The sequence below is a fragment of the Oryx dammah genome, unplaced genomic scaffold (assembly GCF_014754425.2).
Source record: "Oryx dammah isolate SB20612 unplaced genomic scaffold, SCBI_Odam_1.1 HiC_scaffold_28, whole genome shotgun sequence".
Classification (NCBI taxonomy): domain Eukaryota; kingdom Metazoa; phylum Chordata; class Mammalia; order Artiodactyla; family Bovidae; genus Oryx; species Oryx dammah.
The window spans coordinates 105815365-105928485 of NW_024070212.1; the positions used below are offsets into that span (position 1 = coordinate 105815365).

At 46.6% G+C, this 113121-nt stretch overlaps 4 protein-coding genes across 5 annotated transcripts; 3 read left to right on the forward strand and 1 right to left on the reverse strand.

The window, feature by feature from the left end:
• The first annotated feature begins 547 nt into the window (after positions 1–547).
• Positions 548–53043, forward strand: INPP5B (inositol polyphosphate-5-phosphatase B). The gene is given in 26 exon segments (XM_040231603.1): positions 548–594; positions 1229–1302; positions 1721–1815; positions 2596–2693; positions 2828–2857; positions 5113–5223; positions 10709–10903; positions 10906–10993; positions 10995–11086; positions 29299–29395; positions 31136–31303; positions 32434–32535; positions 34273–34387; positions 35006–35122; positions 35780–35967; positions 37611–37722; positions 40133–40242; positions 41153–41288; positions 42964–43074; positions 43970–44132; positions 46075–46310; positions 48703–48816; positions 50218–50302; positions 50673–50800; positions 51861–51972; positions 52213–53043. Coding segments are annotated over 25 exon segments (3003 nt in total). The 5' UTR covers positions 548–594; positions 1229–1245; the 3' UTR covers positions 52356–53043.
• Positions 53044–54134: 1091 nt separating this feature from the next.
• Positions 54135–95397, forward strand: MTF1 (metal regulatory transcription factor 1). Of its 2 annotated transcripts, none has more exons than XM_040231637.1 (11): positions 54135–54231; positions 56252–56710; positions 71648–71886; positions 72693–72824; positions 75395–75468; positions 75935–76071; positions 79370–79447; positions 88448–88544; positions 89269–89864; positions 93429–93492; positions 94652–95397. In XM_040231637.1, exons 2-11 carry the CDS (start codon positions 56303–56305, stop codon positions 95080–95082), a joined length of 2256 nt encoding a protein of 751 aa, XP_040087571.1. In that variant the 5' UTR covers positions 54135–54231; positions 56252–56302; the 3' UTR covers positions 95083–95397. The 2 variants fall into 2 exon arrangements, with proteins under 2 accessions (XP_040087571.1, XP_040087572.1); XM_040231638.1 differs by having other exon boundaries at positions 93432–93492.
• Positions 95398–101703: 6306 nt separating this feature from the next.
• On the forward strand, positions 101704–105309 carry YRDC (yrdC N6-threonylcarbamoyltransferase domain containing). Its single transcript, XM_040231677.1, has 5 exons — positions 101704–102114; positions 102679–102793; positions 102905–103024; positions 104053–104195; positions 104537–105309. Exons 1-5 carry the CDS (start codon positions 101732–101734, stop codon positions 104604–104606), a joined length of 831 nt encoding a protein of 276 aa, XP_040087611.1. The 5' UTR covers positions 101704–101731; the 3' UTR covers positions 104607–105309.
• A 45-nt stretch (positions 105310–105354) lies between these two features.
• Positions 105355–111523, reverse strand: MANEAL (mannosidase endo-alpha like). Its single transcript, XM_040231701.1, has 2 exons — positions 111453–111523; positions 105355–107684 (listed from the first exon to the last, which is right to left on the reverse strand). The coding sequence occupies exons 1-2, from the start codon at positions 111521–111523 to the stop codon at positions 107048–107050; spliced, it is 708 nt and encodes a 235-aa protein (XP_040087635.1). The 3' UTR covers positions 105355–107047.
• Between the last annotated feature and the right edge of the window lie 1598 nt (positions 111524–113121).

Consider the following 113121-nt stretch of genomic DNA (forward strand, 5'->3'; position numbering starts at 1 on the left):
CCCTGCTGAGGCTAAGGGAGGAAACGCGGCCGTGGGTGGCAGTGTCCGTGGCATGGAAGTTGGAGTCACATGTTTCAGTTGCGAGACCTTGGTCAGGACAGTTAACCTCTCTGAGTCTCAGTTTCTCCACCTGGAAAATGGGGGTATGCGGTTCTTCATAGTGGTGTTCTCCCTGAAGCTAGGACAGGATAGGTACCTGGAGAGGAAGTGTTCCAGTAGAGGCCAGTGTCGGCCTGCCTGGAAGTGCGCGGAGCTGAGGATGAAACTGAGAAAATGTTTTCCCTTAAAGTGACCATCTTCCTTCCGAGACCTGGATAAGGAACTCTGGCCGCTCGAGGGCTGAGGATGTCGAGGGGAGTCCTTAGGAAAAGCTTTCCAGAATAGGGAGCCGAGGGTACCACAGGACTTAAGGAGTTAACAGGCGGTGGGGGGGGGGGGGCGGGGAGGAGCCCCCCCAAGCCCCACATTGGCACAGCATGCTGGGACTTGCAGGCTGGCTGACCATCGTGTGGCGTAGGGGCTGCTGGGAAATGTAGTCACTGACCGGGTCCCGGCCGAGGTTCCGCACACCCAGCAGCGGTGACAGCTCAGGAGGTAGGCGGCAATAGCAGGGGGCCAGGAGTGAGTGCGGAGCAGGGAAGCCAGGGCAGGGCTGGGCAGGAGGGACTGGGCAAGCTGAGGGCTGGGTACCCTGTCCTGAGGCTGTCAGAACCGGACACCCGCAGCCTTTGGCTGATGCAATGTGGCCTGCTGGGCTGGGGGAGGGCCAAGGAGTAACGGGACACTTGCCCATCTCCAAGGCAAGAGGGACAGGACTGGAGTCCTGGTCCAGAATGAGACACTCCCTTCCCAAGATACATGCAGATACACCCCGACACCTCCCAGACAGCTGTTAGCAGAACTAACACTGCTTCCCCAAAAGGGAGGCAGAGCCCCCATCCTGGAGCAATAAAGACCATATCCTCCTCTCCAGTAATGGGACAGGGCACCGCACGGCCAGCAAGTAGACTGGACCCCACTAAGGAGCGACTGGATGCCCTGCAGGACAGAGGGCGGCATAGCAAATTGTACCTCCCATCAGAGGCAAAGGATGGCAAAGGGAGAGGAGGAGGGAGAGGATGGGGCCTCCTCTACCTTCTCCCAGCAGAGCCCCCCCTCCCTGCCAGCAACTCCATCACATCCCGGGTGACGTGTTGACCTAAAGAGCCTCCCTTCTGCCCTTCTCCAGGGTGTGCAGGGGCCGGCATGGACCAGTCTGTAGCCATCCAGGAGACCCTGGCTGATGGGGACTATTGCGTCATCATATCCTTCCCTGCAGCCTGCAGCTCCCAGCCCCAGGGCCTCCCTGCCTGGGCTTGGGAAGTGCAATGGCAGGTGTCTACGTGTCTCTCTGGTTGCCTCCCTCTCTCTGTGCCATGGGGGGAGGGGGACACAGGGGTGGAGGGAAGGAAACCAGTACTTACTAAGTACTCAGTTCTGGACTCTCTGCCTTATGCTTTAAATACTCAGTTATCCTCCCACCCCCTGTGAAGTTGGGGGTTTATATCCCTATTTCACAGATGAGGAAGGGTCGGAGAGGTGGAGGGACCTGCCCAGGGTCACACAGTAAACCTGCGTGTGTGAGGGCAGAGCAAGCCAGGGCAAGGCTAGTGGGGCAGGCCGGGCTAGGCAAGGCCTGGATGCAGGCTTCCTTTCCCTTTGCCTTGACCCTGAGCGGCAGGCGGTGCAAAGTGTGCTGTGCGAGGGCGACAGCAGGCAGAGCCGCCTCCTGGGACTCGTGCGCTGCCGTCTGGAGCGAGGTGGCCAGGAACACGCGTAAGTGATGGGGTTGGGCCTTGCCTGTTTGGGTTTATTGTTTCCATCGTCCCTCCAGCTGGATTTCACACCTTCTAGAACAGAGTCTGAGGCTTCTAGGATAATTATAATAATGATGGTTAATAGTTTCTGAACACTATATGGCCATCCCTATGTATTAATAGCTCATATAATCCTCAAAATCTGATGAGAAACCCCGTGGCCTGACTGTCTTGGATTCCAACCTAGGCTTTGTTACATCTTGAGCAAACGTCAATGTGTCCAAACTAAAGATTAAAGTGAGTTTCTGCATATAAAGTAGTTAAAATGCTGTGAAGCACGTAAAAAGGGCTCCATAAATGTTGCTAGTAACACCCACCTGTTACCCAGAAACAGAGCAAGAATAATGATCAAAGTTCTCACAGCTGAAAAGTGACCCCTGGGAAGGAGGAGCCTTAGACATTTTTGAACCCATTATCCTTCCTTTACAGATGGAAAAACTGAGGTTCAGGGAGGGAGAGGAGGAGGTGAGGATTGCCCTGTTTTTGTCACACACAGTCCTAGAATGCACAAGGGGGAGATTACGCATGGGTTTTACTAACAAAACGGGGTTAGTCCCCAAAGTGAAGCAAGTCCAGCCTTGATGACCCATCGGTTTCTGATGGGCACCATTGTGCAGAGAGGCATGAGCACACCCCCCAGGGACCAAGGAGGGAATGTGAGCCAAGCACCCTGAGGCTTCCACGGCGGACTGAGGAATGGCCGGGTATGCCCTGGCCTTACGATGCTTCCTGCCCTCAGTCTCTTCCTGTATACGCACCGGAGGATGGCCATTACCGGGGACGATGTCTCCTTGGACCAGATCGTGCCAGTCTCTCGGGATTTCACACTGGAAGAAGGTGCCACAGTGGGCGGGATGGGACGATCCCTCTCCTCAGGGCTCCCAGGTCATTTCTGCCCTTATTGGGGGTGGGGTGATGGGAGCAAGGATGATGCTCAATGGCTAAGGGCCTTTTCCTTTCCCTCCCTGCAGTGGCCCCGGATGGTGAGCTCTACATTCTTGGTGAGTGGTCCCTGCAGTCTGAGTTGGGTCCTTGGGCACAGGATCTGCAGAGAGAGGAGTGGGGTGAAGAGTACCCTCTGATCACCTCACTGTGGCACACAAGACCCTGTTGGATTAGCCCCGCTCATCAATCCAGTCACTCTCTTTCCTGCTTGCTGAACTTGGAACCCTCTGCTTTCCAAGCACCTCACACGTGACAAGTTTTCACCACGGAGCCTCTGCACATGCAGCTCCCTCCTCCTCAAAGCCCTCACTCCTTCAGGGCTTCACTTTCACACTCAGTTTCCCCAGAAAGCCTTTGTTGAGCTCCTGAGATTGTCTGTATCCTGAAAGTGTTTTTACCTCACACACATTCCTTTTTCTCATCCTTGCCACCTCTCTGTCATTCACAGTGATTTAATTACTTATATGCTGTGCCAACTCACTTCAGTCATGTCAGACTCTTTACTATGTAGCCTGCCAGGCTCCTCTGTCCATAGGATTCTCCAGGCAAGAATACTGGAGTGGGTTGCCATGCCCTCCTCCAGGGTATCTTCCTGACCCAGGGATCAAACCTGCGCCACTTAAGTCTCCTGCATTGGCAGACAGGTCCTTTACCACTAGCGCCACCTGGGAAGCCCCTAATTATCTATAGTGACCTGTTTAATATCTATCTTCTTTGCTAGACTGTCTAGTTCAATTCAGTTGCTCAATCGTGTCCAACTCTTTGCTACCCCATGGACTGCAGCACGCCAGGCTTCCCTGTCCATCACCAACTCCCGGAGCTTGCTCAAACTCATATCCGTCAGGTTGGTGATGTCATCCAACCATCTCATCCTCTGTTGTCCCCTTCTCCTCCTGCCTTCAATTTTTCCCAGCCTCAAAGTCTTTTCCAGTGAGTTAGTCCTTTGCATCAGGTGACCAATGTATTGAAGCTTCAGTTTCAGCATCTGTCCTTCCAGTGAACACCCAGGACTGATTTCCTTTAGGGTGGACTGGTTGGATCTCCTTGCAGTCCAAGGGACTCTCAAGAGTCTTCTCCAACACCACAGTTCAAAAGCATCAATTCTTCAGCACTCAGCTTTCTTTATGGTCCAACTCTCACATCCATACATGACTACTGGAAAAACCACAGCTACTGGAAAAACCACAGCTTTGACTAGATGGACCTTTGTCAGCAAAGTAGTGTCTCTGCTTTTTAATATGCTACCTAGGTTGGTCATAGCTTTTCTCCCAAGGAGTAGGCATCTTTTAATATCATGGCTGTAGTCACCATATGCAGTGGTTTTGGAGCCCAAGAAAATAAAGTCTCTCACTGTTCCCATTGTTTCCCCATCTACTTGCCATGAAGTGATGACTGGATCCCATGATCTTAGTAGTTTTAAGCCAGCTTTTTCACACTCCTCTTTCACTTTCATCAAGAGGCTCTTTAGATTCTCTTCACTTTTTTTTTTTTTTTTTTTTGCTGGACTATAGTCACAGTAGTGAAGTAGTAATTGTTATAAAAATATTGATAATAGAAATGAATATTTGGTCAAAGATGATCTTGGCCAGGTACTATGCTAAGAGCTTTACACACATCAGGTGGTGCTCTCCTCACAATTCTGTGAGGTCATCACTGCTTTCATTCCTATTTTATGGATGAGGTAATAGAGACCCAGAGAAATTAAGTAATTCAGTAAGTGGTAGGACCAGGATTCAAATTCAGACTACAGATCCTGGAGCCCACACTCTTGATCAGTCTGCTAGATTGCTCCTACTTATTCACTAGCTCAGCACATGTTTTGGGTACTCAGGTTTCGCTGTAAGCCAGACACCATCCACAGGCTGATCTCTTCAGCACGGTATTCCCAATGCCTAGCACGTCCCCGGCACAGCCGGGGAGACTGACTGCCAGACATACCCTCTGCCCACCTCTGTGTGCTTTTCACTCCGCTTGGGTGGTGGAGGGGTGGGTGGGGGAGCGGGTAGACTATAGTTAGGGAACTTGGTCTCTTCCATCTCCATCCAGAAGGCTATAGCAAGGCTTAGTGGATTTCAGAGCCTAGGTCCACCCCCTCTTGTAGACTGAGGGTGATGTTAATTTGGAGCTGGGGGTACAAGGGCTCCCTATTGTCCCAGCAACAGTCATTAAGTTGACCTATAAGTCAATTGCTTAAGGGTCAAAAGAGCTTTGGGAGCTTGCGCTGCTGACACTCCATTCTGGGGGCTCCAGCCTGAAGATGCACCTTAGCATCTCAGAGGCCAAGATCTCATGTCCTGCTTCCCCTGCACAGGCTCAGATGTCACCGTCCAGCTGGACACAGCAGAGCTCAGCCTCCTATTCCAGCTCCCCTTTGGTTCACACACCAGAACGTTCCTCCAGGAAGTCTCCAGGGCCTGTCCAGGTAGGTGAGACCTCAGGCTCCCTGTGGCAGGGGGCAGGGAGGGGGTGGCTGGGCATTGACCTCCCCACCACCAGTTGACTTTGCACTCACACTGCACAGTTTCTGTGCCCTCTTAAAGCTATTAGCATGAGGCCACAGTGCCCCCAGGTCACCAGCTGGCCACGGCATTTGTATTTCTGTTTTCCCATTTCTGGATCTGAGTTTTGACTCCAGCAGGGCCCCTTTGGCCTCCTTGCTCTGAGCAGGGCTGAACGGGGTGAGGTGTGATTCTAATACAGAGTCTTCTGTAAATTAGCAAGATCAGCAGCTTCTAGAGGCCCATCTTCCCTCTCTCTGCCATTGACAACTAGAACCAAGGCAAGTCTGCCCTTGAACCCTGTGCCCCACTGCAGCTGAGAAAATGGTCTAGCTTTGCATTAGCAGAGAGAGGTTAGTGGCCTCTAGGGCAGAATCTGTTTAGACTAGGAGATTAGCAAGGCAGGTAAAGGAGAGTTGTTCAGATCGGAAGATCAGTCAGAGAATATGCAAATTGGAGCCACCAGGTGCTGGAGCTTGGCTATTTACTCAGCACTGTTACTTCTTTCTTTCCTAGCCAGCATCTTTGTTCTGCAGAAATGGCGGGGGTGGGGTGGGGGAGAAGGGGCTCCCTTTCTATTGTGGTCTCATCGTGGAGCCTGAATGTCTGGCCACTCCAGCTTCGTTTGCCTGGTGTGCAGGAAGTGGACTGACTGGATGCAAACAGGGGAGTGTGCTAAAAGGAAACAAAATTATAGAGCCTTGAATGCTGAGTTAAAGGATTGATTCTCTAAGCAGGGGGAAATTCATCTCCAAACCTTCAACTAATAAGGATAACTTGTTTTATGAATATCATTGGTAGTTGTATGAGAAGCAATAATAGTTTATAGTCCTTGATTGATAATTTTGCCTGCATAAACACAAAAAGCCTTCAGTATATCTGCATCAAAAATGAATTCTTTAGAAGATAAATACTTTGATAGAAAATTGACCGAAGGAGATGGATAGTGCACAAAATAATACAAATGAACAATATCTTGAAGAAAAAGAAAAAGTATTTGATAAGGTTTTTTAACAAAAATAATAATAACAACCAAGAGTATGGACTTTGAAGCTATATGACCTCTTGCATTTGAAATTTGTCTTCGCTCTTCCTTAACTGTGTGACTTTGGGTATCACCTCTCTGAACCTTGGTTTTGTAGATTTTTTTTTTTTTTTACAGTCTTTGAAAAAATATTATTTGGCCGCACTGGTCTTAGTTGTGGCACCCTGGACCGATCATCTTCATTGCTGCACGTGGGATCTAGTTCCCTTAACAGGGATCGAACCTGGGGCCCCTGCACTGGGAACATTGAGTCCTAGCCACTGGACCACCAGGGAGGTCCCTCCCTTTCTTCCAGTTTTATTGAACTCTAGTTAACATACAGCATTGTGTAAGTTTAAGGTGCACAGCATAATGATTTGACTTAATATCTCATGAAATGATTTCCGCAATAAGTTTAGTGAACATCCATCATCTCATATAGATATAAAAATAAAGACATAGAAAAAAATATTTTTTCCTCATGATGAGACCTCATGATTTACTCTCTTAACAACTTTCATATATAACGTACAGCAGTGTTAGTTAGTTGTATTGTGTTGCACATCATATTTCTGTGAGTGCTCAGTCACTAAGTCATGTCCAACTCTTTGCAACCCCATGGACTGCAGCCTACCAAAGTCCTGTCTATGGGATTTCCCAGGCAAGAATACTTGAGTGGGTTGCCATTTTCTTTTCTAGGGGATCTTCCCGACCCCAGGGATCAGACCTATGTCTCTTGCATTGCCAGGTAGATTCTTTACCGCTGAGTCACCAGGGAAGCCCCATCATATTCCTAGTACTTAATTATCCTATAACTGAAGCTTTAGACTTTTTGACTACCTTCATGTAATCCTTCCTCCCCACTATGTTACCCCTCCCTCTGGTAACCACAAATCTGACCTCATTTTGAGTTTGCTTGATTGTAGATTTCTATATGTAAAGAATATCTTCCTGGGAATTCCCTGGCGATTCAGTAGTTAAGACTCTGAGGTCCATTGCAGAGGGCCTGGGGTTTAATCCCACAGGCTGCACAGCAAGACAAAAAAAAAAAAAAAAAGGGAATATCCTGGGGCTTCCCTGGTGGTTCAGTGGTTAAGGATCTGCCTTGCAATGCAAGGGACACTGATTCAGTCCCACATGGCTTAGGGCAACTAAGCCTGGCACCACAACTACTGGGCCTGCCTGCTCCAGCTACTGAAGGCTGAGTGCCCTAAAGCCTGTGTTCTGCAACAAGAGAAACCACCGCAAGGAGAAGCCTGCACACCGCAACTAGAGTAGTCCCTGCTCTCCGTACCTAGAGAAGGCCTGAGTGCAGGGACAAAGACTCAACACAGCCAAACATAAACACATATTTGGGAGGAAAAAAAAAGAGAGAATATGTTCCTCAGGGAATTGTGAGAATTAAATGAGATAATACATATGAAAATGCCCAGCACATAGTAGGAACTCAGAGACTATTTCCTCAGCTAACAGTCATCATGGACTTATTGTGTATTAGACACTGTTTGAAGAACTTGCAGCACATTATCTCATTTTCTTTACCACAACCCTTCAGGGCAGGTATTATATCTCCATCTTGCTGCTGCTGCTAAGTCACTTCAGTTGTGTCTGACTCTGTGCAACCCCATAGACGGCAGCCCACCAGGCTCCCCTGTCCCTGGGATTCTCCAGGCAAGAACACTGGAGTGGGTTGCTTACAGATGAGAAAACTGAGGTTCAGGGAGGGTAAGTGTCTTGCCCGAATACATAGCTGGTATAAACAATAGAGGCAGCATTAGACTGGATTAGAGAGTCTCCTCCAGAACCTGACCTCTTGAGTTTCGCTCTAATGCATCCTAAACTCATGCCAACCCATCCCATCTAAACTGCTCAGGGAAGATTTCATGTAGGTGGTGATGTTTAAACAGAGACTTGAAGGACAAGTGAGGTTTTTACCAAGCAGGCAACAAGGAGGAAAAGAGACATTTGGAGTTAAGAGCAAGTCACTGGGTGGGACTGAAGTTGGGGTGGGAGGATGCTGTGGGGTGAGCTGAGCCAGGAGAGGCCCACAGAGATAGTACATGAAGGGCCTTAAACAACCAACAAAGAGCTTGGACTTTTCTATAGCCTGTGGACAGCTGATGGAGTTTTCAAATGAGGAATGACAAGGCAGGATTTGCATGTTAGGAAAATTCCTCTGGCAACTGGTGCAGAAGAGGGGTACATCAAACAGGGAGATCAGTGGGGATGTATTTGCAGTGATTCAGGCATAAAAAATGAGACTTGGACCAGGGGCCATCATGGGGGTGGGGAGGAGAGGATGGACTGGAGAGATCAAACTGATGAGAATGAAGGTGCCGTGGAAACAGTGAGTTTGGGTTATGTTCACAACTTAACCTTCTGTGGTTACAACAGTGCCTACTGTGTGCGTATGCTCTGTCGTGTCCAACTTTGTGTGGCCCCCATGATTGTAGCCCGCCAGGCTCCTCTGTGCATGGAATTTTCCAGGCAAGAATACTAGAGAGGGTTGCCATTTCCTACTCCAGGGGATCTTCCCAACTCAGGGATCGAACCCGAGTCTCTTTGTCTCCTGCATTGGCAGACGGACTCTTTACCATTAGCACCACCTGGTAGGCACTCAATAAATATTTGTTGAATGGAGAAATGGAACTTGATATCTATCTGTGAGAATGAGAGAGGGAGAGAGAAGAGCTGATGATTTTCCTCTCTTAGGCTTACTCCTCTTCCCTACTCCTGGGGTCTACATGTGAGGTAACCAGCAAGGAAACTATACTAACTCAAGTTCTCTGAATAGCTGTTAAGATGGACTTCCTCAGGAAGGAATTGGGTGAGAGGGGACTCTCAGAGCCAACAGGCTCTTGGGAATCCATCTGCCCAACCCTTGCATTTTATAGATAAAGGGACCAGAGTCCAAGAAGAGGTTATAGGCGAAAGTAACCAGGTTTTTCCCACTCAGTCCTTGGTGAATAATATGCAGTACAAAAGGTCAGGGAGTGGAAGTGCCTTGGTCAAGAGATTGCAGTTAGAGAAAAGAATTAGCCACCATGAATTGAGTACCTACTGTGTGCCATAAATTTTTCTAGATAGTCAGATAACATACAACCACCATGTTCTTCTGTTGAGTCTTGTGAACAATACTAAAGTATAAGTATCTGTTTTATACATGATAGAGTAAACTGACACACGGTGCCTTACCAGAAGTCATTCATCAACTGAAGTAATACGACCAGGTTTGGAACCCCAAGCTATACCTGCACAGTCCATGGAGTCCAGAGGTTTTGGTTCAGATCCCAGCTCTGCCACTTCCTAGTTGTGAACAATATATTTAATCTCTTTGAGCCTTGGCTTTATTGTGTGTGAGTGTGTGTGTTTGTGTGTGTTTTGTTTTTGGCTGCACTGAGTGGCTTGTGTAATCTTAGTTCCCCTACCGGGGATTGAACCCATGCAGTGAAAGTGCAGCGCCCTAACCACTGGACCACTAGGGAATTCCCAAGCCTTGGCTTTATTATTTGTACAGTGGAAATATGAACTTGCCTTTACTTACTATTCCAAGGGTTTTGTGAGGATCAGATGAGGTACAGTATGGGTTAATAGCATGTAAATGCTGAAAATAATTTAAAAGCCGTGTCTGGCAGTGCCATAATCAGTCCTGCAACCCAAGTCTTTTCATTTATGATGTTCTTACAAATCCAATTCAGTTTGGTCAGGGTCATGCAGTTCTACAAGGGGGACAAGGAGGATAGCATAGGAAACAGCAAGTGTTTGGGAGTCAGGCATACCTGGGTTTGAGTGAGAGGCAGAGAGGACTCAAGAATTTCTAGAAAAGAGGAATGGCAATCTGGTTAAGAGGGAACCATGGAGCTTCTCTTGAAGGTGTATTTCATAGCAAGCACACTGCTTTTACTTAGAGAGTGTGTTTTTTGGAGAGGCCTGAGAGTTGCTGACGGAGATCATGGGTAGTTAAAGCCTCCAACCGGCTCTCTAGCACTGACATCTATTTGAATTCCCACTCTGCCACTCACTCTTCCACCTTAGACTGCACCTAAGCTGAGTTGCCATGGGATAATCATTGCCACGGAATAACAGTTTCCTTTCTCCTCAAATTAGTTGTGAGAATTAGGGACTTAATATACTTGTGAAGCACAGACCTAGGCACATAATTACCACCAGGTCGGAGGAGGTGGCGCTGGTCTATCTTGGTCCAGCACTTTGTTTTCATATTTATTATTGTATTTGAGTCTCAGGTGCACCCTGTGCGAGAGGGGAAACAGACTTCGAGCCTCCCCGAGAGGCTGATCGATTTGCTCACGGACGGACAACCGTGCCGAGGTGGAACCGGCTCTTCAAGCCCGTGGCTCAGTATTCCCTCCTTTTTCCTTCCACAGGCTTCGACCCAGCGACCCCAGATCCTGAGTTCCTGTGGCTGTCTCGATACAGGTGCACTGAACCGGAGACCGAGCCGCCCACGCCGCAAAGCTGGAATTCGGCCCCAGGCACCTGGCCGGGGCGTGCCAGAATTGGCGGAGGCAGGTATCGGTCTTGGAAGGCGCGAAAGGGATTGGAGGAGACCTCGCCTCAGGGACGGGCCCCGTTCTGTTTGGGGGCGGGGCTACGAAGCAGGCCGGCCTTCGATTGGCGAGGGTGGCACGCGGGGGCGGGCTCCTCTGGGGGGGCGGAGCGGCTCGGGCAGCGAGATGAAGAGCTTGAGGAAGCTGGCAGGGAAATGTCCGCCGCCGCCGGCTCTCGGGAGCGCGACTCTGCAGGTCTGGCGGGAGGTGGGAAGCTGGGCTGGGGCTTTGAGCCGGGGGCGGTAGCGGGCCTGGCCCTCGGGCGGGCGGGGTCTGCGGGGTTGTCCGGCGGACGCCTGGGGCGAAGACCAAGGTCCTGGCCCTACGGAGGCGGGGACACTGGGTCCGAAGGGCTCTGGGGATGTTAGTTCTCAGCCCGCTGTGATGAGGGCAGGCGCGGGCCAGTGGGGTATTCAGGAATCCCGAGGTCGGGATTGTGGTTGTAGTAAAGCTCTGTTCTTGCTTCGCTGTGTGACCCGGGGCAGGTGGCTGCCCCTCTCTGAGCTTCAGTTTCTCCATCCTGACGTTCGAGTCTGACTTGCGTTGGTGATGCACTCCCCATCACAGAACGTTCCTTTGGGTGAGGGCTGGTGTATGTACTGGGGCTGCCTGGCTCTCCTGTCGGTCCTCAGCCCCTCTGAGAGATTGGACTCTGCGCAGACCGGGAGTCCAGGAGAGCCCTGTCCACCCTGGGCCTGGAGACCACAGTGAGGTTACAGGTAAAAGAGACTAGGTTTTGTTTTGTTTTTCCCACCCGGCCCTTGCTGGATAAGGCTGTGCAGCACAAAAGGCCGATTGTTGAGCAGGAGATTGTCTTTTGGAGAGTGAGAGGCCCCCGGCTGAAATTTGGGTCAGTCTAGTGCTTTGGGAGGAGGTATTTTTTGTCCAGCTCCTGAATTTTCGGTCCGGGGCTCCCTGGTGTTTTTTATTCCTGGGTGTGCCCGTGCAGCTCCTGTTACGTCCAGGCTTTGGCGTGACCGTGAGTACCCACTTGTGTCCCATTTCTCAGCCACTTGCTAGAGAACTGTCAAGTGCCTGTGCAAGCGTGGGCTGGCACTCCACTTGCTCTTACCGCGCTTGGAAACTGTGAGGGGCGGGGGGGAATAACACATTGCACAAGTTTGTAAAATGAGAGGAAACGAAGCGAGCAAAGGACTTCCTCCGTGCTTGTGCTTCACCTTCTCTGCAGCCGCCGCAAGACGCGGTCACAGCACCCGATGGTGCTGATAGTTTGCGTGTCATGGGCTTATCTCAGTTATGAAGTGCTGATCTTGAGACAGCTTTTGCATCAGTTTCCATGACATTCTGGGCTCTGGTACTGGGACAGGTGAGAATTTAAGATCAAGAACATATCCTTCCCTGGCCCCTTGGAAAGAGGCTGCCAGCATCCAGACGGAAGACAGGCCCGATGGCAGCAGAAAGAGGTGGGTTCTGGCTTTTCGGCCAGCACGCCGGATCCTGTAGAAGCGCTTCATCTCTTGAATGGAGGGAGGTCTTCTGTGAGGAGTCGGGATGGCTCTGAAGCCACGGGGTCATGAATGCAAAGGGATCTCAGACTCTGTTGTGATCTTTCAAAAATCCCAAACTAGCTGCATGCTGGTGAAGAGTTACTGTCAAGGTGCTGGTTTCATTTTTAATTTGAAATTATTTGTCCCTCTCGTAATCCCTACAATAAATGGGATTACACTATCAAATGGTTGCTCATGTCACAATTGGTAAGAAATGGCAGCGGACCTCTAGTTCTGTTTGGGTAGCTGTGTTTGCAGAGTTCTTTGGTCTCAGAGGAGAGTCATGTCATCTACAACAAGTAGGGGGAACCCTTGGGGCCTCCTCTGAATGTCCCAGACAGTCCAGACCCAGTGGGAAACAGATAGGGAATTTGGTGCTTCCAGTATGCGTGTAATCAAAATACCCATTTCCTGATGGCTTGGGGAACCAACCCGAGCATTGCTTTAAAATGCTGTGTGTGATATGCATCAGGAGAAACAGGGCTTCTCCAAGGAGCTGACAGTGACAGAGGGATCTGATGATTCACAGAAGTGAGTGAGTGTGGGGTCGGCTCAGCAGGAGGGGGACCTTGTGGGACTAGTCAAGGTCTAGCTGTTTGGGGGGCAAAGAGAGTCTGGTTTTCACTCTCTGCCTTTGTTTTGGTAGAGAAAGGAAACATCTCACTTGGATGCATCTCTCCAAAATGTCCATTTTTTTCCCCCTTGATTTGTCTTTCCTGCATTCAGGAGTGTCAGGCCAAACTTGGTAGAGGTTGCAGAAAGGTGAAATGCAGCTAGTTTTCGTCTAGGGTCTGTTCTCAGGTTCAAACCAGGATCTTTGAGCTAAGTTGTGATGTGGAAGTGAGATATAAGCCTTGTTGAGTGACAGCCTGTTCATCTGATTCTCTTGGCCTCTTCAGGTGCCAAGACCTCACATGGGTCCCAGACAAGTAGCTGTTTTGAGAAGGGGATCTTTCTGCTTCTTCTCTTAGTTAATTGCTCTGTGGTATAGCTTTTTCTTTTCTTAAAAAGAAATAAAGAGAAATACCTTCCTGTTTCTGTTTAGCCAACTGAAGGTGCTTTTATCCAGAAAACCCCTTGGGGAATCTGCCTCTGACTCAGTGCTCACCCTGTCATTGTGTAAAATATTCACCTGCCTCATCCCACACATACTCAAAGACCTGGAGCTGTGTTCTGGAGGACTCTGAGCTATGGGCTAGAGAGGAAGCAGCCACTCAGAAGTCCCACTGGGGTTGTTCTGGGCTAATTTAACGAAATGGTAACAACAGACTCATTGCAGTGTTCTGAAGTGGTTTTCTGATTCCATGATTGATTGAAAACGAGATGGCTTTGTAGTAACTCAAATTCAGAATGAGATGCGCTATGGGTATTTTTTCTCTTGGACCCAGGAAATAAAGCATTGAAGTCTGTGTGGCCTGAGAAAGGAAATGAACGCTATTTATAACACAGGGTAGCATAAAGGGTAACCTAGATTAGTAGGGTAGAAGCCAGTGAGAATGTTGGAAAAACAGCCCCTGGGGTCAGTCAGTCTCCTTGCTCCTCCTCCTCCTCTTAATAAATAAAATCTGTGTGACTGACATACCCTTTTAGCACAGAAAATGAATTTTCCTAGATGTTTATCTTACACGTAGAACTCGTGCCCATCATCTCCACCTTTGTGGGAAGCTCTGCTGGCTCCTAAGCAAATTAATCTGGCTCACTTTGTTTCTTTAAACAAAAGAGAACTGTGTTCCTTTTTCTTCCTTCTTGTGTTGTTCCCCTCTCCATTCCCCTTGTGTTTGTTTCTTGAACAGGAGAACCCCCTGAAGACTTTTCTCTCCTTCAGAAAACAGGTTGTCGTGGAATTTTACAGTGGGAGCATGGAGCAAGTGAGATGACCCACAAACACTCCCTTAGAAGGGGCGCTTTGCACAGGAAAGTCCTCAGGGACAGAAGGTTCAGGAAGAGGGAGGCATCAATATTTACTAGAGGAAAGACAGTCTGGAGACAGAGATGCTCACTAGCTTGCTTGTTTTGTTTGCTGCTTAAAATCTACTGTAACAAACTTGTAGATTTTACCAGTGGTGCTTATGCGAACTGAAGCTCTAAGTATGAAGGCGGAGGGTTTGAGCAAAGTATATGTCTATGTGGCCTACTTTAATTTTTATTTTTACTACTACATGTTAGTATCACACTGGACATACCTCTTGACTTCCCTCTCTTCCGTCTGTAAGATAGGAGTGAAAGTTTGCCTCCTGGAAGGTCTCTTAGGAGTGGAAGAAATTCAGATTTTGAGGGGCGGTGGGGGGGGCTTCCACTGGGAAACCCGGTTAGGATTTGCAGATACCCACCTCCAAGAGCTTGGAAACTGGCTGCGCTCCTCGGGGCCTTTCCTGGGCTGGTTTGTTCCAAGTTATAACATTCCTTCTCTTCTTTACTCCTTTCCTTCCTCCAGTTTCTTTTCTGTCAATACAATCACTAAAAACCTCAGTCATCCTTGACTCTTCCCTCCCCATGTCTAATAACCACATTTGGTCCATTTTTTCCCTGCAATTTAAAAATCTTTTGAAAAGTAAAGAGATTAAGTCCCAGTGGTTCACGTTGGTGTCCTCCCACTTGACTAGTGCAGTGCTGACTCTGCAAGGCTTCTCCTGCGTCTCCTCCCTTGGGGCTTGCCTTAGAGGGTAACTTTTATCACGCCCTGCTGTTTTGTTTGTGAACTTGAACGCTGCACCACTCCCTATAGCCTGCGGAATAAAGTTCAGATTCTTTAATGGGACATCTAAGTCCTGCATGCCTGGCCTCAGCCCCTCTGTTGAGCCTTATCGTCCCCAACTCACCTTCATTTCCTCTTACTTCAGACCTGATTGCTTATTATTTCTGTGTTTTTTCATCTTTGTTGGCTGTTCATTCATCTGCATTTGTACAAGCTCGAACGTGCTACTCTTAGCATTTTGTATCCTGTCTCCTCCCCGAATGCCAGCCCAATGCCTTGTATACCAGTAGGTGCTCAAAAAATGTCTGTTGTCTTGGAGACCCGAAGCGGTCCTAGCTCCAGTGCTTTGTTGCCTGAAGGATGCCTGCCCCCTTCCTCTTTAAGCGGGTTCTGCCCTTCTTTCCACCCCTCAACCCCTTCCTGCTTTGCTTTTGCCCACTTCTCTTTCAGTTTTATCACCAGACCACAGACAGTTCACAGAAGGCCAGCACAGAGAGAGCCTGAAGGAAAAAGTCAAGTCATCTCTCCAGTAGCCTGTGACCACTATAACCTGTGGCTGAAAAGTAATTGCACGGTTGTAGTCTTTCCCCAGAAGCTAAGCTAGTGATATTTATTTAGTCCGTGCTAACCTAAATTGGGGGCTTCCCTGATGGCACAGGGGTAAAGAATCCACCTGCCAGTGTAGGAGATGCAGGTTCTGTGCCTGGATCAGGAAGATCCCCTGGAGGAGGAGACGGCAGCTCACTCCAGTATTCTTGCCTGGGAAATCTCATGGACAGAGGAGCCTGGCGGGCTACTGTCCATGGGGCCTCAAAGAGTCGGACACTACTGAGTGACTAAACAACAACAAGAGCTCAAGCTGGATTTGCATAGGGGGCAAATTGCATTTTGAGACCAGGGCTTACAGGTTTGCGGGGCCTGGGATGTGTCTTTAGAGATGCCTCTGCTCACGTGAATTGTTAAAGTCTATGGTGCTTTTTTCTAAAGCCATGAGATGGTGGGAAATGTTTTTTGTTTTTTAAAGAAAGGAAGACAAAAAGAAAGGACTAAGAAGCATGGTTATTTGATTTTCAAAAAAGTAACAGCACTATTTGGGTTGGTTACCATGTTGGACTAGGAATCATTGACTCTTTCCATTCTGTTTAATGCTGGGTGCCCTGGGCTATGGGCTTCTCTCAAGAGCTGTTTGCCCTGTGTGTGCTTTGTATTTAGTTCCCTTTGGTCATAAGAGTCAAATCCAAACTCCACATGGCATTCAAAGTCTTACAGTTTGGCCTTAATACACATAATAAAAACCTATTCCTAATAAATTAAAACAATAAAATTATAGTTATACATAAAAATCGATTACTATTATAACTGTTATCACTGGCAGTTAACATTTAGTAAACACTATGGGCCTCACCCAGTGCACAGAAAAGCTCTGTAAGAGGATGTCCATTTTTCACATGGAGAGACTAATGCTCAGAGAGGGTAAGTAACTGTGAGACTTCATGTCATCTGTTTGAATCTAATGCTTGAGCCCTAACCCTAACACTCTTCTTTTGTATCCCTTGATGCGTCTCAAGCAAAACTTTGTGTGTCTACTTATTTATACTACTTGTTATGACTTATTTCTGAGCATATCATGATGCCGTGTCTCTGCACTGAAATTATTTCCTCTGCCAGAAATGCTTTCTGCATGTCACCTTTTTCTGATAGTATTAGTTTTTGATTAACCGCAGACTCTTGACCCATATTCCCTGGGTTTGAATCCTGTCTGTACTGTTTAAAGGGCTTCCTGGTGGCTCAGAGGTTAAAGTGTCTGCCTGCGCCTGCCCGCAATGCGGGAGACCTGGATTCGATCCCTGGGTCGGGAAGATCCCCTGGAGAAAGAAATGGCAACCCACTCCAGTATTCTTGCCTGGAAAATCCCATGTTCAGAGGAGCCGGTGGGCTGCAGTCCACGGGGTCGCAGAGTCTAACACGACTGAGCGACTTCACTTCTGTACTGTTTATTAGCTGTGTGTTCTTGGGCAGGTTACTTACCCTCTCTGTACAGTGGAGATAATAATGCCATCTACCTCATGGAGGAGTTGTGAAGATTAAGTATACATACGGAGGTTAAAACCATGCCTGACATGCAGTAAGCCTTAAGTATTTGCGATTAATATTATTCATGATAATATTACTATCGTTGTCATCGTTAACACAGTCTGACTTTGGGTCTGGGTAACTAGATCGGGATCGGTCTGATTCCTTGTAAAGTGAATGAGTCTATTGCTAGTATGTGTTGCCTTGTCTTAGACTCAGAGAGGCCGTGGGATGGCCCCCTGGTGGTGTGTACCCAGCATCAAGAAGCATTAATCCTACCTATCGGAACTGCTGAGTAATTTGCTCACGTGGTTTTGCAGGTTCTTCTAGTGTGCTGGAAATGGAATGCCAGGGCCGGTGACTGAGGAGATAGGGACACCACCTCCTAGACTTGTCTAGTAGATGCTCAGAAAGGGGCAGGATATGATTGTCACCCAGTAGCAACAGCCACACACCCACACAGCCTATGCAGACCAGAGTGGTACTTTTGCTTTGTTATCCAGACTGACTAATCCTTTTCTCCATGTAGTATTTACTCCTAAGAGTTCATAGTTTCCTTGAAGATGTTGTGCTCATGTTGGCAAAAGGGAGGCTGTGGAGTTCTGTTAATGTCAACTGTGCCGTTTACTGGGCTAGCTCTGTTGCTGGGCATGTCTGCTCCCTCTTCTGGACCTCAGTATCCTTATTTGTAAAATGAGGCCAATAATCAGAAATAACACATGAAGCACGTAGCGCAAGCCTAGCTATTCATATATTAGCTATTCATATTAGAGGGGACTCGGCAAATGACCGTCAATCATTATATCAAGGCCCAAGCGGATGAGGAGTGGCAAGGCAGAGGGAAAAGAACTAACCATTCCTGCGTATGTGCTGTGTACCTGGCATTGTGCGAGGTTCTTGACCTGTTTAGAATTTCATTTGTTTATTCTTTTGGCCTCTCTTCAAGTGTAGTAGTGTTATCATCATTTTACAAATGAGGAAACAAATGAAGTAGTTTGCTTGAGGTTTCCTGTGAGGTTGTGCATGCAGCCGGTAAAATGGCCAGGTCATTTTATTCCAAAGCCCCATGGCTTTTCCAAAAACACTCAAATGACCCTTAAAATGCTAGACAAGTCATACAGACTGGAAGGCCTTCAGAATTGAGAGAAATGACTGCCGAGGGCTGGTGTGGTCGTGGAGGGCTTGGTGGGGGAGGAGTTGAGGCTGGACTTTGAGGAGAGGGGTGCAGAAGTCAGAGTGAGGGCGACGTGCACGGGGAACCTGTCTGTCGTTTCAGTCGGCTGTCTTCAGGTGGCAGATGGGGAGAGAGCGCAGGACCAGTTTGCAAAGGGCCTTTCCTGTGCCAGTCCAACCAGTTTTGGACCTTCACCTGCAGGCAGTGGTGTAATACTGGAAGTTTTAGAGCAGGGAGAGATGAAATCAGAGTTTAACCTGGCCAAGTCCAGAGACAAAATTGGCAGATAGTGTCAGGAGAAGCAGGAACCTCTCTCGTTGGGAGGCTTTTGATGTAACAGGCGAGGAGAGGAGGCCTGGGGGAAGGCAGTGGTGAGAATGAAGAGGCGGGTGGCTGACCGGCCCTGGCGGCCCAAGAAGAGTGGTGAGCGAAGGGCGGGTTGGCAAACCAGGGTGACAGGGAGATGACAGAGCTGTGACGGAAGGGAGAGCCCAGCGGAAGCCCAGAAGTCAAAGCTCAGCTTTACCTGGGACCCATCCATGCACAGAGACGTGAGCAGTGGAGGGCCTGATCCCAGTTACGGCTGGGTAGCTCTGTTTGGAACTGACTGTGATGGCCGGTGATTCCCGGAGAAGAGAAGAGCCAGATCTGGACCTGCAGTGGCCAGTGTGGTAGGCCCTAGTCAGTGTGGCTGTTTAAATTTACTCTAGGTATTTAAAATTAACAATTCAGTTACTCGTGCACTCTTGCCACATTTTAACTGTTCAGGGGTAGCTAGTAGCTACTCTTTGGGGCAGTGCACTTATAGAGCATTTCCATCATCTGTTGAATTGCACTGGTCTGGATCTTGGGAAAACCTGTGAAAAACTGGGGGACACGCAAGGGGAAACCAGGGCAAGAGGAGCTCAAAATAAATAGAGTACTTGAATTTTGATTTGAATTTGCTGGCTTGACTTCTAGAGCCCCTTCTGGTCATGCAGTGAGGGGGTAGCCTCGATTAATCATAGGAGAAGACAGCAGTCATAGGCAGATACTGTTATCTTTGTTTAGTTCAGGAAGCAGAAACTTAGAGAAGTGAGATAACTTCTTCAAGGTCATAGAGCTGGTAAGTAGCAGGGCCAGAAGTGGAACCAAGTCTGACTCCACAGCCTCTCTCTCTGTCTCTCTCTCTCTATATATATATATATGTGTGTGTGTGTGTGTACATATATATATATAGTGCTGTGTACATATATGTACATGCTATGTACAACAAAGCCTTTGACTGTGTGGATCACAACAAACTGGAAAATTCTTAAAGAAATGGGAATACCAGACCACCTTATCTGGTTCTGAGAAATGTGTATGCAGGTCAAGAAGCAACAGTTCGAACCAGACATGGAACAACGAACTGGTTCCAAATTGGGAAAGGAGTACATCAACGTTGTATATTGTTACCCTGCTTATTTAATTTATATGCAGAGTACATCGTGTGAAATGCCAGGGTGGATGAAGCACAAGCTGAAATCAAAATTGCCGAGAGAATTATTAGTAACCTCAGATACACAGATGACACCACCCTTATGGCAGAAAGCGAAGAGGAACTGAAGAGCCTCTTGATGAAAGTGAAAGAGGAGAGTGAAAAAGATGGCTTAAAACTCAACATTCAGAAAACTAAGATCATGGCATGCAGTCCCATCCTAGGTGGGGAAACAAGGGAAACACTGAGAGACGTTATTTTTTTTCACGGCAGATTGTGACTGCAGCCATGAAATTAAAAGATGCTTGCTCCTTGGAAGAAAAGCCTATACAGCATATTAAAAAGCAGAGACATTACTTTGCCGACAAAGCTCTGTCTAGTCAAAGCTAAGGTTTTTCCAGCAGTCATGTATGAATGTGAGAGTTGGACTGTAAAGAAAGCTGAGCACTGAAGAATTGATGCTTTTGAACTGTGGTATTGGAGAAGACTCTTGAGAGTCTGTTAGACTGTAAGGAGATCCAACCAGTCTATCCTAAGGGAAATTAGTCCTGAATATTCACTGGGAGGACTGATGCTGAAGTTGAACCTCCAGTACAGAAATCAATCACTGGCTACCTGATGCAAAGAACTGACTCAATGGAAAAGACTCTGATTCTGGGGAAGATTGAAGGCAGGAGGATGAGATGGTTAGGTGGCATCACCGACTCAGACATGAGTTTAAGCAAGCTTCACGAGTTGGTGACGTACAGGAAAGCCTGGCGCACTGAAGTCCATGGGGTCGCAAAGAGTCAGACATGACTCAGTGACTGAATTGAACGGAACTGATGTACATATATACTTCCCAGGTGGCGCTAGTGGTAAAGAACCTGTCGGCTAATGCAGGTGATGTAAGAGATGCTGGTTTGATCCCTAGGTTGGGATGCTCCCCTGGAGAAGGAAATGGCAACCCACTCCAGTATTCATGCCTGCAAAATCCCACGGACAGAGGAGCCTGGAGGGCTGCATACAGTCCATGGGGTCGCAGAGAGTCGGGCACGGCTGAGCAACTGAACTGAACGTGTTTGTGTGTATGTACTCAGTTGTGTCTGATTCTGTGCAACCCTGTGGACTGTATCCTGCCAGGTCCCTCTGTCCACGGGCCCTTCCAAGCAAGAATACTGGAGTGGGTAGCCGTTTCATACTCCAGGATGTGTGTATATAGTACTTATATATTTATAGCATGAAGTGAAGTGAAAGTAAGTCCCTCAGTCGTGTCCGATTCTTTGCGACCCCATGGTGCACAGTCCATGGAATTCTCCAGGCCAGAATTTACTGGAGTGGGTAGCCTTTCCCTTCTCCAGGGGATCTTCCCAACCCAGGGATTGAACCCAGGTCTCCCGCATTGCGGATGGATTCTTTACCAGCTGAGCCACAAAGGAAGCCCATGAATTATGCTGGATCATGGAAAAAGCAAGAGAGTTCCAGAAAAACATCTATTTCTGCTTTATTGACTATGCCAAAGCCTTTGACTGTGTGGATCACAATAAACTGTGGAAAATTCTGAAAGAGATAGGAATACCAGACCACCTGACCTACCTCTTGAGAAATCTGTATGCAGGTCAGGAAGCAACAGTTAGAACTGGACATGGAACAACAGACTGGTTCCAAATAGGAAAAGGAGTCCGTCAAGGCTGTATATTGTCACCCTGCTTATTTAACTTCTATGCAGAGTACATCATGAAAAACGCTGGATTGGAAGAAACACAAGCTGGAATCACGATTGCCGGGAGAAATATCAATAACCTCAGATATGCAGATGACACCACCCTTATGGCAGAAAGTGAAGAGGAACTAAAAAGCCTCTTGATGAAAGTGAAAGAGGAGAGTGAAAAAGTTGGCTTAAAGCTCAACATTCAGAAAACGAAGATCATGGCATCCGGTCCCATCACTTCATGGGAAATAGATAGGGAAATAGTGGAAACAGTGTCAGACTTTATTTTTTTTTGGCTCCAAAATCACTGCAGATGATGACTGCAGCCATGAAATTAAAAGACGCTTACTCCTTGGAAGAAAAGTTATGACCAACCTAGATAGCATATTAAAAAGCAGAGACATTACTTTGCCGACTAAGGTCCGTCTAGTCAAGGCTATGGTTTTTCCAGTAGTCATGTATGGATGTGAGAGTTGGACTGTGAAGAAGGCTGAGCGCCGAAGAATTGATGCTTTTGAACTGTGGTGTTGGAGAAGACTCTTGAGAGTCCCTTGGACTGCAAGGAGATCCAACCAGTCCATTCTGAAGGAGATCAACCCTGGGGATTTCTTTGGAAGGAATGATGCTAAAGCTGAAGCTCCAGTACTTTGGTCACCTCATGCTGACTCATTGGAAAAGACTCTGATGCTGGGAGGGATTGGGGGCAGGAGGAGAAGGGGACGACCGAGGATGAGATGGCTGGATGGCATCACTGACTTGATGGACGTGAATCTGAGTTAACGCCGGGAGTTGGTGATGGACAGGGAGGCCTGGCGTGCTACGGTTCATGGGGTTGCAAAGAGTTGGACATGACTGAGCGACTGAACTGAACTGAACTGAATATATATATACACCAAAAAATATATCTTATTTTATCTAACTTTGAAAGTACCTATAAGCAAAACGGAAAAAAAGAAATTACCACTGAGAAATAACTACTATTGACCTTTAGTGTATGCTTTTCTGACTTTCCCATGGGTCTATGTGTGTGTCTAAATATATACATATATATGTATATTTATAAACATGTGGTATATATGTACATAGACATACTCCAGTCTTTTCTGATGCATGTAGGCCATGCTCTTAACTACCACCCTTAATCCTTTATCAGCATTTCTGAAGTCCTAAAAGCTCTGAAGATGGGAAAAAAAATTTTTTTCCCTAAGTTTGGCTCAAGCTCAATTTGGCAGTTAAGACTTGTCTGAACTGAGAAGGAAACTATTTATAGGCTTTATTTATCCCACTAAGCATTACTACTCATAAGTTGCACTAAGGAGATATTGAAGTGATTGATTTCTGGATGTTCCCTTGACTCTGCTGGGTGCTGTATAGCATACAACACATATTATGTGTTACCTTTCTAAAATCCCCAAATTTTGAATTCCAAGATACACTTGGCCCCAAGGGTTTCAGATAAGGGCTTGTGGATCTGTATTAGGTTATACTGCTGCTTTAAGAATTTTCCATAGTTTGTTGTGACCCCACACAGTCAAAGGCTTTGGCATAGTCAATAAAGCAGATGTTTTCCTGGAATTCTCTTGCTTTTTTGATGATCCAGTAGATGTTGGCAATTTGATCTCTGGTTCCTCTGCCTTTTCTAAATCCAGCTTGAACATCTGGAAGTTCACGGTTCATGTACTGTTGAAGCCTGGCTTGGAGAATTTTGAGCATTACTTTGCTAGCCTGTGAGATGAGTGCAATTGTGCAGAAGTTTGAACATTCTTTGGCATTGCCTTTCTTTGGAATTGGAATGAAAACTGACCTTTTCCAGTCCTGTGGCCACTGTTAAGTTTTCCAAATTTGCTGGCATATTGAGTGCAGCACGTTCACAGCATCATCTTTCAGGATTTGAAATAGCTCAACTGGAATTCCATCACCTCCACTAGCTTGTTCTTAGTGGTGCTTCCTAAGGCCCACTTGACTTTGCAGTCCAGGAGTCTGGCTCTAGGTGAGTGATGAAACTAAAGAGCCTCTTGATGAAAGTGAACGAGGATTGTGAAAAAGTTGGCTTAAAGCTCAGCATTCAGAAAACTAAGATCATGGCATCCAGTCCAGTCACTTCATAGCAAACAGATGGGGAAACGATGGAAACAGTGAGAGACTTTATTTTTGGGGGGCTCCAAAATCACTGCAGATGGTGACTGCAGCTTTGAAATTAAAAGACGCTTCCTCCTTGGAAGAAAAGCTTTGACTGACCTAGACAGCCTATTAAAAAGCAGAGACATTACTTTGCCACCAAAGATCTATATAGTCAAAGCTGTGGTTTTTCCAGCAGCACATATGGATGTGACAATTGAACCATAAAGAAGGCTGAGCACTGAAGAACTGATGCTTTTGAACTGTGGTGCTGGAGAAGACTCTTGAGAGTCCCCTGGACTGCAAGGAGATCCAACCAGTCCATCCTAAAGAAAATCACTCCTGAATATTCATTGGAAGGACTGATGCTGAAGCTGAAATTCCAATACTTTGGCCACCTGATGTGAAGAACTGACTCACTAGAAAAGACCCTGGTGCTGGGAAGGATTGAAGGTGGGAGGAGAAGGGGACTACAGAGGATGAGATGGTTGGATGGCATCATGGACTCAGCGGACATGAGTTTGAGTAAGCTCCGGGTGTTGGTGATGGACAGGGAAGCCTGGTGTGCTGCAGTCCATGGGGTCACAAAGAGTCGGACACGACTGAGTGACTGAACGGAACTGATAGTGCTGGTTGGGCCAAAAACGGTGCCTCCAGGAGCAGTGTTACTATTTAGACAGGCGTGTGAGAGGGGTGTGGGTATAAGCAGTGCACAGAATTCACATGAAAAATGGTAGTTCTGCACATCTAGGTCAAGCTGCAGTTATCACTCTTGATTTACCTACTAGGAGGTTCTTACTTGGACATGGTTTCAATTGTAGGTATGAAAGGTGAGCATCAGAAAGCACCCAGAAAAAAAACAACCAGAAATTACTTTGATCTTAATCCTTGCCCTTAGGCTGTTTGTTCAGTATGTGTTTACTGACTGCCTGGTACATTTCATATGTTGTGGCAGGCTGGGATAGGGGTGTCCCAGGTGGCTCAGTGGGTAAAGAATCCACCTGCAACGCAGGAGATTTACCATAAGAGCATTCAATCCCCAGGTCCGGAAGATCCCCTGGAGAAGGAAATGGCAACCCACTCCGGTATTCTTGCCTGGGAAATCCCATGGACAGAGGAGCCTGGCAGGCTGCATTCCATGGGGTCACAAAGACATAGCATGCATGCATGGTAGGCTCGGGGCCACAGAGGAAAAACATCAGTCCCTGCTCCCAGAAGCTGCTGCTGTTGCTGCTGCTAAGTCGCTTCAGTTATGTCCGACTCTGTGCGACCCCATAGACGGCAGCCCACCAGGCTCCCCCGTCCCTGGGATTCTCCAGGCAAGGACACTGAAGTGGGTTGCTATTTCCTTCTCCAATGCATGAAAGTGAAAGTGAAGTCGCTCAGTCATGTCTGACTCTTCACAACCCCATAGACTGCAGCCTACTAGGCTCCTCCCTCCATATGATTTTCCAGGCAAGAGTACTGGAGTGGGGTGCCATTGCCCTCTCCCCAAGAAGCGGAGGTCTAGCTAAAGAAAAAAGATGGATGAAAAGAGTTAAAGGTAGTTACAGTTCCTTTGTGATAAATAAATGCCTTAGAGGTGAGCGAGCACTAGGTATGTAAGAAGGAGGAGAGTGCCCCAGAGGGCTTTTCAAAGGAGATAACTCCTGAGCTGAGTTTGAAGTTCCCTACATGAAGGTGTAATGGGCTTCCCTAGTGGCTCAGAGGTTAAAGCATCTGCCTCCAATGCGGGAGATCCGGGTTCGGTCCCTGGGTCGGGAAGATTCCCTGGAGAAGGAAATGGTAACCCACTCCAGTATTCTTGCCTGGAGGATCCCATGGACGGAGAAGCCTGGTAGGCTACAGTCCACGGGGTCACAAAGAGTCGGACATGACTGAGTGACTTCACCTTCACATGAAGGTGTATTTGAGGGGTGGTTAAGCTATACCGATGACCAGGGGTGGGTTGGAGGCAACATTTAAAAAGATAAATGTCACCCACCACCCTCGGCAGTGAAAGTGCAGAGTCCTAACCACTGGGTTACCCTTAAAAAGGTAAATGGTTTTGGTGTGACTGGATTAGGGGTGAGAAAGGAGTGTTTGTTTTAAAATCTCTGTTTATTCACAAATCTTGTTTTAAAAATTATTTGTTTATTTATGGTTGTGCTGCATGTTTGCTGCTGAGCACAGGCTTTCCCCAGACGAGGCGAGCGGGTATAAGTCTTCCTTCTCACTACAGTGGCCTCTCTCGTTGCCGAGCACAGGCTTTAGGCACACAGGCTTCAGCAGTGGCAGCACACGGACCTTGTTGCCCCGCAGCATGTAGAATCTTCCCAGACCAGAGATTGAACCTCTGTCCCCTGCATTGGAGGATGGATTTTAACCACTAGACCACCAGCAAAGTCCCGAGAGGAATGGTTTGAGTCAGGGGGTGTGGAAGATGGGTCTGGAGAGGTAGTCTGGGGCTAATTATAAAGGTTCTTGTATGTAGTACTTAGAGGTTTGGGTTTTGTTATGAAGGTGTTAGAAGTTATTAAGCCCTGCTTAATAAAGACCTGCTCAGATCTGCGTTTTCTTCTAGCAGCTGGCAGAATCCACTGGAGGGGATGAGAATGGCGGCAGGGAAATCCCTGAGTGTGCTTTCCAGGCATATTAAGGGCCTAAACTAAGACATGGCAGTAGGCATGGGGAGACGGTCGGGTATAAAAATATTTAGGAGAGAGGATTTATAGGACTTTGGGAACATGGGAAAACAATCCAGATGTCACTTGTTAGGTTGAGTGACAAGGGATTGGAGGTCTGAGGTTGGAAAAAGAGCAGAGAGGGAGTAGGGAAGCAGGAGAAGAGGAAGGGCAGGAAGCTGTGGCCAGAGAGGGAACCATGGGCTGTGCGATGGTGAACTTGGTAAAGAGCTGCTGACAGCCGACTTCCGTGCCAGATTCAGGAGAGAAGAAATTCCGAGAAGGCTGCCCTGTGGCTGGAAATTCCCCCAATGGTGCCTTAAAGTTTCCATACATGAAGTCATGAATGACGACGTTCCATTTCTTGCTGGACTGAGTCCTGAGAGAGATATGGGGTGGAGGGATCGACAAGATACAGGTCAGCAAGGTGGTTTCCCAGTCTGTACACTGCCCGCTCTGGATGGAAGCAAAGTCCGCAGGGACAAACCACTTGTTCCCCGAGACATAGCCCGACAGAGTCCTCAGAAAGCACTGACGTGCAGAAAGAGCCTAAGTGTTATTCCTAAGTTTGCCTTTGTGTGTCGTGAAGCTCTATGAGTTTTTCTTTTTTTAACTTTATAGATGAAGTAGACCCAAAGAGAGGAAGTAACACAGGAAGATGATGGTAGAGCTCGACTTCAACTTAAGTTTCCTATTGGTTACATTTAGTACATTGAGTACTGTTACTGCTCCAAGCCCCTGGAAAGTGGCATACAGATGACAAAGTCCTCATCTCATACAGCTTACATTTTAGTGGAAATAGCATCCAATTAAAAAAAATGAATACAGATGTATAAGATTTGGTATCAAATGGGATTAGTACTGAGGCACAGTCTTGTCTTCTGGAAGCTTACAGGCTAAATGGGTAGACAACACACAGCCATCAAGTCTGTGATAGGAGAAGTACAGGGAGCTATGGGAACATCCCTGTTAGAGCCTCTGAACCGGTCTGGGAGGAGTCAGAGAAGGCTTCTTAGAAGAAATGGCCTCTAAGATGTGCCGTACACCGGGGATTGGCTAACTACAGTCCCCTGGGCCAGAGCTGCCTGCTGGCTGCTTTGGGTACAGCCCATGAACTAAGAATAGTTTCTACATTTTTAAACGTTTGGAAAGAACTAAAAGAAAATAATATTTTGTGACATGTGGAAATTATGCAGTATGTAAACATCAGTGACCATAAAGTTTTATTGGAATACTGCCATGCTTATAGTTGCTTTAACACTCTAATGGCAGAGTTGAATAGTGGTAGAGACTATGAGGCCTGCAAAGCTAGGACGTTAACCCTCTGGCCGTTTACAGAAAAAGTTGTTTGCTAGCTCCTGGCCACAGGATGGGTAGGAGTTAGCCGTGTAAAGCAGAGTGAGGAAGAAGGAAGTCTGCTTCTGATGGGATCATTGTATAACTGCAGTAACTTTAATATACTTGGACTACAGCTTTCAAGGAGATAGGAGATAGGAGATAGTGATGTGGCTGGAGAGGTGGGCAGGAGCCAGACTGAGAAGACACTTGGCAGCTGTATTAAGGGGTTTGGATTTATCCAATGGGGAGCTTTTTAAAGGTGTTATATTATCAGATTTTCAAAAAATCCTCTGGCCACAGTGTGGAGATTAGATTAGAGAGGGTGGGGTGAGAGAGGAGGCAGGGAGATTAATTGAAGTCTCTTTCAACTAGTTCCAAGGAATTGTTGGTAACTTAAACTAGTAGAGAGACATTGGAGAATATATTGACTTGAGATGCAATTTAGGAAGCAGAATTGAAAGCCCTTGGTGATTGATTAGAGGCATTGAAATGTAATTATTTTCATGTTGTAAATGACTGTGTTTTCTTTCTCAACTCCAAAGTTGTTTTTTTTTTTTCCTCCCATTGCTGTGAACGCATGGTTGACAAATCCATGTTTAGTAATAGTCTTCAGAGCAGAATTCCTTAGTGATGCTTCACGCCCACAGTGCTCCATGTACCTTGTGTATCGAAGCAGCATCTCTCTATGACTTCTTCACGCAGTCCCCTGTTGACGAGGAATCTGGCTTTTAAGGAGCAAAGAAGCAATAAATTGGCAGATTAATTTTCCTTTTCTGGTTTCTCTTGGTTTGCCAGCTTTCCCCATATATTTCTTTGTTGCAAGTCCTCGGGCTCCTTGGTTTTCAGGGCAGTTTGTTGACGACAAGGGCTACTCATGTTCTAGAGCATGTTCTAGGCCTTCCCAGTTTTACTTCTCTCACCTTTGCCTTCTTTGTCCTTGAAGCTGAAGTCTCACTCACAGTAAATGGTAATAACATCACTACATTATATTTCATAATATATTGTGTGGCTTTCAAAGTGCTTACTCACATGCCAGCTATTTGATCCCCACAATAAACCTGTGAGGAAGGCAAGACAGGTCAGGTTACTGAGATCAGGGGACGTTAGATGGTTGCCCAAAGTCAAAAGATTAAAAACCAGCAGAGCTGATGATACATCTTAGGTCTGCAGATTTCTTAGCTTTGTTCCTTCTGTAATGCATTCCATCTCCAAGAAAAGCGGGTCAGACTAGTTGGGAGAGTTGTGTTTTCAGCAGTAAAGACATCTGGATGAAATACCTCCCTCCACCACCGCCCCCACCCCCCACCCCCATCCTGGACCTGCTCTGTGGGAACTTCATACAGACACTAGTTTAGGCCTTTCCTATGCCTTCAAGCAATATGTAAACCACCATTAATTCCCAGACCAAAGTTTGAGAAGCTGTGGTCTGTATGGTAGAGCAGCAGTCCCTAACCTTTTGGCACTAGGGACCAATTTCATGGAAGACAATTATTTTTCCGAGGGCCAGGGGGTGGGGAGATGGTTTCTCCCCGCCCCTTGATGATTCAAATGCATTACATTTATTGTGCACTTTATTTTTATTATTATTACATCAGCTCCACTTCAGGTCATCAGGCATTAGACGCCAGAGGTTGGGGACCCCTGCATTAAAACATAGATGTGTTTTCATTCCTTCCCTCCCCCCCCCAGGTGGTTCTTCCTCTGACGAGCTGAGACCAAATGTGAAGGGCCTGCCTGTGGACCAAAGCTCCTGGGGTCAGAATAAACCAGAAAACTCGCTCTCAAGGTAACGCAGCTCTCCCTGCACTTGTGCCTCTTGGGGCCACGGTTTTCCTCACTGAAGAGCTGAGGCCACTACGGTGCATAACGTATGCTGCCCCACAGTCGCTGGCCTCGGGCACGTTAGACTTTTATTCAGCATTTACTGTGTAATGTGCCACACATCATACACTTACACGGATCATCTTCCCTTAACCTAAGAGGTAAGTTTCTCTGTTTCACAAGTAGGGAAACAGATGAAGAAGAGACATTTTATAACTCACCCAAGATCCAGAACTAGCAGCTGGCAGATCTAGGATCCGAAACTGAAGCCTAACCCTACCTTGGAAATGTAGATCAGAAACATTTGATTTCTTCCCCTCGTTCTTTTAGAAGTTTCTTCACTCTGAAGATACTTCTTTTCCCTTCGTTTTTATTTACTCCTTTCTTTTTTCTAATGCCGTTATATTTAGTGTATACTCCAGTTCCCCCTACTGATCATAGCTGGAATCATCTGGTCAAGATAAAAGCTTCCATGTGTCTGGCTTCCCAGCTGGCTCAGACGGTAAAGAATCTGCCTGCAATGCAGGCGACCTGGGTTCCATCCCTGGGTTGAGAAGATCCTCTGGAGAAAGGAATGGCAACCCACTCCAGTACTTTTGCCTGGAGAAGTCCATGGACAAAGGAGCCTGGTGCACTACAGTACATGGGGCCACAAGGAGTCGGACACAGCTGAGCTATTAACACTTTCACTTTAAATTATGCACTTAAATAGCAATGAACAATCCCTGTGCTTTAAATGTAGCTAAACCTATCATTCTCAACTCACTTTTGAGCCTTCCTGATACACATAGATGCATTTTTACATAGCCTTCATTAGTATATATTAATACATGACCATCTAATATTAAGTACTTAAATGGCATATATGAATAAATGTCAGAAATTGTCTCAAGTGTTTTATATAATATATCTTAGTTCATTAAGTAATTTCAACAAAAGGTTTTGAGCATTTATTAGGATTCTGTTATATGTCAAATTTCCCTTAACTTTATATTTATTTTTCTTTAACCTTAAATGTTGGCATTTGAATAATTTTTAGTATGGCTATGAAAACTACACAAATAATAATAAAATATAAATTTTTACTGCTTTTCTTTTTTATTACAGATTATTCCTGTGGAATAGAGATACGGTAGAATTATCAAGTCAAAAGATCTAGACAGTTGTATAGTCTTGTTACATGAGACCCAGAGTCCAGAAAGAACACTGTCTAAACCGAGTTCTAATTCACAGTCTGCTGCCATCCAGCCTCATGATGTTGGGTCTCATTTTTCTCATTTGAAAAATGAAGGGTTAGATAGATTATCTTCCAGGTTTCCTTCTGGTCTGAGATTCTATGAATCAATGTACTATACAATCAACAACATATAAGGGGCCCTCCCTGGTGGTCCAGTGATTAACGCTCTGCATTTTCACTGCAGGGGGCTTGGGTTCGATTCCCTGGTAGGGGAACTAAGATCCTGCATGTCGTGTGGTATGGCCAAAAAAAATATGATGAAAACTTTTTCTCTCTCTTTTTTTACCCCCCCCCCCTTTTTTTTTAGGCACATGGGCTTAGTTGCTTCACAGCATGTAGGCTCTTCCCGGATCAGGGATCAAATTGAGGTCTCTTGCATTGGCAGACAGATTCTTTTGCCACTGAGCCACCAGGGAAGCCCTGATAAAAACTTTCTATAGAAACATTTTTGTTTGTTTGTTTTTCTAGACAGAACAAGTCCAAATCTGAAATAAGCAACATGGTTCGCTCCTCTACTATCACAGTATCAGACAAGGCTCACATTTTATCCATGCAGAAGTTTGGACTGCGAGATACAATTGTGAAATCACATCTAATACAGAAAGAAGAGGATTATACCTACATCCAGAACTTCAGGTAGCTCTCTGGATCTTAGACTGTTTCCACAGCCAAGTGATCACTCAGCTCTCTGAAATAGAAGCGCTTCCTCTGTACCCTACAGAATCACTCCCATCATTTTCTCAATGAGTGATTCCTTTCACTCTTCCTTGGCAGGCATTTATTCTGTGCCTTTTGTGGTATGGTGGGAAGGACATAACTTGTAACAAACAGTTGCAGAAATATTTGAAGATACCCCTGTGTGGAAGGAGGAGAGAGATCTTGATTTTTGGTTATGCCTCTGTGTATCTCTAGGTCATTTGGGGCCTTTAAAGAAAGTTGTTTGAATTGAAATTAATCACATGAAGTTAGTGATTGGTAATCTTTTTAGACAAAATGATTGAAAATTACATGAATAAACGGTGCAGGTTTGCCAGGTCTTTTAAAATCACTGCATTGGGACTATAAGACAAAGTAATGTTGCTTCTAGGGATCTAGATAGTGAATTGTCTTAGGGAGTTTGGGATGGACATGTACACACTGTTATATTTAAAATGGATAACCAACAAGGACCTGCTGTAGAGCACGTGGAACTCTGCTCAATGTTATGTAGCAGCCTGGATGGGAGGGGAGTTTGGGGGAGAATGGATGCATGTATATGTATGACTGAGTTCCCTTGCTGCTTACCTGAAACTATCACAACATTGTTAATCGGCTATACCCCAATACAAAATAAAAAGTTTCCAAAAAAAAAACAAAAAGTTTCCAAAAAAAAAAACAGAAAAAAGCCCTAGTGAATTATGTGAACACTGGTATTGCTTTCTTTCCAAAAGTAGTTGCCAGGGTACTTTTCTTTTCTTTTTTCATTTCAGTAGCACACACAGGACATAGTCATTTTGTGACTGTGACTGTCTAATGGCTATTAATGCTAAGTAGAAATGTTCAAAGTGGGTCTCTACTGTCTGAAGTTATCCCAAAAGCAACAAATGTCCTGGCAGACGCAGGTCACCCCTTGGTGCCACAGCCACTTGTCTAGGATGGCCGTGACGTTTCTGAAGTCTTCAAATTCCAGCCCAGAGAGACTGAAACCAGCCAGAGTCAGCATCCAGTGCTCTCCCCGTCGTGTCCATAGTTCTCCCAAGTGACCAGTGGATTGTCTTTGGCAACAGATTTTTTGTAGGAACGTACAATGTGAATGGACAGTCCCCCAAGGAGTGCCTCCGGCCCTGGCTCAGCCACGATACCCAGGCCCCAGATGTGTACTGTGTGGGGTGAGTGTCTTCTAATTGTCTCTGCATTTTTCAGAATGTGTAGCTGTGGTTGAAGGGATGGGGGCATGAATCTGTAACTGAGACTTCACAGCAGGTGAAGGGATTGAAGAACGAGCATATGCTTAATAACAGCTGCTCCTCTGTTCCTATGCTTCCTCGTAGTAAACAAATTTCTGGCACTATTAAAGTGATGTGCTTGGTACTGGAATGCTAATATTTAATTTTGAGTGCAACCCTCTGTTAAAAGCATATACCTTGAACTGAATTTTATTACTTAGACATTCAAAGCTTTGTTGGTTACAAAGCAAAAATATCTTTTGTGAGGGAAGGAAGGTTAAAAGGAAAGAAAAGGCCCCATCCAAGGACTTCCTTGGTGGTCCAGTGGCTTAGACTGTGCTCCTGATGCAGGGGACCTAGGTTCAATCCCTGGTGGATCCTACAGGCCACCTTGAAGATCCTTTGTGCCACAACTAAGACCTGAAAATGAAAGGGAAAGTCACTCAGTCGTGTCTGACTCTTTGTGACCCCATGGACTATACAGTCCATGGAATTCTCCAGGCCAGAATACTGGAGTGGGTAGTCTTTCCCTTCTCTAGGGGATCTTCCCAATCCAGGGATCAAACCCAGGTCTCCCACACTGCAGGCAGATTCTTTACCAGCTGAGCCACAAGGGAAGCCCAACTAAGACCTGGCACAGCCAAATAATTAAATATTTTAAAAGGGAGGGCCCCATCCATCAGTCTTTTTTTTTTTCCCCACACCTACTATCTTCTTACCACTGTACCAAATATTGTTGTTGGGGAGGGAGCAGCAAAGAAGCCTGGGTGGTAACGTGTAAAGCAACTAGAATTTGGAATTTATAGAGAGCTAGGTTTCAATCCGAAGAAGGCAATGGCACCCCACTCCAGTACTCTTGCCTGGGAAATCCCGTGGACAGAGGAGCCTCGTAGGCTGCAGTCCATGAGGTCGCTAAGAGTCAGACACGACTGAGTGACTTCACTTTCACTTTTCACTTTCATGCATTGGAGAAGGAAATGGCAACCCACTCCAGTGTTCTTGCCTGGAGAATCCCAGGGACAGGGGAGCCTGGTGGGCTGCTGTCTATGGGGTCACACAGAGTCGGACACGACTGATGCGACTTAGCAGCAGTAGCAGGTTTCAATCTCGGAGAAGGCAGTGGTAACCCACTCCCGTACTCTTGCCTGAAAAATCCCGTGGATGGAGGCACCTGGTAGGGTGCAGTCCATGCGGTCGCGAAGAGTCAGATACAACTGAGCGACTTCACTTTCACTTTTCACTTTCATGCATTGGAGAAAGAAATGGCAACCCACTCCAGTGTTCTTGCCTGGAAAGTCCCAGGGACGGCGGAGCCTGGTAGGCTGCCATCTATGGGGTTGCACAGGTCAGACACGACTGAAGCGACTTAGCAGCAGCCTCAGGTTTCAATCTATTTGCCGCCTGGTGCTTATGTGAGCTAGTGATCTCAGATGTAAAGACTGGAAACTCTTCCAAGTACTTCAGGCTCATTATGAAGATGAAAAGGGCCACTGCTTGAGAAAGCACCTGGTACGTTCCTGGGCCTTTAGTCCTTTGTCTCTAAGTGTTTGTTTTTCTTCTTCTTTGAGGATCCTGCAGTTTAGCTAGAAAGATAGGCCTTACACAGCTTAACCAATCTGAGAATGTGCCATCTCGCACATTACCCTTCTCTACTCCCTGACTGGTTGCTTCTCCTAATAGGTTCCAGGAGCTTGATCTGAGTAAGGAAGCCTTTTTCTTCCATGATACCCCAAAGGAGGAAGAGTGGTTTAAAGCTGTATCAGAGGGTCTTCATCCAGACGCCAAATATGCAAAGGTATGAGAAGAGTCTGGGACCTTCTGACTTTGTGTTGCCATGCGGGGAAATGCTAAGACAACTTTTCACTTCCGCTGCGACTTTCATCAAAAGCCAAGCCCTTCCCTGGTGGTCCAGAGCTTGAGACTCTGCCTGCCAATGCAGAGGACATGGGTTCGATCCCTGGTCCGGGAAGATCCCACGTGCCTCAGGGCAAGTAAGCCCACGAGCAGCAACTGCCGAGCCCACACACTACAGCTATGGAAGCCTGCATTTCTCGAGCCTGTGCTCCATAGAACCACCGCAATGAGAAGCCCGCACACCGCAACGAGTAGCCCCCACCTCTCAGCAACTAGAGAAGGCCCCTTCACAGCAGTGATGACACAGCCAGCTAGAAAGGAAGGGAGGAAGGAAGTCCTATTGATGCTCTGATGTTCAGTTCCAGGAGCGGCTTCTCAGGTCTCGGCACCTGTAGGCTGCTGAGGTTATCACAGGGTGTGGCCAGTGAGTCGATCAGGTAATTACCCAGTTTCCTGGTGTGGAGCAGGAGATACAGGAGTCCTCACAGCCAGCTTCTCGTCCACTTTTCCTTTCAACTCCCCATTAATGCCGTGACTTCAACGCATGTTTCTCTTCCAGGTGAAGCTCATCCGACTGGTTGGGATTATGCTGCTGCTATATGTCAAACAGGAGCATGCCGCGTACATCTCAGAAGTGGAAGCTGAGACGGTGGGGACAGGAATCATGGGGAGAATGGTGAGTTCCTGGTTGGTACAGGGAGGGCCTTGGTCCCTAAGGTCTCGAGCCTGCTTCTCATGATACCACAACTACCTGTGTCCCAGCTTGAGGGTACTGGCATCACCAGATGACCTGTCCCCTCATGATCTAGCAGGAACTGATGGAGGAGGCCATTCTGAAATTGTATTTTAGTGACTTGCTGGCCGACTTGCCCAGTTAGCCCTCATCCTCACGGCCGCTCCACTCTGTAGCCTCCAAGTGGGTCCTTCCATTTAATGTATGACCCATGTCGCAGAAGCTTTATTGGATCACCAAGGGAAAGAAAGAAAGAATGCTAATAATAGGTTTACCATTTTTCTTCTTGAAGCTGTCAAAGTCCTCCTCTTAGGTTGCGAGCTTAGCTTCCCGGGCTGGGGGTGGGGTGTGGGGTGGGGGTGGGGAGTGTGTGGCTTGCCTGTGATCTATTGCAGAGTGGACTCGCCTTCACCGCTGGCTGCCTGGTCCTTCTGTCTTCTTGCGTTTGTTTTCCCACCTATAAATATGCAACCCTGCTTTACTCATCTCCCAGGATTGTGACACAGACTGACTAAAAGAGAACATTTTGAAAGCCCACGGGTTTGAATGACTATCACAGTAAGGTTGGGAACTGTGCCTTTTCTGGGCTCCCTTTCACAGGGTAACAAAGGGGGCGTGGCCATCCGGTTCCAGTTTCACAACACCAGCATCTGCGTGGTCAATTCCCACCTGGCAGCCCACACGGAGGAGTACGAGAGGAGGAACCAGGACTACAAAGACATTTGTTCTCGAATGCAGTTCTGTCAGGTCGACCCAAGCCTGCCCCCTCTCACCATCAGCAAGCACGAGTGAGTCTGGCCTTCCACCCCGAGTAGTGTGCCGGGCCGCACAGTCCAAGCTGAGGGCTCTCTGTTTCATTAGGGAGGGGACCGGGGGCGGCTTCCCACCACCTGAGCGGGAACTCTCAGCCAACTCTCGGTTATACAGGGATTACACCTCTTGGAAATTTTTAGTTTCCCCACTTACCATCTGGCCAACCTCTCGAATTTTCTCAGACACACCATTTGTTCCTGGAAAATGTGTAAGATATTTTTTTAACACAGTCCGCCTTGATGCAGTATCATGAGAAAAGCCTCGCCAGAGCGGGCGTCTTGAGCACAGGTTTTAGAAGTATGGTTCAGGGCTCTGCCTGCCTGTTGTCTCCAGAAGCATGTGCGGTTGAGGATGGGGCTGCATTTCCCAGTCTTTACGCCGTCTTTTTCGCCTCTTGATTCAACATTCTGGAGCTGTGGTTGCAGCTGCTTGGGGTGTCTGGTGCTAATGTTCATTCTCTTTATTTCATTTATCTCCAGTACTTGCTCTCTGTCTAAACTCAAGGCATATTGGAATTTTAGACTTTACAGTAACACTTGAAACTTACGCCCCTTCTTCTTATAACAAGGAAGAAGCCACTGGGGCTGTGGTGTCTGCCAGGGAGTACACAGAGCCCAGCCTCTCATCCGCCTGCTGCGTCTGTAGGACCATCTTGATTGGTGTGCTGGAAGCTGCCAGAATGGCTTTCCGTCTCCAGGGGACCTAGCAGGCACTGGGTCTTGCATTCTGCTGACCCAGCAGCATCCCAGTGTGTGAGGCTGCATGTCAGCTTGTTTGCATTTAGCTCGTGGGTGCATTCATTTTGGTGTCTGTGTGCTGCCACGCGGCTTCTCTCATAACCTGGCTCCTGGCTTCACGTAGAGCAGTATTGGTCTTCACGGAATGTGCAGTGTCACCTGGGAGCATCCAGTGATCATGTTCCCAAAGCAGCAGGTGTAAGAAAACACCTGTTGCGTTCTGCAGAAGGAGCTGGCTGGTAACGCAGTGGTGGTTAAACTGAGACGCCACTGGACAGGTCAGGCTTTGTTTCAGAGGAACTCTGCTCCAGAAACAAAGGCCAAGAGCGTGCCTTGGGGGCTGGAGTGTGCATGGAGGCAGAGGCAGCATCGTGGCATCATCTGGCTTGGGGTCCCCGAGTGATTGACAGGACTCCTAATACTTGATCTTTCCCCCTCTTCCCAGGAGAGGTAAATTATTGTCTTGCTTTTAGATCTTATTAGACTATCTTGCCAGCTGTGCTTGGTTGCTTCAGTCGTGTCTGACTCTTTGTGACCCTATGGACTGTAGCCTGCCAGGCTCCTCTGTCCATGGGACTCTCCAGGCAAGAATACTGGAGTGGGTTGCCATGCCCTCCTCCCTTTCCAGCTGTATGGGAATAAAATAGTCAAGGAGAACACAAGGCTGTTGCCGGTGAACTTGGAGCAAGATAACTGAGTAAGCGGCATGCTAGACATGATGTTAAATGGGATGGCAAGAGGAAAAGAGACCCTGAGCAGCCAAGTTCCTTCCCCGCGCAGCTCCCGAGACGTAGCCTCCGGGGCCTTCTGTCTGAAGCGCAGCGGATAGGGTGGGCGAAGCTCCTCCTAACCCCTGTGCCCTTTGTGCTCTGTCCCCGCAGTGTGATCTTGTGGCTGGGGGACCTCAACTACAGGATAGAAGATCCGGATGTGGAAAAAGTGAAAAAACTCGTCGAAGAGAAGGCCTTTCAAACGCTGTATGCGTATGACCAGGTACCAGCGGCCACCCGGGCGCTCTTCAGGCAGCTGTCGTTGCCCTTCCCACGCCCCATGGGAGGGCGCAGAAAGCCTGGCTGCCCAGCTGCGCCTCTTCTTCCTCGTCTGGGGAGCTGGTGCCCACCGTTCCTTTCTTTCCTCCATCTGTGCTGCCTCTCCTACAGCTGTCTGCCCCACTTGCCCTTGAGGTTTGTCTCCCTTGGAGGCAAGAGCTATTCTCTTTCTCTCTGTCTCGTTTGCGCCCATTCATTCAGTCATTCAAGTTGGGGCCAAAAGGGAGCCAAGCTTCTCATCAAGACAATATTAGTCCTCTGTATATTTCGGATGATTTACTGATGTTTCGAATGGGCCCCCCGTGCCCGCTGCCCCTGCCCCTCAGCAGACCTGTGCCGTGTGCTGGACCACTCTTTTTCTGAAGGGCTGTCTTCACTTCCAGAAAGAATCCGTTGTGTCCCCTGCTAGCCTCTACCGTTGTTTGGGTTATCATTCCTTTCTCAGAGCATTAGCTCTTTCCCAGGATATGAGAAACCTGTTTCTCTCAGACGTTCTTCAGGGTAGTCCTCTCAAGAGATTCTGAAACTGTTCAAGCGGTCAGAGTTGTTTGGGATGTCACAGTCCTTTTTCTTTCTAGCCTGTATCTCCCTTTTAATCATCTTTGTATTGTCGTTAGTCTAAATCTTTCTGTTACCTTTATTTTTCTCCCAGTGAGATCAATTAAGGGGAAAAAAATCCCAAGTCTGTTACGTCTTTCTTTATAGAATAATCTCTTTAGTGACCCATTTTTCTCTCTCATTCTTTTCCTTGGTAAATTAGTCTCTTTATTCCCCTTTTCAGCATTATCCCTTGTCTGTCTTTTTTCTAGACTGCAGCATTCTTATTTCCCTGGGAGTTCAATACCATCTCTTCTTCCCTTTTCTGGTCTCTCCTTAAGTAATAGTAACCAGTTTGTGTGTTTCCTTGCTTTCCAAATGGTTTCAAGATTTATATTTACCCTTTTTTTTTAAATTTATTTTTTACTATTCTTATTTTGGCTATGCTCAGTCTTTGTTGTGGTTTGCAGGCTCCAGGGCATGCAGGCTCCGTAGTTGCCACATGAGGGCTTAGTTGCTCCGAGGTATGCAGGATCTTAGTTCCCCCAACCAGGGGTCAAAGCCAAGTCCACGGTATTGGAAGGTAGATTCTCAGCCACCAGACCATCAAGAAAGTCCTCATATTTACCCATTTAAGAGTCACCTTGGACTTCCCTGGTGGTCCAGGAGTTAAGACTGTGCTTCTATTGTAGGGGTGTGGGTTCAATCCCTGGTCTGGGAAGTTCCGTATGCCATGCAGTGCATCCAGAAAAAAGCAAAAGGGAAAGAATCATCTTACACTATTTTAATTTCCTGTTGCTTTTTCCTTAATAGTTTTTTTTTTTTTTTTTTTTTAAGGAATTCCTATTTTGAGGTTTGTCAACTGTTGTCCCCTGGATAGCTGACCCTTTCACCAAAGTTAGAGCTTACAGTTCTTCACCAGGCCACACAGCACCAAGCTTGGTGCTCCAGGGAGGGGGCAGGAACACCCGTGGTTTTTCTCTCTTGCTGAGAAGGAGCTCTTAGAACCAGTGCAGTGGCAAGGAGGCCAGTTATTATCGTAATGTGTCAGGCACTGTTCTAAGTTGACAGCTTATCTTTGCAACAATCCTGTGAGGCAGATTCTATTATAAATCCAGAATTTACAGATGGGGAAACCAAACCATAGAGCTCCCCCCAGTTCATATAACTGATTTGACAAACCTCTTTAAAGAATTGTTTTAGTTTAAACTTAATTCATAATGGTTTGGTTACACCTCTACTATATATTTATACATACTTGGAAGTTCCCTTTTGCTTTTTGGATTGTATCTTTACAGGCCTTTTTTTAATGCGGTTTTATCTCTCTGTATATTGGAACACCTGTGCTACACAGATGATGTGTTTGATACCTGGAAGAGAAACTATATCCATAAACTAATCCTCCTAGGGGCATCTCAGTAAGATGGAGCTCAGGCCCCTCAGACATGGATACAGTTTTATAAAAGAGCCTTAAAAATTGTATTGCAGGCAGAATAGTCAGCATGCTCCTCTTCCTGGGAGTTAATTAACTCGAGGTCTTACAGAGTAACTTTCTTTCTGTTCTGTTTTTTTTTTTTTTTTTTGGACACTGTGCAGCATGTGCGGTCTGAGTTCCCCAACCAGGTATCAAACCCATATCCCTTGCAGTGGAAGCATGGAGTCCTAACCACCAGAGAATTCCCACGGAATAGTTTTCTCAGGGGCCTTTCCTTTGGGGTTAGGGTTTAGATTCCAGATTGGTTTCCTTTCTTCTGCTAATTCAAGGTTTGACCTTTTTATGCTGAGATTTTTTTTTTTTTCTTCCATCCTTTGTGTAGCTGAGAGCTCAGGTGGCTGCAAAGGCTGTCTTCGAGGGCTTCAGTGAGGGTGAGCTCACGTTCCAGCCTACCTATAAGTATGATACTGGCTCCGATGACTGGGATACCAGGTAGGTCAGAGGTTGCTTCGGAGGCTGAGCAAATAGAAACTCAGAAACTATGGAAGTGCTTTCCCTCGTGGACCTACAGAAGAAGATAGGCTTCCTGTCACTTCTTCCTCAGGCCAAACATTTTCTCTCAGTGTCTGTTCATTAAGTAGACTGCCTTCCTACACTTTTTTTTTTTTTTTAAATACTTATTTATTTGGCTGGTCTGGGTCTTAGTTGTACCACGCAAGACCTTCGTTGTGACAGATCTCTAGTGAACTCTCTAGCTGTGGCTCAGGGCTTAGTGGCCCTGCGAGGCATGTGCAGTCTGATTCCCTGACCAGGGATCGAACCTGGGCACTCTGCATTGAGAGCCTGGAGTCCTAATCCCTGGGCACCCCAAGGAAAGTCCCCACCATAATTCTTAAGACTCGTTTCCCTTCCAGCTATGCTTAGGGTGATGATTCCAACAGACTGAGCTTGTACTTGATCATTACATGGTAGTTCATATTTTTATGAGGGCCTATGGGAAGCTGTTCAGTACTTGTATTATCTCATGTAATCTTCTCAACAACCCATTGAAGTAGGTATAATTTATTATCCTCATTTTATAGACCGGGGAACAAAAGCCCCCCACCCCCAAATTCAAGATCTTCCCAAACAGGCAAGCGCTGAAGCAGGAATTGAAGCCAAGCAGTAGGAATTCACGATCTGTTTTAACCGGCATCTTTTGAGGCCCACAGAATGCTTACCCTCAGATGGCTGTGACTCTGGCCTGATCCCCATAGGAAGGTGGAGGGCAGAAATCATCCTGAACAGCGTTTTGGCTTTGAGCTTGCAGCTGTTTGGGGGTGACACCGCAGGATACGCGCTACCCCAGGCGTCGGGCGCCGCTGTGCCTCGGAGGGCTTTCAGTGTGGGTTTTGCATTTCAGCGAGAAGTGTCGTGCTCCTGCCTGGTGTGACCGGGTCCTCTGGAAAGGGAAGAACATCACTCAGCTGAGCTACCAGAGCCACATGGCCCTGAAGACCAGTGACCACAAGCCCGTCAGCTCAGTGTTTGACATTGGGGTAGGTGGGCAGCTGGGACCAAGTTGCCATCGTCCTCTAGGGAATTGGTCCCCACAGCTGAGACCATTTTTGTCTTTCTGGTCTCCTCCTCCCACCTTGAATGAGAGGAGTCTCCTTTTAAAAATGGTTTCAATTTAAATTTCATTCATAAATGTTTTGTAGACTTCTACTTTATGTCTCTATGTACATGGAAGTTCCCCTTTGCTCTTTGGACTGTTTCTTTCCAGACCTTTTTCTATGCAGTGTGTCAGTATTCTATATATAACATAGAGGAAGTTTCTCCCTTTTTGTAAAAGAAATCTATCACACCCATGGTCCTGAGAACATCTTTTTCCCCCACTGGCTATTTTTTAGGAGATCTTTTCATGTTGGTAAGGGTAGAGCTCCCTCCTCATTATTTTTAAGGGCTGTAACATATTTCATAGTATGGAGGAACCATGTTTGTATTGATAATTTAAGTTGTTTCCAAAATGGTGCTATGATATACATTGCTATAGTGACCAGCCTTCATATATATCTTTGTGTGTCAATGTGAACATTTCTGTAGAATGAAATTACTAGAGGTGAAATGAGTGGTTCAGAGAAAAATGTATTTTATTTTTATTTGAGCCTACAAAATTGTCCTCCCAGCATCCTTACCATTTTACTCTTCTGCCAACCATGAATGAGCTTCTTTTCCCACAATCTGGCTAATACTGGGTTTTAGCAATCTTTTAAATTTCTACCAATCCAGTGAGCCAAATGAGAAAGATACTTCATTCTTTTAGATTATACTTCCCTGATTACTAGTGAAGCTGAACATCTTTTTTTTTTTTGTCGAAGTATCGTTGACTTACAATAAATATCTTAAAAAAACATCTTTTTATTTATGTATTCTCCACTTGTATCTCCTCTTCAGTGACTTCTGTGTTTCTTTATATATTATCAGTTCTCGAGGGTGCAGGCAGAGGTGCCTCAGAATCCACAAGGGTGTGGGTGGTTTGAAAAAAGCCTAATGAGTGTTGTAACTGAGGTTTTATTATTGGAAGATGACAAGAATTGTAATTCAAAATGTAGAAGGGAAAGCCTGACAAAAGCTTCTTGGCTGATGGAACACAGGTTTAAAAAGCCTGTGAAATGCTGCTTTGACTCAAAGCCCTAGACAAGCTCCTGCCTGCCGGCCTGTTGGCAGCAGCAAGCATAGCAGAGACAGGCAGGGGCGTCTCTCTGCCCTGACTTCAGACCCTGCAGAACTGCTCACCCAGCTTTTACTCCTGTATCATTTTTTTCTGCTAATCGGGATTTTACGAGAGGCTTTGCCTCTGGGGGACCCTTCTACGTCTATTGTTAATTGGCTTCTTTGTTCATTAATTAAATCTGTTTAGTATTCACTTTCTGTGTTGCTATCAACTGCTATTTCCCAAGGCTGTGAATGTCCTCTAAAAGCAGCAGTCACCAGCCTTTTTGGCACCAGGGACCGGTTTCATGGAAGACAATTTTTCCATGGATAGGGAAGAGTGGGGCAATGGTTTGGGGATGATTCAAACACGTTACATTCACTGTGTACTTTATTTCTATTATTATTACATCAGCTCCACCTCAGACTGTTAGGCATTAGATTCTGGAGATTGGGGACCCTGAAAAAGAGAAAGTGGGTGGAAGCCAAGGCACTGAGTCTCTGTTGTTTCCCTTCCAGGTGCGGGTCATCAATGAAGAGCTGTATCGGAAAACTCTGGAGGAGATTGTTCGCTCCCTGGATAAGATGGAAAACGCCAATATCCCTTCCGTGTCCCTTTCCAAGCGAGAGGTAGAAAGGATGTGATAATGCCTCAGGCTCTTCTCTTTGTAGAACATAAATCTCATCTGCTAGGTCTCAGAACTCGAAGGGGCAGCTGTCAGGCTCCTGGTCTCTATAGTCTTCCTTGATCGGCTGCTTCTAGACAAAGTGAGGCTGATGATGCCAGCTGACAGGAGAGGGGGTGTTGGTTTAGGTTTGGTTCACCTCTTGGTCTTTTAAACCAAAAGCCTGTAACCTTTTGTGGCTCCTATATTTTACCCATACATGGGCCCTCCATAGGTTAAATAAGTCACAGAGGATCCAAAATGTGTTTCACTTGATCTTAGTATAGTGTGTGCATTCTTGCCCTGGGTTTGTCTTCCTACTGATGCTTTGCTTTGAGATTGAGTCCAAAATGTGGGGTACCTGTGAGTTGAGAGGGAAGGCAGTATGGAAAAGTAACAGGCATTGGGAGAAGTCAATTTAGGGCTAAAGATTTTTCAGAGAAGTGCCACAGCAAAGATCATTCAGAATTGACAGTAAAAAGTCAATTAAATGAGGATTTATGGTGAGGGTATTTTTAATGTCCTAAATGTCCAGCTGCAGGGAAGGAGGAGCTTCATTTTCACATTTGGGAGTGGAATGGGTGAAGGATATTTTGGGTATGGTCTTTGGGTATAGGAGATTCTGTTAGGGGATTTTTTGTGTTTTTTTGAGTTTAGAATTTCTGAGTTAAACACTAACAACTAGTCTTTAGTAGTAGCAGCTATGGTCTCCCAGGTAAATACTTAGAAAACAAAAGCATGATTTGAAAGGGATGGTCCTTCGTTTTCTTCCCAGGAAGGGCAAGGATTGCCCAGTTGGGTGGTTGGGCAGGTTGCCGAGGAGAGGGCACTGGTCTGACTGGTCCCGGGCTTGTCCCCAGTTCTGTTTTCAGAACGTGAAGTACATGCATCTGCAGGTAGAGTCCTTTACCATTCGGAATGGACAGGTGCCGTGTCAGTTTGAGTTCATCAGCAAGCCTAACGAAGAGTCCTACTGTAAGCAGTGGCTTCGAGCCAGCCCCAGCCGAGGGTTCCTCCTGCCAGGTAAGGCCTCTGTCCCTGGCTTCCTGGTGGCTGATTTGGGGAACACCCTACCCTGTCTTTTGCCCATTCTCCTAGAATAAACTTTTTGTTTCTGAATGTTTTGTTGTTTGCTTGACACTTTTTCAAAGCCCTGTGGATGTTCAGTTCAGTTCAGTTGCTTAGTCATGTCCAACTCTTTGTGATCCCATGGAGTGCGGCGTGCCAGGCCTACCTGTCCATCACCAACTCCTGGAGTTTATTCAGACTCATGTCCATTGAGTCCATGATGCCATCCAACCATCTCATCCTCTGTTGTCCCCTTCTCCTCCTGCCTTCAATGTTTCCCAGCATCAGGGTCTTTTCCAATGAGTCAGTTCTTCACATCAGGTGGCCAGAGTATTGGAGTTTCAGCATCAGTCTTTCCAATGAATATTCAGGACTGATTTCCTTTAGGATGGACTGGTTGGATCTCCTTGCTGTCCAAGGGACTCTCAAAATGGAGATACGTCCGTAGATGTAAAATAGTAAAGGGCGTGAGTTTGACGTCAAAAGTATTCTCAGTCATGTGGATGTTCTATAATTTCACACAGAGAAAACACAAGAGTTCTGTGAAGCAGGTGTGGCTGTAACAAGAACCCTTTCACTTTCTGTCTCACTATAGTCAACTCCTAATTATCTGCTCTTGTGGCGAAGATAATAGGGTGGTCATCCAGAAATTATGTCCGGCCCGACCACCCGTATCTCTCTCCCAGCTTCTCCTTGGCACTGTGTTATGCTGTGAGGCAAAGGGGTTAGCCTGTTTTGTCGTCAGTTCACATGTCATATACAGATGTGAGAGCTGGACAGTAAAGAAGGCTGAGCGCTGAAGAATTGATGCTTTCAAATTGTGATGCTGGAGAAGACTCTTGAGAGTCCTTTGGACAATAAGGAGATCAAAACAGTCAATCCTAAAAGAAAGCCACTCTTAAATATTCATCAGAAGGACTGATGCTTAAGCTGAAGCTCCAGTACTTTGGCCACCTGATGTGAAGAGCTGATTCCTTGGAAAAGACCCTGATGATGGGAAAGATTGAAAGCAAAAGAAGGGGATGGCAGAGGATGAGATGGTTAGATAGCATCACCAACTCAATGGACCTGAATTTGAGCAAACTCTGGGAGATAGAGGAGGACAGAGGAGCCTGGCATGCTGCAGTCCACGAGGTCGCCGAGAGTCAGACATGATTTAGTGACTGAACAAAAGCAAGCAGACAGTTCACAGTCTAATAACATGTTATATTTTCTACTAGATCCACACCTTCTTATTGTTTGTAGCTTGAGTGTGAAGTGAAGTGAAGTGAAGTTGCTCAGTAGTGTCCGACTCTTTGCGACTCTATGGACTGTAGCCTACGAGGCTCCTCCGTCCATGGGATTTTCCAGGCAAGAATACAGGAGTGGGTTGCCATTTCCTTCTCCAGAGGATCCTCCCAACCCAGGGATCAAACCCCGGTCTCTCACATTGTAGGCAGACACGTTATCGCCTGAGCCACCAGGGAAGTAGAACCTAGCTTGAGCAGTGCTACCTAGAACGTGAATTTAATAGCAGTTACCTATTCGTGTTTCTGTTTACTGCATTCAGTTCCCCTTTGGACCATAAACTCCTTGTTCATGTGTCTCTTGAGTATGTGCGTGTGTGCGTGCTGAGCCTCTTCAGTCGGGTCCAACTCTTCCTGATGCTATGGACTATAGCATGCCAGGCTTTTCTGTCCATGAGTTTCTCCAGGCAAGATACCGGAGTGGGTCGCCAAGCCCTCCTCCGGAGGAGTCTCTTGAGTGCTGAGCATGTAAATTCTTGCTGGTTGGCTGATACCTCTTATTTCCTTCCCCTAACTCTGTATGCCCGACCCTCTGCCAGCCTGTCTTCTCTCCCCGTTTCCTCTTGGCCTCCCGCCAACCAGCATTTCTTTTTACATTTTTTTTTTTTCAGATTCTGCTGTTGAGATTGAATTAGAGCTATTTGTAAATAAGACCACAGCTACAAAGCTCAACTCGGGTGAAGACAAAATAGAGGACATTCTGGTTTTGCACTTGCACAGGGGAAAGGATTACTTCTTGTCTGTGTCTGGGAACTACATGCCAAGCTGCTTCGGATCGCCCATTCACACGTTGTGCTACATGAAGGAGCCAATTTTGGACTTACCACTAGAAACCATTAGAGAGCTGGTGAGTTACTTGCCACAAGAAAACATCTAGAAGGATGTAGCAGCCAAGCCAATCAAGTGGGAGGTTCTCATGCCTACCTTCCCAGGGACCTGAGGATTCTCTAGCCTCCATAGTGTTTGCCTATGCTGTCAGATATGTACTGCTGTTTATCAGACATCCTGACATTTTTTTGTGGTTTGAAACAACAGCAAGTTATTGCTTCTCATGTGAGTTTCCATTGTGGCTCTTTTGCTGGTCTCGCCCAGGCTCATTTATGTTGTCAATGGCAGCTGTGCTGGCCAGAGGGTTCAAGGAGGCCTCCCTCTCTTTCTTTCTTTTTAAAATAATTTTTCTTTATTTTTGGCTGTTCTGGGTCTTGGTTGCTGCATGGGCTTTCCTCTGGTTGTGAGCGGGGCCTACTCTCTAGTCGCGGTGCTTGGGCTCTAGGGCGTGCGGGCTTCAGTAGCCGCGGCAACGTATGCTCAATGGTTGCCGTTTGCAGGCTCATTAGTTGTGGCGTGTGGGCTCTGTTGCTCCCTGGCATGTGGATCCTCATGGACCAGGGCTGGAAGCTGTGTCTCCTGCATCAGCAGGTGGATTCTTTACCAGTGAGCCACCGGGGAAGCCCCTCCCTTATTTCCTTGGTGTTGGTTGCTCGCTGGGCCTCTCCCTCGCTATGGGCTCTTGTCATTCAGTAGGTTGGCCTGAGCTTCCCTCGGCAGTGGCAAGAGTTTGAGCGCAGAAACTGTAAGGCCCTAGTGGCCGAGGCTCTAAACTCACATGGTACCACTCTGCCACATTTTATTGATCAGAACAAGTTGTGAGGTCAGTCCAGATTCTAGGGACGGGGCAAGACTCTACCTCTTGATGGAAAAACTGTGAAATGTTTTGCTGTGTTTTTTGATCCTTCATAATAATATTAAAGAAATTCAGACACAGATACCAAGATAATGCATGTCCCTGCCCCATGATAGTTATTTCTTTTCCTGTTTTATTCATCACTTTTTTGTTGTTGTTTTGCTTATTTTGTTGGCTGCGCTGCGTAGCCTGTGGGACCCTAGTTCCCCAACCAGGGACTGAACCTGGACCCTCGCCAGAGAGAGCTTGGAGTCCCAGCCACTGGACCACCAGGGAATTCCCTGTTTTAATCATCACTTGGTATATTATCCTAAAATAATTTTCTGAGATCTAAAAAGATTCATATGCAGACTTACAGATATTAAACACAAACTTATGGTTACCAAAGGGGAAATGTGGGGAGAGAGAAATCAAGAGCTTGGGATTAACATATACATACTTCTATATATAAGATAGATAACCAACAAGGACCTACTATATAGCACAGGGAAGTCTGCTCAATATTCTGTGATAACCTGTAGAATAAATGTATGTATATGTATAACTGAATCATTTTGCTGTATACCTGAAACAAACACAAAATTATAAATCAACTATCATTTCAGTTCAGTCACTCAGTCGTGTCTGACTCTTTACAATCCTATGGACTGCAGCATGCCAGGCTTCCCTGTCCATCACCAACTCCCGGAGCTTGGTCAAACTCATGCCCTTCAAGTTGGTGATGCAATTCAACAGAGGTGTTGTACCTTTGTCCTGCCTTCAATCTTTCCCAGCATCAGGGTCTTTTCTAATGAGTCATTTCTTTGCATCAGGTGGCCAAAGTATTGGAACTTCAGCTTTAGCATGAGTCCTTCCAGTGAATATTCAGGGTTGATTTCCTTTAGGATGGACTGGTTGGATCTCCTTGCTGTCCAAGGGACTCTCAAGAGTGTTCTCCAGTATCACAGTTCAAAACCATCCATTCTCTGGTGCTCATCTTAATCAACTGTAGTCCAATAAAATTAATAAATAAACAGCTCCTGTGGAGATAATTCTAATACAGGGAGCCAGTTTGGAACAGATTTTTGGCAATAGATCTGCTTTTCTTTTTCCTCCATTTCATTTTTTAATTTAGGGACTCCTGAAAACAGAGGCCTCCAAGAAGGGTACTGATTTTTGTCACGGGTCTGTGTAGTAAGTTAACCCTGGACCTCAACCTTGCCTTTGGGTTTTGGGATTCCCAAGTCTGTGCTCTTTTTTCACCAGACCACACCATTTCTCTGGTTCTGACAGTGAAAGTACTACAGACAGGATGTTTGTTTCTAAGATGCCACATACTTTACCTGATTCATTGACACTACTTGCCATAAGCCACTCCTAATTCTTAGGAGTCACTTTTCATACCTTGGTCATGCCACCAGATTTCATTTTTGCCTGATGAGTGTTTGCTTAGGGACATCAAAACACTCCCCTTCTTCCATGGGTTTGCTGTCCCTATATCCTGCATTCTCCTGAAGCCAGCCTGGTGGAAGCTCAATTGGTGGACCTTCTGATCATGCTTTTTCTTTCTTTTCAGACTCTGATGCGACTCCAGACTGAAGATAATGGGAGCCAATTGGAGAAACCCATGGACATTCCCAAGGAGCTCTGGATACTGGTTGATTACCTGTACCGAAATGCCATCCAGCAGGTAGGTGGTGCTGATGTAGTCACACCTGACCGAGGCCATGTTGCCTTGAGAAAGAGCATCAGCCCTGAGAACTTTGGGCAGAAAACACTTTTCCCCTGAAGAACCTGTGGAATGCTGCTCTTCCACCGTGGAGTGAAAGTTGACATGTTCACGTGCCACACTCCCATGGGGCCCCGCTATGACACACAGCACCCGATTCTTCCTAGGGGAAGCAGCCTGGGAGGGCCTTCCCGGCAGAGCATACTCCCTCCCCAGACCTCTGGGGTCCTCCAGATAGAAAGGCATCTGAAACCTTCTCAGAATGTCAGCCAGCTCTCCTTTGCGGGAACTCTCGCCAGCTTCTAGGAATGGGAGGGGCTCACTTGTTGACTAGCCAGAAGGGCAGGGGGACCCGTGGAACCCTCAGGCCGTGAGTCTGGAAGCCTGATTTCCAAAGTGGGTTGGGCAAGCTTCCTGCCATCAGATTGGTCAGTTTCACTGACTGGTTTGTCTGGGGCCCAGGGAGACCCATAGAAACTCTGATCTGCTGCACCTCTACCACTTCAGAGCAGTGTACATTCTTAGCATAGTGCTCTCTGCTTTGCCCCTCAGATTTATTGAGCATTACAGTGTCCCAAACTCTGTTCTAAGTGTTTTGCAGCACAACCTCATTTAGTTCTCACAGTAGTTCTCAAATGAGGAAACAGATGCTCAGAAATGTGAAATAATTTGGCCAGGGTCTCAGAGCTGACAGATGGGCAGGATCGGGATTTGAATCCAGGGAATCTCTAGAAGTCACCTTCTTAAGGACTGTGCTAGTCTACCTTCTCTATAGAGCTCCTTTCAGGTGTAACTTTTGAGCAATACATATAATATTGTTACTGTTCAGTTATTGGGCATTGAGTCATTTTGTAAAACAAATGAATATAGGGGATCCTAGGACTCATGGAAATACCTTTATTGCCATAATCTCATTCATTTTTTCAAAGCACTGAGATACCTTTTTAACTTTCTCCATCTTATAAATGATATATATGTTTTTTTTTTTTTTTTTCTGGTTAATCCCTCTTAACACTGCAGGGACCATAGCTACTTTAAAGTTTTCCCTTCAGTCTCAGATCTCCAGGGATCAAATTTGCATCCCCTGCAATGGAATCACAGCATTCTAATCACTGGACTCCAGGGAATTCTCTCACAATAGATATATTATTGTGCTCAAGACCTGTTGTGGGAGCATGACTGGGAAGGCCTGAGAGATGAATCAGCCACATCAGCCTACATCACATTGTCTGCTGGGGTGATTCAAAAGCCTCAACACACTCTCCCTTTCTGTACCCTGCTGGTGATTATGTTTCTAGGTCAGGAAATCATTGCTGCCTTTCTGAGAATAGAATTATTTTGTGATTCTCTTCCTTTTTTCAGGAAGATCTGTTTCAGCAGCCAGGCCTGAGGTCGGAATTTGATCATATCAGGGACTGTTTAGATACTGGGACGATTGATAACCTCTGTATCCTTTCAGATGTTCGTGTGCCCATGTGTATTATGTGTGTGTGCATATGAGTAAGAGAAGTGAGCAAAAGGAAGGGGTGATATTTTAAGGCTCAAAATCAGACATTGTGAACTCAGCTGTCATGTTTTACTTATTTAAAGTTTGCATAGAGAAGACTTTACAACCTTAAGCAACCAACATATCAGGAATTTAGGAGAGCCCAGCCAAGCTCACAGCTTGGCCCCTCCACGATGTCAGTCCGGCATCTGAGCGCTGAGCAGAGCGCCTGGCTGGGCACGCCACACTCTGGCATGTGCTGGCTCCCGGGCCGTTTCCTAACAGTGACCATGGCAGCAGCGTCATCTGTTCCTTAACGATGGGCCCAAAGCTGCTAGCAACCATTCTGTGGCCGAAGCCCTGCTGCTCTTCTTGGAGAGCCTGCCAGAGCCTGTCATCTGTTACAGCGCCTACCGCAACTGCTTGGAGTGTTCCGGCAACCTCATAGCAAGTAAACAGGTGAGCGCAGGCGTGGAGCATTGCTGTGTTCATGTTGTGACCATGGCTCTCATGGGGCCTACAGGAACAAAGTGGCTGCCATCCCCCAAATGCAGTGTCTTAGAAACTCAACTCCAAGTCTTTCCTTCCCAAACCCATTCTTTCTCTCATGTCCCTTTTCCTCTTAATGGCATTACCATAATTCCACTGACTCAGCCCAGAAAACAGAGTCATTTCTCCTTCCTCCTCTTCTCACCTCCCACATGTACCATCCCCTTACTCTGTCACTCTTTCTTCCATTCTAGTTCCACTTTCCTTGGTTCAGGACCCTGCATTCATGCTCTGCTTCTGCAATTGGTTTTGCGAACTGCCATTCGATTTGGTGTTCAAAAGTTCTCATCAGGTCCCCGTTAGTCAGAAAGGGTCTCCATTACCAAATAAGGATTTTCTTAAACCGGTATTTGGGACTTTTTATGATCTCACCTAGTCGTACACATAAGTAACCTGCCGGAGCAGAATAATCTAAAAAATATGCTAACAATACAGGTTCCCAAGCCTTACCCCACCTCCTCTGAATCAGAATCTCTTTTGAAATATATTTTGTGCAAGCTTCACTACCAATTCTGAAATGTAGACAGCCAGAGTACTTTTTGAATTCTAGCCTGATCAACCCTTCCAGGCTTAGGGAATGGTAGGCTTCAAACAGTAGTGCTCTTACCAAAACTGACTTCTCACAATGGGCTTTCTCTTCTTGTCTCACTGTTTTCCTTATCTTGCCTTTTTCTACACTTTCTTTTGCCCTAAATGCTCTAGTCCTTTACCTCTGCATCTTCACGTATATTCAAGACCCAACTGAGACGTTTTTGACTTTTGAGAACATGCAGTTAGAAATTTGACCTCTAAGTTCACGTAGCACTTGATCTATGCTTCTCTTTTGGCACCTGTGACGAGTGATCAGGGTTTTCTACACATAGTCTTTCTCACGTACCTGGATCGTGTATACTCAGTTCCTGGAATATAACAGGCACTGGAGAAATGATTGAATGAACAAAAAGACAAATATCAATTCTCCCTCTCTCAGGTCATTACTACCCTTCCTGCGTGCCACAGAAATGTCTTCACCTATTTGATGGCGTTTTTGCAAGAACTGCTGAAAAATTCAGCAAAAAACCACTTGGATGATAATATTCTAGGTAAGCCAAGGATGTGTGGAAAGCACTCTGCAAACTGATTCATTACAAGAAGTGTGGTTGAGGAAGGTCCCAAGTCCACTGCAGTGGAACTAAAACCTCAAGCTCTGGGCAAAGTTTACCCTCAGATAGTTATTTTAAAGCAGAAACTATTGCCATGGGGGCACCCCTCCCCACTCTTTAGAACACGAGAATAAGTAGTACTTCTGCTGAATTCTGTGTTTTCTGTTTTTTTTCATGCAGCCAGCATATTTGGTAGCCTTCTGCTTCGAAACCCAGCTGGTCACCAAAAGCTTGAAATGGCAGAAAAGAAGAAGGCTCAAGAATTTGTTCACCAGTTCCTCACTCACCCCGAGCCTCTCTCTCTCCTCTCCTATTCTGCCTGAGACAGCCAGTTACCAGTCCCCCTGTTGCAGCTCCAGAGCTGCCCTAAGAGGATATGAGCCCACAGGGAAGTCTGAGTGGCAGCTGCCTGTTTCTTGAGCCCAGACCGCCCTCTCCACCATGACCATCACACTCGGTGCTGCTGCGAGTTGTGAAGACACTGAGGGGAAATCCACCATTGTAAAACTGACATGCAGCGTTCAACTTTAGTTTTTTAACAGATTTTTTTTTTTTTTTAACGTTTAAACAGCCATACTCCTTGTGCTCAACCTGCTTCCAAGACATACAGTGCCTTCCCTGTAGCTTGGGCCAAGCTCCCCACAAATATTTGAACAAACTTTGGAGTCCTAAGGGATGAATGAGGATGCAAATACAAAGAATGTAAATGGAAGCTGCTGGATAAACAGGCCACACAGCTTCTCCAGGTGCTTTCAGCGCTCCGTCCAAGGACATGTGTGTACCCATATGCAAACCCTGCCCCGCTTCCCACTCATAAATATGGCTCAACAAGTCTGAAACTGGCCACTTAGCCTCCAAGGGCAATACAGTGGCTTGAAAATAAAAATGCTGAACAAACTGGTGTTCTGGTGAAACAAGTGGAGTTTACCAGGCCAACAAATCCTCCCAACTGTATATAATGCATTCCCTCTTGTGTAATATATTTTAATGATAAATGTATTTTTAACAGTGGTTGCTTGTTTTTATCTTTTTAGAGATGGCAGGTCTCAGCAGCTGGACATCTGTGGCTTAAGCACTGGGGGCAGCTGGTCAGGGGCCAGACAGATATTTGCCTGGCAGTCTGGTGATAACAACTACTATTTACATTTTTCAAGGAAGAGCTAGTACAGGCCTGGCCCAACCCATTGACCCCTGATCTAATTTCTGAGGGTTGTCCCACTCTGAATATTCTAAAAGAAGTAGCTTATAGGGAAGACGGTTGTGGCTGATAAGTTCTGACAGCTAGATCTAACAGGCATTTATAAGTCTGGAGCAGAATGAAAGCACGTTCAAAATAGTTTCTTGGAACACCACCACTCCTTGGCAGTGTAGTGGTTTAGATACGGGCAGGCTGTACGACAATATGAACGGTTAAAGAAAGGGAATGGCCGGTAGGTGGCGTTACCTGGCCCGGGTGCGTGTCCGGAGGAAGCCGGCAGTCCTCTGGAGGGGAAAAATGGGAGACACGGCCTGGGCAGGCGAGTGAGGAGGGAGTTGGGCGTCTTAAGACAGCCCGTGACAGGGGCAAGAGGTGGCGGCGCCCTCTGGCCAGGGTTGGAATACTCTCCATTTCTGCCGTTTGGGTCCAGGATTCCTTTCTGGAGCCCTCCTGGCCTACTAACTGTTGGGTGAGGAGGGGAAGCTGGAGCTACAGGAGAAAGGCGGGAATGCCACAGCTTTCCAGGTTTCCCCGCTGCGGTCCTGGCCGGAATTCAGCGGCTAACTGTGGTCCTTCCCGTCGTGCTTGCGGCTGCCAAGGGGACGGCAGCGCAAGCCCCGCTGAGGCGACTTTGGGTTAGTGATTAGCGGGTCTGATCCATCTTCCTCGCGTCTGGTGCCTCTAGAGCGGAACTCTGAACCCCCGCAAGCAGAATACGAGGCAGGTTCTTCACCGCGCGGGCGGAATTCGCGGCGCAGCGAAGTCTCCGCGGTGCCCGCCCCGCCTCGCCCCTTTCGCGCTCGCCAATTAGAGGCTCGAGCTCAGCCTCCGCACTGACTAAACCAACCAGAAGCTTCAATGGAAGGTGGAGCCCGTATCTTCACTTTCCTCCGGAAAGCGGAAGCGGAAGTGACGTTCAGGGAAGGTGGGGGCAATCATGGTGCCGCTGGGGAGGGGAGAAGCTGCTGCTGCCGCCGCCGCCGTTGCCGGGAGCCGCGGAGGTAAAAGGCGAAACTAGACGCGGCCTGGGCTGGGGACTTCCCGGGAGGCACGGGACTTAGGCTTTCTCCTGAAGCATTTTCCAGTAGGAACCCCAGACCGGTTACCATAGGGACCCCACCCCTCCTCCGTTTCCATGGGGATGAGTATCCAGTCCCCCTCCCCTGTTTCCATGGAGATCCGGACCCTGCCCCTCTTCTCCCGGCCTGGAGCCCCCCCAGCCTGACTTCGGGTTTTTTCGTGTAGCCCTTGACGGGGGACTATCCCAGACAGGTTCCTTTTCCCAGTCTCCTCTTAAGGGTGCTCCGTTTGTACTTCTCGTTTGCCACCCTCAAAGCTCCTGGTCTGGTTTGTTCCGGACAGTTGGTCTCCGCGTTGCTGCCTGTGGTGCTGGGGCAGCCCAGTGGGGCCCCCGGTGCTCTTATCTCTCCTCTCAGATGCAGCGAAATGTGCATCTACGGGTTGCGTAAGCCAGAGCGAGGGGTCGGGCCGGTTCCTCCCGGATCAGATCCCCTGGCCACTCTCTGGTAACTACCACTGTGTCTAGCCGCCCTCCCGAGTAAAGGTTCACTTTCTGATCCGAAACAGAAGAGAAAGATAAAGTGCAAAGCCAGACTGAAAATTAAAAGTGATGTACTAATTATTTGTAAATTCTCTATTCTGTCTGCCAAACCCGCGTTTGTGGAACCGGTGTGTTTGCAGGTAAAAGAAGAATCACTGTTCCAGAACAGGAAAACTTCAAGTTTGATATTTTCCCCAAGAGAGTATATATCCTTCCAAGAGGGTATATCTGCAAGTCTTTCATTCATTTAACTGACATCTCCTGAACTCCTCATGCCTAGAGACTAAAATAAGACTCATCATTTCCTCATTTCAGAAAGCACCCTATAAAACTTAGCTTCTAGTGGACACCAGATTGTTTTAGGAGATTAATAGATAAAGTGATCTTCATTAGATATACCTGATTAGGGGTCAGCTCCACTACCCAGAACGGAGAAGGCAATGGCACCCCACTCCAGTACTCTTGCCTGGAAAATCCCATGGATGGAGAAGCCTGATAGGCTGCAGTCCATGGGGTCGCTGAGGGTCGGACACGACTGAGTGACTTCACTTTGACTTTTCACTTTAGTACATTGGAGAAGGAAATGGCAACCCACTCCAGCGTTCTTGCCTGGAGAATCCCAGGGACGGGGGAGCCTGGTGGGCTGCCGTCTAGGGGGTTGCACAGAGTCGGACACGACTGAAGTGACTTAGCAGCCACTACTCAGAAACTGAAACATCTGTTTTGGGATGGAGAGAACAGATTCACCCTTGATTCCTCTGCTGTGGTCAGACACTGTGTTTTAACATATATTATGTCTTTTACTCCACATAACAGTTTTGTGAGAACAGGAATTACCAGTCCCACCCTACATAAGTGAAAAGTAAGGCACAGAAAGTTACCCAGGCAGTAAGTAGGAAAGCCAGGATTTGTGGCTAGGTGACCCTACCTTCAAAGCCCTGCTTCTTCCACCATAGACTTACTGCCTCACTGTTTCATTTGGAGTTTCCTTTCTTTAAGATTTATAACAATCCAGCCCTGAAACAGTTTGTTCCTGTTTCCCCTTAAGTATTTTGACTCACCTTCACAGTGTTTGGCAGTAAGGCACATTTGGAAGGTCTTATGAGCTGCTACTTATTACTTCCATTAAAATTTTTATTTTATTTATTTATCAAAAAAATGTCTTTGGTCGCACTAAGTGGCTTGTAGGATCTTAGTTCTCAGACCACAGATTGAATCTGGGTGCTCTGGAGTCCTAACCACTGGGAATTCCCATTACTTCCATTTTTTAAAAAAGGCATTGTTTTTCCTTCAAAATGACTTGATAGTTTTCAACTTAAAGAAGAAATTCCCAAAGAAGATGTTTTTCATTATTCTGGCCTGCTCTTATATGGAGAGGAAAAAGTCTTGTGACTGCTGTGGAGGTGAGGTCCCAGGGTCCTGTGGTTTATGACTTTGACTCTGGCTTTGTTCTCTTGCAGACAGGTCACTGCCTTTCCATTTCTCACAATTGGGCTGAGCACAACTGAACCATGGGGGACCACAGTCCAGACGACAGCATCAGCTACTTTGAGGTAGAGGAAGATGAGCTGACCCCCGATGACAAGATGCTCAGGTTTGTGGATAAGAACGGACTGGTGCCTTCCTCATCTGGAACTGTTTACGATAGGACGACTGTTCTTATCGAGCAGGACCCTGGCACTTTGGAGGATGAAGATGACGATGGACAGTGCGGAGAACACTTGCCTTTTCTAGTAGGGGGTGAAGAGGGCTTTCATCTAATAGATCATGAAGCAATGTCCCAGGGTTACGTGCAACACATTATCTCACCAGATCAGATCCATTTAACAATAAACCCTGGTTCCACGCCCATGCCAAGAAATATTGAAGGTGCAACCCTCACTCTGCAGTCGGAATGTCCAGAAACAAAACGTAAAGAAGTAAGTAAAGCAGTGGGTGAGAGCCCGGTTTGGCTTTGGGGAGGGTCCTTAAACCACAGTAGATGGCAGTTTCAGCCAGGGAGTATCAGAGCCCCTGGAATTAGGACCTACAGTGGCTTTCCTTAACAGTATATGCTTCATGTTTTGTTGTGACTCTTTTCTGAAACTTTCATTGTGTATGGCTATGTTGAAATCGGGGAAAGCTAAATTGCTACTTTTCCAAATTTGCTCCTCAGATCATAAATAAAATAGACATTTCACGGAGGTAAATCCATGTCTCTGATACGGAAATAACTGCTTTGTATAAAAATGCTTTGTTCTGGAGAAATGAGTGTTTGCTGGAGTATGCTTTATTAGTGAACATGTAGTGGGCAATAAAGGCTAGCTTTCTTTTGTAAGAAACTCGAGCAAGAGGCAGTATATCTAAAAGTTTTCATGCTCATATTTAGCTAGTACGCATAAGGTAACTCATTATTACAATGCTTTGAAAACTGTGAAGCTTGATACAAAGTGGTGATAATTAGCAGAGTAAAAGATGTGGTTTAAAGGTAGTGATATACATTTTCCAGGAACTAATTGCAGGTCAGCTCGTAGATGCCTGGTAGTTACAATGCCAGGGACTAACTGTCAGATGTTGCTAAACAGCCATTGGGTAAATCATTTCGCAAAATGTTTTTCTCTTTTACTGTAATTCAGGTCTTGAAACTGGAGAATTTGATTCGTGGCATATGGTTTTCCTTTGCTAGGCTTAGAATCTCAGAGCTGGAAGGGAGACCTAGTGAGACCATCGTGTCGTACCTCCCACCTCATGCAGAAGTCTCTCTGCAACAGTTCCTCTGGTCTCTGCTTGAATACCTCCAGGATGATGAGAGCACACTGTTCCACAGTTGAGCTTAATACAGAGTTTGCTGGCCAGCTCTGATTGTTAGAAAGCTTTGGCTTATATGAAGCCAAGAATCTGCCTTCCTGCAGCTGCTGCCCGCTGGTTCTAGATCTTCCTTTCTGAGCAGTGAGCTAAACCTTCCTCCCACAGAGGGCAACCCATCAAGGTAGTTAAAGATCATGGGTTTCTCTACACCTTCTCCGCTGACTTTCATGTCCCTCTTACGACATCTTCCCCTAGTTTCTCAGCATCCTGGTCACTTTTGATTGTGTGAGTTCCAATTTTCCAGAGTCCTTAAAATTTGTAATTGAACACAGTCTCAGAAGTGTGAGTCAGCTGGCACCGAATACCATGCAACTCTTATCTCTTCATCTGGACACTGTGCTACAATTACTATATGTCTATATTTTATCAGCAATGACCTCTTACTGTTAGCTGACACTTGAAAATCTCTAGACTGTTGTTTCTTAGCTGGGGATAGTTTTGTCCCCCAGGAGACATTTAGCAATGTCTGAGGACATTTTTGGTTGCCACCTTGGGGAAATGTTACTGGAACCTATTGGGTAGAGTCCAAAGATCCTGTTAAACATTCTAGTACACAGGAGAGCCCCCTACCAACAAATAATTAATTGTCTGGCCCTAAATGTCAATTAGCTGTATTCCAGTAAAATTTTACTTACAGGAGAAAACAGCCATTGGGTTTCCTAGACTACCCCTAGACTAGAACACGGAGCTGTAGAAGAGAATTTTGAAAATATAGCAGGCATCCAGACGTGGAACGCAGTGATAGCATGCCGCGGGTCTGGACTGCGTTCTGGAAGTACTCTGAAGGTGTCTGAGCCAAGGAGTGATGTGGTTAGAGTAGCATTTTAGAAATGTTGCTCTGGTAGCCGTGGCAGCTTGATTGCCTGGTTAGAAGATGGTTTCAGTTTAGGTTTGGGATTTCGTTTGAGTCTGATGAAGGTTAACTTGGAAAGAATCCAGAGCTTTTGTTGAAGTATAAGAGAATGTGGTTTGTTATTGAAGTTTGGAGAACGAGTGGTAAATTGAGTTTGATTCAAAGGGTTTATCTGTTTTTCTAAGCATGTTGAGTGTCTTCTGTCTCTCAGCACAGTGGCCACACAGATGACTCATGGAGCTTCAGATCTCAGTAGTGAGTTAAGTAGTTCACGTCCACTGTGATAGGTACTTTGAGGCCTCTTCAGAGTGCTCTATGCAGGCTGAGGAGAAAGCAGCTGACTCTCCTGTCCCCCTTGCCCTCCAAGAATGGTGATTCCATTAACAGGAATCGAGAGGAAGAGGAGAATATTTGGTGGGGAAACTGGTGAACTGGTTGGAGTATACTGAATGTGTAGTCCTTGGAGAAAAATAAAGTGAACAAGTTGAGAAGCTGTTTGGAAATGTGGATCTGAAGTCAAGGAAGGGGTTTGGGATGAGAATTGTGGATCCATGAAAGTGCAGTAGTTCAAACTGTGGGCAAATAACCTAAGGGAGAAGAAATAAGACTTGTTCTGAGAATTTTAGGGTTGGAAAGAGAAAGAGGAACCAGAGATCACATAGTCCCAGAGATGGGTGGAACACGATGTTGTGGAAGCTGAGGGAAGAGGGATTTAAGAAATATGAATATTCTTTTGTGACCCTGAAGAGGGATCAAGGGGCTGAAGATGGGCCATTAGCTCTGCTGCTTGTGCAATTGATCACCTGGTGGGAAGACGTTCCCTGGAGGCTGAGGCCAGATTTCAGATGATGGAGAAATGAGTGGGTGGTGAGGAAACAGGAGGCAGGAAGCATCAAGGTTTCTCTCTCTCTCTCTTTTTTTTAAATAGGGTCGTTGGAGGAAGAAAAGTGATGAGGCAGTAGTAATAAGGGGATTGGATCATTCTTTCAGCAGAGGGAATCTGAACATGGCTTAGGGCCTAAACCTTGGGCCGTCCTCAGTCAATGATGACCATGTGAGAGGTTTGGGCCGTCCTCAATTACTGATGACCGTGTGAGGGGTTTGGGCCGTCCTCAGTCAATGATGACCGTGTGAGAGGTTTGGGCCGTCCTCAGTTACTGATGACCGTGTGAGGGGTTTGGGCCGTCCTCAGTTACTGATGACCGTGTGAGGGGTTTGGGCCGTCCTCAGTTAATGATGACTGTGTGAGGGGTTTGGGCCGTCCTCAGTTCATGACGACCGTGTGAGGGGTTTGGGCCATCCTCAGTTAATGATGACCGTGTGAGGGGTTTGGGCCGTCCTCAGTTCATGACGACCGTGTGAGGGGTTTGGGCCGTCCTCAGTTACTGATGACCGTGTGAGGGGTTTGGGCCGTCCTCAGTCAATGATGACCGTGTGAGAGGTTTGGGCCGTCCTCAGTTAATGATGACTGTATGAGAGGTTTGGGCCAGCCTCAGTTAATGATGACTGTGTGAGAGTTTTCAAGAGCAGATGTTTGGGAAACATTTAAGTTAAATCAAGACAGAGATGTTTTTTATTAATATAGGGTTTCTCAAGAGCTTTTGATAATAACCAAGAAGGAAGGAAATGCAGAATTCTCCAAATATTTTGAACTTGGGAAACCATTTTTTCAGGTCTTATTTCCATGGTCAGTGTTCTGTGGAACACGTTTTGGGAAATGCTGATCTAGGCAGCAAAGGAGGAGATGGTGGGGAAGGGAGGATTATGCAACCAGTGATATGAGGTGTCACTTTTCCACTCCGTCCTACTTGCAAGCCTGGTTTACCATTAATGTCTTTTGATCCTTGATAATCATGTTGAATAAGACAAGTACCTTGTTCAGTGCACCATGGATTTAGCCCATTGTGCTTTCTTTTCCTCCCACCATGTTTTCCCATTCTATCCATGAGACCTACATGGAAGGTTCTAGAAACTCATTGAAATCATTAGGTGTGGGGTTAGCTGGAGGTTGAGGGAGAAGCCGCAGTGGCTTTCAGTCTTTGAAAATTGTGCTAAATGACCAGACATTCAGTAGACTCGCCTTCCTGGAGCACCATCATAACTGTAGCTTTTGTTGTAACGGCGATGTTATTTTATTTCTTGGCATTTAAATCCATTTAATTGGTATGAAGAGGCCAGTGTTTATGACTGTCTGATAACACTCTTCATGATTTCTTTACATTCCCCCCACCTCCACCTTTAAAAAAAAAAAAAAAAAACGACAAAAAACTGTGGTCTTTTTCTGTATCTCTATGCCCAGGTGTTACTCTTAAGAAATCAAATCATTTGATAGCTAGTCGTCTTGGCTTCCTAAGCAGCTTATTTTCTGAGTCAGATTCTGGCTTGATTTTCCTGTTTACCTTAGATTGTTCCATTGTTTGCTATAGTGTGTGGTTGGCTTACCTATTCATTTTTTTCTCCCTTGTGCTTGTTTTGTGCAAAAATAAACCAGCCAGAACCTTGCTACAGATCCTACCTTTTCCCACAGGGCCACTGGTCATTCCCATCCAAAGTGCACCTGTCTTATTCTTGTACTTGCTCCTTGACTGCTGTCTGCCTGTTGACTTGGTATTGTTGTTTAGTTGCTAAGTTGTGTCCAACTCTTTGCAACCCCATGGATGGCAGTGCACCAGACTTCCCTGTCCTTCCCTGTCTCCCAGAGTTTGCTAAGACTTAAGTTCATCGAGTCAATGATTTAGAAGCTCGTAAATCAAGACGTTGTCACTCTGACCTGTCAGAATGAGAACCTGTCATTCTCAGGGTCAGCATTCTTAAGAATTGCTCCTTTAATACCTTTGTACTCCAGGTTTCTAAGCAGCTATGTTTCCTTTCATCAGTTCATGCAGTCACTGGTTTCCTAAACTTTTTTACATCTATGCCCTTCCCAAGACCATTTCAGGACTGTCGGGTTACTTCCTCTGAACCACATCAGTGAATGTGTCTCCCCGCACCCCCGAACTGACCTTGCACTTCTCTGCTGCATGGTTGGCCAAGAAGGGTGAAGAAACCCAGGAGTCACATACCAAATAGCTCTTTATGATGCACCAAAGTGTCCCAGAGCATTGATTGGGAGAAAATATATTTTTCTGCCAAGAAGCACAGCTACAGGGATGCTTAATGAATTTGGTTGCTTGCTATGTTGGTCAGTGACATTCCAAGGGATCTTTTTTTTTTTTTTTCAGTGTGGCAAATTTTAAGATAAGGGGGAATATTTGACTCTAGTGTTTCAAAGCCTTTTTGCAACGTGCCTTTTACCTTGGGGACCCAGTTCCAATCTTATTGCTCATTATCAATGCCTAAGGCAGTGTGAGGATCCTCTCAGACAAACCAGGTTGTTGCTGACTCTGCAGAGGGGATCCGCCCACTTTTAGTCTTTGCACACCATGATTACTTCCTTTACAGGTTCCCTTGTAAACTCTCACAGAATTGCCCTGCAGAACTAGGACAGAGAGTTTCTGCTTGAAATGCTAGTGTTGAAGATCTGTTCATTCTTTCCACAAGCTTTTACTTATTGAGTATCATCAGCGTTTGTCAAATATCAGGAAGGACGAAGAAATAATCCCTGCCCTGAGGGACTCTGGGGAGTCCGGACCGCTGAGGCCGAAGGCGCAGGGTTCGGTAGGAAACCAGGGTTGGAAGCATTTTCCCTTGCCAGCAGATGAAGCCAGTTGAGCGCTGTCTCCCACATGCCGGCATGCATGTCGCATACTTCTTTTCAGCCATCAGCATTTCCATCACTGAGGCCCACTGGCTTGGAAGAGAGACCAGGGTGACTTTACATTCCAACTGGTTTTCCAGCATAATGCTGCAGGAATAACAGTTCTCAGATTTACATTGTATGTAGGCTGTACCTGTTGAGTATTGCTAATATTTCGATGTAGGACATTGGAGAAAGAATCTGAATGTTCATGTTTTTCTCTTATTTAAATCTAGCTTATTCTTAAAATTGTTTCCTCTGTGATGTGCACAGGGATAAGTTAGACCTAGGTTCCATCTTTGTTCTGGTATATACTGAGTGGCCTTGGGTGAGCTGCTCCATTTCTTCTTTTTTAAAATTGAAATAAAAATATCCCGTCACTTTTCGTGAAGGTGAAATATGATTTATTCATTTATATATGCACAACAGGGGATGCATAAAACGTTCAGGATCGCGCCCGGTGCCTGTTTGGTGAGTGTCCTCTCTTCCTTGAAGGCCCACGTGGTTCTTTCTTCTTTCTTTTTTCTAAATTTACTTCTGGCAGCACATCTCTTTGTTGCTGCGCTCAGGCTTTCTCTGGTTTCGGAGTTGAGAGGGCTCCTCTTTGTTGCAGTGCACGGCTCGTCCTTGCGGTGCCTTCTCTTCTTGTGGCGCCTGGGCTCCAGGGCGTGCAGGCTTGAGCAGTTGTGGTTCCCAGGCTCTACCGTGTGGCCTTCATGGTTTTGGCACATGGGCTCAGTTGCTCAGTGGCAAGTGGGATCTTCCTGGACCAGGGATTGAACCTGTGTCCCCTGCATCTGCAAGTGGAATCTTGTTCACTGTACCACTGGGGAAGTCACCCACATGGTCTTGAAGGAGGTATGGAAGGACGTATCCTCCTGTTAAAGAAAAGGTTAAACTGTCTTTGTTTGGAACTCTTTGGGAAGCGTTTTCTCCTGAAACAGGGTTATAGATTGTGTGTTTGGGTACCCTGGAGCCCAGTCACCCTTGACTTGCTGAACTGTCTTATTAATACGGTTGTGGAATGTGACCCACCATTTAGAACCATGTTTTACAAGGAGAACATGTTCGTAGTCCCTCTGCAGGGGCTCTGGGTGCAGCCCTTGCCACAGGTAACCTTCCAGACACTCACCCTCCTCCCTTGGACTTCTTGGGCTTCCTGAGAGCAGGCCCCCAAAACTTCCTTCCATGGTGGGCAGTTGGGGTACCAGGCAAAGCTGGGACTCTTTTTAAATATTGTTTTTAACTTTTTACAATTGAGATAAAATTGACATGCAACATAAGGATTCCATATTTGCATATATTACAAAATAATCACCATAATAAGTCTAGTTAACCATTTTTTTCCTCATGATGAGACCTTTTAAAATCTACCCTGTCAGCAACTTTCAGATAAACAATACATATCTATTAACTGTAGTTACCATGCTGTGCACTACATCCTCATGACTTACTTATTTCATAAGCTGAGGGCTCTTACAGCTAAAGAATGAGGACTCCTGTTTTGCTGGCCATGGCAAGAGGGTGAGGTGGCTGGCATCTTTTGAGTGCCTGCTATGTACCAGGCACTGTGTTCAGGATTCTGATAGTTTTGTATTTTCGTAATAATCTGAGGCAAGAATCCGTACACTGAAGCCCATTAGCTGTGAGAAGGGCTGAGACGTGAAGGGCAGCAGGGTGGCACAAGTTCCATAAAAGTACAGGGTTGAGGCCTGGAGACAGTGTGTGAATTCAGCCCTGTGGTAGGCAGTGCAGAGCTCTTCCATTTCTCCTCTGAGCTCTTTGGTTGCATATGGTGGAGTGGGAGAGAGGAGATCACTGACAGTGTCGGGAGAGAGTTGGTGCTGGGGAGAGGGATGGGAAGGAAAGGGCAGAGCCAGGCTGAGCATTGGTTTATAAGTATGTTCAGATGCTTGGTGTTCAGAACCAGAGACTCCCTTTCCTTACTGACAATGGTGCTGTTAGTGTGTGTGGGATCTAATTCTGCTGGCCTCAGTTCCTTTTCCTCCAGCAGAAACTCAGCTTTTTTTCTCTTCTTGATTTTTTTTTTTTCCCCTCCCATGCACCACATGGGGAGCTTAGTTCCCTGATGAGGGATTGAACCTGTGCCCCCTGAAGTGGCATCTTAACCACTGGACACTAGGGAAGTCCCACTTCTGAATTTTTTTTTGAAGCTGTTGTCTCCTAGAATTCCAGTGTTTAATTTTCTTATTTTTGCTTATCTCTTTTCACCTTTCCTTCTCTGCTTCTATTAACTTACAAGGGCAGTCATCTTTGTTAAATATTTCTGTATTCTAGAACTACTCAGAACACTTTATAAATCAACATCTGAAAACTTTTATGCCTCCTGCCCTTTATGAAACATTAGACCCCAGCCTCAGTGATCCCAACCTGTGCTGTATCTGAGCTCCCTAATCAGCAGCTGTCTTAGTGATGTAGTACTTAAGCTCTTTTGGAGAAACGTGTTTTCCAATGGAATCTTTGGTGATGTGTTCATATTATAGGTACTCTAGTTAATTTCTTTACAAATTCTTTTTTAATTTTAAAAATTATTTATTTATTTTCGGCTGCACTGGGTCGTCTTCGCTGTACGCGGGCTTTTCTCTAGTTGCAGAGAGTGGGGGCTACTCTTTAGTTGTGGTGCCCAGGCTTCTCACTGCAGTGGCTCCTCTTGTGAAGCACGGGCTCTAGGTGCTTGGGCTTAGTTGCTCTGCCAGATGTGGAATCTTCCCAGACCAGCAGCAATCGAACCTGTGTCCCCTGCATTGGCAGGCAGATTCTTATCCACTTCACCACCAGGGAAGTCCCCTACTCTGGTTAATTTCGACAGGCCAATTAATTATGTGTCCTTCAAGTTCTTTAAATTCAGGTTGGGCATCACCTCCTTTGAGAAGTTGTTCTTAGTCACTCCCAAGCTTGAGTTTTTCTTCAGTCAGTTCAGTCGCTCAGTCGTGTCTGACTTGGCGACCCCATGGACTGCAGCATGCCAGGCTTCTCCGTCTGTCACCAACTCCCGGAGCTTGTTCAAATTCACGCCCATCTAGTTGGTGATGCCAGCCAGCCACCTCATCCTCTGTTGTCCCCTTCTCCTCCTGCCTCCTGAGTTTTTCTTAGTCTTTTTCTCTATATTTCCCTATATTCTAACATCTGTACATTTCCTCATACCGTATTATTCTTGTCTGTTTGGATCTCTTCTCGTCTTTGAGCTTCTAGAGAGCAGGAGCCATTTTTTTTCTGTATTCCTATCTCCTGGGACAATATAATCCCTGGAACAGAACTTTTTTTGAATGCGTACATGCGTGATAAACTTTAATTGTATTTAAATGTACCAAATGTTGCAATACCTCTGCTGAGTAAGGAGATTTTTTGCAACTTCCTGCTCTGATCCAGTTTGAGGTGGTTTGTTTTCCCTTTTTGTGATATTTGATGCTGTTTAAAAACGATTCTGAAAGACAGTATTGGCACTTGCGTTTACTGCCTTCTTCCAGACAGGGTGAGATCACGCATTTATTCAGTGTAGCATTGGGGAGCACTTGCTTTGACAGCCATGTGTCCCCCTGCTAAATCCACACACCTTGCTCAGGCTGTGTCCTCTCCCCTGTCTCTCCCCTCCGCTGTTTTGTGTAAGAGGAGTTTTGTTCAGGATCTCCATGTCCTCCCTTTTCCCCAGCTTCTCAGCCTGGTAAGTCCTGGCGTCTGCTCTCACCCTCCCAGTGACACTAGTCTTGCTGGCCTCGTTCTGACCTTGTGAGCTGAGTCTTAAGAAACGCTTCCTCAGTCACCTCTGCCATATTTGACCTGGTTGACCCTCCTCCTTGAAACTCTGTCCCTTTGTCACTTAGAGCCCTTACCCCTACTTTCCTCAACAGTGAGTCCTGTTGGTTTAGTTTTGTTTGTTTAGTCATCTGTCCCTTCACTCAGCAAGTCTAAGCCACGTCTCCAGAGGCCGGTGCCTGAGGCTGTGGCAGAGAACTGGTCGAGCTGGATGTGGTCCTTGCTCTCATGGAGCCTGCTGCAGTCGCACTGCAGAGTAGCGGTTCATTGTTTAACTTTACAGGTACCTACTTGGTGCTTTCTGTTCTCCAGCTACTGCTGTGCCTAGCATCTACATAGATAATTATGTAAATTATTTAATTATGTCATTATTCAATCTTACTGGTATTCTGTGCTTTAAAGACATACAGGACGCCATGTGCTATGCCTAGTCGCGCAGTCGTGTCTGACTGTTTGCACCTCCATGGACGGTAGCCCACCAGGCTCCTCTGTCCATGGAGATTCTCCAGGCAAGAATGCTGGAAAAAAAAAAAAAAAAGAATGCTGGAGTGGGCGGCCATGCCCTGCCCTCTTCCAGGGGATCTTCCCACCCCAGGGACTGAACCCAGGTCTCCCGCACTGCAGGCGGATTCTTTACCGTCTGAGCCACCAGGGAAGCCCAGGATGCCATGAAAACCTGTAATAACAGTTGTTGTTTAGTCGCTGAGTCGAGGTCAACTCTTGTGACCCCATGGACTGTCACCCACCAGCCTCCTCTGTTCATGGGATTTCCCAGGCAAGAATACTGGAGTGCGTTGCCATTTCCTTCTCTGAGGGATCTTCCCAACCCAAGGATCGAACTTGTGTCTCCTGCTTGGCAGGCAGATTCTTTACCGCTGAGCCAACTAGGAAGCCCCTGTAATAAGGATACCTCCTCTCATTCGGGGAGGGGGTAGGAATGGGTCAGGGAACAGGTTCCTGAGGAAGGAACACTTAATGGAAGCTTGCATTGGCCAAGTAAGGAAACCTAGATGAGAGCAGCGGTTGGCAGGGCAGAGAGACAGGAATGGGTAGTTAACTTCACTTGTTACTTAGGAAGATATCAACTGCTGTAGCATCTTAAAAACGAAATTCTGCTCTTGTCATTCACCACTGTCATAAGCTCTGTGACTGAGACTTGCAGACTCCTTAATTAGAGCGTTCTCAGTCATGATTCTCCTCCCTGGTCAGTGATCGTTTTGAAATCTCTATCTCGAAGTACCAAAGAGGTTTTCCGTCTTGAGAAATCAGGACATGTGCATGAGAGGATAATTAGCTGCGTAAGCTAAGTGTCAAGTGAGTGGTATAGTTAAATATTATTGGAATTCAGAGACGGGCACTGTCACGTAGGTATGGAATGGTAGTGGAGAGGGCCTTGGAGGTGGTGAAGCTTGAGTGGAAGAGATTGGGAAAAGCAGAGAAGAAAGGAGCTGGACGTTTCCAGTAGAGAGAACAGAGAGTCCAGAGGCAGGGAAATGAGACTTCAGTGTAGCAGTTAGGGAGGAGGCACTGTCCCTTGTGGGCCTTGACAGTTCTCTGCTGCTAGCCTGAAGAGCACCTTGGAGGAGTCTGAATACGAGGCTAGGGAATTGGGGCTGTATCATTTGAGCAGGGAAATGGCACGTGTGCGCACTGGTTTAGAATGAATCTGGTGGTGACTGGCTTCAAAACTAGGCCCCGAGACATGAGAATGCCTGGTCAGTAGTTCAATTCAGCGGGTATTTATGGATCACCTCCGGTGTGGCCTAGGGAAGGGAAAGGGGTGAATGAGCAGGAGAACCCTTGTCTGGGGAACTTAAAATCCTGTGCAAAATCCTACTAGGGATTGGGCTTTTGAGAGAAGGACCTGGAGCCCAGGGGAGATGGGAGGACTCTGGGCCCCTCCCTCCCCACCCCCACAGGTTTTCAGGGTTTGGCAAACAGATGCCTGTTGGTGTAGAATGGTTTTCACATTTAAAAATTATTTTTAATCTAAAGAAAATTATTTCATGATATATGAAAATGATGAAATTCAGATTTCATTGTCCATAAATAAAGTTTATTTGGAGCACAGCCTTGCTTGTCCATTTATGTACTGTCTGTTACTTTTGGTGCTTCCCAGATGGCTCAGTGGTAAAGAGTCTGCCTAAACCCTGGGTCAGGAAGATCCCCTGGAGAAGGAAGTGACAGGCCACTCCAGTATTCTTGCCTGGAGAATCCCATGGACAGAGGAGCCTGGCAGGCCACAGTCCATGGGGTTGCAAAAGAGTCAGACACAAGTTAGCGTCTAAACAACAACAAATGGTTACTTGCACGTACAGACAGCAGTGGAGTTGAGTAGCTGTAAGAGAGACCACGTGGCCCAAAAGGCCCTTGAGTCGCCGCATCCTAACATCAGATCCTCCCTCTCTGAAACTGGATGTCCTTCTCCCTACCTCAGGCCTTTCCCTCCACCCGGGCTTTTAAATATCCTTGTCATCTTTATGTTCCTCCCAGATCCTCAGCTTCTTTCATCCAGGACCTTTCCCCTCCCAAATAGGCTCAAAACCTATCTTACTTCAAACAAACAAGATTTCATCAACTCAGAAGTCCACTTCTGCTGCCAATCTGCACCTCCAGTCTCTATCCCTGCCTCTCATGATTCACCTTAAGCCAGACTTCTGGCTTCATCAGTCCATTAAAACTAGTCTTGCTGAGTCCTTAGTGAATTCCTAGCTGCTGGATCCTATACTTTCCCTAGTCCTTCCTATCTTCCTTGTTTTCTCTGAAAACATCCTGACCATTCCCTTTTCCTCAAGACCTTTTGTTTTTTGGCTTCTGTGACGTCCACCTCCTTGGCATTCTCTTCCCAGTTCCACCGTCCTGTCACCCATTCACCCATCAGTGGCGTCTCTTCTTTTTACCAGTTCCCTAAACATTGGTGGCGTTCGAGAGCCCGTCCTTTGGCCTTGTGGCCAAGATTTTATTGAGCATCTACTATATGCCAGTCCCTGTGTTGAAATACTTCACACGAATTATCCCTAATCTTTATAACAACCCTAAAAAGATTGATTTTCTTTCCTCCATGTTGTAAATAGGAGCTGGAGACTTAGCTTAAGTAATTTTCCCGAAGTTACACAGTAAGTAGCAGGGTTGGGCCTTGAACCAGCCTGCTTTATTATATAGTAAAGGCAACTGTTATCTGTGTACCAGAAACTCCTGCACTAGACTTTATTTTTTAGCTTCCAGCCTATATGTGTGACTACTAGACATTGCTACCTGGCAGTACCTCAAACCCAACTTGTCACCTCTCCCCACCCTCTGTCCAGCCCAGAATTGGTGTGTGGCCATCTGTTTTGTGATGCAGGCCCTAACCTTGGGAGCTGGTCTTGACTCTGCCTTTCCCCATTGCTACCACGCCTCAGCACACTGTTGTCAGAGCCACTCATTTCCTCCCTTTATTTTCTCCTGAATTCATCTCTCATAATGTCCACTGTCAGTTTATTTACTTATGCTGTGTGGCATGTGGGATCTTAGTTCGCTGACCAGGGATTGAACCCATGCCCCCTATAATTGGGAGCACAGAGTCTTAACCCCTGGACTGCCAGGGAAGTCCCGTCGCTTCCCTAGTGTGGATTCTTCTCACTCTGTCTTGCACAGTTGTCCCCCTTCTCTTAACCTCTGCTACCCCTTCTTCTGTTCGCTCACCCTTCCAGTCTATCTTCCATAGGCTTCCAGAATGATCTCTTGTAAACCCCTCATCTGGTTGTATTGCTATCTTGGTTAAAACCAAGATATCTTGGCTCCCTGTTGTCCTCTTCCTCTACTTCACAGCTTAACTGAGGAGACTTGACTCATTTTTCTAGATTCTTTTTCCAGTCTGTCACCTACCGAAGTGTGTTTGTGGTCTCTTGGACCAGTGTTCTCATTCATCTCTGCATGTAGTTCTCAAGGCGTTACCTCTTTCTGGAATGCCTGTCTCTTCCAGTTTGTCTAAGGAAGACTTTTTCAGTTAATCCCTAAAAAATAGACCAATAGGCAAACCAAAACACATCCTCAGTTCAGACAGAATGCCTCAGTTTCCAAGCCTTCACTGAGTCCAGTCTTTCTGAGAAGGATTAGGTTTCCCTCTTTGTATGCTTCCCAGGCACCGTGGGTGTGTGCATCGCCCAGCTCAGCACAGTCTATAATCATTTGTGCACATGTGCCTCCTTAAAATGATGCTCCGTAAAAGGAGAGCTTTTTGCCTTGTTCACCTTTTAGCTTGTTGCCTGGGGTATAGGAGCTCAGTAACTATTGGATGGATACCAGTAGTGTGGCGAGAGCAGACTGAAGCGTGGAGAGCAATGAGAAGTAAAGGGGGAAGACGTCTGCTAAAGCTGAAGACTAGGCAGAACTCTTTCTCTTTTCACTTTCACGCTTTGGAGAAGGAAATGGCAACCCACTCCAGTGTTCTTGCCTGGAGAATCCCAGGGACGGGGGAGCCTGGTGGGCTGCTGTCTATGGGGTCGCACAGAGTCGGACATGACTGAAGCGACTTAGCAGCAGCAGCAGCGCCTTGATATGTATAGCATCAGGACATTGACAGAGTCTTTTCACAGAGGCTTTGGCTCATTTTGTTCTGCTCACAAGCACCATGAGACAGCAGGACATTCAGTTCTGCCGTGTAGAAATAAAGAACCTTTAGTTCCGAGACGTGGAAAGACCTGCTCAAAGTCCTGAACCTAAGCGCCAGCGTTCATTTTTCTCCAGCCAAGGCTGTGTTGCTTCCCCTTTCCCAGGAGAGAGATGGGGAAGGTTCGGAAGATGAGAGAGAAGCTTTGGGCTGAACTTATATGTAGAAGTTAAAGAAAAGGAGTGAGTGACTCAGGGAAGAAGACAAAGAGCCCCATGGAATCGCTTTGTGGTGTAGGACACATTTTCAGAAGGAGAGGGCATCGGTGAGAAAGTTTTTTCCAATACTAAAGGAAAATTGGGAAGAAGGAAAGAGTTTGAGCACCAGCAAGCTCAAGAGCATGGTTTTGTCCGGTGAAGGCAGCTTGCCAAGTGGTTCCACCGGCACTGCAGGAAGTGGAGGCTCCTGCAGATGGCACGCTTTCCAGGAAGGGTGGTGAGGGAAGGGGACCAGGAGGAGCAGTTTGAGAAGCGCCGTACTACCAGATATTCCCAGAAATCTGTGATACACGTTTTTTGTTTTGTAGATCTGAAGTTATAGAAGAGACTGTGCTGGTTTATAACTGAACTAGTGCACCTATGACTGAGTATATAAATTTCAGAATGTTTTAAACTCAGTTTTATGTTGGTTGGTTCTCATCAGGTTACAGGCCCAGAGGACAGGATGTTGAGTCGAGCCTTAGAGTCGTATGTGAGCGTGGGTGAGTGTAGTAGTATGTGTCCGCTTTAGGGCGTGGGTGTTGAGTGGACACCGGTCTCATATTCACGTAGAGTATTTAACTGCCTCTGCCTTGTCTCTCACCCATTGCTCTCATCATTTGTTGCCCTGGTATAATTTGCTCAGCAGGAAGATTTCCCTCTTGTGTTAGAGGTACTTTCTGTGTCGACGACAGAAGCCTGTGTATCTCACCTGCCTCTCCTGAGAGCCAAGCTCTGGGGGAGTTAGGTGCTGGGCAGCTCTGTTGTGCCACTGACCAGGTGTCCTCCATCTGCCAGGTAAAGCGGTACCAGTGCACCTTTGAGGGCTGTCCCCGCACCTACAGCACAGCAGGCAACCTGCGCACCCACCAGAAGACCCACCGAGGGGAGTACACCTTCGTCTGCAACCAGGAGGGCTGCGGCAAGGCCTTCCTCACCTCCTACAGCCTCAGGATCCACGTGCGGGTGCACACGAAGGAGAAGCCATTTGAGTGCGACGTGCAGGGCTGTGAGAAGGCGTTTAACACGCTCTACAGGTCAGCACCCAGCCCCCAAGCCCAGCTCTGCCGCGACCATGGCGCTCCCCCTGCACTGGGCTTGAAAGCGGGCAGCTGCGCTCAGCTGCTGACAGCTCCTCAGAGGAGCTGTTACTTAAACATGGACACGCCCTGGATCGGTTGCAGTCAGAGAAGCTTTGTGTCTGGATCTGTATCTCCCAGAATGACATCCCGGCCTGAGGATTTTAGTAGTTGGTATGGAATAATATCTCCTATTGGCTCAGGAGCTTGGAATTAAGGGTTCTTTGATTTCCTTCCCAGCCTCAGCTTGAAGATTAACTTTTTTCTCCCCTCAAGAAGTGGGAAGTGGTCTGCTCGTCAGCCATTTCTCTTTTCTACCGTTTATATCAGGAGACTTATATTAGTCTTCAGCATTGGCTGTCACACACCAAACACAGTAATAGCTAACACTGGCGGGCTCCAGTCCATAGGATCGCAAAGAGGTGGACACAGCTGAGCACACGTACCCAAAAAGCACTCACTGCGTGGCAGGCAGTGTCCTGCGTGCTGCAAAGGGAATGGAAGCAGAGAGGTTTGTAACTGGGTCAAGATCCCCTTCTGGTAGAGGAGACCAGAATTTGAGTCCCAGGCAGCCTGGCTTCAGGGTCACACTCATACCACTCTGCTGTATAATTCTTTGAATTTCTCTTTGAGCACAAAATGTTGATATTAGTGTATTATGACTGTAGAATTCTTATGTACTTGACCTTGATGCACATTACGCTGACGTGGGAAAGCTCTGGCGTGCATTATGACAAAGGGGATTTCTCTGGGGTATCTTGCAGGCTGAAAGCACATCAGAGGCTTCACACAGGGAAGACGTTTAACTGTGAATCTGAAGGCTGCAGCAAGTACTTCACCACACTCAGTGATCTGAGGAAGCACATTCGAACCCATACAGGAGAAAAGCCATTTCGGTGGGTTTTGCTGTTTTCTATTTATCACTGACTAGGTTTCACGGGGGTGTCTTGATGTACTCTAGTATTTTTCAGAATGGGAAGGAAATTCCCTGTGCTAGTTCTTTGGGCAGTGCTTGCTCTCCCCAGGATAGCTGTAAACCACTGCAGACTGAAGGAGGGGTGATGGGGCCCACGAGCGTCTCCACCTGCTCTGTGGGTGATGGCTTCTCTGCCTCACTCTTTCCCTTTACTTTCATGAAGGGTTTACTGAAACTCCCTCATCAGCACTAGAGAAATGCTAAGATGTAGGCTCTCCTCCTGAGAACCTTAGTCTGCTCTGGTGGAAAAGAACAAGTAACCAGACAGTCTGAGAATGAGATGCCGAGCACAGGGGCAAGGATACCTACCTAAGAAGAGGGGAGGAGGGGAGGAGGGGTAAAAATACTTAAGCTAGTGGTGCAAGTATTGTTTTGCTTTCTTTTAATCACTTGTTTGGTTGTTGCTTTGTAATATGTCATGTGTACATATAAACATTATAGGAGCGTCGTTTTTAAAAAAATTAATCAATTTATGTTAAGTGGAGGCTAATTACTTTACAGTATTGTAGTGGTTTTTGCCATACATTGACATGAATCAGCCATGGGAGTATGTGTGTTCCCCATCCTGAACCCCCCTCCCACCTCCCTCCCCATCCCATCCCTCAGGGTCATCCCAGTGCACCAGCCCTGAGCACCCTGTCTCATGCATCAAACCTGGACTGATGATCTGTTTCACATATGGTAATACACGTTTCAGTGCCATTCTCTCAAATCATCCCACCCTCGCCTTCTCCCACAGAGTCCAAAAGTCTGTTCTTTACATTTGTGTCTCTTTTGCTGTCTCGCATATAGGGTCATCATTACCATCTTTCTAAATTCCATATATGTGCATTAATATACTGTATTGGTGTTTTTCTTTCTGACTTACTTCACTCTGTATAATAGGCTCCAGTTTCATCCACCTCATTAGAACTGATTCAAATGCATTCTTTTTAATAGCTTTTAATATTCCATTGTGTGTATGTACCACAGCTTTCTTATCCATTTGTCTGCTGATGGACATCTAGGTTGCTTCTATGTCCTGGCTATTGTAAACAGTGCTAGGAGCATCCATTTTTATCTATAGATTTCCATTTATATATATATATATATGTGAACACACTTATATATTGAATTGATACATGTATAAATATAAGCTTGAAGGAAGGAGTTGTACCATCTAATTTCTCCTGGGCTCACAGCATATAGTGTGGTTCTGGGCATTCAGCAGGGGTTGAAAAACAACTTTGGAGTGACTATATGATGTTTTTAATGAGGTAATCAGTTTGTAAGGATCCGTCCTAAATTTAACATAGATATATTACTGAAAACTGCCTATAAACATGTCTCTGAATTTAGGCAGGAGGGATTGCTGTTACATTCATGGCATTAAATATGCTGCCTTTCTATTCTCAAATCACTCATCTCATTAGGACACCTGAAAATCAGACAGTCTTCAGGGACAGTCAACTCTTAAACACCAATTAAATGGAAGTGTGTTTTTTAAGAATTACAGATACATTTCTGAGCCATGGCCCCTCTAAAGGCAAGAATATTTGGATCCTAGTTGGTTACTCTCCAGCTATTGTGAAGCTTGGGTTGCTTTTTTCCCCATAGGGCTATCAAGGGGATTCTGATTTCTATTCAATTACACGTGTTTTTGTCATGATTAAAACTGCTAAATTTTCTTGAATGTTAGATGGGGCTTTAGATGCAATGATTTTATGTACTTAAAAAGTAAAATGCTTTAGAGAAGTTTTCTATTTAAAGAAATAAAATATTTTGGCTTATAAGTATATGCATTCATTCATGTAAATAGTGACCGAATGCCTGCTGTGTGCAAGAACTACAGCAGATGTGAAGAACTACATGGACCCTGCCCTCAAAGGAAGCGCAGTCTAGGAGAAGAGATAAAAATGTATGCACACAGAGATAAAATAAGACTGGGAATGACGGGTGCCACAAAAGTAGCCTGTGGGTAAATGCCCTTGGAGTCCTAAGGAGGGAAATAGTCCCTCTGGCTTTAGTTATCAAGCAAGTAAAAGAGAAAAGTTCTCTGAAGACGACAGATAATCACATTGTAGCCAGTGTATTCTAACTGGTTTTGCTCTAGTGTTGTATTTCAGGCCCTGTGCCTATGTGAAAGCCTCTCTACCCATCACTGATACTCCTGGTGTTTCATTTGCCACAGTAGACTTTCCATATGCGTTCTCACTGTCAATAGAATTCTGTTGGGTCATTCATCAGAAGGCTTTTATTGTTAGGGCTCTCAGCATGTACCTTACCTGTAGGACAAGAAACACGTTTCCTGGGCCAGCCTCCCTCTCATCCCAGATTTGTCACCTTATTTTCCAGGGACCTTTCATCATTCCCATCTGTAAAACCCATTTTGTCGATCTGATCATAGTGTTCTGAGCAGCTTTAATTTAAGTTTGTATTTACAAGAGATACTGAAGATAAAGGTCGATTAGCTAATGACTGCTATCATTTCTGCTTAAACAACTTCCTTAGGTGTGATCATGATGGCTGTGGAAAAGCATTTGCAGCAAGCCACCACCTTAAAACTCACGTCCGTACACATACTGGTGAGTTTAGGCTAATTTTTATCTTTTAACCTTCGTTGAGCCAGTAAATACGAGTGTTTCCATTGAAACCTGTACAGCTTTGTGGAGAGAGCAAGTCTAATCAGTTGGCCTTCACCTATAATGTTTGAGTTCCTCTCAGACATTTAGATCCTTTAAAAAGGATCTAAAGACTGGACTCAGGAGCTTAACCTTAAGAAATGAAGCCAATTCAGAGATACTCAGTAAAGAATCTGAGGAGGGGAAAAAGAAACTAGATTCTCTTTTAACTTCCTAGGAGCAGGCCATTCTCAGTGCTTTGCTCTGCATTAAATTTTAGGACTGGGCTGATTAACTTGTGGATAATTGATCCAGTGTATTACCTGAACCCTCATTAGCATGTTTACTTCCCTGTGTTAGGGGAGAGTAGATGTCTCCATCCAGTGAAATGGTTTTATGGTGAAATTAACACCTCTTTTCATTCTTGCAGGTGAAAGACCCTTTTTCTGCCCCAGTAATGGCTGTGAGAAAACATTCAGCACTCAATACAGTCTCAAAAGTCACATGAAAGGTCACGATAACAAAGGAAACTCGTACAGTGCACTTCTAAATCACAACGGATCAGAGGTGTGGAGTGTTTTGTCTCTCATTTTGACCTGGGCCGCGTAGAACAGTGACAGTTGTTTGTGCCTCCTGTTAAAATGCCTTCTCTCTAAATCTGTTAGCGAGAGAAAAGGAATCAGTGTCAAGATCTATGTCTTTGTGAGGGGGTGGCAGAAGCCAGAAATTTCACCAGGCTCCCTGTGCGTCAGCCCCTGATTCGGCTCCACCTCCCCTCCGTCAGGTCTGGTGTAAGAGGTGTCTTGGAACCAGAGGTCTCAGAATGGCTACCAAAGGGTCGGCCAGGTGCTCTCGAAGGGTGTTATTTTCCCATTCATGTCGTGTAAAATGGTACATTTGAACTTGAGTTTTGGACACGATTTAATGATTTGCTTTACCCTTCCATTAATCCATCACTGGAGAACCAGGTGGAGTCTGGGGGTGGGGTGGGGGGGGTGGTCCCCTGCCCTTTAGAATTGTCTGCAGACCTAATGGTTCGACAGCCACTGCCTTTAAGGCACTGAACCACAGACAAACCTCTGCAGAGGTTTAGGTGGTTTTGTCTGTTTTTCTTCACCAAGCCCTCTCCTCTGTGGTTTCTTTCCAGAGAGATCCTGGGATAAATTTACTGTTACTACTCTGATATGGTATTGGGCACTTACCTTATGTCTTTTGCACCCCAAAAGTGAGAACTGTTATTATTTTACTGTTTTATAAATAAATTGGAAGCTCACTGACCCCCTTTAGAATAACAAGGTTCTTAAAGTATGTAATATGGTTTTGATTTGGGCAGAGACAGCATGATTCTGTGGTTTCTGATTTTTAAACAGAAAAGGATCCCTTTAAAAGGACTCTTCCTTCTGTGTCTTATTGGTAAAAATAACTAATATTTACTGAATGTTTACTGTATGCCAAGTACTATGCTAAGTTTTCTTAAGTGAATTACCCTGCTTACAAGAGGTCAGTATTCTTATTCCCATACCACTGATAGAGAAACCTGAGGTAAGGAGAAATTAAATAACTTGCCTAAGTATCCAAAGCTTGTAATTAGCACCCTTTAGGCAGACCATCTGATTCCAGAGCCTGGTTTTTGACCACCCGCCGCCCCCCCATCATAGGAGGCAAAACAGCATTGGTTGCGAAGAGTCTGAATTCACATCCAAGCTCTACCACTAGACGCATGACCTTAGGCAAATGGCTTCTTTGTGACTCAGTCTCACTGTCTGTAAAACCAGATAAAAACACTAAGATTTGAGAGTCTTTGTCCATAAAGCTGCATTTATGAAGTCATGATCCGTTTTCTCGTTTTGCAACAATCACAGTTTCTCACTGGTAGCTTCTGCTCATTGGAGGCCTCAGTGCACAGGGTCCAGACTTCACATCACTTGGCTGACTGTTAGCTCCCCATTGGAGCAAATCTGCTCTAGTCTTAGGCTTTCAAAGCTATCAGGATTGCCTTGAGTCCTAAATTTATATCTCTAGCCCAGATTTCTTCCTGAGCTTTAGACATGTATTCAACCTCCTACTCGATGTCTCCACCCAGCTGTCCCCTACGTTTCCCAGTCCTGACGCGTCCAACCTGTTCCTCCTGCAGTCTTCCACATCTTAGTAAATGGCACTTCTGTTTTTCTAGTGGCGCAGGCCAAAAATACTGGAGTCATTCTTGACTTCTCCTTTTTTTTTCCCTCATTCCACACACCCACCAGCATCTATCAGTTCCATCTTTCTAGAATCTGATCTGATTACTTCATTCAAGCCCTTGTCATTGTTTGGCCTGGATTCTTGCAATGACCTGCTAAGTGGTTTTCTTAGCACCTTTCCCCTCTCTTCTCCCCACTGATACTCCACTCTGATCTTCCTAAACAATGAGGCAAATCATGTCTGTTCTCTGCTTATAACCCTTCAGTAGCTTCTTATATCATTTAAGGTAAAAGTTAGAATCTTTACAGTGGTCCAGAAAGTCCTAGACACTGGCATGCTCACTTCTCTTTTCATTTCAGTTCAGTCGCTCAGTCGTGTCTGACTCTTTGCGACCTCATGAATCGCAGCACGCCAGGCCTCCCTGTCCATCACCAACTCCTGGAGTTCACTCAGACTCACGTCCATCGAGTCCGTGATGCCATCTAGCCATCTCATCCTCGATCGTCCCCTTCTCCTCCTGCCCCCAATCCCTCCCAGCATCAGAGTCTTTTCCAATGAGTCAACTCTTCCCATGAGGTGGCCAAAGTACTGGAGCTTCAGCTTTAGCATCATTCCTTCCAAAGAAATCCCAGGGCTGATCTCCTTCAGAATGGACTGGTTGGCATTCACTTGAGCTGCACCACCCACCTTGTGGTTCCTTGAACTGAGGAAGCCTGCCTTGCCTCCAGGCCTTTGTGTGTGCTGTGCCCTCTGCATGAATCACTGTCCCCACATGTGTGCATGGCCCTTGCCTTCTTCAGTATCTGCTCTAAGGCCACCTTATCTGAGTCCCTTCCTGATCTGATAAAAGAGCGTCTCCTCCCCTGGCCTTCTCCACTTCCCTTACTCTCTTATATACTGTATATTTATTTGGTTTTTTGTCTGGCCCCCTCTCTCTGGTGGCAGGGACTTTATTATTGTATCCCTGGGCCTGGAACAGGGCTTAATACATATTAGATGCTCAGTGAGTATTTGTTAAATACTTGCACGAATCAGAACTTATGATGCATGAGGTAAAGTAAGGCGACTGCATAAAGTATTTGAATCACAACTGGCATTCTAGGAATCCAGAATTCTGAGTTAGCCCAGACACCGGTATAGGAATAGTAACCCCTCAGCACCACTCTAAGTGACAGTCCCCGAGATGCCCATGCTGGGGACATAGTGAAGTAATGGAAGGTGGACTTTCAGTCAGAAGCAATGGGTCTGTGTTATGTTAGTGATTTTTGGACTGGTCACTGCTAATCTTAGCATTAATTTTCTTATACTTAGAATGGGAATGTGAAATAATACTACAGAGGATTATATTAATAGTAAATGAAGTCATGTAAAATTGCTTTGTCAATGATAGACCAATTTCACAAATATTATTGATTTCATGTTATTATAGCTTTTGTTACTCTGGAGCCTGAGTCATGAGATAATTCTTAAACTCTACTAACCATGTTTAAGAACGTAAACAATTTCTTCTTAAGAATATCAGGATTTTAAAAATTGAAATAATTCAGGTAGCCTTTGTTTTGAATAGTTTTTTATTTTATAGACATTTGGAATCTTAGGGACACTGTAATCAAGTGTTTTATTACGTAATAGAATACAGTAAATCCCAATTGTTTGTCAATTAGAATTTTTTTTTCTTTCACAGGATACAAATCACTCACTTTGTCTGAGGAATTTAAGCCTTCTGTCCACAGATTCTGAATTTCAAGAAAATTCCAATACAGTAAGTGTACCTGTGATACAGATGTTATTAAAATAAGTGCAAGAATTGAGCCTCCCTTTGGTGGGAAAATTGAGTGAGGCCAGTCTTGGAAGGCTTTCAGATTGAGTTGTATTCAGTGACTAGCCACTTAGGGTGTTTTGATTTTGTTTCCAGATAAGAGCTCTCATTGGAGAGGTTGCTCTCTCTGATGCATAGTGCCTTTTGGCCCAGATCACTCACTTGATAACCTCCTGCACCAGAAAATAACTTTCTTTATTTATTTAGCAAATATTTATTGAGTGCCTACTCCAGTCGGGCAGAGTGCTGGTAGTGAGCTGGTAGTGGTGAGGAAGTAAGTGTGGTCTGTTCTTGAGTAGCTTAAAATTCAGCCACTGTAAGGGAGAGCCAGGATTCCAGTTTGCAGGCTTTTCTTAAGCCCTGCCAGTCTGACCTGAATCAGTCCTTTCCTTTCTTTGAGCACGGGGATTCTGAAGGGGACCATGTCTATAGGCCCACTGCTAGGGGACAAACCCAGGGTCTCTTGATCTGCTTGCTTTGTCTCTGCCATTCCCATGGCTCCATGCTGTGTCTTGCAAACCACTGAATCAATCCTGAGCTTGTGCCCCTTCAGGAGGATCCATGAGCTTTACTGGGTCACCAACACTGGTGGTCAAGTATGCATTTTTGGTTGTTTTTCTCTGGTAAATAAATATAGCTTAGGTTAGATTTTCTGTGAGTATATGCATAATAAATAAGGAGGAATCAATGTGATAGGAGGTGTTTGAACAGTTTTCTACAGTGTAGGCTCTTGGGCCTCACCCAAGTCTACTGAGTCAATATCCTCTGGAAGGGGCGCCTGACCCTGCACAACTTTATATTAGCACACCAGGGCCTGGGTTCTCCTGGTAATGGCGGAATTTCTCTTATCAGACCAGCCCTCCCACAGAAAACAACTGTGTATGCTGGGCAAAATATGAAAACAACTACATGAAGGCACCAGAGAGCAACCCAAACAGGCAGAGGCAACGTTTGAATGACGGGGCCGCTTGGGAGATAGCAGTGGCACTGGATGGGTCTGCAGGCTTTATGGCTTATCTATCTCAGAGCAAGCAGGACGGCTCAGGCTCAGTAAACACTCGCTCTTACTGCAGTGACTACCCGGAGGACAGAGTTCAGGGCTACAATGCAGCACCTGGAGAGTTGTGGGGGATGACCTGCAAAGGAGAAAACACACAGGTTGAATCCCAAGTTCTGTTTGGAGCTGTGTCCAAACCTCTAGTTGACCCCTGAATTGTGGGTGTGTGGGGCAGACCCCAAGCAGTCCAGCTGAGGCTAAAGAGCTGGATGAAGAGGACAGCTGCCATCCACTCTAGGGAAGACAGAACTTGGAGTTAGAGCATAGCCAAGTCACTGGAATGTTATAGCAAATAACCAAATACTCTTCCAAGAAGTGTAACAGAATCCTGAGTCTCTGCAGCATATCATTTGCAATGTCCAGGGTTATCCAAAATTAGTAAACGTAAGACATAGGAGAACATTACCTCTACTCAAAAGAAAAGGTCATTTATGGACTACGGAGACTGACCCCAAGATGAGCCAGGTGATAGAATTAGTGGACAGGGCATTTATAAGTACCTCTTAAAATGCTCAAGCATATTAAGGATTACTTGTAATGATTTAATAAATAGGAACTCTTAGCAGAGAAATAGAAACTATAAAAAAAATTGCCAAATGGGAATTCTGGAACTGAAAATATATCAAAATTTAAAAATTCAACAAATGGGCTTAACAGCAGACTGGAAATAACAGATGAAAGAATCAGTTTAATTGAAGACAGATCAATAGAAATTAACGAATCTGAAGGGCCCACCCCCCAAAAAAGCACTTTGTATGATTGTTTGGCATATTCATATTTCAGAGCTGATGCTCTAAGTAAGAGTACCGGGCCAAGATTGCCCTCTAAACCACACGGGGTAGGATTTCTGGGAATAATGTCTCCTTAATATCAGAGATCGTGGGAAATGGTTGAGGTATCCACTCCCTGACTGGGACTTGACCCATGACTGAGGAGCTTTCTAGAGCCCTGAGGTCACCAGGTGAGGAAACATATGAGGGGACATTGAGTACTTGTGAAAAAGGAAAGCTTTTTCTATCCATAATTTACAACAGCAAGAGAGAGGCCTGTTTTTCTCCCCTGGGATCAAATTATATGTTGTGTCCTTGTCCTCCAGCATTTAGTCTTTCAGACTGAGACCAAAGTTCCTTGAATAGGATGGATTTTGCCTTGCTTGCTTTAAAAGAAATGATAATGAGTTGTTAAAATTAAATGATATACTTTTATGAGATCATCATTTTCCAGGTTCCTGGGCAGCCTACATGTCTCTCTGTGTCCTAGGTATGAATTTGGGCTGAAGCTCTGAGGAATGGCCCACTGGGCCTGTTGGCCCCTGAGCCTCAGGATCCATCCTGTTCCCAAACAGCTCAGTGTTCTCAAGTCTCTCTGCTCCAGGCCCCAGGGCCTCAACCTGTTCTCTCCTCACTTGAGGGGGTGGTTCCCACTCGCTCTGCCCCCAGGGTTATTGCCCTGAAGCCTGGCAGTGGCTGAGTCAGCCCCTTCGGCACTTACCTTTTTTAATTGAAAAAAAAAACCAACCTGTTTATGGAGGTATAATATACATACAGAAAAGTACACCTGTCATAAATGTACAGCTTGATGAGTCATCGCAGTTCACCATATTCCTGTAACTGTCACAGGAGGGAAAGTGTGGGGACAAAAGGATGGTCACATCTGAGTCCCTGGGATGGCCACCAAGTGTAGGTTCTTGGCTTTGTGCAGGAAGGAATTCAAGAATGAGCCATAGTGGAGGGAAAGAAGGGTTCTTCAGGGAGTACTCAAGAGTGTGGACCATCTTGAAAGGCAAGAGAGGCCCAAGAGGCAGCAGGGTATCTGGCTGTCAGAATTGATAGGGGTGGGTAATTACATAGGCTAATGAGTAGGAGGAGTATTCCAGCTATCTTGGGGAAAGGGTGGGGATTTCTAGGAATTGGCCCACTGCCCACTGTTTGACCTTTATGGAAGACAACTCATGGCCATTTTGGACCTAGTAAGTAAAGTTGCTCAGTCTTGTCCAACTCTTTGAGACCCCATGGACTGTAGCCTACCAGGCTCCTCTGTCCATGAGATTTTCCAGGCAACAGTACTGGGGTGGGTTGCCATTTCCTTCTCCAGAGGTTCTTCCCGACCCAGGGATCGAACCCGGGTCTCCCGCATCGTAGACAGACGCTTTACCGTCTGAGCCACCAGGGAAGTCCGTTTTGGACCTAGTTAGTTCTAATCACTTTATGCTGTGTCCTCAGGCCATGCCTCTGGGCTTCCCTGGTGGCTCAGCTGGGAAGAATCTGCCTGGGAATGCAGGAGACACAGGTTCCATCCCTGGGTCAGGAAGATCCTTTGGAGAAGGAAATGGCAACCCACTCCAGTATTCTTGCCTGGGAAATCCCATGGACAGAAGAGCCTGGTGGGCTACAGTCTATGGGGTGGCAAAAGAGTTGGACAGGACTGGGCGACTAAACGACACAACAGGCCATGCCATTCTTTTAAAGGTTGTGCCCTGCCCCTTCCTGTGTCATAACCAGCACGAAAATCAACAAACAGAACATTCCCAACACCCTAGAAACCCCCATCAGGTCCCTTAACAGCTGTTACCTCTTCCTAAGGATAACCACTATCCTGGCTTCTCACAACCTAAGATGAATTTTGCCTGTTTTTATGCTTTCTATAATTCGAATGTGGCCTATACTCATTTGTCCTGGCTTCTTTCTTGCAACATTTTGTTTGAGGAATTAATCCATGTTGTTGCATAAAATAATATATAGATTATTCGTTCTCATTGTTGAACAGTTATTCAGTTTCAGTTCAGTCACTCAGTCGTGTCCGACTCTTTGCGACCCCATGAATTGCAGCATGCCAGGCCTCCCTTGTCGATGACCAACTCCCGGAGTCCACCCAAACCCATGTCCATTTGTGTCGGTGATGCCATCCAACCATCTCATATTCTGTCATCCCCTTCTCCTCCTGCCCTCAATCTTTCCCAGCATCAGGGTCTTTTCCAGTGAGTCAGTTCTTGGCATCAGGTGGTGAAAGTATTGGAGTTTCAGCCTCAGCATCAGTCCTTCCAATGAACACCCAGGACTGATCTCCTTTAGGATGGACTGGTTGGATCTCCTTGCAGTCCAAGGGACTCTCAAGAGTCTTCTCCAACACCACAATTCAAAAACAGCAATTCTTCGGTGCTCAGCTTTCTTCACAGTCCAACTCTTACATCCATCTCACATCCATACATGACAACTGGAAAAACCATAGCCTTGACTAGACGGACCTTAGTCGGCAAAGTAATGTCTCTGCTTTTCAATATGCGATCTAGGATGGTCGTAACTTTTCTTCCAAGGAGTAAGCGTCTTTTAATTTCATGGCTGCAGTCACCATCTGCAGTGATTTTGGAGCCCCAAAAGATAAAGTCTGACACTGTTTCCACTGTTTCCGCATCTATTTCCCATGAAGTGATGGGACCGGATGCCATGATCTTCGTTTTCTGAATGTTGACCTTCAAGTCAACTTTTTTACTCCCCTCTTTCACTTTCATCAAGAGGCTTTTTAGTTCCTCTTCACTTTGTGCCATAAGGGTGGTGTCATCTGCATATCTGAGGTTATTGATATTTCTCCCGGCGATCTTGATTCCAGCTTGTGCTTCTTCCAGTCCAGCGTTTCTCATGATGTACTCTGCATAGAAGTTAAATAAGCAGGGTGACAATATACAGCCTTGACATCCTCCTTTTCCTATTTGGAACCAGTCTGTTGTTCCATGTCCAGTGCTAACTGTTGCTTCCTGACCTGCATACAGGTTTCTCAAGAGGCAGGCCAGGTGGTCTGGTATTCCCATCTCTTTCAGAATTTTCCACAGTTGATTGTGATCCACACAGTCAAAGGCTTTGGCATAGTCAATAAAGCAGAAATAGATGTTTTTCTGGAACTCTCTTGCTTTTTCGATGATCCAGCGGATGTTGGCAATTTGATCTCTGGTTCCTCTGCCTTTTCTAAAACCAGCTTGAACATCTGGAAATTCACGGTTCATGTATTGTTGAAGCCTGGCTTGGAGAATTTTGAGCATTACTTTACTAGCGTGTGAGATGAGTGCAATTGTGCGGTAGTTTGAACATTCTTTGGCATTGCCTTTCTTTGGAATTGGAATGAAAACTGACCTTTTCCAGTCCTGTGGCCACTGTTAAGTTTTCCAAATTTGCTGGCATATTGAGGGCAGCACGTTCATAGTATCATCTTTCAGGATTTGAAATAGCTCAACTGGAATTCCATCACCTCCACTAGCTTTGTTCGTAGTGATGCTTTCTAAGGCCCAGTTGACTTCAGATTCCAGGATGTCTGGCTCTACGTGAGTGATCACAGCATCGTGATTACCTGGGTTGTGAAGATCTTTTTTGTATAGTTCTTCTGTGTATTCTTGCCACCTCTTCTTAATATCTTCTGCTTCTGTTAGGTCCATACCATTTCTGTCCTATATTGTGCCCCTCTTTGCATGAAATATTCCCTTGATATCTCTGATTTTCTTGAAGAGATCTCTAGTCTTTCCCATTCTGTTGTTTTCCTCTATTTCTTTGCACTGATCGCTGATGAAGGCTTTCTTATCTCTCCTTGCTGTTCTTTGGAACTCTGCATTCAGATGTTTATAGCTTACCTTTTCTCCTTTGCTTTTCGCTTCTCTTCTTTTCACAGCTATTTGTAAGGCCTCCCCAGATAGCCATTTTGCTTTTTTGCATTTCTTTCCCATGGGGATGGTCTTGATCCCTGTCTCCTGTACAATGTCACAAACCTCCGTCCATAGTTCAGCAGGCACTCTATCTATCAGATCTAGGCCCTTAAATCTATTTCTCACTTCCACTGTATAATCATAAGGGATTTGATTTAGGTCATATCTGAGAGGTCTAGTGGTTTTCCCTACTTTCTTCAATTTAAGTCTGAATTTGGCAATAAGGAGCTCATGATCTGAGCCACAGTCAGCTCCCGGTCGTTTTTGCTGACTGTATATAGCTTCTCCATCTTTGGCTGCAAAGAATGTAATCAATCTGATTTCGGTGTTGACCATCTGGTGATGTCCATGTGTAGAGTCTTCTCTTGTGTCGTTGGAAGAGGGTGTTTGCTATGATCAGTGCATTCTCTTGGCAAAATTCTATTAGCCTTTGCCCTGCTTCATTCCGTATTCCAAGGCCAAATTTGCCTGTTACTCCAGGTGTTTCTTGACTTCCTACTTTTGCATTCCAGTCCCCTATAATGAAAAGGACATCTTAGAACTGTTAAATTTCAGCTTCTTCAGTGTTAGTGGTTGGGGCATAGACTTGGATTACCATGATACTGAATGCTTTGCCTTGGAAACGAACAGAGATCATTTTGTCATTTTTGAGATTGCATCCAAGTACTGCATTTTGGACTCTTGTTGACTATGATGGCTACTCCATTTCTGCTAAGGGATTCCTTCCCACAGTAGTAGATATAATGGTCATCTGAGTTAAAATTCTCCCATTCCAGTCCATCTTAGTTCGCTGATTCCTAGAATATCGATGTTCACTCTTGTCATCTCCTGTTTGACCACTTCCAATTTTCCTTGATTCATCCCAGGGACGGGGGAGCCTGGTGGGCTGCCGTCTATGGGGTTGCACAGAGTCGGACACGACTGAAGCGACTTAGCAGCAGCAGCATGGACCTAACATTCCAGGTTCCTATGTAATATTGCTCTTTACAGCATTGGACCTTGCTTCTATCACCAGTCCCATCTACAACTAGGTGTTGTTTTTGCTTTGGCTGCATCCCTTCATTCTTTCTGGAGTTATTTCTCCGCTGATCTCCAATAGCATATTGGGCACCTACTAACCTGGGGAGTTCATCTTTCAGTGTCCTATCTTTTTGCCTTTTAATACTGTACATGGGGTTCTCAAGGCAAGAATACTGAAGTGGTTTGCCATTCCCTTCTGCAGTGGACCACATTCTGTCAGACCTTTCCACCATGACCCGTCCGTCTTGGGTGGCCCCACACAGCATGGCTTAGTTTCATTGAGTTACATAAGCTGTGGTCTGTGTGATCAGATTGGTTAGTTGTCTGTGATTGTGGTTTCAGTGTGTCTGCCCTCTGATGCCCTCTCTCAGTGCCTGCCGTCTTACTTGGGTTTCTCTTACCTTGGACGTGGGGTATCCTTCACAGCTGCTCCAGCAAAGCACCTGAACAGTTATTACACTAAGTGAATATAAGAGTATGTTCTGTCTCCTGCCCTTGGGCATTTGCAAAGTTTCTAGTTTGGAGCCATTACAGCGATACTGCTGTGAAAATTCTTGTACATCATCTTCTGACGTCACAGATTCATTCCTTTTAAACAGTGTTATTCCTGTAATGATTCATAAACAAGTAGAACAAAAAATAATAATAATAATAACCATGAAGAAGTTGCAAAGCTTGCGGCTTAGGGGTAGTTGTTAGCTCACTATGAATTCAAAATGGGCGGTGCATCTTTATTGGGTTATCAAATAGTGGTTTATAATCAACATTTTGAGAACAGCAATAGGGTAGAAAATATAGAAGACATTGCAGATCATAAGGACAGGCTCTGTTTCATAGACTTTTGTTTCACTTATACATTCATATGTATGTAATATATTTTATAAATTATATATAATATAAATTATTATATATACCCACTTTAGTATTCTTAGGCTTCCCTGGTGGCCCAGATGGTAAAGAATCTCCCTGCAATGCTTGAGACCTGGATTCGAATCCCTGGTTTGGGAAGACCCCCTGGAGAAGGGAATGGCAACCCACTCCAGTATTCCAGCCTGGAGAATTCCATGGACAGAGGAGCCTGGCAGGCTACAGTCCATGGGGTGGCAAAGAGTCGGACATGACTGAGTGACTTTCACTTTCATAAATTATTATAAATCATATAATTTCCTACTTTGTGTCATGATGAAAGGTTTCAAGCCATTTTCTTGGCTTGTGATTCGTAACTCCCTCTGGACTAGAGGCTGGAAGCCTTACTAGGTTTCTGCTTTCGTGTTACAAAGAATACAAACTTTTTGGCCAACGCTGTATCATACTGGTCGTCAGCGTCACTGAACTTCTTGGAATCTTGCTTTTGTCACTCTTGCCCTACAAAATGCGGAGTGGAGGTGGACCACAGAGAAGAGAATTACTGTTTTTTCCCTTCCCTTAAATAAACTAAACTAAAGGGAAGCCTAGAGGTGGTCATTTTATTAGGTGCCTGGCAGGAGTCAAGCCCTCAGGGCACTAGGTGTTTTGGTTTTTCATAGCTTTACAAAATGTCCCTGACCTTTTCTTAACTGTAAGTTAGAAAGAAACTGGAATGATAGTGGTGAGGATAAGGCCATTATTATTGTCTGTTATTGTGTTTCTTTATATTGTTTCATTCACCACCATGTGTACATATTAGAATATTATAGATGTTATGTAATAACCTTGAAAGATATTCACAATATATTATTATTACATGAGAAAAGCATGTTCCAAGTAATAGATATTATACAACCCCACTTTTATATAGGATTTTATCTTTCAGAGCAGGGATCAGCAAACTTTTTTTTGTAAAGGGCCAGATAGATAATTTCAGCTTTGTGGCCCATACATTCTCTGTACAACTCCTCAGCTCTGCCATTGCAGTGCAGAAGCTATAGAGAGAATTCAAAAGTGAACCAGAGTGCCTATTCCAATACAGCTTTATTTGCAGAAACAGGCATTCAGCCAGCAAGTCAGTTTGCCAACTCCTGCTTTAGAGTGTTTGAAGACCCAGATCTTCAGTGTCTGAGGCTTAGGGGAATAAATGTCACCTTAGGAAAAGAAGAGTTAGAAACCAGAAGCATAGCCGAAGATCATTCTCGTCCATCTCGGGGTGCAGACCTGCTTTTGGATGGTGCGCCTCATGCGTTTGTCTCTGTCTCTGCCACAGGGCCAGAATCTCAGCACTCTCTCACCAGCAATCATTTTTGGACCAATGTTCCAGAAGTCAGATGATCCGGCAATTCAGGAAGATCCTCAACAGACAGGTTTGTTACACAGACTGTCTTCCTGCTCAGATCTCTGCACTGGGAAGGAGAATTCACACTTGTTGAGACAGTAGATGTCAAGCACAGTGATATATTTCAGGTCCTTTGAATGAAGTGTACTTTCATTGAGGGATCAGAGAAGGATGGGCTTTTTAGCTCAATTCCGTTTTTTTCTTTCCCCTGCTTCCCTCATCAAGGGTTTACTTGAGGATCTCCTTTTCCTGGACCCTCAAATGAAGAGGGTCCCCTTTTCCAGAAGCTTTCGTTGGCTTTCAAAAAGTGAGAGGAGTCGTGAGCACTTTCTTCTGATGTGACACCCCATTCATGAGTGGATAGAATCCACAAACCAAACTTCAGATATGTAGATCAAATTGTGTTTGAATGAAAATATGTCCCTGAAGCTTCACAGTAGTTAGAAAGTGTGTTCAGTGGTCATGTGCCAAGAAAAGAATGTCAAACCTCTTTTCCACAAAAGCCACAGGACACATATTTTTTATGGTTAGATCCATACTAGGTCTTCGCGTTTAGAAAGTGAGGTTGATGGTAAAGCCTGGTACTTTGACCAGAGGGGTCATTACATGAAAAGCAGAGAGCCAGCCTGTCTGTAGTGAAGGAATCGGGTCTAACAGACTTCAGCTGTCTTTGGTGTAGCCCAGAGACTGTTTTTATGGCTTATATAAGGGTTGGAATGTGTATCTATATTTCTATTTCTTTTTCTTGCCAGCTGCCTTGATTGAAAGTTTTAATGGTGATGCGGAGTCAGTCAGTGATGTTCCGCCATCCACAAGACATTCAGCATCTTTATCTCTTCCACTTATACTGCAGCCTGGCATCTCCGAGCCACCCCAGCCTCTACTACCAGCCTCAGCACCATCTGCTCCTCTGCCTGCTCCCTCCCTAGGAACTGGTTCCCAGCAAGCTGCATTTGGCAACCCCCCTGCTCTCTTACAACCTCCAGAAGTGCCTGTTGCCCACAGCACGCAGTTTGCTGCTAATCATCAAGAGTTTCTTCCGCACCTCCAGGCATCGCAGCCCATCGTACCAGGACTCTCTGTTGTTGCCGGGGCCTTGGCGTCAGCAGCGGCAGTGGCATCTGCCATGGCAGCACCACCCCAACCACAAAGTACTACTGAGCCCCTGCCAGCCATGGTCCAGACTCTGCCCCTGGATGCCAACTCTGTCCTAACTAGTAATCCCACTCTAACCATCACCCCGACTCCCAGCGCAGCTATCCTGCAGCCCAGCCTAGTCATGGGGGAGCAGAACTTTCAGTGGATACTAAATGGTACCACCAGCACACCGCACACTCAAGAGCAAACTGTAAGTATGGTGTGGAAAGGGGTCCAGTGGGTGAAGTGTATTTCTGTGGGCAACATGTTCAGAGGCCTTTACTTCAAAACAGGAAAACGGCTGTCGTTTCTACCCCGAAACACATCATTCTACCAGTCATTTCCCCCATAATCAAGCAGTGTAAATCCCGAATGTTGCGGTCAATACCTATAATAGAAGGCCAGAGAAACAATTTTCAGATTTACCTAGGTATTTCAGCTGTGGTCTGATTCTGTCAGCTCTGACAGGAGAGCCCGAGAACGTTCTCCAAGGCAGAGTCCAGCCTGGGCTGAGGGACTGGTGGGACCTCATCAGATAGAAAGAGACCCCAGTGGCCAAGTCAGAAGAAATCTGTCCTCCCAGAATCCATCGTAGAGCCATTTTCTACCCAAGTGTATGGTCTCAGTGGCTAAGGAAGTGACGTGGTTGTTCAACTGAGTATATTTTGAGAGCCTGCTGTATACCAGATACCACACAGGATACTCTTGGAAATCTGGAAAAATGGAAAAAAAAAAAAAGTTTCTTTTTGATAAAAACTTATATTCTGGTTAAAGAGGCTAAAATGCCTAGAAGAAAGTTAATGCTACCAGTAGATAAAGTGTCAAATAATAAAAATAATGGTAATAAAAAATAACAATAGCTGTGACTTTTTGAGCCCTTCCTGTATGTATGGGCTTCCTATGCTAACTAAGCACTTATTAAAATTGAGGGTCTAACGTGCCAGTCATTACCTTAGGGACCTTATTTTTAGATTATGTATATTTTTTATTTTTTAATCAAACAAATAGTAAGAACTTCCATACACTTCCTGCTCCCTGCCCACCCCCAGCCTAGTTTCCCTCATTATTAACCACTTGTATCAATGTGGTACTTTTATTGTAAGTGAATTAATATTGATAAATGATTATTAACATCTGTATATGTTTGTATCTCTAGATGTCACCCCCACCCCATGTTAAGTATTTTAATCACAGCAATCTTAGGAAGTAGATATGATTTTATCAGTGGAGAGCTGAGACCCAGAGAAGTTAAGTGACTGGTCCAAGGTCACACAGCTTATAAATGGCAAAGCCTAGGCAGACCAGTCCCAGAATCCATGCTCCTGATGCTGCCAGATGAGGGGTTCAGAGACTAAAGGCTTATTGGGTGGCCATACGTGCCAGGTGAGCCTTCTTGAGGTGTGAGCAGGAATTAGGTGTAGGAAAGTCTGCACTGAGCAGGAATAGGTCTGGGTGGGTGTATGATGCTGCCAAACAAACCAGAAAGGCAGGTTGGAGCTAAATGGCAAGAGCACTCAAGTTCCATAAATGGGATGGGCGCCACCACCTCTGGAGGCACCCTAGTTCCAGTTTCAGATGGCCAGAGTCCCTGGAACGGCCTCTTCAGCATTGTGATCCAACCTGCCTCCAGGTGGTTCGGTTTTTTGGTTGTTACTATTGTCTTCATTATTTAAAATTATTTTCAGGGACTTCTCAGGCAGTCCAGTGGTGAAGGCTCTACACTTTCACTGCAAAGGGCAACCCCTGGTTGGGGAACTAAGATCCCGCATGCTACATGACACGGCCAAAAAAAAATTTTTTTTTTTTCCCATTATTTTTACTGTTCTTACATTTGCGGATGGCTGTATACAGAAAATGATCCTGCTATCTCATTTATGATCATTTTTTTCTATTTTCTTCCAGTTGTATTGAGATATAATTGATAGATAGCAGAGTATAAGTTTGAGGCGTACAGCATAATAATTTGACACACGTTTAGTGAGCATCCATCATCACATGATAGATACAGAGTTAAAGATACAGAAAAAAATGTGTGTGTGAGAGCACGCTCAGGATTCCCTGCTTAAAGAGCCCTCCTGTGTGACATGCAGCAGTGTCACTCAGGCCCATCGCACTGTGCCTGTGCCCCTAGTACTCCATCTCTTACCTGGAGGTCTGGCTCTTCACTGCTTTCCTCCGACTCCCCCCTCCCCACCCGGCCTGCCTCCTGTAAGCACAAACCTGATCTTTCAGTGAGTCTGTTTGTTTGCTTGTTTTGGAGGACCACTGACCTGCCTCTGTTCCTGGTAGACAACATAGTGATATTTCTGTACATTTCAAAGTGATCACCACGATGAGTCTGGTCACCATATGTGACACCACCACCCACGTCACCATCCAAAGATTCACATGCTTATTGCCTATATTCCCCACACTGTACCTTTCATACCCATGACGTGTGTTTTGCAACCGGCCTTTCGCAGTTCTTACTCCCCCTCGCCTGTTTCTCTCCTCCCCTCTGGCAACCACATGCCTCCATGCAGTTTCTTTATCTCCGCTTTCTGGATCTGTGCTGCCCTGCGGAACTGCATGAAACAGCTTATTCTTTTTCCATCCAGTTCATTTTCCTGTGGGCTTCCCTGGTGGCTCAGACAGTAAAGAATCCGCCTGCAATGTGGGAGACCTGGGTTCGATCCCTGGGTTGGGAAGATCCCCTGCAGGAAGGCATGGCCATCCAGTATTCTTGCCTGGAGAATCCCCATGGACAGAGGCTACAGTCCATAGGGTCGCAAAGAGTCGGACACGACTGAAGTGACCAAGCACACGCTCATTTTCATGTATTTGTATGTGAGTCTCATTCCTCCATGATTGTTTCATAATGTCTTCCCCTATAACTTAGCCAGAAGTATTCATATTCCTCCTAGACTCATCCTAGAGGCACTTTTTATTTTCCTTAAAAGGACGAAAGATAAACCCCTTTTTAATATGAATTGGACAAAGCAAAAACCCTATAGCCAGTTGAATAGGAAGTGTACTAAAGTGAGGAGTGATTTCTGGGCACAACTTGATGGTCCTACTTAGTAATCATATGTACAGCTGGTATTTGCTGAATCCCCATGGTGTTGCCTCAGGCTTCACATGCATCATCTCATTTCATTCTTTTGGGGCCTTTGGGAGAGTCTTTGGGTTGTCATCCTAGTTTTTACAGGTGAGGAAACCAAGACTAAGAGGTTAAATTACTTGCATGACATCAACAACTAATAAGTGACCAAGCTTGAACTTGAATCCTGGTGAGGCTAAGTCCAGGGCTCACCCTTGAGCACCATCCTGTGCAGCTTACACCATACTGCCTAGGGCCTTCGTAGGTCTTCTGCTTATGAGAGGAAGTCTTGGCCTGTCCTTAGCATGCAGCTTAGTCCTCAAGGGGTATAAAAAGAACTTTAGGAGTCAGCAGGGAGTAGAGAACTTAGAGGGGAAACTAGCCCTCAGGCCCCCCCTGAGAAGACCATCCAAAAGCAACCTTGGAGGGGCCTTTGTGCACATAGAACCTACTGGATTAAGCAGCTGGGAGACAGCCAAGGAGTAGGGGACAAAGACGGCTACATTGTTAGCACTGAATGTCCAGCAGTGTGGTGACCTCATGTCAGAGCACAAACAAAACATTGCTCAGTGCAAAAATCCCTGAACACTGAGGGTTTTCTGTCCTCATGGATGACTGTTACAGTTGGGGAGGCTTCATGTCCTTGGGGATTTATCATATTTGAGTAGCCATAAATGTGATTTTTTTTTCCCCCAGCAGCAAGCATCTAAAGTTGAGAAGGTGTTTTTTACCACTGCAGTACCAGTAGCCAGTAGCACAGGTACGTAATTCTGTGTTAGCTGTAAATGGAAGTCAACTCTCTGGGCCCCCTGAGGCACAGTTAGTTAATCTTGCTTTGCCCTGGATTTTAGTTTCTTTTAAATTACATTTATCACGTATTATTTTTCTATTAGAGTATTTCATATTCTTACAGCCACTGAAAGTTACTGCACTTATAGCATAAATACCACAACATTCTTTAACTAGTAATGGTTCTCTCCCTTTTACATGTAGCCTTTAATATTGCCAGAAAAAAGTCTGAATCACAGTTAATGCTAAAGAGAGAAGTTATTAATTCACTGGACTCTTTTCTAATTACAGTAATGAAGAAATAGCATCTGGGTCAGAAACTCCTATAAAGCTAAAGAGTCCTTTTTCTCAAACTCTTTCTTTTATACATTAGAAAACTTAGGCCCTGAAAGATGAAACGAGTCCCCCAAAGGCATCAGTGAGTTTGTGGCAACGCCAAAGCACTAGTTCTCAGACAGGCCTCACCCCCCCACCTGTTCTCTTGCCCCGTGGTCTCTAGCTCTTTTGAGACACACGAAGCTTGTCTGAATTCAGAGTGTGCTTGTGCACAACAGACATATGCAAAAGAGGAGGAATGTGTGCACAAGTGTGTTAGAGATCATGGCTGCAAAGTTGAGCGGGATGTCCTAAAGGAGGTCAGAGCCTCTGGGGCTGGTGCAGTGTGGCAATGCCCTCAGGCCAGCCCTAAGGTATAAGCCTGCTGCAAACACTGCCTGGAGGCACTGGGAGAGGAGGGGAATGAACTCAGAGATGAGTTCTCCAGAAGAATTGAGGCAGAAGGACGAGCTCTTGAGCCCAGAGCTTTGAAGAACATGCAGAGAGAGAGGGGTCCACTGTGACTGGCATCGTGGGTGCCTGGGAGAGTGGCCAGAGATGAAGCTAGGAAAATCAGGTGCATTTAGATGGTGTGTGGCTTTTCTGTCTTGGAGGAGATGGGAAGTGTCAGAGGCTGCTTTCTTGAGGAAGAACGCGGTCCAGTTTAAATCAGAACAAAACCCGGAGCATGGCATCCAACCCTTCCCATCGTTCTGCCTCCGCGGTGCTCAGCTAGTCTCACACCCTCCTGTCCTCTTGCCCTTGCCCTTGCCCTGCGGCTACTTGAAGAGCAGTCTCTCTCGCCTCTCTCACAGGGAGTGCTGTACAGCAGATCGGCCTCAGTGTTCCTGTGATCATCATCAAGCAAGAGGAGGCCTGTCAGTGTCAGTGCGCATGCCGGGACTCTGCCAAGGAGCGGGCGGCCAGCAGGAGGAAGGGCTGTCCTTCCCCGCCCCCTCCCACGCTGAGCGCCCAGCCTCCTGACGGGCCCAGCCTGAAGCTGCCACCACAGACTTTCTCCCCGCCCCCGATCCCCCTGTCATCCTCCTCCGCTGCCCCCTCTTCCTGCGAGCAAAGCGGACAGGCAGTGACTCCTTCAGACCCGCAGACAGAGCCGCTCCGTGCCATAGATATGTCAGAGTTTCTGTCCCTCCAGAGCCTGGACACCACTTCCAGTCTGATTCCCATTGAAGCACTACTGCAGGAAGAGGAAGAGATGGGCCTGACCAGCAGTTTCTCCAAGTGAAAGGCCCGCCTGTGCTCCCCTCCTGGAACAGGCCGAGCAGGAAGCAGGAGGTGTGTGATGCCTAACATCGTGGGGGTCAGCAATTTGAAGGATGAAGAAATCTACTGTTTGAAATCCTCACCTTTCAGACGTATTTTCTTTATTCGTATCCCAGGAGCATCCATTTTTAATGAACTGATCTTTGGAAGAAACAAAAACACAAAAAAAAGCTAAGTTATAAATGAACTGTTTGGCTGCACTGTATGTCACTTTTGCTTATTGTCATGTGAACTTGGAAATTAAGGTTACTCGTATGCATAAAAATTCTCAATGAAAGGGTGTGGTTTCCATCAATCTGATGCTGCCCATCACTTGCACTGGGGTCTTTGTAGTCTGGGCAGTGGAGTTCAGTGTGTCGGATGTTGCAGGGCCCTGTGTGTCTTTTGAGGCTGAAGCTTGCTTGCAAGGCCAGACCCTCACTCCATCCAAGAGGCAAGTGGCAAAGGCAGGTCAGACAGCCGTGAGCTGGACAGGTATCGGGCAAGGTGGTTTTGTGGTCTGTGCTTGGTGATGGTGGAGCTGAGGGTGACTATGGCTGATGTCACCCTGCAGCCAGCGGCATCACAAACGGGCATCCAACATGCTGGTCCGAGGCTGTGGGGACTGTCTGCTTCAGCGGGAGCCCTAGCAAGTTGTTGGCTGCTCTCTGTCTGTCCCTGACACCTGTGCAGAGCAGGCTCTGTCAACGTGATCATACTGTTTGCTCTGGGTTCTCGCTTCTCTCTGCTGGTTGCCAGGGCTTGCAGATCACAGTGATGAATTTTTCTTGGGGAACATCACTGTTTTGTCCTAGAGTGGACATGTGGTTTATGGCCAGCTGCTGGCTGGTGGTCTGCCTTCCTTGAATGGTATCTTCTTCCTCGGGGCAGAAGAGCTGCATTTAGCTGATCAGGAGAAGGTGTGGCTTGATGGGAGTGATGTTTGGTTGGCATGTCATCGGCAGGCCAGGTATCCTGGTTCTGGGTTCCAGCCGGGCTTTTGGTTGCCCCCTCCCCCCGCCGCTCCCCCGTCTCTGCCTCTCACCCCTCTGGATTTTGCATACAGCCTAGTACAATGCAAAGAAGGATGTGACTTGCTCGGCTTAGTCATATGATTTCTAAACAAAAAGAAAAAAAAAAAAAGCGATGATCTTCTACTCAGGGTAAAACAACAAATTCCCCTTCCACCAAAAAGCCTGAAATGTTGCAATAAGTTATCTCATTTGGAATGTTTCATTAAGTTGTGTTATAGGGAAAAAAATTTTTTTTATTTGTGTATAGAATTATATCCATCTCTCTGCCTTTGGCTCCGAGTCAGTCATTGCCTCTTAAAACATAAAATACAATCCACACTAAAATGGAAAGTTTCTCTTAACTGGCTATATTAATGTAGTCACGAGTGCTCCCCACACTCACTGAACTCAGAAACTAGGTGTAGCCCAAGGTCTGACGAGGCCTCTGCCTCCCAAGGGCCTCGTCCCTGCCATGAGTGAGAAGCAGGGTGCCACACACAGGGCTGCCCTGCTGAGTCGACGACGTTGGGCAGAAAGTAGCCGTAATTTTGCCTTCCTGTTTCACTCCCTAAGGTGACAAAATCTGCATCTGTCACCCTCCTGTTCCCTGCACCGTTCCTCAGGGCCCTCCGAGACAGTATCTAAAGTAATCATTTACCTGGGAGCCAGAGGCCCTGCTTTTAACAGGATGTTCAGGGACAGATTCGGACGAGAGGGCATAGGTGGTAAATGTGACTGCCGTGAAGAAAAGTGGGCTTTACTACAAGCAGCTGGTGGTTTCTCACTCCTGAGGTCTAGTCAGGAGAATCTGTTTCTTTTTTGACCCTTTGCATTCTCCTGTCCAAAAAACTGGTGGGTTCTGGGTGACCACTGATGTCAGCAGAAGTTGATAAGGCAGGAGGAACCTTCTGTTACCACAGTGGGTTCATCTCCCTGGAAAACAGCTGCTGAGTATGGGTTGTCCTTGGCTGTCACTCAGCCTTGAGCTCGTGGGAAGCTTTGTGGTAGGTCCCTGGCTGTTTTCTCTACATCTTCTGAGAAAGAGTAGCATGGTGGGGTCCCAAGAGACCTCCCCATGTGCGCACCCTAGGCTCACCTGAGATGTGGCTCCTGGGAGCTGAGGTGGAAAACAGGAGCCCGGTGAAGGCCGTCGGAAGTGCCCATGGTTGAAGTATTGCTTCCCCACTGCTGTGCTTGTGTTGGGTCTGCCCAGGTCAGTGACTTTTCTGCTCTCCTAAGGTTGAGGGTGATGAAGAAGCTGAGTTTTAGGCTGACAGATTTTTCTAGTTGCAGTATCTGCCTTTTGAGGGCGACTGATTACAGGGGGGCTTTGAAACCATCAGGGTTGTGCTTAAAATGCTAGTGAGTGGTTGTGAAGAGCAGGTTTACTCCACAGGGTAGGCAGTCTCTCATTTCCTTCCTCTTCTAGCACTCTTCCCCACCCTACCCCCCTCCTATCAGCCTGGTCTCTAGTGCCAAGGGCCTTGGAGAAGAGAGGGCCGCTGAAAATGGAGCCACAAAGAGCCTTCATGAAGAGTGGTTTTCAAACCCAGGAACAATCCTAGGGTGAAGCTAGGGGAGGTGTGCAGACTTCCAGCAGGTAAAATCATGCCTTTTTTCTTCCCATGGTAACCTTAATCATAGCCCCCCGTAGACTGAGGCTTTCTGCTCCCACTGGCATCTCCAGTTAGACTGCCCCTTTATAGGGTGCTAGTCAGCCTGGGGAATTTGGGGGTTTGTGGGCTTGGCAGGTGGCCGCAAACTTCGGCCAGTACCACCAAATTGCCTTAGTGAATTTGGCCCTTCCCAGGTAGGTGAGGGAGGCATTGAGGGAAAGTGGCCCTACCTTTCCCGGCAGTTTGGCCAGCCTCTTGGGGGCATCTGTAGTTTGATGACAGGAATTGGTGTCACTCATTGAATCCCACCCCACCCCACCCCATCCCCCCCTTAGAAGGAGATCATGGTACAGAGCCCAGGAGGGGCCTTAAGGTATGAAGACTGCTCTGGGTAGAAGAAAGGGACTTCTTTTCACCACCTCTGGAGAGTTAATAGACTAGAGAGTTTTACTTTCAGGGTCAAGGCAGCAGACTGACGGGGATAATGGGCGGGTGGGTTTTTCTGAGAGATTTTGTATAATGCTGAATGTGTCCAAAGGGACAGGTTTGCAGAACCTCATATTGGTATATTAAAGAAATAATTTTTTAAAAAAAGCACTTTAGGTTATTTTATCTTTAACTCAATTGCTGCAATTTCTTTTGTGTGTGTATATATATACATATATATACTTTCCACAAAGTTTTATTTTTTGCTCAGAAAAAAAGTTAAATTGAGGTGTGACAAGAAAAGCACTTACCTTGGTGCAATATGTGTAGCTTGACGGTCCTTGTCCCATGTGACCCTGGCCTGGCCGCGTTTTTCCACTCTATCAGCCCTGTGCTATGAGACTGTCCATAAACACTATTATGCATTCTCAGCAACTGCTCAATCTATCTATGCAAGCCTTCCCTGTGTGCCCAAGGGCACCCCCTCAGGCTCTCTGAAGAACTGCTGCGGGTCCTGTTTTCTTCTGCTGACTGTTGAGGCCCTTCTTCATCACTTTTGCTTGGCCCTTTGCCGTCTTTCCCCCTTCACCGTTACACAGTGATGCCTGAAAGGAAGAAACCGGTTGTTCCTAAGTAGACACCTGGCGCTTTCTAGACTTTTACATTTGTAATCAGGTCCATTGTCCTTAATCCTAAAGACTTCTCCAGAGTCACTGAAATCATTGATTGTGGAACTGCAACAGTATTGCTAATGAGTTTACAGTTTTTCTACCCCACCAATCAGAAATATGTTTGGGGAAGGTGGTGGGGGTCACGACCCTAGCCATCCTGTCCGCTCTTTAAGCAAAAGCCTCCAGCCCTCATTGAATCCAGTAAACAAAGCTGTTAATAATCTGCTTTATGAACTTTCTTCCTTCCCTCTCACTCCTCTCCCCTCCCATTTTATCTTCAGTTTTCAGGCTGCTAACGAATAGAGAAGTTTTAAAACATACTTCAGCCAAAGCAGAAAGATTTCCATAGATCATATGCAAATAGTTCTGCTATGACATAGATCAGAAATTGACCATTCCTAAATACTGGGGAGGGGAGAGGCAACAAAACTGAATTAAGCATATTTCTGATTGGTCGTCAGTTTAGCCTCTTCTCTTGCATGTGCTGGGAGGCAAGAGAAGGGGTCCCATGTTTCTTCTCACACCTTTTGGGGAAGCTGATGATCACTGTTTGGGCATTTCTGTTACTCCTGTTCAAGAGAGGGCTTCTCAGTCTGCACTGAAAAATGCAAATTAAACTGGATCTTTATGTCAATGTGTACATAGTACAAGCTTTTTTTACTGGAAGCAAAGTTTAAAACCACACACTGCCCTTTTGGTGGTGTGCTTGCTGGGTCCCAAATTGGGTGATGTCATGTCACTTTCTCAGCTCAATGCAGTTTCTACTCTTTTTCTTACGGGGAAATTTTTCATAAAATTTTTTCTTCACCAAACCCAGGGGTGTCTTCTGCAATATCCTTGTTATCCTCATAGTGGTGCCAAGTCCAAGAGGCCTCTCTTGCCCTTTTCCCCTGTGTCCTCAGGCCTCCCCAGGGCACTGTTTGACTCAACAGTCTACATCCTTTGTTGTGTTTTCGAGAATAGGGGGGTGGGAGGTCGGAATTCAAGGTGGCTGTTCTTTTTCCCCGTAAACTCCTAGTTCCTGTTTGGGGAAGGTGGCTGGAAACAGTGTTTTGCTGAATCTCTGGCTCAGATTTTCTGGCCAGGAGAGGCAAGACCCACAACAACCTTCTTTTATTGACACACACTAGTCATCGGCCAGAGGTCTTGGTTGAAAGTTTTTTAAAGTCCCAAATAGTTTTATTTGGATTATGTAAAAGCCTACCAAATTTATTTGTGAAACATGGGAACAACGGACTTCCACTGAGCGATATGAAAACGTTACAGGTTCAGTACTTCCAAAGGAAGAAACCTCTAAACCCAAAAAAGAATAAATATGAATTTGTATTTTTGAAGAATGTGAAATAATGGTGTTTGCTTAATTGCTCATTTTGTATAAACTTAATATTGTACTTTAAAATATCTGCTAAGAAGTGAAAATTTAACTTTTTGGAATTGAAAAAAGCAATATTAAATACTAATGAAATCCTAATTAAATGCTTATTTAAATCTGGTAGTATCTGTGGCATTTCTTCCCAACCCTACCCATGGCTGACAGTTTTCAACCACTTCCCCACTCGCCAGTCATCAGAGTTTTTAGAGGGGACAGAAAGGAAAGGTCGGTCACCAGGAGAGTCTGCAGGATTCCTTTTAATAAAGGCTCTGCTAAAAGTGTTTTGTGGGGCTAGGAGCCCCCAAAGCATGAAATGGACATGTAACACCACTTGGATCCCCCAAAGCAGGCCAGATAATTCTGGCGAGCACTGCTGGTCTGCCCAAATCTGGGTAATCAGACTGGGTACTCATTCGTCGGCTACATTTCAGAGCTCAGCACTGCCTTCAGCCAGGATGAAGTGGGAGTGAACCCAGCTGCTAGCAGAGCTGCCTCCCCAGGCTGACAGCCAAATACCAGCCATTGCCAGTGAAGACTGGCCCCTTCATTGAAAGGGAGTTGTTCAAAGTCCAGCCACCAGCCCCGGGGAGGGAGAGAAGATGGGACGCCCGGCTCAGGGGTGGTCAGGGCCCCGCAGCTCCATCGCTAGCATCCTTCGGAAAGCCACCTCTGGAGGAGACAGCTGGCTGGGAGGGCGCTCCAGGTTTGGCTGAGACATTCTGATTGGAACAGGGTAAAAAAAAAGAAAAGAAAAAGTGAGGTTGGGAGGAAAGGCCTTGGATTAGGCCCCGAAAGAGATGGCCATTTGGCATATGGATAGCACTTAACTTTTTCAAAGCCTCTCGTCCAGATGAGAGGCAGTAGGGGGTAAAGCGGTGGGGACACTCGTCCACTCTCCAGGGGAAGCCAGGGCTTAGCAAGTGCGGCCAGTGGGCAGTCCCCACCTCCCAGCCCCAGCCCGGGGTGGGCACTGACCCCGCTACCAGCCGGCTCCGGGCGCCGGCGGCCCAGCTGCCGCAGCATCTCCTCGCAGGCGGCGATGGTGTCCAGGAGCTGCCGCTGCCGCTGCTCCACGGCGTCCAGCAGCTGCTGGGCGCGCTCATCCCGGGGCGGCTGCGGGAGTGGCCTCCCGCCGAGCCCCAGCCCCGCCTTCCCACGGTCCACGCCGGCAGCCTCCCTGTCCGGGAGAGAGCGAGACAGACGGTGAGGGCCGGCGCTTGCGCCGGGTCAGAACCCCTTCCCCCCGCCCCGACGGGCCCCCTCTCACCCCCGTGACCAGTCTGAGCCCGGGCCCCATTCCATCTCCGCCTGCGCGGCCCGACCACCGCCCCCCTTTCGGCCGCCCCCACCCCCCGGCCCCCAGCGCTGCGCTAGGACTCCGCAAAGCAGCGCCCCGCCCCGTCCCCACCGGTCTCCTTCAATCCTCTTGGGGGTCGCGGTCCCTTTAAGTTGCCCGGCGCGGGGGTGGGGCCGAGCCTCCTGGACCGGAAGAGCACTGGACGCGTCACTTCCTCCCGGAAGCGGGCCTGGGCGGATGTCTCCGGCACGCCCGTGCAGGGGGCTGAGGGCCGCGGTGGCTACCAGCATGGGGTTGAGCGAGGGGCCGGCGGGCTCAGCCCGGAGCGGTCGCCTCCTTCGCCCGCCTAGCCCGACGCCGGGGGCCCGGGTGTTGCGGCTCCCGGGGAGCGGGGCCGTGCGGGCCGCAAACCCGGAGCGCGGCGGCTGGACCGAGGCGCTGCGGGCCGCCGTGGCCGAGCTGCGCGCAGGCGCCGTGGTGGCCGTCCCCACCGATACGCTGTACGGCCTGGCCTGCTCGGCGAGCTGCTCGGAAGCACTGGGCGCCGTGTACCGTATCAAGGGCCGCAGCGAGACCAAGCCCCTGGCCGTATGCCTGGGCCGCGTGGCCGACGTCTACAGGTGAGGCCGCCCCGACCCGGCCCCGCTGGGGGCGGCACCGCGGGAGGGGTTTCCGGTGACAGGCTTGGGAGACTGAGGCGCAGAGAGCGGGAGGGGCTTGTCCAGGCTCACCCAGGAATCCGGAACTGGAAATGTGTATGGAGCACTTAGTGTCTGCCAGGCCGTGAACGTGATCGGGGACTCGGCGCTGAAAGAGGCAGGAGAAGGCCCTATTCTCCTGGCGTTTTTTGTGATACTGGGGTGGGGGTACTCCTACGGCTTAAGAAAAAAGGAGGGGGAGCACGGTAGCTTAAATTAACAGAGGGAGTATTTTGAAGAAAATAAAACTCGGAGGGCGGTAGCGGTGCAGCTGTTGTAGTCTCCCAGACCAGAGACCTGTGGGATCCAAGCCTGGGGTGCGCCTCTGAAGCCCTGCCTTCTGCTCAAGCTCTTGGGGCTGAAAAGGGAAGACAGGCGGATCCCATTGTAGTCCCTCAGGTCACCTTTCCTAGATCTTCCTGGGTTCTGGAATAGGACCAGCAGCGCCTTTCATTTGGTTGGATTTGCGCCCCCTTTGTTTCCCAGGTACTGCCATGTGAGAGTACCTGACAGGCTCCTGAAGGACCTGTTGCCAGGACCGGTGACCCTGGTGATGGAACGCTCAGAGGAGCTCAACAAGGACCTGAATCCTTTCACTCCTGTGAGTCAGATTTTCTCTTGTGTCCTGCCATTGGCTTTCGCTAGAATCCGTGCCAGGCCCATTCCCCACCCCTTCCAACCTTTTTATGACCCCTTTCTTCTTGCCTCATAGCTTGTAGGCATCCGGATTCCTGACCACGCCTTCATGCAGGACTTGGCCCAGGTGTTTGGGGGGCCACTCGCTCTCACCAGTGCCAACCTCAGCTTCCAGTCCAGCTCTCTGAATGTTGAGGTGAGAGTAAACCCAGTCCTCCCTGCAGAAACATCAGCCAGGCCACAGTTTCCTTTGAGCAGGGCAGATGGGGGCAGATGATGATGGTTCACTGGAATTGCCTGGCAGGAAAGCCACCCTTTTGGTTTAATAGTAGGAAGTGTGCCCATTTGGTAGGGGTGGGAGAAATCCAGCATAACCTCAGAAAAGTTTTAAAGTTGGAGAATCAAGGGAGAGAATTGTTTTTTTTTTCATAGTGTCTTTTTAACAATAATAGACATCATAGCATGTTTTTTTTTTCCACCACCCCCCCACCCACCCCCAGCAGAAGACTGAAAAATTAAGTCACTTATCCCAGGGACTCCTTTTTCTGTTCTCTTAGCTCTGCCACAAGCTAGGTCATTTAACTAGGGCTATAGTGTTAGTAGTCTGACCTTTTAAGGCAGAGTTTCTTCTGAACTGTATAGACCAGAACTCAGAAGCTGCTGGTTAAGCCTCACACCTGGTTTGGGAAACTCCTTCCATAGCCCAGGGATTGAGTGCCAATGGCATGCACTTGCTGAGTCTACCTGTTTTCGCTACCCTGATCCAGAGTCCTGCTGAGATTCAGGATTAGAGTGGTAGGGCTGAAGGGGCCCTTAGTGACTATCTAGTCCAGCCCTTTTATAGCCCTGGATAAAATAACTTGCATACAGTCACACAGAGTTTGGTGGAAAGTCAACGGTAGAGCCTACAGCTTTGGATTCCCACCGAGGTCTCCAGTCATTTTACTCCTACCTCCCAAACTGAAGCAGTGTGTGGAATTTCCTCTTGCCATAGTAAGATTGTCTTTAAGCTCTCAATAGGTGTTCCTTGGGGTGCTAACGTGGGGAGCTCCAAACCTCATAGGATGTGGTATCCTGGGTACAAATGCAGTGTCTTTGTTACAGCTGACCCCGAGTTTCCTTCCCCTGCTTAGAGGAAGATGCCTGCTGCTTTAGAGCTGTGTGGCCTCTGCATATATGCCCTGTGTATGGTGTGACATTGCAGCTGCCTCTCCCTCTTCTCAGGAATTCCAGGACCTGTGGCCTCACTTGTCCTTGATCATTGATGGGGGACCAATTGGGGACGGCCAGAGCCCAGAGTGTCGACTAGGTTCAACTGTGGTTGACTTGTCTGTGCCTGGAAAGTTTGGCATCATTCGTCCTGGTTGGTGAGTCTCTTTTTTTTTTTTTCCTGTGGCACAGGGGTAGGATTTGAGCGGGGGTTGTGAAATGCAATTTACAAAAGTGCCTTGACCAGGAGAGGAAAAAAAAAAAGGTTGTCCCTCCTGTCTTGCCCTGAGTAGGGTGGGAAGTTTGGAGAGGTGGTGGGTGGAGTGGAACTAAGTTTGCTAGTGTTTGTGTGCTGGCTTTTTCAGGATTCAAAGGCTCCATCATGGGTTTGATGAACAGAGCATATTACAAAGAGTTTAGAGGTCCCTGATCTCCAGACTCTGGTGGGCTTGGGGCTTTAAGAAGTCAAACCCTAACTTGTCCTCCATTTCCTCCTCAGTGCCCTTGAAAGTACTTCAGCCATCCTCCAGGAGTATGGGCTGTTCCCCTCACATGGATCCTGCTTGTGACATTCTGGAGGAGGGAAGGCCCAGTGACTGGTGCTGGACACTATGTGTCTGACCACTGGTAGTTGGCAAAGCCTCATTTGCAGAGGCTGCTAGGGCTATACTGTTAGTAGTCTGACCTTTTAAGGCAGAGTTTCTTTCTGAACTGTATAGACCTGAACTCAAAAGCTGCTGCTTAAGCCTCACACCTGGTTTGAGAGGTTATAAGAAGTCCATTCCTAGGATGGCCAGGTTTCTTCTTCCTTTGATTTTTGAAAAATAAATAATCAGTTTGCAATCTAATGAGAGCCTCTTCTCTGGTGGGTAGTGGCATTTAAGGTCCAAATCAGCTAATGCATCAGTTGATGCTTTTTTAAGAGTCTCAAGTGACCAAAGGCACTTTGTGCTTCTGAAGTTGGATCCAGGTTAGGATAAAACCTGTGGAGCCATAGGCCAAATACTACTTCCTCTGAACCAGGGCTGGTTCTGTGCTGTAATTGCCTGGCAGAGTCATCATTTTTGTCTAATGATGGGAAGTAAGCTCGGTTGGGAAGGGGTGTCCAAATTATTGAAGAATGTTGGAAAACCTCTGCTGTTCTTTTTAGCCACTTTTTTCTTATTCATAATACAAATTATAATTTCTTATACCTGTAATACCTTTATTTAAATCCAGTGTCTACTCTGCAGCCTTTATATATAAAGTATTAAACATAATTATTGTTGGGCATTTGAACTTTGTTTTTTCTTTAATAGAAAAGAATGCTATTAAACATCTTTGTAAATGTTTTATTTTTCTTCTTTTGAATTATTTCCTTGGTGTAGGATTACTGGGTCCAAGTATATGGACATTTTTATGGCTCTTGATACAGGTTAGCCTTCAAAACAACTGAATCAAGTTGCATTACCATCAGCAGTGTGTGAGAATTACTGCCCCTTCCCCCTGGTCTGACTGTACTTTTAGTGTTTTTAAAAATGTGTATGTGTGAGATGAAGCCTCATTGCCACTCCCTTGTAAATTATTCCAGGTCACCATCCAGCCCTTTTCACCTGTCCCTGCCTGCCTTGGTTTCTTTCCCCAACCAAATCACAGCAAAGTGACCAGGCCTGCCCCATCCATTGGTGGGCTTTAGTACCTGTTACTAAACAGGTACTGGGGAATCCTTGTGGTGACCAGTAGGGCCCACTTCCTCCCCTCCCCTATCATATCCCAGTTCTCAGAATTAGGATTCAGTCTTAAGCCCATAAACTCAATACAGTGGTTTCGAATGCATGTTTTCAAGTAGATCTTAAGAATCTTGCCAAGAGGGTATCCCAGGGCCTGCTTTGAGGATCCCTGCAATTAGCATATTAGTTTGTAAATAAGCCTTGGTTTGCTAAATATTCCCTCTAGAAGTCCTGTTGAAACTACTAATTTCTTAAGCAAACTCGGCTTTTCCATTGTGTTAATGTGGTAGCCAGCCCATCCCACTTGTCAGTTCATCACAGAATCTGACTGAGGGGTCAGAGTGTGTTAACCTGAAGGGAGCAAAAGAAAAGCTGGCTGGAGAATAGGAACAACACGTCATATTTAATACAAATCACAGTAGCACTGAAAACGGCTTTAGTGAGTGGGCCTCATTCAATTCAGGCAGCTAATGGGGAGGGGGTGTCCTAGTCCTCTCCTGGAGCTAAATACTCATCTAGGAAAGTGAAAGCTCTGGAGCACAGAGGTGTTTTCTTCGAGGAAAATGTGAACTCCCAGCAGTGGGCAAAGCTGAAAAAAGGAAAAACTCATAGCTGTGCTTAGGCACTAGCTACAAGGCCACACCAAATAAGGAATAAGGAAAGCTGGCTCCTGTAAGTTTAGGAAGACAGGAACCATTCCTGGTCATGTTTTCCCCCAGCAGCTGGCACGTGGTAAGGTGTTTGCCAAGGGTGTGTTGAATAAATGTGTGAATGCTCAGGATTATATCCTGATAATCAGGTCTGGGAATCTACTGGGAAGAGCTTAAACTGAGAATTTTCCCTTTTATAAAGTCTTAAGTATGGTTTCTTAACTTGGGGAAGACAGCCGATGCAGGAGGGAGGCCTGGGGAGGACGCAGGCTGGCAGAAGCAGGTGCTTGCTGGCCCAGAGCCCTGACACCTTCTACGAGCAGTGACTTGGTGACTCCACAACACCAACCAGCTGAGTTCCAAGCTAGAAGGAATTGTTTAAAGTGTTCCGACTGATGACATGGAGCTCCCTGGGGCTAAGTGCAGTCCCCTGCCAGTCCCTGGGGTTCCCACTCTGGAACACCCCCTAGTTTACCCATCCCTGCAGGACACCCACCTAGCTCTGTTTCCCATGGGCCCTGACTTGATGGGCCCAGAAGCACCTAGCTGCTGACTTGGGAGCAAGTGCCTATAACCTCAGCCGAGCCCCATGTGGTGCCATCTTCCAGAGAGGCTGGGATTAAGCTCCTCCCGCCCTGGCTTCGAGGCGCCTCACATCAGCCACTGCTCCTTCTCTTTGATGAAGTGCTCCGCCCAGCGGCGCGTCAGCTCCAGGTACAGGCTGGGCTGATGAGGCAGGTAGTCCAAATACAGCCGAGTCGGCGTCTTCTTGGGAATGGCCTTCTCAATCTGGGTGCCCTCATGCCACTCATTGAAAGAGGTGATAGAGACAATCTCAGGCCTCACAGTCAGGGCTGCCTGCAGGGCCGTCTCATAGTACTTGCCATTGACCCTGTTCCGCGTATTGTGGTTGTTCCAAGGCCTGATGCTGGTGTCAATGTAGCCAGGCCCCACGCTGGGAATGAACATGAGGTTGTTGGCATCGCAAAAGTTCTTCACAGCTTTCCAGTTCTGATGGGAGGAGCCGAAGGAGAAACCGTTGGAGGCGAAGTAGGTGTACATGCCGTCAAATCCAGCAGCCAGGATGTCATGGGTGTGGCCCTCCTCCACCAGCAGTGCTATGAAGACCCCATCATAGGGGGTGTTGCGGATTGAGTGGGGCCCATTCGGCGTCAGGAGGTGGGCCCAGGCCTCAGGGGACGTCAGGTAGGAGTCGTAGATATAAAAGAGCGGGAGGCTCTTACCCATGCTGTTCTTGTAGCGGTAAAATGCGCCGTGGGAGCCATACCTGAGGAGCCGGAAGAAGAAAGGGCTGAGCCAGCAGCCTAAGAGGAGAGGAGCCCACACACCCAGAGGGCTGGCCACAGATGAGGCCTTTCCTGATGCCCAAGCACAACTTTGGATCCAGCTGGACTCCACAGTTGGACTCATCGTGCCTCTAAGCAAGAACCCAGTTCTCCCCCTCCCCCCAGCTTTGTCGTTCCTCTATTGAAGCCTCACTTCCCTGTCCCAGGACTTCCCTGGTAGCTCAGACAGTAAAGAATCTGCCTGCAATGTGGGAAACCCAGGTTTGATCCCTGGGCCGGGAAGATCCCCTGGAGAAGGGAATGGCAACCCACTCCAGTATTCTTGCTTGGAGAATTCTGTGGACAGAGGAGCCTAGTGGGCTACAGTCCATGGGGGTTGCCAAGAGTCTGAGTGATTAACACAACAAATTACAACCGTTCATCCCTGCCCCAGGCCAAGCGTCCACCATCTTCCATCTGGACTATACTGACAGCCACCTAACTGGTCTCCAGGCTCCTACTTCCATCTCCCTATAATCCAGCCTCTTATTTATTTTTTGGCTGTGCTTAATCCAGTCTCTTTTTAAAGTGTGAATCAGATCTCACCTCTCCTTACTGAGACCAGCAAAGCCCCACCCACTTGGTCTGGCCTGCCCACCTCCATTCCTGCTATGACCCCATCTATCTCTACATTCCAGCTATACTGGCTGCTGTCAAAGTTGTCCCATCAAATGGCCTTTGCATCTGACAGCCCTCTTCGTGGGGTTTTCTCTCTGTCCCAGATCTCTGCACAGCTGACTCCTCATTAAGTGCTGGCTCATATGTCTTAGAGAAGCTCACTTGACCACTCATTCTAAAGCCATTTCTTGGGCACATTCTTAACACATTACTCTGCTTTACCCTGTTATTACTTTTTCATAGTATGGGTCACTATTTGTTTTGTTGTGTATAACTACTGTCTGGCCCACTGTACCCCAAACACACACTAGGTTGTAAACTCTGCTAGCCCTACACATTGCTAAACAACTGGGACTTAGGACAGTGCCTGGACACTTGGAGGGCACTCGATAAATATTTTTTGAATGAATAAATGAATGATAGATGCAAGCCATTTACAAGCCACTTTTCACATATATTAGCTTATGTATCTCTCACAAAAGGCTTCTCTGGTGGCTCCATGGTAAAGAACTCGCCTGCCAATGCAAGAGATGCAGGTTCGATCTCTGGGTCAGGAAGATCCCCTGGAAAAGGAAATGGCAACCCTCCAGTATTCCTGCCTGGAGAATCCCATGAACAGAAGCCCGGCAGGCTGTGATCCATGGGTTAAAAAAGAGTCAGACACGACTTAGTGACTAAACAACTCTCACAAGGCTCAAAGGTTAAGAGGCTTGCTTCTAATCACAAAATGGAGACCACAGAATCAGAATTCAACCCCAGCTTGCTGTCCCCAAGCCCAGTACTGTTTCATTCTTTTTAGATGCTGGGGACACAGGCATTCTGCACTTTTGTCCCTTGGCCTACACCTCCAAACCTATCCCTGCCCCCATTTTGATCCCCACCCAAATCCAAGCTCTGGAGCCTTACGTGTCAATAATGTACTTGATGTTGTCATGCAGAGTGATGTCATCTCGGCCCTTGTAGGGTTGGATGTGGAAGGCCACCTGCCACAGACACAAGGGACATTGGTCAGGTGAGCGTCTGTCCAGGGGCAAAACCTACGAAGCCTGTGCTCCAGCCATGGCCTGAGGAAGAGGCAGCATTCAGGAGACCTGGCAGTGGTGGGCACAATGGAAATAAAAGCAATCACTGCCCTTCAGGCCCAAAAAAGAGGAGTAAGAAGTTTCCCCACCTCCCACAGCAGAGCCTTAGGAATCATTCCGATGGGCTACTGCAAGCTAATAGATTTCAACTTAGTGTGCCAGCTCCCAGTGATCAGCACTAGCTGCCTGAAACTACGGCAAGTTTGATCTGGTTTGATCTTGCAGTCTAAGGGTCTCTCAAGAGTCTTCTCCAGCACCACAGTTTGAAAGCATCAATTCTTTGGCACTTAGCCTTCTTTATGGTCCGACACTCACATCTGTACATGACTATGGGAAAAATCAGCTTTGACCAGCCAGAACTTTGCCAGCAAAGTAATGTCCCTGCTTTTTAATATTCTGTCTAGGTTTGTCATGGCTTTTCTTCCAAGGAGCGAGCATCTTTTAATTTCATGGCTGCAGTCACCATCTGCAGTGATTTTGGAGCCCTAGGAAATAAAATCCATCACTGTTTTCACTTTTTCCCCTTCTATTTGTCATGAAGTGATGGGATCAGATGCCATGATCTTAGTTTTTGGATGTTGAAGTTTAAGCCAGCTTTTCACTCTTCTCTTTCACTCTCATCAAGAGTCTCTTTAGTTCCTCTTCACTTTCTGCCATTAGAGTGATATCATCTGCATATCTGAGGTTGTTGATATTTCTCCCAGCAAACTTGATTCCAGCTTGTGATTCAAACAGCCCAGCATTTCACATGATGCACTCTGCATGAAGTTAAATAAGCAGGGTGACAATATACAGGCTTGACGTACTCCTTTCCCAATTTTGAACCAGTCCATTGTTCCGTGTATGCTTCTTGATCTGTATACAGGTTTCCCAAGGTGACAGGTAAGGTGGTCTGGTATTCCCATCTCTTTCAGAATTTTCCAATTTGTTGTGATCCATACAGTCAAAGGTTGTAGCATAGTCAATGAAACAGAAGTAGATGTTTTTGTGGAATTCCTTGCTTTCTCCGTGATCCAATGAATGTTGGCAATTTGACCTCTGGTTCCTCTGCCTTTTCTAAATCCAGCTTGCATATCTGGAAGTTCTTGGTTCATGTGCTACTGAAGCCTGGCTTTAAGTATTTTGAGAAGTACCTTGCTAGCATGTGCTTGCTGGTGCTGCTAAGTCACTTCAGTTGTGAAATGAGCATAACTGTACAGTAGTTTAAACATTTTTTGGGTATTGCCCTTCTCTGGGATTGGAATGAAAACTGACTTTTTCCGGTCTTGTGGCCACTGCTGAGTTTTCCGAATTTGCTGGCATTTTGAGTGCAGCACTTTGACACCATTGTCTTTTAGGATCTGAAATAGCTCAGCTGGCATTCCATCACCTCCACTAGCTTTGTTCGTAGTGATGCTTCCTAAGGCCCACTTGACTTCACCCTCCAGGCTGTCTGGCTCTCCGTGAGAAACCACATCATCGTGATTATCTGAGTCATTAAGACTTTTTCATAGTTTCTCTGTGTATTCTTGCCACCTTTTAAAATCTCCTCTGCTTCTGTTAGGTCCTTACCATTTCTGTCCTTTATCATGCCCATCCTTGCATGAAATGTTCCCTTGATATCTCCAATTTTCTTGAAGAGATCTCTAGTCTTTCCCATTCTATCATTTTCCTCTATTTCTTTGCATTGTTCACCTAAGAAGGCTTTCTTATCTCTTTTTGCTATTCTCTGGAACTCTGCATTCAATTGAGTATATCTTTCCCTTTCTCCCTTGCCTTTCTCTTCTCTTCCAAGTGATATTTATTTAGTATCCCATTTATCCTCTATTTATTTTTCCCAAAGTATTTTTTCCAGAACTCAAAAAATAAAGAGTGACACAGGCCGTATTTATTAGATCCCTGTGTCCCAGCATCACACTTACTATGTATATGCATACCTGGACTAATGCCAAGAGGCGCCATCTCTGTGGTGGAGGAAGGGACATCTCCAGCATGGGCTAGAGAGCGTTTGACCTCTTCTTGGAGACTCACCTGGATGTTGTACTGATGGGCGGTGTCCAGAATGGCAGGCACCAGGTCATCCGAGGGTTCTCCGTTATCATCAGCCATGCCGGGTGGGTACCAGGACAGGACAAGGACGCCTGAGACACAACACAGAGGATACTTCAGAGACACACAATACCTCACAACAGAGATTTGCTTCCTCACAAACCATCTCCAACTGCCAAATGGTTTCTGAATGAAATCTTGACTGATGCTCCTGCCAGGTTCTTTTCTTGCAGGTCAGATCCCTGAGCCGGCAGCCCTGGAGCTGTCCACGCCTGAGGTGCTGAAGCTCTATGGCTGCAGGAACCCTGATGTTCCAGGCCAGGAAGGAGCCTTAGAGCCCAGCCAGCCTTTGGCCTGCATTAGCAAGTAGTTAAACAAAGGGGAATGGGTGGACAATGCCTCATCCACCTGGAAGATAGGAATCCACAGCCCTGTCTCTGGAGGAGAGGAGTATCTCTGAGGGAGAGGAGCCCTGAGTAGAGGTCATTTTACCCTTCTTGTGGAAATAACATTTGTCTCAACTGTCAACCCTCTGTCTGTCCTGAGGGACAGCCTCTGTGCTATTTTTGAATACATCCCACCGTTGTCTCTGGCATTCAGTTCCCCCCTCCTCCACACTCATTAACCGTTTCCAGAGAAATTGAAATGTACTGTAAAATCCAGCAGAAATCAGTGACAAAATCTGAAATGTCAGCTTCCCCACCCCAGCCTGCCTACAGATGGACTTCTATCCAAGCAGAGTATCTGATGAAAGAGCCCCCAGGCCCCTTAACTGCAAATAGAACAGGGTCTGTCATACAACATGTGCAAACTTCCCTTTCTGCTGCCAGAAAAAGTAGGAAGGGCTGAGGCTCTACCCTGGTCTGAAAGCAGAGGCCATCCCAGGTGCTACTGCTTTGAACTCCAGACTCCTTTGGGGCCAGAATACCCAGGGCTCACTTACCCAAACCTAGAAGCCCAACAGACATGAAGACTGCCCTCCTCTCCTCACTGTCCCTGGGACAGCCCTGGTGCAAACGCCTTCTACTGACCCTCCCAGCAGCTCCGCCCTCGGAAAGGGCACTGGAATTGGGAAGTGGAGGTGAAGGGTGGTTGTCAGAGGTGGAGGGGTCGGAATACAAGAGATGGGGGCGGTGCCTCTTGGTGAGCATGGAATTAGAGTTCTGGAAGAGAAGGGGTAAGAAGCCAGGCTGAGTGAGGGGGACCAAAGGCCCGGTGATAGGAGGAGTGGAAGTTGAGGTGTGGGAACGAAGAAGGGCGAGGCTGGGGCCCGAGCGATGGGGGCGGGGGGAGCTCACCGATGGCGGCTTCCTTCAGCTGGGTCATGTGCTCCCGTAGCACGTCGGGGTCCCGGGAGCTGTAGGGCCCCAGTTCCGGGTAGAAGCTGGAGCCCAAGTCATCAGGAGGGCTGTGGCGGCCGCGGGGGTAGCTGGCCGAGATCTTGGGGTCCCAGTGCGGCACCATGACGTGGTCCCAGTGAATGTAGTGGCCTTCGCGCCCGGGATTCCCGTACCACGAGTAGTAGAAGGCGTGCAGGTCCGAGTAGACGCTCAGACTCTGCCCCGGGGCGGGCTCGGCCTCCGCTGGGGCCGGCCCTGGGGAGCTGCCCGGGCCCGCGGTGCGGGGCGGCGGCGGCGGCGGCGCGGCGGGG

Coding starts and splice junctions, on each gene's coding strand:
- MTF1 (XM_040231637.1), top strand. CDS start 56,303: ATGGGGGACCACAGTCCAGACGACAGCATCAGCTACTTTGAGGTAGAG. Junction 75,469..75,934: donor TCACGTCCGTACACATACTG/GTGAGTTTAGGC, acceptor TCATTCTTGCAG/GTGAAAGACCCTTTTTCTGC. Junction 89,865..93,428: donor CGCACACTCAAGAGCAAACT/GTAAGTATGGTG, acceptor TTTTTCCCCCAG/CAGCAAGCATCTAAAGTTGA.
- MANEAL (XM_040231701.1), bottom strand. CDS start 111,523: ATGATAACGGAGAACCCTCGGATGACCTGGTGCCTGCCATTCTGGACA. Junction 107,685..111,452: donor CCCATCAGTACAACATCCAG/GTGAGTCTCCAA, acceptor CCGGCTCCTCAG/GTATGGCTCCCACGGCGCAT.
- YRDC (XM_040231677.1), top strand. CDS start 101,732: ATGTCTCCGGCACGCCCGTGCAGGGGGCTGAGGGCCGCGGTGGCTACC. Junction 102,115..102,678: donor CGCGTGGCCGACGTCTACAG/GTGAGGCCGCCC, acceptor TTTGTTTCCCAG/GTACTGCCATGTGAGAGTAC. Junction 102,794..102,904: donor ACCTGAATCCTTTCACTCCT/GTGAGTCAGATT, acceptor CTTGCCTCATAG/CTTGTAGGCATCCGGATTCC.